Source organism: Ahaetulla prasina, chromosome 8 (assembly GCF_028640845.1).
Source record: "Ahaetulla prasina isolate Xishuangbanna chromosome 8, ASM2864084v1, whole genome shotgun sequence".
Taxonomy (NCBI): Eukaryota; Metazoa; Chordata; class Lepidosauria; order Squamata; family Colubridae; genus Ahaetulla; species Ahaetulla prasina.
In genome coordinates, this window is record NC_080546.1 from 30598108 (window position 1) to 30739172 (window position 141065).

The following is a 141065-nucleotide window of genomic DNA, read 5'->3' on the forward strand; positions in this document are numbered from 1 at the left end:
AAGGTTGGAGACCCCTGTTCTAGAACAATAAAATAATAGAAATAACAATATGGCAGAAAAAAACATTGCTAGGTCGTTTATGTCATGAGTGTATAAATTTGGGGAAAGGCCCTAACTATGTATCATTTTAAAGCAGGGGTGAAATCCAAAATTTTTCCCTACCAGTTCTGTGGGTGTGGCTTGGTGGGTGTGGCAGGGGAAGGATACTGCATTCCCTCCCCTCCTGGAAGAAGGATATTGCATAATCTCCATTCCCACCCCACTCTGAGGCCAGGCAGAGGTGGTATTTGCCAGTTCTCTGAACCACTCAAAATTTCCGCTACTGGTTCTCCAGAACCTGTCAGAACCTGCTGGATTTCACCCCTGTTTTAAAGTATTCATTCCAAAGAAGCATTCCAGTAGATCCAGTTGCTGAGATTCATATGTCCGGCGCTTCTTCCATGAGACTGCCATCTCCATTGTGAAGGAAAAACCATTACAAGAGAGGAGTACCTAATCACAAAGAATTTCCACAACTCCTAAGGCTTGACGTAACCTCTTAAGTGCAAGAAAGGCCATTATGAAGACTCAGTGCTATTAAAGGGACATTAGATTTGCTGAAGTAAAAATGTCATCTCATATCCAAGCTTTGACTTTTCTCTTTAGAAGGAAAAAAAAACATTATGTGCTGCAATAAACATTCACTTGTGGGTCAATGCTGGAATATTTAGCATGGTGTTTGAATGCAATTAACTGGTTTATTCAACAAGCACCATTAACAAAACCACAGCATAATGCCTAATGTGAACAAAACAGTGGTGGGATGCTGCTGGTTTTAACAACCGATTCTCCCAGCACAAAAAATGTGAGCACGCCCGCATGCCTTCCACACATGCATGCAGCTTCAAAAACATGGCAATATAGGACGAGATAGCGGCAGGACGGGTGGGCAGCCCCACCCATGGGTCGCAATTACCAGTTCGCCCGAACTGGTCTGAACCGGCAGCAGCCCACCTCTGAACCCAACCCACAGTACCACTCATGTAACATATTAAGGGCACTGCCACAGCTACCCTAACCATAGCATGGATTATGTCCTGGTACCTGCCAAGTCCACATGAGCTTGCCTTCATCTCATCCCCAGTCCATATCTGAGACATTTTTAAAATCAGCTTCTGTTTTAATGTTTTCCTCTTCTCCACAACAATTTGTGCCATGGATAATATTTCACATGATTCACTAATCATTTGGTTGTTATACAGGTCAGAGATTGGAAAGTCTCCCATTGATCACTTCAAACTGCTGGGGACAAGCTCCTTTTCTTGTACAGGCAGTCCTCAACTTAAAACAGTTCATTTAGTGACCATTCAAAGTTACAATGACACTGAAAAGAGTCACTTATGACTGTTTTTCATACTTAAGTCCGTTGTAGCATCCCCATGGTCACATGATCAAAATTCAGATGCTTGGCAACTGGTTCATATTTATGACGGTTGCAATGTCCTTGGATCATGCAATCAGCTTTTGCGACCTTCTGACAAGCAAAGACAATGAGGCATCCAGGTTCACTTAACAACCATGTTACTAGCTTAACAAATGCAATGATTCAGTTAACAACTATGGCAAGAAAATTCGTAAAATGGAGCAAAACTCACTTAACTGTTTCACTTACCAACATAAATTTTGGGCTCAGTTATAGTCGTAACTCAAAGTCTACCTGTAATTTCTGGGCACAATCCTCCATGCCAATTTTGCTTAGGTTCCAGAAAAGAAAGGATGCCTCACTTTCATAGAGGCATCTACTGCATAATGCCAGAACAATGCTTTCCATAATGTTTATTATGTCTTACCCAGGTTCTTTTAAAAGTCTTACGGCTTTTAAAGTCTTGTTTTTTTAACATGAGTTTAGTACAAGTAATATATTCATAGTATATTCTTGTGAAGGAGTGTTTTTTTTTTACTGCTTTTCTTTATTCCTTTTATTCTTCAGGAATATGTGCAAGAACACACCAACTATCAATCAGACCATAAAACTTTTAGAGTACAAAACGGGATAACTTGCTGTGGCCAACTCACTGCAGGACAACTCTTCTTAGGACAATTCAACAAATACAAATTAAATTAATTTCAATGGAACCATGGCCAATAATAATAAAATGAAGTCAATCCAGAAATATAAGTTACAATAACTTTGATGAAAACATAGTCACCAATAAGAAAAGTAATTGAATGAAAGATTAATATAACACTGAATTGTCCAGCAGCAAGTTTGTCTTAGACCCTTCAGGACCAGTCTTATGCACCTGCATAAAACTAATGCCAGCATAAAATTTGCTCCCTATCACCACAGCAGTCCTTGATTCTGGCGTTACTTTTCTCACCACTGAATTTCCCTGTGAGACATTACCCAGGAACTGTAGGAGAAGAGGCATCCTTATATCAGTCTAAACTGGCCAATCAAGGCCAAGCTGATACAATCTCCCAGGGGTCATTTGATGGCAACATTTCCTGAATATTTGATTGTTTCCACAAAACTGCCACATTTTGCTGACTGTTAGAAGATAAATATTTTTTTTAAATTAATGTTTATGCTGTGATTAGGTACAATGAAGAAAAGGCCCTAAGCATTATTTGGAATCCATCACGGTTAAAGCATTCAGCTTTAAAGAAAGAAAGCAGTGCAGATGAGAAAGCAAATCATTGCTAGATAACTTGCCCATTACCTTCGTTTTGATCAATATCCCAACCACCTGTACAATGATTTCATTCCTGGGTTACAAATTATTGCGGCAAATCCTAGCTGGCAAAAACCATAACTGGATCAATTCACATTTTGGCTCTTGTTCCCAATCTAATTTTTTCCTCCAGCCTTTCTTTTTAAAGTGCAGGCCCCAGGGAACAGTGCAGTTTCAAAAACAAAAGGAGACAACAGAGACACTATTGAAGGACCATGAAGGAATAATTGCTGTTTAACCATGCATTAATGGTTATTTCAGATTTGGACAACACAATCAACTGCAGCCAGGTCAACTTAATTTAAAAAAAATCATTATCTATTGCAGTGAAGAAACTCTTGATAATTATGAAGTAACTGTGTTCTTTGATTTGAAGCAGGGCTGTCAAACTCTTGGCCTGCGGGAAAGTTGTGTTATGCACTGGGCACATCCACGTCCAGTTTAGCAAAGTGGGGGGGGAGAAGTCCCAATACGTCACATGATGCCACTGTGATGACATGAGTTTGACACCCCTGGTTTAGAGATATTATATAAAACAAACTATATAACGAACTCTGGCTAGAAAAAAAATCCCAAGTCCTCAACAACTAAAATCAATGAAACAAGTTGGAACATATTTGATAGAAACTAATTCTACCTATTCAGAGGATTTCTTGAGGGCAGTTTTTCTATTCTCATTTTAGTGATGGAGCATACATTTTCCTAAAAGAATGTCCTTATTACATTCAATTTAGGGCAAAGCTAATAAGAGTAACTTAACCTATTGCCTCTCATCTGCAATTTAAAACTGGTTGCTTGCCAAACATCAATGAGTTTGAGAGCTTATTTGCTTGAGTAACTGCCATGAGCAAAGCCATTTGTGAGACAGCTATCTTTGGGACTGTTCTGATCTATGCAACATAGCATATAAATATATATATTTTCCCAATACTTTGTTTATATCCTACAAACTATAGGTCAGAAAGGAGAGGGGCTAACAAATGTGCTTCCAAAGTTGTTATAAATGTAGTCAATATTAACTTATTCTACTTGTACGGTTCAGTAAGACTGCATAACGCTCAAGATTTTAAAAGAATGTATGGAGACCACAGACAACTGAATAGGACCTAAATGAGATTCTGTCTTTATAATCAGTTGTCCTGACTTGTGATTGGTCTTCAGCCAAAATGGTTCCTGATTGGGGCAGGTTGATGAAGAAGTGGTGGGTTATTTCTTTGTGTTCTAATTCAACTGAAGATTTAAAATTCTTTTGTAATAGACTTTCTCCTTCAATTATGGGAAAATTAGGAAGCAAGTTGCTAGGTTGGCAGGAGCTGGAGCGAGGATGGGAGCTCACCCTGTTGCATGTCGCTTGGGTCTCAAACCAGCATCTTAACTGCTCAACCACCGTGTCAATCTAATATCTAATCTAATGGCTTAGGGCCCGGGCACTTACGGGACCGCCTGCTGTTACCTTATGCCTCCCACCGACCCGTACGCTCACACAGAGAGGGCCTTCTCAGGGTGCCGCCGCCAAACAATGTCGGCTGGTGGCCCCCAGGGTAGGGCCTTTTCTGTTGGAGCTCCTACGCTTTGGAACGAACTTCCCCCTGGTTTACGTCAAGTGCCTGATCTTCGGACTTTTCGCCGTGAGCTGAAAACGCACCTATTTATTCAAGCGGGACTGGCTTAAAAGTTTTATTAAATTTTTAATTGGGGCTATTTATATTTTAGGGTTTTAAATTGTTTTAACTTCTGGCCATCTTTCTAATATGTTCGGTTTTAGTCTTGTTTTAATCTGTATATTGTGGGTTTTATTTGGCTGTACACCGCCCTGAGTCCTTCGGGAGAAGGGCGGTATAAAAATCTAATAAAATAAAATAAATAAATAAATAAATAATATATAAGTACAGTAAGCATTTAATCTAAAAAGGGCCAAATAGAAAAATCAACGGAAGACTTGAATCACTGATACTAAATTCCAAATAAAATTGATTTAATATTGCCTGCATGATAGGATCTTGAAATTCAGGCTTCCTATACAGTTTATTCTATAGTGTTAAATAGATTCCTTTCTTCCTCTTGCTTCCTTTCTTTTTAGAGCATTTATCTTTTAGTTGTGCAATAGCAGAAATAAAGTAAAAAAGAAAAAGAAAATTACAAAGCATCTGAATCTATTTTTCTAATACCTCTGAAGTTGAATTATGAAAATGCTGGCTGCTTTCTATAAAATTTTTTAGACAAGCTATTTCAGAGCAGCATTCCAGAAAATTTTTAAAAAAATCTGGCTTTCAGGCCTCCCATCATGAGGTCAATTTATTTGGTCTAGGTCTAGGAGATAATTTTGGATTATAAGAAATAAATGGGATTATCACCTGTAATAATAATTCTGAGGATTTATGAGTAAAGTATCTTTTTTTCAATCTAAACTTCATCTTGGTTTGATTAATGGGCTGAGACACTGATAAAAAATATTTGTCTTGAGACTGAGAAGAAAAATACTGCCTCTATAAAACTTGCTAGATTTCTCTGTGGGGTCTGATAATAGTTGTCACATAGAATCTATTGCTTTGAAATTATTACTCATATTGTGATTTTTTTTTAAAAAAAGAACTAAGCCTCTGAACACCATTATTTCATTGTACTGTTGGTTCTAGCAATGTGAAATGAGTAAAAAGCAACTAAATTGATTCCAGGTGGATCAGGGGCAGTCAACCTTTTTATACCTACCACCCACTTTTGTACCTTTGTTACGGGTAAAATTTTCTAACTGCCCACTGGTTCCACAGTAATGCGCCATGTATCATCGTCTGCGCATGCCTCTCGCACATCGTGGATTGGATTTGGGGGGTGAGCGCTGGCTACCAGCTTTGCTTGTCTGTTACAGCTGGGTGGTGTGGGGGGAGATGCGCGAGCTATTCTGGAACGAAGCACTTTTGTTTGCGGTCACACTATAGTGCCATTTAGTTTCCCTAACGTAACATGAACTAAACTTATGCGCGGGCAATACAAATAGTATATTTTCAGAAATTTAAATTGCCATGAGGAATTTTATGAAAACCTAATGAAAATGTTTTTAAATAATGCTATGAACATTTTTAAACAAGTCAATTAAATTTTAAAAAAGGAAAAGTGCTTCAGTATTGGACAAAACCCCTACCACCCACCATGAAAGCTGGAATGCCCACTAGTGGGCAGTAGGGACCAGGTTGACTACCACTGAGATGGATAATATTGTGAAGATGCCTGGAAATAATTTGTTCTGCTAATATTATTAAAATATAAAGCAGAATGTCTAAAAAAAGGTTATTAGCAAAGAAGTTAACCATCATATAGGGGCATTGAGAATTCTACAAATATACACTTTTCATCCATCATCACAAGCTCCTTTTCCATTAATTTCTGCCATTCGACAGTATTTACTCCTCCTTAGCCCGTTACTACATCGTGGGCTGCATTGTGGTTTAAAAACGTTGTTCCAACTTAAGTTTCAAAGGAGGGCGAGCGAAAGCTGAGCCACTAAAATAAGACTTTTGAATCTAATAAATAACCTGTCAATCTTTTGTTACTTGCTTCGCGCCAAATAAACTAGGAATGGGGGGAAAGCAGCGAAGACAGCAAAGTTAAGCCACAGAAGCAGAAGCAGCAGCCGCCTAGGTTAAACTGCACCGTCAGTAAAAGCATTTCAGGTTTGAAAGCAAGAGAAGGGCAAAGAGGGCAGAACCGCCTCAAATACACCCAGCTGTTATAAAGCAGATCAGCAAACCCCCTTAAAGGCTTCTGAGACTATCGATGCTTCCGGCAATATTGAGCAGTACAGTACATGTATTGACCGTTCCCCCGGTATGATCACAACCGGAAGAGGATTTATTTTATTTTTTTGGATTAAAAGCAGTCAATAGGGATTGAATGCAGAGTCTCGGAAGCAGAACAAGTTTTGGGACTCCGCCAAAGGGAATCCCGGCATCCTCTGTGGCTATTAAGAATAATGATTTTATTCATCCAATTCCCGGTAGCCGACAGCCACTGCCAAAAAAAAAAAAAAACCACCAACAGCCTTCAAACTCTTCCCAGAGCAGATGTCCCCAACCTTGGGCAACTTTAAGCCTGGTGGACTTCAACTCCCAGAATTCCCCAGCCAGCTTTGCTGGCTGGGGTATTCTGGGAGTTGAAGTCCTCCAGGCTTAAAGTAGCCCAAGGTTGGAGACCCCTGTCCCAGTGGGAGATCACACTCGTATCTCTTCTAAAAGTAAGGGAGGAGTCAGAACGCCTCGGTCCACGCATGCGCTTCCCAGCCCCGGGTGATGAATGAGGCGAGGGCGTGGCTGGCGGCCGCACGCGACTGCCGAGCTCGCCGTCACAACGTGAGAGCCCCCCCAACCCCCACCCCCATGAGGCGGGGGAAGGAGCGGAGTCGCTGCTTTCCTCGGCGGCGCCGTAACGGCTGATCGCCGCCGCCGCGTGTCCCTTTCTCCTCCATGCACGGGAGGAGCTGCTGCCCCGCCATCTGTTTCTTCCGCTCGCCGCCGCCGAGCGACCGTGGTAACCGATTCCGGCTCTACGTCGGTGTGGGTGACCGAGCCGCCCCCGGCCGCCGCTCTCTCAGCATGCCATGGGCAACAGCTGGGCGGCGCAGTGGTGTTGCTGGGTCTTCCCGAGACGGGAAGCGGGACGGCTCCAACGAGGAGGAGGAGGAGGAGGGTAAGCGCGGTGGGACGTCAGGGCTGGGCCGGTTGATTTATATGCCGCCTTTCTGGGGGAATTCAGGACAAGCCGGCCTGTGGCTGAAAGGCAGAACCCCTCTCGCCGCTTTTGCTTCTTCTTTGGAAGGGAGAGGAATTCAGCTATAAAACTCGACCCGCGCTTGGTGAACCGGGAGGGTTGAATAAAAGCCTCCGTGTTCGCCGGCAGTCTATCTGAATCCGAGTGAACAGCGGGGCAGGCGTTTCTGAAGGCGCTGGCCTTGAAGCCATGCCGTGGGGGTGGGGGTTCTGGAAATATCAGGTTGGCCTCTGCGGTGTAGAGTGAAGTGATCTCAGTCTGGTGGAGCTGCAATGGGCTGCCAGTCACGTGCTGATCGAAGGTTTCCCCCCCCCACCCCCCAAAGAGGCAGGCAGCCACCAGCTCATCTTGGATGAAAACAGGGGTGAGAGAAACCATGGGATCCAGTGCTGTACTGGGGCTGTCATGACTTGCACGTGGGCTTGCTAATAAAGTATGGTGGTGTAGGGCAGGGGTCTCCAACCTCGGCAACTTTAAGCCTGGAGGACTTCAACTCCCAGTTGAATTCTGGGAGTTGAAGTCCTCCAGGCTTAAAGTTGCCAAGGTTGGAGACCTCCGGGGTAGGGTGAATAAACGATTTTAGTCTCATTTGCTATATACTTACAGGCCAATTCAGGTATGGGCTTAATTGTGTTCACAGCGAACTCATACAGGGGTCTCCAACCTTGGCAGCTTTAAGCCTGCCGGACTTCAACTCCCAGAATCCTGGGAGTTGAAGTCCGCCAGGCTTAAAAGTTGCCAAGGTTGGAGACCCCTGAACTAATAACGAATAATGTGGCAGCCCTTCCTATTTGCCCCTGCTAGAATAAAATAGAACAGAACAATAACTTTATTGTCACTTTGAATGTACACTAATGGCTACACATTAAAATGAAATTTCTTGCATACAGCTCTCAAAAGGCGGCAGTGTTATTTGAGGATAGCTTATTTGAGTAGAAGGGAGAGGAGAGTTTTGATGAGCATGTTTAACTTATTTCCACATTTTTGTAGGCCTCGTATGGATAAAAGGAGTAATAATTCAGACTATAGCTCTGCTGGCAATTGCTGTTAACTTTTTTTTTAACCATGCAGTTTAGGTTGTCTTCAGCCTCCCAACTTACTTTCACTTTAGATTTGTTTGCAAGATTGTAAAAAAACCCTCTCATAATTCATGAGGCACACAAATGATTTTCTGAAAACTGATGAGATAATTATATCTGTCTCTGCGTATGGAATAATCACCAGGCATCTAGCTAGTAACCTAGCTGAACCTCTAGCCCAGGAGTGTCAAACTTAAGGCCTGGGGGCCGGATCCAGCCTGCAGGGTGCTTAGATCCAGCCCACAGGGCCACCCTGGAAACAGCAAAGGACTGGCCTGCGGTGCATCTGGGCCGCAGTGTGGCTCAGACTGTAAGATAGCCTGTTATTAAACACAGCTGCCTGCAATTACTGCAGGCTCGAGTCCCACCAGGCCCAAGGTTGACTCAGCCTTCCATCCTTTATAAGGTAGGTAAAATGAGGACCCAGATTGTTGGGGGGGCAATAAGTTGACTTTGTATATAAATATACAAATAGAAAGACTATTGCCTTACACAATGTAAGCCGCCCTGAGTCTTCGGAGAAGGGTGGGATATAAATGTAAAAAAAAAAAAAAAATGGAGCTCCATTTACGCTGGCAGAGGGTTGCAGGAGGCCATTGCAGCCAAAAATGGAGCTTGTGAGGGCTGCGTGTGGCCATCCCGAGCTCTGTTTTCACTGGCAGAGGATTGCAGGAGGCCATCCCAGCTGAAAACAGAGCTCTAGAGCCTGTTTTCGCTGGCAGAGCACTTGGGCCACCACTGGCGCCCCTGACACGAGTGATGTCGAGCTGGCCATACCCACCCCAGCCATACCCACTCTGGCCCACCGAGGTCAAACACAACCCTGATGCGACCCTCAATGAAATTGAGTTTGACACCCCTGCTCTAGCCTGTAGGAATTTGTTTAATTCCCCCCTTTGAACCTCTCTATTCTAATATAGGTAGTTCTAGCCTTAATGGTAAATTGTGATCATCCAGCAAGGTGCCCACATGCTTGCTTTGCTTAATGACTGCAATCCCTGCTCTCCCGTTCTCATTAAGTGACTGCATGGGTAATGCAATCCAAGCATGGAGTGATTCAGATAGGAAAAGGCCCTGGCAGTCCTAGCACATACCCAAGCCCACATTGCAGCACCTCCCTAGCTCACACGTGGCTTCTCAGGATCTCTCCCACCCCCGGAGGTATCCCCTATTCTACTTCCCACCCTGAGTCCCACACACTCCTCCCCAGACCCTCAGCCTAGCATAGTTCACTTACCTTTTCTATAGATCTCCTTTGGGAAGCAGCCAGTATACTCTATACGGAAGCCGAGGGACAGATCAGCTAGTTTTCCTTGAAACTGATCTACCAGGCAGCCTTCCTAAACAGAAGCCATGTGGTGCTGTCCTGAAAGTGGGTGCCATTTTGGGAACAGCTACAGGGAATTGTGGCTGCTCCAAAATGGAGCCCGCTTCTGGGATGGTGCCATGTAACCTCAGTACTTTATAAGGAGCAGATGGGTGGATGTCCGTCTGTATTATGCTGATCACTATATAGTCTCATTATACAGTATTTTGGTTTACTATATCTCTGTATATAGGTTGTATTTATGTGCTATTATAATATATCTAAATATATTAAAGGAGAAAGGTACTGGAATATTTAAAGCCTTAAGAATGCTGGATAGGGGAATTGATTTATCATTATTAATAATAATATTAATATTATTTTATTGCTTTCAAGTCACTCATTGTGATTGCCAGGATGAGACTGCACTTTTCTTGGTAATTTTTTGGAAGTGGTTTAGCATTGTCTTCTTTCTAGGGGTGATTGAAAGTGACTGGGCCCAAATCATCAATCTCCATTTTCTTGTCTGATGCTTTAACACTAGTTCTCTTAAATATCTCAAAAGATTTTACATAGAACATAGGTGTCAAACTCACCATATCACATTGCCGTCACGTGACATTTCACAGCGTTTTTCCTATTTGCAGAGCTGGGGTGGCTGTAGCCTACCCATGACGCATTCGGTAGCCTACCCATAACGCATTCAGTTTGACACCCCTGACATAGAATATTAAGGCCTGTTATCCTTGGTTCCAGGTAACAGAACGCTGAAAAATATAGATAAATTGCAGGAAGACAGGTTCTTGAGTGGTAGAAAAAAGACTTGTAAATTTGAAACAATTTAGCAATGGAACAAATTACATCAGAAGAACTGTCTCTCCTTTCACTAATATAAATGAAGGCATCCATTTATCAAAAATATTTTAATTTGGATTCTAGCACTGAGCAAAGTGATTGGATTCATGAGTTTAATAGACACCAACTATTATAAAGCCAAGATGAATAGTTTATTTAGCAGTAAAGATATATTGAAAATTTATATTAGACCAGACAGTTGCATTTTTTCATCAGTATAGCATCATTTATGCTTGAATATTTTTCAGTATTTTGTATATTAATCTAAACTGAAATACCCCCTTAGGAATCTGGAAGCTATGAGAAATATAAAACAAATATGGTAGGCTATTGTTTTAAAAAATATAAACAGCTTTCTTTGATTGTCTATTGTTCCCAGGATTTTTTATTTTCCAAAGCTGATGATTATTTTTTTCTAGTGTCAAAGGGTTCACAAGTTTCTTTTGAAGCTGGAACTCTACTTATTTCATGATTAATGCAATAGAAAACAAATTTTACCTTGCTGTTTATTTTTAATATACAAAATTTGAAGTACAGGTAGTTTCTCAAGATAATCTAAAAGCCCTATTTAATCATAGATGTCTTCAAGGGAATAAATGACAACATGTACACCATGATGTCCACAAGTAAATACATTGGATCTCAGAACACATCTCATTTTATATCATCATGACATGTATTTCATTTTGACATAGTTGTGGCTTATTATATAGCTGCCTTTGACTTAAATTGTTCATTATAAAGGAGTCTTCTTTATGTTGCAGGTGTAATTAGAAATTCAGTCGTGTAATTTTAGCTTCTTTATTGTCAACTTTCATTTTACCCCCAGAGGAATCACAACATTATTCTTTAAGAGCTTCTGGGAATAAATATAATTAGAACTTTGGGACTACTTTTATTATCCTATATGGAGAATAACTAAATTTATAATACTCATTTTGTAGAAAGTAATAGGCATCATGCACTTTCTTTAAAAACAGTCTGGGACTTCATTTACTGATTTTGGAAGAATGGAAGGCTGAGTCAATCTTGAGCCTCTCAGGATCGAACTCATAGTTGTGGTCAGAGTTAGCCTGCAGGAATGCATTCTAAACATTGGGCCACCAGGACTCCCAGTAGAGCTTCCTTTGGAAGAAGAGTGGATTTTTCAATTCACCAATCACCCTCCATGTCACTAGATGGTCAGTTTTTTTTCAGGAAATAATAAGGGATAAAAAAAAATACTTACCCTTTTCATAGCTGATACATATTTTTACATACCATAAATGTTAAAGAAAGAAAGATTTTATTGTATTTAATAATTTCTTTCATAGTATAATATTGAATATGTCCAAAATACATAAATAATATCAGTGATATATAGTACACACATTGGAATCCAGCTGTGTTCAATACATGTGCCAACCCCTTATTTACAGGGTCAGTGCAACATTACTTATTCACTTGAGAACATGGCATTTAGAATGCTAGATGGATAAATTAATATTCTGCAAAATAGACGGGTAATATCTAATTCTTTAGGAGATTAAACTGTCTGCATTGCCATTCTGCTAATATGTGCTGGCGGAAATTACAGTATTGCAATATGGCAGAGCTAGGTGTTTCTTTTCAATTATTCAGATACATATTGTTTCCAAATTAGGCTTGTATATAGTTGTTTGGCTCACCCACTGCTTTACACCGTTGTAAGTTCCAATTGGTTTTCTATTAATGTAATAAATTGTGATTTATTCAGAAAACCAAGTATAAACAAACATAATGTAATGTGATATGTAAACTCTGTCTGCAGAATATTTTTAGCATGCCACATTTTACTTCCAAACCCTAATGCTAGCAACTCTTGATTTGGGAATCATAAGTTCTAATATCATGCCTTTCTTTGCTAAATATAGTCAAGACTGTGATCAAGCTTTTATTAAAAGAGTATTTTTTTAAAAGGGCATGTAACCATGTGCAGCCTTCTCATGACAAAGTTTTGAAAAATACAGTATACAATATTATACATGGAGGTTATTAAACAGATTCTAATGAGGGAAAATTATTACGATGATTTTTGAAATATAGCAGTAATTCTGCTATGATACTGTTGGTTTATATTCTAGATCAAAGTACTTCAGGACATGCTCAACAGGAGAACATTTCACTATAGAGGTAAGTAAAGATTTTAAGAACCACTATAGTCATATTATGAAACTAGCACAATGTTTTTCTTATTGTGTATTTGCTGGCTGAAACATGAAATTGCTGCTAATTTCAATCACATCAATTTGGAACAGTCTGTTCTTAACAATAACAATCTAATTAAAACCACTATATCCTATGTTTTATGTTCATTAAAATGCAAAGAAGACATAAAATACTGTAACCTTGGGATAAAATAAATCTAATAATATTCATGCAGTTATAAACTGTGTATGTTCCATTATGTGACTAGGTAAAAGGGGTGAAAGGTGGTGACAAGTTGCCAGCTTTTTTTAGCTGTTTGATTCCTTAATATTTGTGTCCTATTTTTGCTCGTTTTGGTACCCTTTCCTGACATAAACAGCATTTTCCTAGGATTGCCCTAGGAATTATTGCATAAAATTTCACAAAGCTGCAAATGTCAAACATTAGAAAAGTTAAGAAATGGCAGAAGAAAATCTGGTTTCTAGTTACCAGAAGACTTTTAAATATCAAAAGATAGTGAACTATTGCATTTGGTGGTTATAAATTGCTGTTAAGCAGACAAAACTCTTCTCTCACCAATATTTTTGCTTTTCCTAGAAATTAATTTGCTGCAGAAATAAGAGAGTATCCAAAACAACATTAAAGGAACACTGTTTAAAATAGTTCAAATGAAAGTTAACTTGATGACCATCTAGTTTTTGTTAATTCCAGTCTTAGCCCATTTAAATCAAATTTCTAAACTGTTTTTGGACTTCTATACAGGCAAAACCAAATGTAAACAAATATCAGCTAAAATTAGGAGAGATTAATTGAAGTTGCTACATAGATAGTCTCTAACATTAAGAAAGTTGTGTTCACTAAAACCAGAGATAAGCCAAAGATTTGGCAAAGCTGTACCTAAATTAGATCATATGTACATACATATATGGTGGTCTTATATAAAAATGCAAAGGTTTTTGCAAATAGTTTGTATTCAAATAAGGAAAATAAATAAGCAAAAGATTGTCCTAAATCAGGGATGTCAAACTCAAGGATTCCGCGAAGTGCTTAGATCTGGTCCACAGTGCCACCCTGGAAACAGCAAAGGACTGGCTTGCGGTGCCTCTGCCAGCAACAGTGGAGCTTGGGAGGGCTGCATGTGGCCCTCCCGAGCTCTGTTTTCGATGGCAGAGGGTTGCAGGAGACCGTCGCAGCTGAAAACAGAGCTCAGGAGACTGTTTTTACACTCGGACTATCACAGATGCCCTGACAAGAATGACGTCGAGCTGGCCACACCCACCCTTGCCCATCCTGTCCCTCCAAGGTCAAACAATTCTGATGCAGCCCTCAGTGAAATCGAGTTTGAAATCCTAGATCCTAGGTTAGTCTTATTATCTTTATTTAATGAAGCAAATGAAAACTCTTTGATATAATTTTATTATCTGTACACAAAGTGGAATAAATTTATATACTCCTAATACAAATACTAATGCATAGTCAGATATTTATTAATTTAAAGGTGAAACTGAGCAATATATATTTCTCCATTGTTTACTATTATATGTAAATTATATATAATATATATTAACAAAATTATATATTTTTACCATGTCCTTTAAAATGATAATTTGCAATTTTATTTAAAAAATAGCTGACAGTTATTTTGTCGAAGTAGATATGTTTTTGGTATTTCACTAAACATATTACTTATGCTTGATTAATTGAAATATTGTATCTATTTTCAGTTTGAAAACCTAGTGGAAAGTGATGAAGTAAGTTCTTCATACTGACCTTATTAAGTTCAGTACATGTATTATATATGCAAATTAGATTATAAGGTATTTGAAATTAGAGCAACTAAAAGTGTAGTGAATTGAAAAACTGTTTAGAAAAGGTAGCAGTTAAGATTTATTTAATTCTTAGAATTAATATGTATTGCACCACTACCTTTAGTTTCTAGCATCTGTGCAGAATGATGGGGACATGTTATACGCCATGCTTTAAGAATAATCACAATTCTGTGTTTTTTAAATTATGTTTTTTTAAGATAAATTATATAATGTTGATAGTGTTATGTAATAATCATCTGGGGGAAACTTAGCTCTTTGATCAGAGGAAAAAATAATGTTGGCTTTTTCAAAAGGATGCTAATAGAGATCCAATCCTTTTATACACCTCAGTGTATACGTATATATAGATGCGAGGAGAGAATTCAATTTTAGAAGCCTTTTATATGGGCCTTTTCCCATTTGCTTGCTGAACATGCCTCTGACATACTTTGAAGGAAAATTTTGTAAGGACCCTTAATATAAATTAATAATAAAATACATCTATAATATATTTAATATAGATATAGGTATTCTATAAGACATTATCACAGTATTCAAGATTTTCTTTGTAAAGCAGATCTTTATTTTTTTAATAATAAATCCTCTCATTTGGTAAAGGAAGATAAATTTCATATCTTGTTTATGATCTTTCTCATCCTCTAAGAAGCCCTAACATCTGTCTTTATAGCTGAGAAGATCTGAGTGAAATGTAAATATCCAGTTTCTCACTAATCATGAGAAACCAGTCCTGTGATGAAGCAGATTTGCTTCTGTGACATTTAGTGTAACCCTAAGAAGCAAAACAATTCAGTCTTAAGATATAATTTGAAATAAAATAAAAATAACACATCTGTTGATCGACTGATAAGACCATTAAAGAATTAATATTTGCTTTGAAATGTACATTCCTTAGACTTGCTACTTAAACTGATTTTAAAATTCAGATAGTTCCAGTTCAGGAAAGAATAGAAGAAGGATTTAGAAATTATTGCCTGAAAATATATCAATAGGTCTTTTTCTAAATATTTTAATTCAGCAGTTTTATAGTGATTTGATATTTTTAAAGATTGGGAGATTTAAAGTCATATATTTCAGATCTATATTGAAAGTAACCTGATAATTAGATTCATTTTTAAAAAGCACTTTTTTAAAAACAGGGTGAAAGTCCAGGAAGCAACCAAAGGTATGAGTTTATATTTACAGTATGTATTGATTTGCTTTCCTTTCTCTCTCTCTCTCGTATATGCTCCTTGCTTCATTTCTTTTTAATCATCTACTTTTTCAATTTAATTCATTTCAGCAAATTGACATTTTTGAAATAGAAAATACTGATTTGATTGTAATGTTAGTTCTTTTAAGAAGATATATTTCATAGAAAGTTATTTTTAATCACTGGACTATTATTTGTAAGACAGATTCAACTAGCTATGGTCCTAGAAAGTTTCTTCTTCACAGGTCTGCAGAAAAGCATAAGATGGTTAATTCTGACTAATAGGGAAGACTTGCTGACTTTAACAGAAATTCTTGATATTAAGATAAACTAAAGCTAAGTATGAAATGTATATATTGGATTTCAGAAAAGTAGATTAACCTAGTGGATTTTTCCATAAGAATATTAATCAGTAACTCTTCATTAAAATAGACTGAGGTATGCAGTCCTTTTCTTAATGCTGTTCAACATATTCATTAATGATTTGCATGAAGAGGTGGAGATCAGTCACACAAAATATCACAATGTGTTTTATCTCAAAAGAAGACTGATGCCCACTGAACGTTTGGGAAAACTTGCTAATGAGAAATTCAATTCAATTGTGGAACTAATTACTAAGAAAGATGGTAAATACAGATGTGCAGCATAGAGCAATTCAGCTGTGACACCTTTACTTTTCTTTTGAAACATTACGTTTTTCTCCTTGACAAGACTGATCCAAACATTCTGGAGTTGGTTTATGCATATTGTCCAGAACAGATAGTAATTTGTGGTGCTGGACAGGATCCAATCCCAAACACTTCATTTGGTTTGTGGTTAATTCCTCTCATTGGATGAGTTACTGTGATTGCTCAGCCCTCTGTTAAAATACTTTAATTTAGAATCCCACAGTGGAAAGAGTGGTAAATTGGATAAAAGAACATGGCTCACAATAAATTTAGTAAAAAAAAATCACAAAAAGGAATTGCACTGTATAAAAGCAATTGTATACTATATGTTTTTTTAAAAATATTTAAAATGCTAACTACTTGTGAAGCCTCTTCTGTTTCAGTATAATTTGAGTAATAAGATGTAAAACTGAAATATAAGCAAAAATATATGCAAAACATCACTTCTCTATTGGATGTGAGGTTGAATTTGGCTCTTGTTGGGATTTTGGTTGTTGTTGTTTTTTAATGGACTGCAGCAATAGCAATAGCACTTAGTCTTATATGCTGCATCACAATACTTCACAGCCCTTTCAAAGTAGTTTACAGAGCCAGCATATTGCCCTCAACAATTTGGGCCCTCATTTTCCTGACCTCAGAGGGATAGAAGGCTGAGTCAACCTTGATCCAGTGAGAATCGGACTGCTGGCAGTCAGAAGAATTAGCCTGCAATGCTGCATTCTAACCACTGCACCACCATGGCTCCTATAATGACTACTTGTCTCGGTGCTCAGAAATGACACCTCAGTACATATTTGTATACAACAATTTCTTAGGCTTCTATTTCTTAAACATTGAAACTGACATTCCTACTTTAAGAGATCAGAATGACAGGCATGGCACTCTTTCTTCTTTTTCTTCAGACCTCTGACAGAAGAAGAAATTTCTGCTCTTCAAGAAAGGCAGTATAATTCCATTGCTGATAAACAAAGAACTTTAGATGACAAGCTTCAATCAGAGGTAAGCTTAGTAACTCTTTGTGTATGGACAAATAATTTGTATTAGTATACAAATAATATGTTTTCATAATTGGCTGATAGGAAATGGAAACTTCGTGAGTGAAGCATCCAATGTGGATACTGTAATATTGAAATTAAAGGGAATGAGTGAGGAAGAAAAAAATACCAAGCAGAAATGTTGTCATGAATGAAAGTAAATTCATAGAGAAATGGTTTAGATAGCTGTTACCAGTGGTGGGATTCAGCCAGTTCGTACCACTTCGGGAGAACCGGTTGTTAACTTTCTGAGCAGTTTGGCGGACTGGTTGTTGGAAAAAATCATTAGGGCAGAGAACCGGTTGTTAAATTATTTGAATCCCACCACTGGCTGTTACTAAAATTTAGTATAAAAGGAGCAGCTAGGTGTTAGCTTGGAGTGCTAGATAAATGTTGGCACAGAGAGGACGAAATATTTATACAGTCATTTCTTATTCAAAGACCCAATAGACAAAATAATTCCAAGCTTCCCAGAACTCTGATGGTTATGGTTTGGCTCCTGAGTATTTTGTGTGACTCTCTCCTCATGCACCACTTGATCTGCATTGAAACCTTGGACCCAGATTTACAGTCAATGCTTTATGAAATCTGGAATAACTGTCGAAATTGGGTAGTATCTTCAAATAGCAGCATTGTATTTTTTTTCTGTGAAGAGAAACATTAGAAAGGTTGTGAAGCTGTCTTCCTATGGAGATATGTCAGGTACCTGCCTTAATATTGTTTTCCCATTCTATATCATATTTTTTATTTTCAGCTAATTCCCTATCAATACATTTTATTTTTATCAAATACTTCATTGATTATTGCTACTTTATTGTTTGCTTTAAGCTACTATAATGTATCCAGACAATTTTTAGTTAATGGATAATTTAGAAATGTATTAAGAAAACAGGAAAGCATGAATAAATATGAATAAATAAAATGCAAAAATTTGTCCTGGTAGTTGAAGTACTGAAAATGTGTTGTATAAGCAAAAATATTTCTCATTATGTGTCTTGTACATGCTGTGTAATTTAATCTGGTATGATTTCTCCCCTACATTGCAGTTAGAACTCTACATCTATGAATGTAGATAGAAGCATAATAACGTGTCTAAACGGATAACTCCAACAGTAAATAACTATGCTTTCTGTTGATATCATGCATGTGAAGGCACTCAAGTTTCAAAATAGTTGCCTCAGGCTCAGAGCAACCATTTCAATTTAAACCAAGCAACTATTTGTTTCATGGGTAAATGTTTGTTGCTGCCTGAATACAGGCTCAAATCAGTGTTACTTTTAGAATGAAAGTAATTATTGCTTCATTCTTTATTAGTATTGAAGGACAATTTTTGGTCTTCTCCTTTGTCTTACATAAGTTAATACCGTTAAATAAAATGCTTTAAATGTCTGCCTCATAGTTCACATAAAAAGGTGTAATAGAAAAAGGCATTACTAACTAAACTAAAAAAAATTAAAGGAATTTTAAAATAGCATGCATAGTACAATTAAAAGTTGGATTAAATATGGAAATACTTTATTTTAAAATCTTAGTATATTTTATGTTTCAGATTTTTTATGAGTACCTTTACTTTAAATTTAGTGCACTTACTTTCATAGGAGAGATAGCTAGGTTTTCTTTTGTTAACCATTATTATTTTGTTTATATACAGTTAGCCATACAAGAGGAGAAGTTAAGAATAGAAGAAGAGACTTTATATGCTGTGCAGCGTGAAAGAGCCAGGGCAGCAAAACAAAGAAAGTTCTTGGAGGTGAGGGGAAAAGACCCCAAAATATATGTATTAGAGTGTCTATTTATATCTTCCTCTTAGTTTCATGTGCTTTTTAAAATAACATTCAGCATTAACACTGGTTTGTAGCAGGTTTTTTTTTCTCCTAGTCTCTCACTAGATACTGGCTGTAATACTAAGCCAAATTTTTTACAGTTATGGTTCATACTATGTAAATAAGTTGCTAATATTCTCTGATTTGCAGTTTTTTCTTTTGGCCAATAAAAATTGCTGAACAGACAAAGGAGTCCTGTCCACAGTTTGTCTAATATAACATGTATACCAAGATCCTTGCCTTATTCCTTTTTTAAACTCCAGCATTTATTGGCTTTAATTTGTCAATAAATTATAATATTTCAGTATCTATATTTGCACACAAAGCTCTTCTGCAGAATTGTTAATTCATAAAAATAGGCTGAAATGCTTAATTCTGCAATTAGCAGTTTAATGTAAAATCTTACAATTTAGGATGAATGTACTTGTATTATGATTATCATCATGATTCACTTGTTGCTGGTATGTACACTGAGAACTTAAGCACCGGAAACAAATTCCTTGTGTGTCCAATTACACTTAACCAATAAAGAAGTCTATTCTGTTCTAAATACAGTACTTGGGCTTATTAGAAATCGTTGACTAGCAATAAAGGGGGAGGGACATTTTGCCAGAAGAAAAGTAAAGAATTTGAATACTAAGGATGCAGAGGGAAGTGATTGAAAGCAAGGAAAGAAATATAATATAATCCATAAAGTAAATCTGAAAACCAACAGGAAATAGTCATTGACATTTCATATTACAGGATACATAGAATGAGATCTCAATTAGTTATGAAATTTACTGAATACTGTCTCTAATATTAATATATTTCAGCTATATTTCCCTCAGAGCGCTGTGGGGAATAACCATGTATGTCTTATTTCTCTTTGGAATATGAATAGAATCATTGTCATTACAATCATCCATAAATAAATATTAGTTTTGATTCTTAAACAATTTGTAACTTGATGTCTTTCCATTCTGTTGTTTTCACTAGTATTTTTTATGTTCAACCTTTCTAAGTTTCATTTTACCTGTTTGTTGTTTTTTGCTCCTTCTTTGAGATAGGCTTCTAGCACAAATTGAGGTCTTTACACACTACAGAAGTTATAAACTCTCATATAATGTTTGATCTCACATTTTAAAACTGTTTCTTCAGTAATCAATGCATGAGCAAATGAGAAGCTTGAGTTCTTGTATCTGCCTCTGAGAGATTTTCTGGTTCAATAAGTGATTGCCTAACAAGGCTAATATTATTTAACTTTCCTACAAAACAACATTATACTTTAGCTGATTTTAAAAGCCTGGCAAGGCAGTTTAATTATGAATTGATAGTTACAAGAAAGTAACAAATTAGGAATTTTCCTCTCAAGGCAGGTATATCATGAGAAGAGAGATTGTTAAAAATCTTGGTTGTTTCCCCACATTTCAACAGATCTCTGGGGATTTTGTTTGTTTGTTTTTTGAAAAGGACTCGAAATCAAAAGTGAGTGGAACACCAGGGCCATTAAGAATATAATATGGGGCTGAACTTGAAAAACACCCAGAAGTGCCAATTGGTTCAAAATACAGCAGTCCTGATGGTTTTGTGCAGACCCAGGTGTGCACATGTGTCACCTCTTCTGTGGGAACTGCATTGACTGCCAATTTGCTTCCGGGTGCAATTCAAGGTGCTGATTGTCACCTTTAAATCCGTACATGGCTTGGGACCGGTTTATCTGAAGGACTGTTTCTTCAGTTATATCCACCCAATCCATCAGAGCAAGGAGGTAAAGAATGTTGCTGGTCCCCTCTCCTAAAGAGGGACAGCTGGCAGAGCCCAGAAGAAGGACCTTTTCGTTAGTTAGTAGTTCCTTCCTTTGGAACATCCCTGCAGAGATTAGACTGGCCTCCACTTCGACACTTGGGGGGGCAATAAGTTGACTTTGTATATAAATATACAAATAGGATGAGACTATTGCCTTACACAATGTAAGCCGCCCTGAGTCTTCGGAGAAGGGCGGGATATAAATGTAAAAAAAAAAAAAAGTCCCTGAAGACCTAGTTTTGTCAACGTGCCTGGGGAACCCAGAGTAGTGTGGAACCCCATGAAATGGCTTATTTGTTGTAGCCAGGAGGGTGAGAAGTTACTGTTTTTACTTGTTTATATGGGGTTTTTTATTTGTTTATAAGCTGCCCAAAGTCACTGAGAGTGAGTGGGCAGCCATATAAATTGTCTAAATAAATAAATATCAAATAAATAATATATCTTGCCTGTTTATTACACTTGTTTAGGACACCAAAAAACACATTAAGGTCATAGAAATAGTAACATGCAGGTTAGTGGTAAAAAAAATCAAGATTGAAATGATATATTTGCTATGTGAAAGGCTACAGACTAAGTAACAACGGAGGGTGCACATGTATGTAGTAAACATACTATGCTCAGGTATCTGAAACAACTTCTTGGATTGTGCCCTATAGAAAAAAGTGAGAGATGTTTCATTGTTTCAAAGGCTCCTTTACTGAAGATACTAACAGCCCAGTCCTAAAAGTGAATTGGATAATTACTTGCTACAACAGTTCCACATACTTAAGCTGCTTTTACGTATTATTTATTTAGAGAAATGTGTTTAAATGCCCAAATACATTTTTTTCAAGTAAAGGAAATGTCTTAATATTCTTTTTTACACACTTTCAAAGGCAGGTATTTATTTTGCCCTCACCATATAATATTATCTTTTCAAGAATGTGTTGATCTATGATCTCAGCATCAGGCTATTTTGAATTAAATTCTCTAATTTTTAATTTCTTACAAGGTAGAATTTTCAGAGATATCATGAAAATTGTTTTTGTTCATTTAAAAGCAAAATTAAAATAATGGATATTTTTATTTCACCGTCATATTTGAATTGTGTGATCTGATAATTTTTGACAGTCTATATTACTTTTATTTTCATAAAATAAATACATTCCAGTGCTAATGAAAAACAATATATTGGACATGGAGTACAAACAGACTTATGTTATTTTATTGAGTACTGACTTTAGAAATTGATATGCTATGATAATATTGCTTAGGCTCTTAACTTGGAGGATCTTATCATTAAGTAGCTGTTTCCTTTTTCTTTTTCCTTATTTTTGTTAGCAACAAAAGTTGCAGAGAATATCCCAGAAAGCAATCCATGGAGATGCCCAAAGGTAAGAGGAACAACTAATGTTGAGGAATTTTAAATAAGCAGTATAGTCAGAAACTATTTAAAATTTGAATTTCAAATAGTAGAATTGTATACTTTACATGTTTAATAGAAAATATAGAAAAAAGGCAAGAACAAAGCAAAAGTTAATGCCATCTTTTTTAGAAATCCAATTGTACTAGATAAGGTTTTCAGTTCTACTTACGATCATCCATTAATGAATTTTTGGCAGCCACCTATGCAGCATACTTGTCTTAAAATTAAAACAAAGTTAATACATTTTGTCAGCATAGTAGACCTGTTTTCATTTCCAAAATATTTTTCTGAACGTAAGCCTACTTGTTAAAACTTCTTTTTACAGTTCTATGGTAGAAGAAGACTTGGATTCTTATTTGAGAAATGTAAAACTGCCATATGAAGCTTTCCGCACTAGTAGTAAGTTTCCTATGTATATATTTTCTACAATTTCCCCCTTTGTAATTTGCTATTTTTACCCACATGTCAGTGAACATAAAACAGCCCATGATGTCTTATATGACTATGAATTACAATCATTCAATTCCTTTCGAAGCAAGCAATGTCTCCTTACTTCATCTGAAAGACATCATTACTTCTCTTATTTAAGAGGCTTTATTTTTATTTTATTTTTATTTATTTATTTTTGTCACAACAATATACATAAGCATCATACAAAATGGTTATATAGTATATAAACATATATATGAGGAAATATGAGGAAGTATAAGCATGTATACGTATAAGAATAAAAAACAATAGGTATGCACGTTTGTGCTCTTATGCACGCCCCTTATAGTCCTCTTAGGAATGGGGTCAGGTCAATAGTAGAAAGTTTTTGGTTAAAGCTTTTGGGATTATGAGAAGAGACCACAGAGTCAGGAATGTGTTCCAAGCACTCATAACTCTGTTACAGAAGTCATATTTTCTGTAATCTAGATTGAAGCGGTTAACATTAAGTTTAAGTCTATTGGTTGCTCTTGTATTATTGTAATTGAAGCTGAAGTAATCTTTGACAGGAAGGACATTACAATAGATGATTCTATGAGTTAAACTTAGGTCTTGTCGAAGGCGACGGAGTTCTAAGTTTTCTAAACCTAGGATTTCAAGTCTGGTGGGATAAGGTATTTTGTTGTTTTCAGAGGAGTGGAGAACTCTTCTTGTAAAATATTTCTGGACATGTTCAATTGTATTGATGTCAGAAATGTGTGGGTTCCAGACAGACGAGCTGTATTCAAGAATTGGCTAGCAAATGTTTTATATGCTCTGGTTAGTAGTGTAGTGTTTTTGGAAAAGAAGCTACGCAAGATTAGGTTTACAACTCTTAGAGCCTTTTTTGCTGTGTAGTTGCAGTGGGCTTTGGCACTTAGATCATTTGATATGAAAATTCCAAAGTATTAACAGGGTGGGGGTCATCTGTAAGGTAATGTCCATCAAGCATGTACTTAGTGTTTTATTTATTTATTTATTTATTTTTCATATTTCTATACCGCCCTTCTCCGAAGACTCAGGGAAGTTTACAGCCAAGGTAAAATAAACACATCACATACATTAAAAGCAATTTTAAAAATCTAATTCAAATAGGCCAATAAATTTTAAAACTCCAAAATGAGATTGTTAAAAACCCTTGTAAACACCACCCATGTTAAAATTGCAATTAGGCCAACCCTGCCCGATGAAATAAGAAACTCTTGAGCTTGCGCTTAAAGGTCCGGAGGTCAGAGAGTTGGTGTAGCCCCAAAGGTAGCTCATTCCACAGGGTAGGAGCCCCCACTGAGAAGGCCCTCCCCCTGGGGGCCGCCAGCCGACATTGTTTGGCTGACGGCACCCTGGGGAGGCCCTCCCTGTGAGAGCGCACAGGTCGATGGGAGGCTGTTTGTGGCAGTAGGCGGTCCCGTAAATATCCTGGTCCCAAGCCATGGAGTGCTTTAAAGGTGATAACCAGCACCTTGAATTGCACCTGGAAGACCACCGGTAACCAATGCAGCTTGCGCAGGAAAGGTGTTATATGGGAGCTACGGTACGCTCCCTCTATCCCCCGCGCAGCCGCATTCTGGACCAGTTAAAGCCGCCTGGTGCTCTTCAAGGGGAGCCCCATGTAGAGAGCATTGCAGTAGTCCAGGCTGGAGGTAACGAGGGCATGAGTGACTGTGCATAAAGAGTCCCGGTCCAGGAAGGGACGCAACTGGCGAATCAGGCGAACCTGATAAAAAGCTCCCCTGGCGTACGTCCAGGAGAACGCCCAAGTTGCGCACCATCTCCCTGGGGGCCAACGACTCGCCACCCACAGTCAGCGATGGAACTAGCTGACTGTACCGGGACGCTGGTATCCAAAGCCACTCAGTCTTGGATGGGTTGAGTCGGAGTCTGTTCCTCCCCATCCAGACCCGTACAGCCTCAAGGCACCGGGACATCACTTCGACGGCTTCATTGGAGTGGTTCGGGGTGGAAATATATAGCTGAGTGTCATCAGCATAAAGATGACAACTCACCCCAAAACCACGGATGATCTCCCCCAGCGGCTTCATATAGATTTTGAACAGAAGAAGCGAGAGAACTGACACTTGTGGCACCCCACACGTGAGGTGCCTTGCGACTGATCTCTGCCCTCCTGCAACACCGTCTGCGAACGGTCGGAGAGATAGGAGGAGAACCACCGAAAAACGGTGCCCTCCACTCCCAAACCCCCCAACCGCCACAGCAAGATACCATGGTCGATGGTATCAAAAGCCGTTGATAGATCTAATAGGACCAGGACAGAGGAGCAACCCCTGTCCCGAGCCCTCCAGAGATCATCAACCAATGCGACCAAAGCCGTCTCCGTGCTGTACCCAGGCCTGAAGCTGGACTGGAATGGGTCCAGATAGACAGTTTCCTCCAGGTACCGGGGAAGCTGCCGTGCCACCACAGTCTCAACAACCTTCGCCACAAAACGAAGGTTGGAGACAGGACGATAATTAGCTAACACAGCTGGGTCCAGGGAAGACTTCTTGAGGAGAGGCCTCACCACCGCCTCTTTCAAAGCGGTTGGGAAGACACCCTCTGCCAAAGAAGCGTTAATAATTCCCAGAAGCCAGCCTCGTGTAACCTCCTGAGTGGCCAGTACCAACCAGGAGGGACACGGGTCCAATAAACATGTGGTCGCGTTCAGCCTCTTCAGTATCCTGTCCATGTCCTCGGGAGCCATAGAGTCGAACTCTCCCCAAATAATATTCTCAAGAACTGCCTCCGTCGTCCCACCTGAATCTACCCAATCAGCGTCCAGTCCGTCTCGGATCTGAGCGACTTTATTATGCAGATATAATCCAAAATCCTCAGCACGTCCTTGCAAGGGGTCCTTCCGAGCTCCCTGAGACAAAAGGGAGCGGGTCACCCTAAACAAGGCAGCTGGGTGGTTATCTGCCGACGCGATAAGAGCAGCAAAGTATTCACGCTTTGCCGCTCTAATCGCCACTAGATAGGTCTGAATATATGACCTTACTAGTGTTTGGTCGGATTCGGAACGGCTGGCCCTCCAGTCGCTCTCTAGGCGTCTTTTCCGGCGCTTCATCTCCCTCAGCTCCTCGGAAAACCAGGGAGCTGGTCGAGATCGATGCCGGGTCAGAGGTCCAAAGCCCCCGCCACCGCCCTTTCCCAGGCGGCGACGAGTTCTTCAGCCGAGCCGTGGGCTAGATCCTCCAGAATCGGCCCAAGCTCCGTCAGGAACCTCTCCGGGTCCATTAGGCGCCTGGGACGGAACCACCGAACTGGTTCCGTCTCCCTGTGGTGTGGGTTTGCAGTTCGAAAGTCGAGACGAAGGAGCAAATGATCCGACCATGATAGGGGTTCAATAACTAAATCCCTTAATTCAGAATCATTCAGCCACTGTCCGGACACAAAAATCAAGTCCAGCGCGTTTCCCCCGATGTGAGTGGGACCAGTCACTAACTGGGTCAGGTCCAAGGCTGTCATGGAAGCCATGAACTCCCGAGCTATCGCCGATGCTTCGCCTACCGATGGCAGGTTGAAATCCCCTATAACCATAAGTCTGGGGGTGTCAACTGCCGACTCGGCTATCACATCGAGCAGCTCGAGCAGGGCTGCCGTCACGTAGCAAGGAGCCAGGTACGTGATAAGCAAGCCCACCTGCAACCCCTGGCCCCAGTGCACAAGGAGAGACTCACATTCGGCTATCTGCGGTACAGTGACCTCCCCCGGCTCCAGACTTAATAATTAATTTATTAATAATAATTAATATTATTAATAATAATTAATAATAACCGCCACCCCCCACCCCTACCTTGGGCCCTCAGCTGATGAAATGCTCGGAAGCCCGGTGGGCACATTTCAACAAGGGGGACCCCCCCTTCCGCGCCCAACCAGGTCTCCGTAATGCCCATCAGGTCCGCACCCCCCTCTTGTATGAGATCTAAGATGAGGGGGGCTTTATTCATCACGGACCTGGCATTGCATAACATCAGCCGGAGGTCCAGGCTCCGAGGATTCCAGCCATTCGGGGAACGAGAAAAGACAGAGGGACCGGAGTGCGCGATCGCTTGTAAACAGCGAGGGCGCACTTCCCGAACATGATATGGGCCCCCACTTCTGCCATACCTGCCCCTCCCATTAACCGTGCCGATGTAATAGCCCCCATGGGCACGGGCTCTAGCCTCCTCCCCCAATTCTGCCTCCGAACCAACTTCTATGTCGTGAGCTCTTGCAAGGTCTGGCCCCATCCCACATGGGTCTTTCCCCCGACCCATCCTAACCCTCCCTCCCCTTAAAAACCCCTTAAAAGACTTATTTAAAAAACTCCTAAGATTCCTTTTTGCCGCATATATATGTTTGTTTGACAAAGGATAAATGTTGGAGAGATATGTTTGTAGATTCTGATGTATCGTATTTTTCAGACTATAAGATTCACCGGAGTATAAGATGCACCTTAGTTTTTGGGGAGGAAAATAAGAAAAAAGCTGATTGGCAGGTGGATCGGCTTCCCAGAATACCCGCAATTAGCTGTTCCCAGAGGTGAATTTTTGCAACAGGTTCCTTGGTTGTGAGCTCTGTGCCTTGCTTTTTTTTTCAGCCTCTGGAACCTCTGTTTGAGAGGCTGGACGGGGCTACATTCAGAGTATAAGACGCACCCAGATTTTTAGCCTCTTTTTTGGGGGGGAAAGGTGCATCTTATACTCCGAAAAATACGGTAGTTCCTATATCGTCTCCGAGAGGGTTACCTTGCTCCATGGTATAGAAGAGCAAAAGGGAGAGCTTGTCAGATTGAAGAGAGGACTCATCCTATAATCGCCACATTCTCACGAGTGGTTCAAGTCCAGCCCCCTCTTGATTTCCATTAACTGTTGTTTAGCATCAATGCTGACCATTAGTTGACTAAGATTCTGAGCCATGGTGGCGCAGTGGTTAGAATGCAGTATTGATTCTGCCCACTGCCAGGAGTTTGATCCTGACTGTCTCAAGGTTGACTGTCTTCCATCCTTCCAGGATCGGTAAAAGGAGGAGCCAGATTGTTGGGGGCAATATACTAACTTTCTAAAACGCTTAGAGAGTGCTATAAATCACTATAAAGTGGTATATAAATCTAAGTGCTAAGTGCTATAGACATGAGCAATAAATCAGCTGAATTAGAACTTAATGTGTGATCCTGGTTCTTTGCACCCAACATATACATAGTTAATGTTTGGAAACTATAGATGGCTTTAAGGAGTAAAGATTGTTTTCCTTTATCAGATGTTCCTGTGAAATCAAGTTTTGTTTTCAGGAACTCCAGTCCATTAATTGACTAAACATTAATATTAATAAAATATTCATTTAACTGTTTATTATGATTGGAAAAAATTGAAAAATAATTTTGTAAATTAATTCATTTTACTAAAAATCATATTAATTTCTAAAATAAATTTTAAAAATTTGTTGAGAATTTTTCAGTGTGCAAATGAGAAATTCTTTCTCCTCTCCTCTCCTTTCCTTCCTATTCCTTTCCTCTTCTGTTCAAGTAAATTTAATTTTTTTTTAATTACAGGACTTTCATCAGATGCCACTGTTCTAACACCAAATACAGAGAGCAGTTGTGATTTAATGACCAAAACCAAATCTACAAGTGGAAATGATGACAGTAATTCCTTAGATTTAGAATGGGAAGATGAAGAAGGTATATGTTTTATCCTATAATAATCATTTAATTGATCTAAAGTGATCCAAAACTAATTCAACACAGTGGACACTGTTGGATTTTAAAAATAAAAACTTCATTATTGCTTTTGGAATTTCATAAACTCTCTAGATTTACAATCCATCTGAGGTAAGCATGAATAAAGAAGAAATTGCAGTCGGTAATCTTAAACTGGATTGAGGATTTGCATGTACATAAACATTGAGCAAGTAATATTGATTTTGAAATACCTGAGTTAATTCATATAAAATTCGAGTTTCCCATTCTCTCGTGATGAATGTGCTATCGATCGTGAGAATTACAGATACTTTGAGCATAGTTGCTAGTTGTTCTATTATTTATAGCAGTGAAATTCGTGTGGCCTGCAGACCAATGGCAATCTACAGTCTCTCTATATTCATTGGTTACAATCTTGTCTACTCAGTCCCTCAAGCCTTTTCCTTACATTCACTACTTGGCAACTTTTCTGATGGTATATAGTTTCTGTGGTCAGATTATCCACCATCAAGTCAAAAATGAATTTCCTAATACAAGAAGAGATGCAACATCATCCTCACTGATATGAAAGACTTAGAACTCAGAGATTCAGACAAAAGAACATTCTTGACATGGCGTGGAATACAAAATAATTCAAATGGTAAATACATTTTAGTACAAAATTAAACTTTAAAAGGCCTTTAAAAATAAAGGTAAATCAAAGCATATACAAATGTAACTATAAGCATTATCCATTGAGAAGCATGACTTCTCATGTTTTTAAAAACAGAAACATAGGGAGGAGGTGTTTGGGTGCCCTCCCCCATATTTTTAAATATTTAATAGTCCACAATAGCAGAATATTTAGAAACACACAATAGAGGTAGCCCCCAAATTATGACCATTTGTTCAGTAGCCATTCAGCGTTAACAGCAGCACTGAACAAATGGTACCTACACCCGGTCCCGGAAATTTTGGGCACTTGGCAGCTTGCCCACCTCTAGAACTGCAGAGTCCCTTCAAACCACCACTACCATTACCTATCTTCCTTCCCTGTGGCACTCCTTGGCAGTGATCTGGGGTTGAAGTAGAGGTCCAGGGCCGTCAGCATCTCAGCTGGCCACCATTGTCTTCGAGCCTCTACTTCAGTTTAGCCATTACTGAGGAGTGCTGCCTCAAGCCACGTGCCACAGCCAGCCACCCCAGTGCCACACTACAAAGCCTGTGCCGCTCTGCTCTGCTGCACCAAACTGACCTTAGCTGTCTTCCTTCCGCTGCTAAGTAGACATGCCTGACCTGGCCCTATGGGAGGTACAGGTAGCTGTGGCCACACTAGGCCTTCTTCCTGCTCATGCTCTTGTGGAATAGCATGCCCCATTCTCACAAAGCTTTGGAAGACCTCAAAAGCTAAGCAATATGGTGGTGTGATGGCACACTTCATGACCACATTGCTTAGCAGTAGAACTTCAGATCCCAATTACTATCGAGGACAGTAGTATTCTCCAAGGACTACCAGTATTCTATTTGCCTTGCACAAAAATGAATTTTCCTCCACCATAAAGTATTTTTGCTACTAAAATAGATATTGTTAGAAAAATCAGTATGTTGCTGCTGTGTTGGACTCACAGACCATGCAGAGGAAAGGCTAATACCTGGCTATTTATTTTTATATTTCTACATAGTGCAGAGAATGTTCTGCATATTTATATTGCTTAAATATAATCACACAAGAAAAAAAAATGATGCAAGGAAGGTAAAAGAAATTAGACTTGTATAATAAAGTTTTTTAATATTAGAATTAATAGAAAACAGTTTTCAAATGTCTTTTTACAGGCTGGCTAAGACAACAGATGCAGAAAAATAAGCTAGGTCGGATTTTAAAAGACTAAGATTAATTTTTGTCATAGTGTTCACTCTATGAGTTTATTTTGTTAATATATTAATTTATATTTAGTTTGTAATACTCATTTGGCCTTTTGGCTGTAAATAAAATTGATTGATTGATTTTCTTAATATATTCCTCATCACAAGTTTTGTCAGAAGCTTGTTTGAAAGCTGATTTTTGAAACCACACTAAACTTGGCTATTGGTGAGGTAGCATAAACATTTATGCCATGTTGATGTATTAAATGTTTGAAGTACCATATCATTTCTTGGCTGCTACATGGATTTGCCTCCCAATATTAGATATTTTGCAAAAGAAATTGTAGTTATTTGACTCAGGATGTATCTACATGTAACCTAAGAAGCATAGAAAGACAACTGTTAAAGATTCTAGGGTTAGGGTCAAGGATTCTATTTATTAAAAACATTTTTTCAATGGCAGGTATTAACAGAATGATCCCTTTGAGAGAACGTTCAAAAACTGAAGAAGATATTCTCCGGGCAGCATTGAAATTTAATGGCAAGAAAACTGGAAGTAACCCAACTTCTACATCCGATGATTCTACTGGTTTGGAATGGGAGAATGACTTCGTTAGTGCAGAAATAGATGATAACGGCAATTCAGAGTATGCTGGATTTGTAAATCCCGTTTTAGAACTTTCTGCAACAGACCAAAAAACTTCTGGTGTTGATCAACAAGTGAGATAATGAAATTGGCCATTGGGTGCCTAGCAGAATGGTTGAAGTTGGAAAACCTACAAACCTGTATTGTGCACAATCTTGTAATCACTGCTGCTGCTGCTGCTGCAAAGCCTCCTTTTACAATAAGGAAATAATGCAGTGACTGGTCTTGGTGACTGAGCTCCAGATTTCTATAAAAAAGAAGGAATCTACGCTACCTTATGTCTATTAAACAATATGGTTTGCTAACAATGTGGTTTGCTATCTGAACTGAATTGTAAGTGCAATTTTTATAATTACCTTTTAAATGTTTATACTTGAATGATTCTATTATGTCTGTTTTTAGGTTTAAGCATACAGCACCCTGCATTAAATATAGTGTTACAGCTTAATGTTTTAATCAATTGTCCTATTTCAGTCTTTGGTTATTTTTTTTTCTTTAAATACAGTGGTACCTCGATACTTATCATGAATTGATTCTTGCAGGTGTGATGAGTACCAAATTAATTTTTCCCATAAGGAATAATATGGTGAGTCACAAGGCAGCCAACACAGACAAGTTCTAGCTTATGCATTGAGTACCAAACGATAAGTACCAGGACAAAATTTTCGTATCAAAATGCATTGAGTACCAAATTTGATAAGTTTCAAAGCAATTGAGTACCAAAGTACCGCTATACCTTCATTAGCATAATTTCAGCAGGAAATCTGATCACCACCTTTGTACCTGAATTATGAAACTAGAAATAGGAATTCGGCTATGGCTTCCCAAGAAACATAGGATGCTGCCTTACATTGAGCCAGTCTATTGATCTATAGCCCAATGTTCCAAGCATTGGGACTACTTTCCCAGTTCTCTGGTGTTTCAAGCAATTCCTGGATTTATCTGGAAATGTTGAGGACAACATGGTAAAAGCAAACTTCATGTTCTGTTATTCAGCTAAGGCATCCCTAATAGTTATACTTTTTTTTAGTTCAATTTGTTTTGAAAATTAAATTTTGGAATGTATTTTTTCTTTATTCTTCCTGATGTTTTACTGAGATTAAATCTCAAGCACAATGTCTTACATCTGAAAGCATTTTATTTATAAAGCTAAAACATTATAAATAAAATTTATCATGGCAGTAATGAGCCATGTAACTACAAAAATTTGGAAGTATTAAAGACATCTTTCTTTTAAAACGTTGGATATCAAAATGCAGAGGTTTGCATTTTTAAGGTTCCACTGTTCTTCCAAATTAAAATGATAAACACTTATAATACAAAGTAGTTACTTAATTTTTAAATTGTGTAAAATTAATATTGCATAATAATTGGTAATTTAGTGCTCTTCTGATTTGTAAAGTATAGATAGCATGGATACTGTCTGTGGCTGAATCAATGCAAATGCACATTCCAATCAAAGTATATCTTCTTGAAGTATGTGAAACATTCCATTGTTGTAATTTAATTAACTTCAGTTTATCAGATTTAATAACGTGTGAAAATGATAGAGTGATGGCACCATTATTCAAAAATGTTACTATTACCAGTATGGTTTAATCCTCCCAAAATCCTTGTACTTAATTGATTCTAACCATTGAGACTAGAAAATGCTTCTCATAAAGCTGTTTTTCTGATGAGACAAAAACTGTTTTGGAATGATGGTTACATTTGTATGATAAAGCAGACATGTCTCTCTTACAAGTATCTGATTCATAACCATTTTCAGAGTGTAACAATACAGTACTGTAAATCAGGGAACAGCAGTATTTGCTTTCCTATCTCCTTGAGTTGTTGAACTTCATTTTGTTCTACTAGTCATGCTCTAAGCTTCCTAACAAGAGTTTTCTTGCAATGCATTAACAATGAAATACCATAGACACACATAGACAACATGATGGCTTCTAGCAGCTGCTTCTACAGTAGAAAGGAAAACCAGAACTGTAATACTGAAAATTATTTATTTGTTTTTAAAAGTTTATTTCTTTCAAGTTAAGCTTGACCCACAAAAAAAAACAACAACCCAGCCTTGATGGATATGAAAAAAACCAAGTTACTTTCTCCCACCCACCCACTTCTTTTTTGCAACACTATAGAAGTTGCATGAATAGAAGAATAGCATTTTTTTTTATTGGCCAAGTGTGAGTGGACACACAAGGAATTTGTCTTAGTGCATATGACATGACAGTTTTCTTCCAGTATTTTTCCCCACTTGTGTTTAGACTACAGCTATGGTACTGAATAGAATCTCTGTCCTAAGTACTACTCAGATCTGACCTTAATTGGGTTCCAAGGACTGACAAAGTTAACCAGAGCTGCCAGCTGCTGAACAAAAGCTGAACATCTCTTGCACCTTTGCTACCAAAGCAATAGTGGTTTCTAAAACTACTAAAATGCATACACTAATATATTCTACTTGGTAGGCTTGTGCTTGGCATTTGTCTCTTTGCTGCTCTGTAACAAACTTTATTATTGCCACATTAATTCATTAACTCTTTTATAGATTAATGTATACGTTGATTCCAGATGCAGAATATTTATTTACATTATTCACATCTCCAGAGTTATGGGTTTGAAGAAGTCAGCGACAGTAAAGTTATGTTTATATGTAAAAATTTAATTAATGTATACCAAATCACCATTTGATTTCTTTTCCTGTGCCTTTTATGTTTAAATTAAAAGATAGATTTTACCATTCATACCTTACAAATTTTTTTCTTCATATATAGCATTTCTAAAGTAGAAGTTAGTTGCTGAAAAAAATTGAGTTCCCTATTTTCAATTCTTGTAATATGCTTTATTATAAAATATTTGTACACTGCAGATATATATATATATCATATATATATATATATATATATGGTTTGATATGATTTCTGTCACTTCATAAATGCTACAATCCTTAAAAGTTTAGATTTATCAATCTCTGAATAAATTTTTTACGCACTTCATAACTAGCCTTATATTTTTTTATTGTTCCATTATAGAGGTAATCTGCAACTTAACAAATTTGCTTAGTGACCGTTCAAATTTACATCAGTGAAGTGATTTATGATAGTTTTTCATATTTACCACCCCATGGTCATGATCAAAATTTAGATGCTTGGCAACTGGCACCTATTTATGATGGTTGCAGAGTCCTGGGTCATGTGATCCCCTTTAGTGACCCTCTGACAAGCCAACTCAATGGGGAAGCCACTCACTTAATAACCATGTTACTAACTTAACAAGTGCAGTGATTCATTTAAAACTGTGGCAAGAAAGGTCATAAAATGGAGCAAAATTCACTTAACAAATATCTCGCTTAGCAACAAATTTTGTGCTCAGTTATGGCCGTATGTCAAAGACTACCTGTTCTTGGTTTAGGAAGAACAAGGGACTGTTCATTTTTTACGATGCCTTTTATTGGTTGTTTTATATAATGTCCAATTATCTTTTGATTTTGAGATCTAAGTCTTTAAAATTAGTACACTGTTTTAAGAAATCCTCATCTACCGACTTTAATGCCCACACACTTCCATACTAAATAAGCAATCCCTCACATTCAGGACTTTAAATATTTTTTAAAAAATTAAACTGGTTTCCAAGTGTTAACCCCATCATTGGCCAAAATGTTTCTTAAAGATACTTATAAAAACAAACATATTTCGTTTGTGTTCATCAGCTTAAAACGCTGAGTTATCAAATGCTTTTATAAGTGAAAGACATAGAAGAAAATGTTGGGAGGAGAAAAATTGAAGCATTAAGTTCCTCATACAAACATCAGTACAACTTGGATCTAAATGCAGAGAAATAACTGCTGCGACTGATCAATGGAAGTTTTCAAAGATACCAAAAGGTAGCAATGTTGAGACAATATTTATTCAATTTTTATGACTGACCATTCATTAAGGGCCTCTGAAAGATGCTAATCTATTGGCAATGCAGGTGACGATGTAGATCAGGGGTGCTCAAAACTACGGCCTGTGGGCCAGATACGGCCTGCCAAACCCATTAATCCAGCTTGCATGGGACCACAACGCTGCCCCACCCACATGCCAGCCCCCACCTTTCAGCCAAGCACAGGGCCTTAACTTCATGAGCCCAGTGGGATGGAACTGGAGGGTAAGGCCAACATTTTTGACTGGCAGATTGTTTCTGTAGGCCAGGGAGGCCAAAAATGGGCCCTGCAGAGGCCTCCTGGGGCCTTTGCACAGCCGGAGGAGTGCTACAGGAGGCCTGGATTGGAGGAGAGCCACCCACTCGCCCACCTGCCAGCCAGACTAGCCTAGTCATAGGCTGGATGCAGGGCCCAAGGTGGACAGAAGGACGAGTGGGCGCTCGGGAGACGAGCACCATGCTGGTGCACTGTGTGCTCTCGGACCTCTGGCCCGTCTTTGCTTCTGCAAGGCAGAAAGTCGTAAAAGTCTTCACCCGCTCCAGACATCAGATTCCCACCACCCAGCACCAGTTCAAGGGTTCCTCCCACCCCATGGGACAGAGAGAGCAAGAAAGAGAGAGAGACAGAGATAAGAGTGAGAGAGACTTGTTGACTCCTTGAGGCTAAGAAGAATTGCTGCAAAACTTGAGTTTCCTGAAGTGGACCACTAGACTCCTAAACAACTTAAAAAACAATCTAGTAAAAAGAAGTCAACCAAAAGAGCAATATGCAAACAAAAGACCCCCTGGACCAAAACAAATTAAAGTTTGTGTGTATTGTTTAATGGACTGCTAAATCAGTCACACCCACCCTGTCACTGACCACCTAGCCACGTCCACCCAACTTGTCCGGCCCCGGGGCTAACTGGTAGCAGCGGCGGGAGGCTCCACCACCCATCCGGATGCTTCTGCGCATGCACAGAAGCATTGTGCACACAAACAAACTGGTAACAACAGATTTTGAAACCTGCCTCTGCCCCCAACAGTCTGAGGAACCCTGAATTGGCCCTGTTTAAAAAGTTTGAGGATCCCTGATATAGATGTACAGCTATCATTTCAACTACCATAGCACACAAGATAAAGATGACCACTGAATATACAATTGTTTTTTTCATGGAATTTTCCAATTTATTCATTCTCATCCATCTCTGTTGGAAATTGGGTATATGAACTGCTACTTTCACATACTGGTTTTTTTAAAAATAGTTTTTTTTCTTGTAACAGTGACGTTCTGGCCAATTCAAAGCAGATGTTAAAGTAGTCTTCACATTGTCCTTCTTGTTTTTGCAATTGCATCTGGTATTCTCCAAAGCAAACCGTACATTTATCTGGAAGATTGACTTTATTTAGATAGGCCAGTTCAACATCGTCCACAGATAACTTTCCCTTTTTGCTCAGATTCTTAATCTCAAAACCAAACTCTGAGCTGTTGAAGTGCCTGAAAAACTGAAGGCAAAACTGAACACGTGAAACCCTTGGATCTACAAAATAAAAACGACAGATGTTTGAATCTCTTCCAAATTTCACTATGTCATCTGCTCTCAGCTGTTGCTGGCGACAGAAACTTAAAGCATGGAAGACTGGTTTTTCTTCTTGTTTTGGATGATAAATAGTGATTTGCAAACAAGTTACAGTCTCTTCAGTATCTTCCGTTTCAAAATCAGACATGGCAATACTATTTCAGAAAATCCTAAAAGAACAAACTATGGATTAAAATCATTTTAAAAGCAAATTACTTGACATTTACTAGATCTTGGTTCATGAAGAACAACAAAAAATCTCCCATCAAAAATAGAAGCAAACTGGCTGCAACAAAATCATTTTTGATGGGGATCATAAATATTTGACAAGGATGGAGGCTACAAGGTTTGATCCCAGCAAACTTAAAATATGAAAAAAAATCAGATTAATTTTAATTCGGGTTTTTTAAACATAGGAAATATTGATTTAACTAATTGTTCAAATACTGCCATTTATGGAGAGATCCATTATAGCTTTTAACTTAAGTCCCCTATCCATCATCAGTACTATAAAGTCATGAGGCAGCACATAAAGGTAAAAACATATAGGCAGCACAAAAACTATTGAAGATATAAGTTTAGCTTAAAAGCAAAAACCATCTTTCGTTTGAGGCTTAGACCAAGCATCCTCATCCCTTACCCGGGGATATACAGGGGGCCTGGGGCATCTACTTGCATTGCTTCTCCTCCAAAAGTGGTGGTGGTGGGGAGCTGCTGTAGCGTAGAGCTTTTTGGTCTTTTTTGTAGTGCAGAATATTATTTTCAGCCAGGCCTCCTTGCAAAATTTCTCACTTCGCTCAGCTCCGCGTTCCCAGATGGCGGAGTCTTCCCCGCCCGCATGTCTTAACCCTGCTTGCGTTTGCACGCAGAATGGAGGCCCTTCCCTACGAAAGGCTTGCACTTTCGCTTCTATTTCCGGCGGGGTAAGTGGAAGTATGACTCCACGGGAACATCCCACAAGAGAAATCAAGGCAGACGTTCAAACCTGAAATTAAGCGGGGCTAAACATTTCTTGGCCGATCTCCCACTCCACCCGGGTCTCGTCTGAACTTTGCCAAGGAGCAAAAAAGCCCAGGTGAGCAGTCCGCCTTACTTCAGTCCATTGCTTCTCCCCTTCATTTTCTGCAACGTTGTTGGCTTTTGAGTTTTCCCTGAGTATATTCGCGTCAAAAGGCGTCGTCTGAAGGGGAGGGAAAGCTCTCCTGAACTCTTATGTATTAGAAATTTAAATGATCAAAGCCTATATTAACAGATCAATCGGTGGTTCAGCTTCAAAATAAGATTTCTTTTTGCCTTCCTCCTGGGACTCACCTTTTCAAAGAGATCTCAGCAGCAGCAGCTGTGAGAGCGTGAGAAAACGGGTCCACCAGTCTCGCGGCAGGAACCGGGTGGCGAAAGGATGCCGCGCTGCAACTGCAATTGCAGAAAAATATCCCCTACTGTACTTTCCTTTTCCCGCCCAGCGAAAGGGGAGGGGGTAACGTTAGGAAGGGGATGAGTCTCAATACTGGTGCATAACCAGAGTTCCTCCTTTCCTTCGACCGCGAAGATAGGAGGGTGGGTGGGGCATGCGAGCTGGTAAACAAGACTATAAAATGTCGATAAAGACTCACTTATAATGTGGTATAACAGAACATCCCTCCTTATCAGCGATACCGAGAAGATTGGAAGTCTCTCTCTCTCTCTTCCCCCCCCCCTCTCTCTCTCACACACACACACACCATTTGTGATTTTGATGGTCTTGCATAGACATTTTCTTTTTCTTTCTTACTCTGGAGATGTCATTGTTTTACACCCAAACAATATTAAAAAAGATACTTTAATATCTGAATTCAAGCAGATAATATGTATTTCATGAATGAATTTTTCACTGAGGCTACATTTGAGCATCTCTTTTCTGAATAGGATCCAATTCAGGGGTGAAACGCTCCTGGTTCGGACCGGATCGCTTGATCCGGTAGCGACGGTAGAAGGTGGTTTGGAGAACTGGTAGCAAAAATCCCTGTCCCCACCACCATGCCCAGCTGAGCCGGGGGATCATCAGAGGTTTTCTTTTTTTTACATTTAAAAGCATTTTTCTTTCCCAAAAAATGGTTTTAAAAGTAAAAAAAAAAAGTTGGCCCCGCCCACCCAGTCACATTACCCCACCCACCAAGCCACCACCACAGAACTGGTAGTAACAAATTTTACATTTCACCCCTGATCCAATTCCAATGGGCACAATTAAAAAACTATGTGATACCTCTGAAACATTTGAAATGTCCTAGTTCCTTTTTTAAATCAAAATTTAGCTGTATTTCAGCATCCAGAAATGCCATACTTAGTAGATGTTAGGTTTGAAATATAATGTTGACCCCCCCCTATTCTGATTTCCATTTTGAAGTTAATTCCAGTTTGAAAATTTCTATTGGAACTCATGGGATTGGTAGGGTATTAGGTGTTTTCCTACTTTAACTCACCTTATTTCAAGTTTTAAACTTCTCTGCAAGAGAAATTTGGATTGTCTAATACTGTGGAATGACAGCATATTGCGTTTTTTTTTTAATTTCACAATTTTGTCCAAACATATTAGCAGCATCTAGAGCTCCTAAATTACTGTGAATACTGAAAAGTGCTTTGGACAATTTCAAATCTATAACTTTTAATAGCAATTAATGAGCATTGCTAAAGTTGATAATAGCAGTTCCCAAATATTTTGTGATAAGGAGGTGGAAATTCATGCTGAAAAAAAATAGTGAAGACTTAAAGCAGGCCTGTCAAATTGGCAGCCTGCGGGCTGGATGGGTCACACCCAGGCCATGCCCACCTCGGCTCCGCAAAGGCAGAAAATGTCGCGATCCAGCCTGTGACCCGATCGAGTTCGACACCCATGATTTAAAGAATATTAAGCATATTTTTACTGTCTCAAGATAAGATTAATTCAACAAAATTTCACGTGTACAGGTAGTCCTTGACTTACGAACACAATGGGCTGGGAAGTGGCTCAACAGGCTAATGCAGTGGCTCAACAGGCTAATGCAGGGCTGGGAAGTGGCTCAACAGGCTAACGCAGCCTGTTATTAACACACAGCTGCCTGCAATTACAATTACTGCAGGCTCGAGTCCCACCAGGCCCAAGGTTGACTCAGCCTTCCATCCTTTATAAGGTAGGTAAAATGAGGACCCAGATTGTTGGGGGGACAATAAGTTGACTTTGTATATAAATATACAAATAGAATGAGACTATTGCCTTACACAATATAAGCCTCCCTGAGTCTTCGGAGAAGGGCGGGATATAAATTCAAATTTAAAAAAAATTGGAACCCCGAATTTCTGTTGCTAAGCAGGAAAGTTGTTAAGTGAGTTATGCCCCATTTTATGACTTTTCGTGCCACAATTAATCCCTGCAGTTGTTAAACGAATCTATCAGTTGCTCAGTGAATCTGCCATTGACTTTGCTTGACAGAAACCAGCTCGGAAAGTTACAGATGGTGAACACATGACTCCGGGACCCGGACACTGCAACTGTCATAAATACATGCTGGTTGCCCAGAGCCCAAAGTTTGATCACATGACCATGGGGATGCTGCAAAATAAAAAAATCAGTCATGTCACTTTTTTCAGTGCCACTGTAACTTCAAATGGTGACTAAACAAATGGTTGTAACTCGAAGCTGACCCCAAACCACTTCTTCATTCATTTTACCTGGTGTGAAGAACTAATGATTCCCACTAGCTAGTTGTTGTTGTTAGTTGTGAAGTCATGTCTGACCCATCGCGACCCCTTGGACAACGTTCCTCCAGGCCTTCCTGATACACAAAGTTACAACATCACTCATTGGTTATCTACCTCTTTCTGAGCATGCTGATTATGCACATTTTCACATGTTCTCCAGAAGCTTCTTAGTATGTTTAGAATGATCTCTAAATTTCTCATTTAAATAATTAGGGGGTTGAGATTTTAGTATGCTAATGATGAACTTTTATTCACCTTTGGACCTGGGCCAGGATCTTATGCCCATAGCTGTAAGCCAAATGCCACATTACCTTTTAATAGCTGGTTCTCTTGCAGATTTCTTAGGATTCTTTTCAAATCACATCTTTCCATCAAACTAAAGCCTCCTGAACCTGGTCTCTGCCTTCAGCAGTTTCTACAAGCATCAAAACTGATTCTTATCTGTGATTTAGCTTCTGCTGGCAAGTTTTCGTTTATCTGAAGGAAACTATTGCAGTACTGAATCTGCAAAAAACTTCTATTTAAATAATAATGAAAATAACAACAACAATAATAATAATACAGATTTATGACCACAATTGAGCCCAAAAATTTAGGTTACTAAGTGAGACATTTGTTAAGTGAATTTTCCCCATTTTACGACCTTTCTTGCTATAGTTGTTAAGTGAATCACTGTAGTAGTTAAGTTAGTACCACAGTTGTTAAGTGAATCTGGCTACCCCAGTGTTGGCGAACCTTTTCAGCACCGAGTGCTGAAACGGAAGTGCGCATGCGCGCAGGGGAGCACCAAAAACTGGAAGAGCAAGTTCCCTGGCGCACTTCCGGTTTCTGGCGTACGCATGTGTGCTGGTCACGTGGTCTTCCGGTTTCTGGTAGGCATGCATGAAGACCAGCTGGCCAGCATGCATGTGCGCACCGGAACCCGGAAGAGCAACGAGTGATGGCTGGTGTGCCTGAAGAGATGGCTCTGCGTGCCACTTCTGGCACGTATGTCATAGGTCCACCATTACTGGGCTACCCCATTGACTTGGTTTGTCAGAAGTTGGCTTGTTGCAAATGGGAATCACATGACCCAGGACCCTGCAACCATCATGCATGAGAATTTTGATCACATAACTATGAGAATGCTGCAGTGGTCGTAAGTGTGAAAAATGATCATAAGTCACTTTTTTCAGTGCTGTTGTAACTGAATGGTCACTAAACAAACTGCTATAAGTCAAGAACTACCTGTAATTAACTTTATGAAGCAACCGTAAAGCATAATTTCATCTGAGACTCTTTTATAAGCTACTTTTAAAGTTCCTGGCCTTTACTAACCGGGGCCCCCTGAACCAAGGTTAAAATACGAGGCCTTCGTGTACATGATAACTCAGAAATATATCAAGAGTTAACTGCCAGGTTCATCATGTTCAAAGAATAAACTTTTTATTTATTAATCACATTTTATAGCTATTTATAACTTTCAAATTTCGGGGTGCCTTCAAGTCAGTCTTGACTCCTGAAGCTAACTGGACGTGTCCCTGCAGCTTTCTGGCAAGATTTCAGACATTCCATTGCCCTACTTCTAGGACTAAGAGAGAGTGAGTGGCTTAAAGACTTTCTGCCTAAGTGGGATTAGAATACATAGTTTCCAGTCTAGTATCTTAACCATTATACCAAACTGGCTTTCAAAGATGGGTTAGAAAAGACATTGATGCAAATACTGTGGATTTGTCCCACTATCATCCCACTGTAGTTCATTGTTAATATGGTTTTGTGAAAAGTAATATGGTAAATTCACACAATTGCGATATACTTCATAACATTTGTGTGGTGACATCATGAACCATGTGGTATCATCCAGTCATAACCATGGGGAACTAACTGTTCATAAAATATTTCTTAAACAGGAAAGTACATAGTGTTGACCTAAAGTTGGTCAATTTAACTGATAAGCAACAATATCAATATTTCTCTGTCATTGAAAGTCAGCTTTGTGCTTCTTCTGCATGTTATTGCTAACTTAAAAGTATTTATGTTTATCACCAAGTGACACCAGACACTTTTGCTTGTAAAACACAGATTATGTCTACCATATTGTAAAAACAAGCCATTTCTTTTCTTTAATCATAATTAAATAATCATAGCACTATTAGATTTAGGCTTCAAAACTCTTTTGACCAACTAGAAACAACAAAGCAATAAAGAAAATTCTAACTTTTTGCTATCAATTTCCAGTAACAATATTTTGTACAAACCATGTCTGTGTAATTGTAGAAATCACCCTATCTTGATGAAAAATGAGGCATCATTTTCTAGTCTGACTTTAGGCATGAAAGCCAGCTGGGAGATTTTGAACCAATCATTCTCACAGCCCAACTCATTATCCAAAGTTGTTGTGGGGAAAATAGGAGGAGGAAGGAATATTAGATAGGTTTGCCACCTTGAGTTATTTATGATGGAATATATATAAATTAAAAAAATTGGGGGGAAAAGTACTTTGGATAGCAGTAGTTCTTAATGCTAAATAGTAGCAGTAGTTCTTAATGCTAAATGATGAGCTTGTAGCATTAAAAATTAGAATAGCATCAAGCAAATGATGTTTAATGAGTAGGGAGAAAATACCAACAATCAGTTTTGTTTATCTGATGCCTGGCATATTATTTGTTGAAAATCAGGAATTGTGGTCTAAAAAAAAATCTTAACAAATAAAAATTACAACTGTGTTATTTAGCCTTTAGTATAATTTCTTTTAAAATTTGTATGTAGTGAGAAGTATGGATTTCATACTGAATTCTAGTTAATATGTCTTCCTAGCTATGTGGAAGAACATCTAAATGTTGACTCGGGTTTGTTTATTTTGATGTATGTATGTTAAATTATGGTTTAATATTCTGTGTGAATCTTCCTATGAAGTACCTATTTTTTAAAAAAAAATATGGTGGAAATATCTCAGGGAATTTCCTAGATCAATGTTAGGTATCTCTCGGGAACTGCCAACTATATGATTTTTGATAGATGATAGTAGGCTGTAACTTCTGTAGAACAGAGAAGGTTTCCTTCACTAGATAATCCAAAATATATAATTGCATTTTGATGGGATTATTTCATTCACATATAATTATCTTCCCTTTCAGTCATTTCAACTATTCCATTCATATGGGCATCCAGAGGAAAGCACTTTTCATCAACTTCGTGTTGTGTGACATTGAGATGTTAACTCTTATGTTACACATTTAGAATAGAATAGAATAGAATAGAATAGAATAGAATTTTTATTGGCCAAGTGTGATTGGACACACATATTTCAATACAAAGAAGTAGCAGAGTTTGTATCTTGCATCATGAAGTCATAATGTGTGTTTCATGGTTAAGAACAGATACGTATTCACATTTATCTCATTTCTTATGGTGATCAGTGCTTCCTTCAGATTTAATAGATTCACATTGACGAGCCACCATGTTGCTTGCATGCAGAGGGCTTAGCATGTTATATAAAATTATGATCAATTTGCAAATTTAGCTAAGTTTCTTTTCTGACAAACAGTGGTTTAATTCACTTTGGACCCAGCCTTGTCAAAGTTAAATCCACAAATGAATTATAGATGTTATTGTTATTATTCATTACTCATGTTTAATATATGCTGTTACATACTGTTTCTGGTTAAGCACATTTAGAACAGGGTTGTTGGTTTTTTTGAAGAAAACATTCTAGCATTCTAAATAGAGTAGCTGCAAGATTGATTTTCCATTTCCAATTTGGAAAAGTGTTGTATTAGCCAAACAACACCTTATTAGTCTATGTCTAACAAGGACTTGATGTCACTTGGCACTGACATCTCTGGAAAACCCCTTTTGAGCAATGTTTTAGAGCAATGTCCAAACTGTGAATTTCCTGCAAATCTCTCTACTAGCTTTCTCTTCCTCAATGTCTTCAATTTACAAGAAACATAGGCTTTTCAAATAAGAATGAAACAACTTCCTTCTGAATAATATTGACAATATCCTTATTGCTATCAGTGAAGTTGTATTCTTCAAGGACTTATTGATTTATTCCTTAAAGAAGGTTGGTTTATTCTCTCTCTCTCTCTCTCTCTCTCTCTGTGTCTCTCCCTCCCTCCCTCCCTCTCCCTCTCTTAAGCAAACATGCAGAAATTATTTAGAGATGACTACTGATAATTACAAGTGTGTGCTTAAAAGAGAGTAGGAAAATATGAATCTAATTTAGTGTTGGTGCAGTAGTCAACCCTTTTCACCTTAAATAGGTTGTATGTTATGTGTTTTGTATTGGAGATGGATGCAAAAGTGGACAGTTTTGGATAAATTCTACCTTATATATCCACGCAGAGATTTATTTTGGGAAAATGATGGAACCTGTGTTCAGTCTGCTAATAAATTGCAGTCTCTGGCATCTTTTATATCCTTTATGTTGTTCTTTGGGCTTACCATTTGCCCAAAGAAATGTTAGTAAGTTTCATAAAATAATCATGCTCATGATCTACCATTGTTTCTTGTTTCATATGATGGAGCTGGCATGGGGTGATTGGTACCCTGTTTCCCCCAAAGTAAGACATTCCCTGATAATAAGTCCAGTCAGGCTTTTGAGCGCATGGCAGTAAGGCCAAGCGCTTATTTCAGGGTTCAAAAAAAAAATAAGACAGGATCTTATTTTAGGGAAAACAGGGTAGGTGAATGTGAGCTTCATTGGGACCTCAACATTATTCAAACAGTCTGTTGTTTATTGTTTAAAATGGTCTTTTTAGTGTATTGTGTTTTTATTCTGTTTGCTGCCCAGAGTTCCTTCTGGAAGATGGACAACTATATAAACTTGTTTCTTATAAACAAAATATTATTGGGAAAAATATGGCTGGTTTTGTAAATATATATGGTGGTCAATTTAGAAACCCATCCTTCATCTATATGGAAAATACCAAGCAGAAACTATGGTAATACAGGTAAGTCCTCACTTAGCAACCGCAATTGGGACCAGAAAATCTGTTGTGCGTAGTCATAAAGTGAATAGTCACATGATTGTGCTGGACTTACAACATCAGTTCCATTGTCATTATTAAGCATTGTTAAGCAAGCTGTCTTATAACCTCATCTTGTGGCCTCCTGCCATTTTCCCCATTGACTTTGCTTATCATAAATCAGAAAATTGCAAATGGCAATAACATGATAGGAAAGACTTATTGGCATTACAGGTAGTCCTCAATTTAATTACCATAGTTGGAACTGTAATTTCCATGGTAAGTCATTGTGGTCTAAATCGGGGCATCACCTAGCCAACTAATCATCACCTGTTCTGATTTTACAACTGTTTTTACAAAGGTTGTAAGTCAAACCACTGTGGTTGTAAGTCGTAATTGTGAATCCAGCTTGATCAAGGATAGACATGATGCCTAGATCCTTGGAAATGTGTGCTGGTTGTAAAACACCTAAATGGTGATCATAGAACCATGGGGACATTGCAACAGCCATGAGTTCAAGGACCAGTCATAAACCTACTTTTTCAGCATTCTGTAACTTCAAACAGTCAAGCTGAAGAATGCTGTGAGTAAGTGACAATTACCTGCAATAAACTACTTTCAATTACGCTGGCAATTGAAAACAATTTCGGTCTCTAAGCAATGCAGTCATAAAATATAACATCACGTGACTGCACCATTTAGCAACAGCAATTCCAGCAGTTCCCGTTACTAAGCAAGCAATGAACTCATGAGACCTTGATGTGGGAAAAGGAGAGAATCCAGAAAGGCTTGCTTGTGCTGCTGAAACTGTGTTCCATGCAAGCAGGCTGGTGGGCAGATTCTTAGGGGCAGGTGACTGTCACAAATAAGTATGTGGAGTATGACCAAGCAGATAGTTGTCACAGGTGGGGACTAAGTAGTACAGGCAGATGGGCACTAGAGAGTATGAGATCCCCATGTTCCTGGGAGCTCCTTGGGTGGAAGAGTGGGAGCAAATTGCAGGAGTGACTTGCAACCTCACGCAGCTACCTCCATTGACTTTGCTGGTGGAAAAGCAGAGGGAAGGTTGCAAAAGGCAATCATATGATCACAGGACACTTTGCAAACCGATTGCCAAGCACCCAAAGTGGTAACCACCAATCAAGCACCTGAATCACCAATCAGGTGCCTTTGATTAAGCTGAGTTCGTGCTTATGACCATACGACTTGACTTACCAACACAGTGACTTGACTTATGACCATCATGAAAAAGGTCATAGAATAGAAACCAATAAGGTGTTAAATTTATATTTACTGACAAAGAAATAAAGGGAGACTAGTATAGATCTATTTCAAGCTATTTAGTTCTCATCAGCTAGCCATACCCTTCTGGGATTCAAACAGCTGGCTGATGAGAATTAGCTTGAAATAGATCTATACTAGTCTCCCTTTATTTCTTTGTTGGTAAATATAAATGTAACACAAAAATAGTTTGTCGCAAAAACGACTGCCTGCGAAGGATCCTGGATTGAGGCTGAAAGGCGAAAGCAGAAGCAGTATGCTCCGTCCCATATTTGGGTAGACCAGGTTGCCCTGATAAAAAACACTCAATAAGGTGATGGTTTGACTTACAACTGTAGTGACATGTCAGAAATTCTAGTCCCAATTATGGTTGCAATTCAAGGTCCAACTGTACTGTCAATGAATCGCTCCCATTCTATAGTGCATAATATAGAAATAATGCATATTCCAGAAAAGGCCAATATGATAAACTAGTGAACATGCTCTCTAGATGAAGATCAGCAAATAAAACTCTAGTTTCCTTGTTTGAATCAATCAGCAAGGCATAGCTTGCTTTGAAGTAGAAAAAATAGGTCAAGCCTATAGAGTTGCATGGGAAAACCCCAATGGTTTCATCTAATAGATATTTCTGGAAAAAACGTGGAACAAATTTTCAGTAAAGAAATGTTTTTAAGAAAATGGAGCAATTGAGCTGATTAATCTGTAGATCCTCTTTACCACAAATTATTCTAAATATATGATGTAACTAAAATTCAACACTCTCAAAGTGCTTCAATTTCACTGGAAGATTGAAGTACAAACTTAAATCTACTCTGCTCTTATTAATAGGCTTTCAAATTTTGTAATAAACTTTAAAATTGCCTATACAATTTCCACAAAGAAATTGGAAAAACGTTTATGAGCTCCTGTTAAAGAGCAAAGTGGCAGTCAAATAAAAAAAGAAAAAATAGAGAAGAAATTAGGAAAATATTAATAGAGTAAGTGTAAAAGTTGTAGAAAAAAAATCACTTACTCATACTTTATTTTCTCAAATGAAAAAACATATATCTCAATTATACATTTATCTAAGAAATTGCACTATCCAGTTACTACAAAGATTTCCTGCTATTCTATATTGTAAGAGGATAGATAACTATATTAATAGTGATAGCACTTAGACTTACATACCGCTTCATAGTGCTTTTACAGCCCTCTCTAAGCAGTTTACAGAATCAGCATATTGACTCCAACAATCTGGGTCCTCATTTTACCCACCTCAGAAGGATGGAAGGCTGAGTCAACCCTGAGCCAGTGAGAATAAAATTGCTGAATTGCAATCAGCTGGCAGTCAGAGGAAGTAATATATGTGAAGACAAAAAAATAGGATTCTAGAACCCTCTTTTCTGAGTATGGTATTTATTCCTTTTAATAAATATTGCTAGTTGAGAAATGTGATACCAGATTCCTTCTGATTTTTTGCAGCCACTCTACTGTATACAGGTAGTCCTTGACCTACAACTACAATTGAGCCCAAAATTTCTAGTGAGACATTTGTTAAGTGAGTTTTGCCCTATTTCATGACCTTTCTTGCCACAGTTATTAAGTGAATCACTGCAGTTGTCAAGTTGGTAACAAGGTTGTTAAATGAATCTGGTTTCCCCATTGACTTTGCTTGTCAGAAGGTTACAAAAAGTAATGACACGATGTGATCTCAGCGAATCCGTCATAAATATGAGTCAGTTGCCAAGCGTCTGAATTGTGATCATGTGACTATGCAATAGTCGTGTGAAAAACATTCATAAGTCACTTTTTTCAGTGCTATTGTAACTTCAAACGGTCACTAAATGAACTGTTGTAAGTCAAGGATTACCTGTGGTTTAGAGAAAACTGTTGCATTTTCTTCCTTATCCCTAGAGGGCAGTGTTGTATCAGACATATTTTATTAGTTCATAATGTTCATTAATGTTTGGTTTGTTTACTTCTGAAAAATTGGTTTTTCAGCAGAAACTGATCCTATCAGAATGTCTGTACATGATTCCTTTTACACACCAATCTTTTCACTGAATTTGACATTACTTCTACTTGTGTGCATTTTCTTTGAGAAGTTCAGGGTTAAAGTTCAGGCGCAGAGGCAAAACTGCAGAAGCATCACAAACTTTCTCTTCCTAATTCTCTGGCAACCCCAAGAGTAATCTTGTGACTGTCACAGTTTTCAAAAGTAGGAAATAACTGGAATTGAGGAGTCATAGATAAAAGTCCAAGGTAAGATTAATAAGTGAAATATTGTATAAGCAACCACATAGAAGCCAAACAAAGAACTAGGAAATTAGCAAGCACTGATGCCGAGACTAAATTCCAATTTCATGTGAGGACAGTCTTACAAAAACCTAATACATGTAGTCATTGACTTACAATCATTCACTTAGTCACTGTTCTGTTCAAAATTAGAACAGCACTGAAAAAAGAGTATATTATTGCTTTACTAGTTGTCCACTAACAATGGCCCTGATGGTCCCATAGCAGAGTGCAACTACAGAGAAAGTCTTTAGCCCAGACTTGGGCATTTTGTGGACCAAAGGCCATATTTGCCACTTTGACTGTCCCTGTCCAGCCTGTAGCAGCAAGAGGGGATGGGGTGGTAGAGGAGCAGTGGCCCTTCACAGCAGTCATGTTTGTCTGTGGCCTCCTTCCTTTGTCGTGGAAAATTAATTGCCCATCCCTGCATTATCCAGTTGCTGGCAGTTTAAATTCTGAAGTTAGTGATACCTAGAGAAAGTAATTTGGAAGACAACATTTAAGCTACTTCAGAACTACTTAAAAAGAATATTATAAACATTACTGAGATATTGTCTGCAAAAACACTTCGCATCTACTAAACTAATTTGATTGTACAAATTGTAATTTGTAAAAACCTAGTGGCGATTTGCTCAGGAGGAGAACAGGAAGAAGAGAAAGATCAGTCCTGGAAGACAGGTTTCATATGTAAAATGTCCTACATTCAATTCATTGCATTGTCAGACTCTAGAGCAGGGATTTCCAACCTTGGCAACTTTAAGCCTGGCAGACTTCAACTCCCACAATTCCCCCAGCCAGCTTTGCTGGGGAATTCTGGGAGTTGGAGTCTGCTTAAAGTTGCCAAGTTTGGAGAACCTTGCTCTAGAGAGCTAGTGCTCAACTCATATAGTAAGAGTATTACATAATTCCATCAGCCATAGTCAGCACAGCCAAGGATTATGAGAGTTACATTCTAAAATATGTAGAGGTCACCAAGTGTCTACCGCTATGGTAATCAATACTCAACACAATAGATAAAAGGTTGTGCTCTATAAATGCCAGCACCACGTATAGAAATAAGGTACAATGTCATCTGAGGTAAGAAAACCATCATTTTGAATTCCAAAGGTGCTTTTATTATGATTTTAAAATGTACTGCATTTTGACAGCCATTATTCAAGTTCTATAAATAATGTGCATTCAATATGAAATTGCCACTTACAATTATATCCCAAGTGGTATCACTAATTGAATTAATATATGGCAAATCAGTGCACTGATGTCTGAAGAAAATCAATCTGTTGGAGGTAGACAGTGCTGTGGTTATTTATGGCCCATCTCGTAATATAGATATTAGACATGGCAAATAGACAGTAACTTCCATGCAGAAAGGGAGAGCACACACACAAATCTCAAAATCAGCAGGGCATTATCTGACTATGACAAAGAGTACAGAGATAAAGAAAGAAATATATTTGTGTTTTCTTCTTAACAACAACACATTTTCTGAGATGCAATAGTTTCTCCAGACATTAAGTAAAAAAAAAAAAATTACTTGTATTTTTATTTTGTTTTACTTTATTCAATTAGAATAACAGGGACACATCTCTTAGGGTGAATTGATTCATCATGAAAAGCATCTTTCTTTGAAAATTCTTATGAAATTTTAATTTGTGGTTAGGATTACTACATTTGAACCACATATTCTAAACCAGTAGATGGTAGCAAAAATTTAAAGTTTTCTGTCTCTCTTTGCTGTCACCCAGCGGAGCTCTGAATATTTACTACTCAAATCTAGTTTAAATTTAGATTTTTCGTGAATGCGATAAGCTGATATACAATCCCCACCTGGAGTGACAACTGGAATTGTATCCTAAAATCTAAAAGAGACCAGGGTTTTTTTGGGGGGGGGAATTCATTTTGGAAAATTACCAGGAGCAAGCACCATTGAATAACCAGAATTGTCTTCTGAATAAACACAGTAGAATACGCTGTGTCAAAATAATCCAGAGTGCCACAGGCTAAAGTCCCATTTCAAATGTTCTCAGTCATAAATTCAAGAAATCGTCTTTCATGTTTTCTTCAATATGGAGTACATATTGGTTGCTAATCCCTAGATGTCCATATATTTCAAAGAAGTTATATATAAGTGATTATTTCCATATTGTTTCTTCTGGAATCAGTTGACATACAGTTGCTTTATCGTCTTTCCTTCAGAGGACTATACTTAGGCTGCTACCTGGCTTTTGGAGACCTTATATACTGTCCCTGGGATCTTCTAAGTCCAAAGTGAGTACTCTATCACAGAATTACATCCTGTCTGTTGTTCTGCTGCAAAGGGGAAATATCATGAATAATGTACAGTAGTCACTTTAGGAAGACTAAACATGATAAACCGTATTTTTCGGACTATAAGACACACTTTCCCGAAAGGGGGCAAAAATGCCTGTGTGTCTTATAGACCAAATATTGCCAAAGCCCTGCCTACCTGCCAGCCATTTTTTGGCGTCCAGAGTTCGCATGCCCTGTTTTCGGGCCTTTTTCAGGCCTTTTTTTTTTGGCCCATTTTTAAGGCTTTTTCCGACCTGTTTTGAGGCTTTTTTCGGCCCATTTTTGAGGCTTTTTTTGGTCCATTTTTGCAGCTTTTTAAGCCCGTTTTTTCTGGAAAAAAACAGGCCAAAAAAGCCTCAAAAATGGGCCAAAAAGGCACAAAAACAGCCCCCCAAAAACTCAAAAACAGGCCAAAAAAAACCTAAAAAATGGGCCAAAAAAGCCCCAGAAACAAACTAAAAAAGGGCCAAAAAAAGGTAGGCCAAAAACTTTTTTGTTGTTGTTTTCCTCTCCTAAATTTAGGTGTGTCTTATAGTCCGAAAAATACATAAATTGATGCATATGTGTAGATGCATGTTTTTGATATAATAAGGAAATTATTTTTCTGAGGCGAAGGGCAAGCATACCTCTTTGCAAAAACATAAGAATACAGATGCAAGCTCAAAAAGATTTTAAAGACTACAATATAATTTCAATGTATCCTGTTCACAGACCCATGTCTATATAAAGAGAACAATAACTTGTTTCAGGATCCAATCTGTGTCGGTCACCAGGACCAGCGGTTTTGTCTTCCAAACTTTTTGATTCGTACTGGAGCCCATCGTCAGGGAATTTCTCTCTAGCAGAGTGTGTGCTTTGCACTGTTCTGTGTGTGGCTTTTTAGATGTTGATATTTAGATGTGGCGCCCGTGTAACACCACTCCTGCGCAGACTGCACTGGCTGCCTGTGGCCTTTCGGGTGCACTTTAAGGTGCTGGTCACTACCTTTAAAGCGCTCCATGGCTTAGGGCCTGGGTACTTACGGGACCGCCTGCTGTTACCACATGCCTCCCACCGACCCGTACGCTCACACAGAGAGGGACTCCTTAGGGTGCCGTCCACCAAGCAATGTCGGCTGGCGGCGCCCAGGGGAAGAGCCTTCTCTGTGGGGGCTCCTACTCTCTGGAACGAACTTCCCCCTGGCTTGCGCCAATTGCCTGACCTTCGGACCTTTCATGAGCTGAAGACGTATTTATTTACTTGCGCGGGGTTGGCTTAAATTTTAAATTCTAAATTTTAATTTTTTGGATGTATTTTAATGGGATTTAAATTTTTAATATGTTTTAAATTTTTGCCCAATTTTATAATAAGTTTTTTAACTGTTTATTTTAAATTGTATTTGTTACTGTTTTTATTTCTGGCTGTACACCACCCTGAGTCCTTCGGGAGAAGGGCGGTATAAAAATCTAATAAATAATAAATAAATAATAATAATAATAATTGGGGAATTGATGGCTGGCTAAAGTTGTTGGCTGTTATTTGCTTCTGCTGCCAATCCTCACCTCCTAAGTACTTGAAAAGCTGATGGTAAATCAGCACATGTTGACTGATGAGGGTTTCCCCATTTCCCAGGCTTCAGTCACTTCCCTGCCTGTTTTTGTGCCTGCTCAACCAACAAACTTAGTAGTTGCAAAATTAAATGTATGTCCTTGTTCATTGCAGTGTGAGGCTACCAATGAGTTTGGCTCTCCTTGTCTGACCACTCACTTGTGTTCTTGCAATCTGATGGTAAGGTTCCTCCCCATCTGTCCTTGTCACAGGGGCAATCCATGCAAGGGATCCATTCCATTACATTGAAAGTATCTTTCACCTCCGAGAGATCTTTATAATGCATAATTTGTCCTCGTATAGTAGCCTCTGGGCAGTGTGCAATGCCTACCTGCAGAACTTGGAAGCTGCGTTTTACAGCTTCTGAAATATTTTTGAATGTATGGCAGGATGTACCATGTGGTTGATCTTGTACCTTCTTTTCTCCTTTCTCTCACCCCCGTGTTGCACAGACATCTTGTGATGAATGATTGTGGATACCCATTCGGCCTGAATTGTTCACATACTCCATACTATAACTTGTTTAATATTTTCTTTATTTTGTTACACTATTTACTTTATCTGAAACTCTTTGTCATATTCTATAGCAGGGATAGCTAACCTTTTCCAGACCGAGTGCTCAAAACGCGCCCAAAACGTGCCCATCCCCCCAAAATACAGTGCGTTTGTGGCCCCCATGCATGCGCCCTGCCTCCCCATGCATGCATGCATGGCCCCCTGCACGTGTTCTGCCCCACACACATGCACATGGGCCCCCTGCATGGGCCCCGTGCCCACACATGCATGTGCCCTGTGCATGCGTCCCACACACCCCCAGATGCATGCCGCCCCACATGTGCTCCACCTCCCGGGTGCATGCACATGTGGTCCCCTACAAGCCCCTCCCCCCCGCATATGCACAGCAGAGTCCTGAAGACCAGCTGGCTGACAGGAGGCACACATGCATGCACAGCAGAGCTGAACTGGGGTGACGGCTTGTGTACCATCAGAGAGGGCGCTGCATGCCACCTCTGACACGCATGTCACAGGTTTGCCATCATGGTTTTATAGGCTGAAAGTGTAGCATATTATATAGTGGTCTGAATGGTACTTCATATTTTGTCTATGTATGAGAAGATATGTTAGACTTTGTTTCATTTCCCCTATGTATTGAAGAAATTTAAAGTGGTGTTACTTCTAGAGAAATGCTGTAATTGTATCTGTATATCTCTGTTTTCTTTTTTTAATGCAGGGAGTCAACATTTAAAAACCCGCAAGGTTTTAAAACGTTTTGGTGTCACTTATAAAAGTGCATTATATAAACATTTAGTCTCATAAATTTAGGTTGAAATTCTATTATTTATCAAATATAAAAGCATAATTGACAGACTTTAATTTCTTTATATTTGAATCTCAAACATAATAAACATTTTGAAATCTTTAAGTCAAATATTGACTTAAAGAATGCTTTCACAACTCACAATTGTGATCAGGTAGACATATATCAAGAGTCTTTTGTCATATAAAAAATTCTGCAGATTTGTTTTGCAAAAATTGTGATGTTTGTGTCTTGCCACTTTAAAACTAAAGCCCTGTCAATTTTATATATAGATATAAATATTTGACTCCTGCGCAGTGCATCTGAAAACCCATTTGAAATATATAAAAGGGACTAGATCCCTAAAATGCGTAATTGTTTCTTTTCCCCTGACAGACTCAGGTTTTACACATTTGCACATGAAGAAATATTCCACAAACTTCATCAAGCTCTAAAGAAAGGTTTAAAACAGAAAGTTCCTCTTGTTAATTTCAAAAGCGTGAGCTCACATTACTCTCTAGCATTTCAGCCCAATAGCTTAGGGTTTTAGTGGCTGGTTGGCTGGTGAGGATTTTTTTTTTAATTGCAGTTTTGAAGGGTTTGTCTCTGTAGACTTGTGGGCTGATGATACATATTCATGAATGAGAAAGTCTTTCCCGACCCTGTTAACACTGACAAAGACTAAGCTGGTTTCACACAGCAAGTGGATGGGAGTTGTGGGTGACAACAGCTGAATGACAAGATTAGCTGGGAAAAAAAATCCTTGCATCACTTGGCCTTGCCTTCCTAATGATTTTGCCAATTGTTGTTGGGGACAAGGCTGTCATTCACTGATGACTTCTTCTGACCATATTCAGATAATGACAATTTCCTTAACTTCTATTTTATTGGACACCACCAAGCAAGATCAGAACAAAAAGGAATCAGTTTCAGTTGTTCACGGATTGGAATTTGGTCACTTCAAAGGTACCTTTGATCTAGAAATATGTAGTGTACCAAATTCATTATGTCTTTTTAATGGGCTTCTTAAATTTATTGCTCTTAATGCTGATCCTCTCTTCAACATGTAGCATAGTTTTGATATGGCCATATTTAGAGAGGAACAGTCCAAACTTGTACTTTTAAGAACATTACTGATAGAAAACAACAGGTGCTTTTGTTCCTAAATGTGACTCCCTTCAGATTCTGCCTTTGGCCACAGAATCTTCCTGCCTGAATGGAGCTGCATACAGAGGATAGTTATAATGTGGGACTCATGAATAGAATAATTCATAACATAAGAGAAGTGGGTAGGTTTTAAATTTGCCACCCAGGCCTAAATATATCCCAAGCAAGGCCTAGGAACCCAAATGGGCTCGCTAAATAACAGATGGATACATGACCTGGATATGTCAGCATATAAAAACTGTGTCTGCAAAAAGGAAGATCAGAAGTCTTTTGAGGCAGAGAATTCTGTTGGCCTCTGTCTACTGTGCTTCATGGAGGCATCCAAGAAGAAGCAAAAGCCAGAATGAGGAAATAGGAAGGCCCGATGTAAAAGTAAATACATGAGGACGACATATAGATTATTCTTCATGTATTTCATATTTTCTTCATTGTTGTGTTTAAAGATTATGATTTGACAGAAGCTTTTGAAGTGCCTCTAAAGGGACCAAATGCTAGATTTAGAGAGTGGTTCCTTGAGGCAACACCAGTGGTGGTATTGAGCTGGTTCTACCCGGTTCAGACGAACTGGTAGTGGAAGCGGCGGCAAGTGCCGCCCACGTCCCCGGACATCATCACGGACACTCTGTGCATACGCAGAGGTGGCGCACTCACATTTGCGAACCGCTTTGCGTGCACGCTCACATTTGCGAACCAGTAGCAAAGGTAAGTTGCCACTACTAGGCAAGATCCTGTGCATCCAGCAGCATCTGCAGCAGGGTGATCAAAATAACAATCAAAGTACTGCATTGAAACCCCGCCTCTTTGGTACATGCATCACAAATGCCAAAAATGGAATTAAATAATCATGGAACATGTACAATAGAATGCTTCAGTATGAGATTACTGTATAGTAATGGGTTAATTAGAGGATGCAAATGTTCACATAAGCTATTTGAAGAAGAAAAGCAACATCTGCAACAATTAACAGATTTACTATTAGCATGAATAGAATAATTAAAATAATTAAAATTATTTATAAATTAAATGATTAAGTACTAAGTACCTAAGTATTTTACTTAATAAAATATAATAAATATTTTTAAAGCTCATAGATTTGGATCAAAATAATGGCAGGTAATTTAAGATGGAAAAAGTTAAACTTGTGATTAGGAAGAAAAATGAATGTGAGGATTAATTTCAAATGATTTTCAAAAAATGAAAAGAAGGCATTACACAAATGGCAAAGACAAAAAATCGATTTTATTTGGCTATTTTGGATCATGTATTGGATTATGATATTTTCTGACTTGATTGCTTCTGTTGAAGCAGCTAGATTCCAGAAGGTTTGTACAAATATATTTGGTTGAGTATAAAATAAAGGTACTAGTTATAAAGTGTGTACTAAAATTAAAGGATTAAAAAGAAAAAGAGTAAGTCCTGATCTATCACTTCTTGCATAGTTATTATTGTTCTTACTGTTAAGCACAGCAGAATTTCTGTTCCAAAATTCCATTCTTCCTCATTTTTCTATTATGAGACCTGACTATAGGTAGTCCTCAACTTACAACAGTTCATTTAATGACCGTTCAAAGTTACAACAGCGCTGTAAAAGTGACTTATAACCATTTTTCACACGACCGTTGCAGCATCCCAATGGTTACATGATCAAAATTCAGATGTTTGGCAACTGGTTCATATTTATGATGGTTGCAGTGTCCTGGGGACAAGTGATCTGCTTTTGTGATCTTTTGGCAAGCAAAGTCAATGGGGAATCCAGATTCACTTAACAACCATATTATTAACAAATGCAACGATTCACTTAACAACTGTGTCAAGAAACATCGTAAAATGGGGCAAACTCACTTAACAAATATTTCATTTAGCAACATAATTTTTGGGCTCAATTGTGTTCGTAACCTGTACAGGTAGTCCTTGTCTTACGACCACAATTGAGAGCAGGTTGGACACAGGTTTCCATTGCTAAGTAAGGCAGTTGTTAGGTGAGTCATGTCTAATTTTATGACCTTTTTTGCCATGGTTATTAATCAAGTCACTGCAGTTGTTGAGTGAAACATGCAGTCATGAAGCTCAGCTGACTTGGGAAGGTCTCAAATGAAGATCACATTACTCTGGGACACTGCAACCATTGTTAATATATATGCCAGTTGCCAAGCACCCAAATTTTGATCACATGACCGTGGGGATGCTGTGATAATCATAAGTGCAAGAAATGGTTGTAAATCACACTTTTTTCAGTGCCATGGTCACTAAACAAATAGTTTTAAATTGAGAACTTACTGTACTTTGGCACTTTATATTGCTCTGGGCCAAGGAGCAATGTGTTACATATATATTGTAGATCAGAATAGTCCAGTATGGCATCCTGCAACATGCCAGGAAATTTTGGAACTTGGATACCTGTCATTTGGAGGACAAAAGGTTCTGCAACTTCCAGATAGCATGATGACATAGCAACATATTTTACCTATTCTGTCCACCTTGCTAATTGCTGTACCATCCTTCCTAAGGCAAACAAGATTTTCAAGATGATGTTCTTTGAATGAAGAAAACTTAATGCATAATAACTTTTTATCATAAATAGTTGCATATGTTGAGAGGGAAGAATGAAAATACCTGCACTTTTTATCTTGCATCTTAAGACTGCCTTTTTTAAAAAAAATGAAAGCTGGGAATCTGGGGATGCAGGTCTCACTTCACCATTTCCATCAAAACTCATACTATGATATAAATCAAACATTTTCCCTGTTAACTATAATTTGCATAATTCCTAAAATGAGACAGATTTGGAAAGCATCAAGGACAGGTAGTCTCTATTAAAGAAAATGTGCATAATAATTTAAAAGTAAAATACAATTTAGGATTTATTTAAAATGTTTTGTAAAATTATGCCTGCTATCCTGTGCATATAGTTTAAGAGTAAAGTTCATTGGAATGTGTGCTTAATCCTATGAAAAGTTGTGCATGATATTCTTTTCGTCAATATATTTATCTGTACATTAGCCTCATAGAAATTAGCATATGTACATTGGTAACTGTGTAGGATTTCCAATAAACATTTTTGTTTTAGAGGACTAACCTACATTAGCATGTGTATTTTACAGCCCTTTTGGGCTCAGTGTGATTTATTTCCTGTAAGTATGCAAAGAATTGTACAGTCAGGGTCAAGCTAAATATGAGACTGAATGAATCATTAGGAAATCTGTCACTTTTGTTAAATAAAGAGTGGGTGGGTGGAATATGATTGTAGTGTATTGATGGTGTTGATACAATTCTTATCTCCTTGGTTACATTAAAAAAAGTCATGCTAGTCTTCAGAAGACTGCAGACACATTTCTTAACCAAGGGTTTAAATACAGTATTAAAGAATACTTTTTTTTTGGCACCTCTTAGAATGCTTAGCAAATATGCCCATGTATGTATGGTTGGGCATACTTGTGTATATATAATAATAAAGTTTTACATCCAAGCTACATGGGTTATTTTTTGGCCCAAAGATAAATGGTGATAGATCAAGCTGTGATATAGTAATTCCCTCTCAAATGATGAATGTTCTAAAATTGACTGCTTTCTTCTTTCAGATCTGGATTCATATACAGATCTCAGATGACTTAATAAAACTGAACATGAGTAAATTATTACTTATCTCCCACTATAGGTGATTTAATAAATAAACAGGAGGAAGGATCATGTTATAATGCGGGAATCATAATTTTGAGGGGTTAATTTATTCTTGGCTGTTGAATGCTATGCCAGAGGTCATAAACCAAAATAGTTTGTGAGGCCACAACAAAAAATTTGGTGGCTCAAGGACTGAACCTTAGTGTAATTGGAGCAAAATTAAAATTAAATTATTCAAGTAAATTCATCTGTCTGATTATTTCCCCCTTCTGTCCTTTTGAAAAAGACCTTTTAGTGGCAAACGGGTTTCTAGAGGCCACCCACCAAGCTTTTCATTGACCACATGTAGCTTTGGGACCATAGGCTGGGCACCCCTGTCAAATCAGTATCCACAACAGCTGGATCCAATTTCTGGAAACATGCTAGATGCATATAGGAATGCAGGAAATCTGTAAATTTTAGGGTGATTGGAGAATCAAGATATTTACAGTGTACCTACCTATGTTTCGAGCTATCAAGCTAAATTCTGTATCTTTCCACATTTCTATAAATTTACAGTTCTCTGGAAGTTGATAAGATTTGTTTTATAAAAGGACCTTGATCCTGAACTAACATCTAATAAAACGTATTCATCTCCTCATTCCAAACTTATCTATATTATTTCTGCAAACAGTTTGTACATTGCTCTAGACTATTGTTGATCTCCTTTCACAAGTATTTCTGCTGCAGCTTTTGCTGAGGAAAGGAGGTGGGGTAGGACTATCCCCTCTTGGTCCCCCCCTTTCCCTCATTTTGCCTGTTAATTGGCCGAGACCACCAGAATTTGGGGGACACAGATGTCACTGATAGTTTGCCTAGGGAGCGCATTCATGCCCATCTGTTGCAGTCTCGAAGGCTGTTCATATAGTCACAAGGCCTTCATTTAATTCTTGTCAAAAAGTAATGTAAATCCCGTTTACCTCAGAGGTCGCAGCCAAGATTTATGCCAATGAGCCCCCTGCAATTTACACACACACACACACACACACACACACACACACACACACACACACACACCAATGGTTGTATAGGAGAAAAGAAAGCCTTTCATGTAGCTGCATATTAACAAGTAAGCTTGTCTTCAGAGAGGCTTTTCTTGGTCAGGGTTTTCCTTATTTTAATATCACTGGGGTCATTTGGTATATGGAGCAATGCAGAAAAAAGGAAGTCTTGCAGTCCCCAAATCAGATGGAAATAGGACTATGAGCAAATTGGCTGGCTCATCACACATTAGATCATTGTGTTTACACTGATTCCGTGCTGTATGGAATATTACATCTATTACAAGAGTGAAAAGCAGCAAAAATTGCCAGGAGGAAAAGAAGGAGAAAGAGGAAAGCTTCATATCTTCTACTGTTATAACTGTGAGTTCAAAGAGCGACTGGGTATTTAGTTCACAAACTCTGCAAAGTAAACCAAAGTAAAAATTCAGAACGCAACGAACGCCTACAATGCTAATTTTTACTTGTCTCAATAACGCCTTCAAAATTAAACAGCTGGTAGCTCCGTTCCTCCCAGACCCTCGATTCTGCTTTAAATGTAATGTCAGATGAAAAGTGAAGAAAGTGCAAATAAAATGGGCTTCTCCTGACTTGAAAATGGGGAGAAGGCTCATTATCGTGAAAATAAAAAAAATTAAATCTGACCTTTGGAAAGGCCATGTGTTTGGGGCTCAGTCCTTCTCCCCTTGGCAGAACCACAGGATTTTTGCTATTCAATTCCAAAGAGAGCAAAGCCCACCCTTTTAAAAGAATAGAGACAAAACGCACTGTAGCGTAATGACACGGGTTCAAAGTAGCTTTAATAAGCACGCAGTTCAAAGTGCAGTAGGAAAGGGAAGATAATTTGCAGTCAGGCTGAACATTGGATGCAAAATGGATTTTCAACTAATATCAGAGGAGAGAGATATGATTGCAACCTCCACTCCATTATTGCTACAACAAATAAAAATTGGGCTCCTATTTGTTGCAATACTGGCTGCCGTTCCCTGATGATAGACTTTATCTCCTGCAGTTATGTTTACAAGCTTTTATAACATTGTTCCAATCTTATTCCACTACTCTGTAACTAAAATAACTTTGCTATTCATGTGATTGTAAAATTGTTATCTGATGCAATACTGACAATTCTTTTTCTGTTTTTTGATTTGCAACAGAATTTTAATAGCATGAGTTCTTATGATATGCTGCCATAGACAATTCCATTGTATTGACAGCCTCTAGATGGTATTCCCACACCATTTCCAGCTCCGAATAAAATAATAAAAAGTAATAACAACTTGTTTATTTCATCATATTCTGATGTTCATGCATGTTTGCTTTAAGATATCAAAAAAATATATACATGATTTCAGCATTTTTCCCAAAAAATTTGGGTCTGAGTGCAGTATCAAAATTGATAAATTTGTGAAATTTTAACCATTTTAAATTGTGGGGGGTAGATGCATAACAATCCCAAAGATTGTGTATTTTCACAAGCCTGAATATAGACCTGAGTTACCAGGATTGGGATGGAGAAACCTGATTATAATACAGGGAATAGTTCCTACATAGACAAATAGACCCTAGCATACAGGTTATTCATTGACTGTCCTTAAAGAAGAAGAAATATGAAATGCATTCCATAGGTAACAAACAACTTTTGAATCTTGACTTGTTCTCATTTTGGCTCTAAAATTAAAAGCTTGGTTCTGATATAGTAACATGCAGCATGCAATTGTGGAAGACAACCAGGCTGAATCCAAGGGGTGTGTGTGTCAAATGCATCATCAGTCTCAAGTCCCTTCATGCCCATAAGAGATCTAAGTCCAGCTCACCTTGAATTCCATCTTCCACCAATTTGCTTTGACCATTAGTAGTTCAGATTCTTGTAGAGCTTAAGCTTGCAATAAATCCTTATATTCATTTGAACTGCCTTGGTTTCCTGATTTGTGTGCAATACTATAATTAAAGCTGGTCCTTCTAGGCAAATATTATGGGTAAATACAATGCTCTACAACTTACTTTCTTTTTTTTCCTTTTTTCCTTTTTCCTTTTTTTGATATTTGAAAACTTGCCTAGCTTTGGGTAAAACACTATGATCTTTATCTAATTTAATTTTATGAAATTAATGTTATTAAATTAAGTCATACTTCATCTTTGTGCTGATTCTGCTCAATTCTTTGTTCTGACATGGCCAGAAGACTCTCTTTCTTGGCACGTCTGGTGAAATGGCTGATTAAAACACAGAGGTTCTCCTTGATATTTTGTTTGTTTATATCATAGCTCAAAGTAGATTATCTAGCTCAGTGTTTTTCACACTTGGCAACTTTAAGATGTGTGAATTTTAGTCATCAGAATTCACCAAAATTCTTTATACTGACTGGGCAATTCTGGGGATGAAGCAGTGGTAAAATTTGTTACTACCAGTTCTGTGGGCGTGGCTTGGTGGGGGGAGAGTAATGTGACTGGGTGGGCGTGGCCAACTTTTTTTTTTTAACTTTTAAAAGCATTTTTTCTACAACCTCTTCGGCTGAAGAGGTTATAAAAATGCTTTTAAAAGGCTCTGACGATCCCAGCTAGGTTGCCTGATCATCAGAGGCTTTTGTTTTTACTTTTAAAAGCATTATTTTGGCTGAAGAAAAAATGCTTTTAAAAGTAAATAAAAAAAACCTCTGATGATCGCGCGGCTCAGCTGGGCAAGGGGGGGGGGGCAGGGATTTTTGCTACCAGTTCTCCGAACCATCCACCACCATTGCTACCGGATCGGGCGATCCAGTCCGAACCGGGAGCATTTCACCCCTGGGTTGAAGTCCATAAATCTAAAAGTGGCCAGGTTGAAAAACACTGTTCTAGCTATTGGAAGCAAGGCAATCCCCATCAGAGGGGGGATTCATTTTTTTTTACTACCGGTTCTGTGGGCATGGCTTGGTGGTTGTGGCAGGGGAAGGATACTGCAAAATCCCCATTTCCTCCCAATCAGCTGGGACTTAGGAGGCAGAGAATAGATGTGGGCAGGGCCAGTCAGAGGTGGTATTTATTGGTTCTCTGAACTACTCAAAATTTCCGCTACCAGTTCTCCAGAACTGGTCAGAACTTGCTGAATACCACCTCTGGTCCCTATGAACCAAGTAGCCATGCTTTACACAGGCTTTTTCTGTAAGAACTCTTCTAATTTTATTCTAATAACAATCCTGTAAGGGAGATTGGACTGAGAAAAACTGGCCTCAAATTGCCCTGTGAGTTTTGTGATCATGAAGGGACATAGACTTGGGTCTCCCCATTGCAGCGGAATGCAATGCAACACATTGCACCAAATCACTGATATAAATTGATAGAATGATTGCCTATGAAGATTGTCAGTCATCCAAGTCATGGTTGTCTCAAAAGGTGCTTTTTCAAAAGGCAACTGAACTTTTTTGCTTTGTTTTGCTTGAAGGCGTTTCACTTCTCACCCAAAAAGCTTCTTGGAATAGAAGCAAAATGACTGATTGTTCTTTTATACCACCCTAAAACAGACATGGCAAGGGATGCAGTGGTCCAATGGCTAAGACACTGAGCTTGTCGATCGAAAGGTCGGCAGTTCAGGAGTTCGAATCCCTACTGCCATGTAATGGAGTGAGCTCCCGTTACTTGTCCCAGCTTTTGCCAACCTAGTAGTTCGAAAGCATGTAAAAAATGCAAGTAGAAAAACAGGGACCACCCTGTTTCGTGCGCCTTTGGCGTTTAGTCATGCCGGCCACATGACCACGGAGATGTCGGGCTCCAGTGACGTCACCCTCCTGCTGGGTGCTCAAACAGAGCACTCCGTGTTAGAAGATTGTAAAAGTCAGTGAAACAGAAAATAAATCACTGTTCACTGAGCTTAGCATAATCTCTGGGTGAAAGAGATTATCAGAATTGTGGAAGAGTGGCAGGTCTGACAGGGGGTTTGCTCTTAAGAGCGAATTTTCCTGGATTTATGACCCCACCGAATTCCACTCCTTCCAACTTCAGCACGCCCCTGTTTTTATCAGGGAAAAGGAGAGGAATGTTGCTTCTGCTCTAGAGAACTTATTAAATTGATTGATATTCCAAGCAGACGGGAATTTCACAAGCGTTCGAACTTTGATGTAGAATCAGCACGGCAAGTACCGACTCCCTTTTGAAATTTGAAACCTTTCTTTGTCTTTGATTAATTGACTTTTAAAATGGCGTCTAAAAGTGAAAGTAAAATTTTTAGTACGATGAAGCAGCGTTACTTGTGGATTGTTACAAACGGAGTTTTTATACTGAAAGGAGGGAAGGAGAGTTATTAAGTTTGAATTCTGATTCTTTTGAAGACAGAATGGCAGCTAAACCTTTAAAGCCTTCTGGAAGAAGGGATCTGAACCAAGTCTTGAGGAAAATATTGAAAGAACAATTAAAACTTTCTGAAGATAGGCAAAAGAGATGATGGAGAATTTTAATGCAAAAATAAGAGAAGATATTCTTATGGCAGTTCAAGGACTGAGTAAAAAATTGAAGGATTGGAAGTGGAAATGCAACAGATCTCTCAGTCAAATAAGTATTTAGAAGATGAAATGAAAGGTGTTCAGAAAAAAGTGGATCAAAATGAAGATCAGGTTGTGATATTACAATATAAACTTATGGAAGGAGCTCTTAGAATTCGTGGTATGCAAGAAGAGCGTGGAAGACTTAAGAAAAATTATATCAGAAGCATTGGCTGAATTTATTGAAGCGGACCCCAAGAGGAAGCTTACCAAATTGATAAAATATATAGAGTTAATTCTTGGATTGCAAGACAGAGAAAGCTTCCTCGGGACATTGTGGTTTATTTTGTGAAAAGGACTATGAGAAATCAAATTCTGCAAGTTTCATATCAGACAACTTTAAAAATTGGAGAACAGGAGTTGAAGGTGTTGAAAGAGATTCCTTCAAAGATGTTTAGAGACAGGAAGCAATTTGCTTTTTACACAAGAACTTAAAAACAGATTCAATTCAGATGGGAGGTGCCAGTTGGACTGACACTATTCTATCAAGGAAGGAGATATAGAATTGACACTGTTTTAAAGGCAAAGGATTTTCTTTCTACAGTTTTGAAAGTCGAAATAGAAGTGATAGAAAAACTTCAAGAGACTCAAGAAGGCGTGGTGACCCAAGAGCCTTTATTGCTGCCAGTATTAGAGGAACCACAAGAGCAAAGGGTGACAAGAGGAGCCCTTAAGCGTAAAGAAGAGCAACAGTCTCAAAGTAAAAGTCAGGATCCCATTATGGAAGCTGTGGGAGGAGCTAGACGGAAGATACCGGAGGAGGAGCTTCCGTTGTCTGCTTCAAAGCTTCAGGAGGCCAGTAATGGCAAATAGAATCTTGTCATGGAATGTTAATGGCTTGAATTCAGCTCAGAAAAGAAGGAAAATATTTCACTACTTGAAACAATTAAAAATGATGTGATTTGTTTGCAAGAGACACATATAAAATTATCAGACCAAAAATATTTAATTAATTCAAAATTGGGTAACCATTTTGTTGCATCAGCTTTGGAAAAGAAGCATGGAATTGTTGTATATATCAGGAAGGATATACCAGCTAAGCTAATTGAGGCAGATATTCAAGGAAGATTTATTGCTATTGAACTGGTGATAGATGCAAAAGACTTTGTTGATAGGTATTTATGCACCTAATCAGCAACAAGAAAAGTTTTACAAAATGTTACATGAGAGGTTGACCCTCTGGGATTATAGTTCGTTTATTTTATTAGGAGACTGGAATGGAGTAATTGATACAAGAAGGGATAAGAGAACCTCCTCCAAGAAGATACCTATACATGCAAAATTACCAAAATCTTTTTTTGAAATGATGGAAGACTTTGAGTTTAGAGATATATGGAGGTTACGGAATCCAGATGAGAGAGATTTTACTTTTTTTTCTGATAGGCATCAATCTTTTTCACGCATTGATTTTATTTTAATTTCTAATGACTTGCTTTCTAGGGTGAAGTAAGCGAAGATATTTTCGAGGTGTTTAACTGACCATAGCCCAGTATGGATGGAATTATTACAAGGGAAAAAAGGTGGTAGAACATGGAGGTTGAATGAAAATCTGTTTAGATATGAGGATAATGTAACTTATTGTAAGAAACAGTTAAAAGAATTTTTTGATTTTAATATATACATAGGGACACCTATAGGAACTGTGTGGGAAGCGAGCAAAGCGTTTATTAGAGGATATTGATTTTATTTGGACAACAGGCAAAGGAATAATAAACAAAGGCAGCGTAGATATTTGGAAGAAGAAATTCAAAGGAAGCAACAGTTATTAATTCAAAACCCACAAGATCATAAACTTAAAGAGGCTATAAAAATATTACAGAGTCAATTTAATATGTTAATGGCAGACCAGGTGGCAACGAATATACAATATGCTAAACATAATACTTTTTGTAATGCAAATAAACCTGGGAGATGGTTGGCATATAATTTAAGGAAGAAACAGAAAGCACGTGTCATACAAAAAATAGAATATAAAGGTAAAGAGACATATCAACAGGATAAAATTAAAAAGGCATTCTCAGAATTTTATACTGCACTATATGCAAAAGACAAAATATTGGATAGGGACATTTATGATTATTTGAAAGATTATAAGGTGAATATTCTAACATTAGAACAGAGGAGGAGCTGAACCGGCCGATAGCTACTGGAGAAATAGTGGAGGCAATTAAACAATTAAAAATGGGGAAAACCCCTGGTACAGATGGTCTTACAGCAACTTATTATAAAAAAACACAGGATGAAATATTAGGCCCACTTAAAGAATTATTTAATCAGATACAATTAGGAGTGGGAATACCCCCGTCATGGAAAACATCTTTTATTTCACTGATACCTAAGAGCAGCAAGACTGCTCTAAACCTGGTAACTATAGGCCGATTTCACTTTTAAATAATGATTATAAGATTTTTGTAAAAATAATAGCAAATAGATTAATGTTAGTTTTACAACAAAGAATTCATACTGATCAATCTGGTTTTATAAAAGGGAGGCAGATGAGGAATAATGTTAGACAGATTATTAATATATTGGAATATTTGGAAAAGAAGAATACTTCAGCAGCACTTATTTTTTTGGATGCAGAGAAAGCCTTTGATCGATTGCATTGGGATTTTTTATTTAAATTAATAGAGAAAATGCAATTTGGAGACTGTTTTATTAGAATAATTAAAGCGATTTATGGAGAGCAAACAGCACAGATTATAGTAAATGGTAGTTTGACAGAAGTTATTAAGATTGCGAAAGGAACAAGACAGGGATGTCCCTTATCACCATTATTGTTTGTTTTGACTCTGGAACCATTATTAGATAAAATACGAGAATTAATGAAAATAGAGGGAATTAAGATTAGACAATATGAGTACAAAGTTAGAGCTTTTGCAGATGATGTAGTGGTTACGTTAATGAATCCTATAAATTCAAGTAGATTTTTGTTGGAAGTAATTGATAAATATGGAAAGGTATCAGGATTTAAAATAAATCAGAAAAAAACAAAAGTGATAATTAAAAATATGTCTATACAACAGAAACAAAAACTAGAGGAAATGACAGGATTTGAGGTAGTAAAAAAGGTTAAATATTTAGGGGTCTATATTAGCTCATCGAACAAGAAACTTTATAAGAATAATTATGACTTGCTATGGCAAAAAGTTCAGAATGATATGAATGGCTGGAAGAAATTGCAGTTATCCCTATTGGGAAGGATTGCGGCTATTAAAATGAATGTGTTACCTAGATTTTTGTTTCTGTTCCAGATGATACCTATAATTAAAAAGGATAAAAATTTGGAAGATTGGCAGAGTGGGATTAATAAATTTATATGGCAGGGTAAAAAGGCGAGGGTTAAAATGAAAATAATACAGGATTCACGGGAAAGAGGTGGTTTAAGAATGCCTAATTTTAAACTATATTATGAAGCAGTAACCCTTTCAGTAATAAGTGACTGGTTTAACTTAACAGAGGAAAGAATTTTGAATATAGAAGGTTATGACTTGTTATATGGATGGCATGCGTACTTATTTTATGGAAAAAAGTGGATAGGGCTTTTAAGAATCATGTGTTGAGAAGTGCTCTTTATGGTCTGGAATAAATATTCCTATAAATTAGATTATAAGATTCCTATATGGGCGAGCCCTAGACATGCAATAGAGAATATAAATATAGAACAGAAACAGGAAATGATTACATATAAAGAACTTTTGTATGCTGAAGGAGGTAGATTGCAATTAAAATCATTACAGGTATTAAATGAAGAAGGGAGGAATTATACTTGGTTTCAATATGGGCAAATAAGTGCTAGATGGAAAGAAGATCAAAAATTGGTATAATGCAAAGGAGGAAAATTTAATAAAGCAAATTAGAAATCAGACCCAGGAGCATATAAAGAGATTGTATAATGTGTTGCTTGAAATAGATTCGGAAAAGGATTTGGTAAAGGATTGTATGATAAAATGGGCACAGAATATTCAGGAACCAATAATGTTGGAAACATGGGAGAAAATTTGGGTTAGAAATGTTAAGTTTACACAAGCACAGAATTTAAGGAAAATTTTTATAAGATGTTTTATAGATGGCATTTAGATCCCAAAAAATTATCATGTATGTATCCTAATATCCAAGCGAAATGTTGGAGGTGTGATTGTGATGATGCTACATATTTTCATATTTGGTGGACTTGCAAGAAAATTAAGGTCTTTTGGATAAGAATTTGGTGGATTATTCAAAATGTACTGAAGAAGAAGATAAAGTTCCTGCCACAATTTTTCCTTTTGGGAATTATAATGGATTGTACAGGGATTGAGACTAAATTGATTTTGAACTTAATAACAGCAGCAAGACTGTTGATTGGACAATACTGGAAGAAAGAAGAGATACCTACAATAGAAGAATGGATATTGAAAGTTATTAATTTGGCTGAGATGGCTAAAATCTCAGCGTTTTTAAAAGACAATACGCAGGAAAGATATTTAATTGAATGGAAAAATGGATTGATTATCTACAAAACAGATATCAGATTAAGAAATATCAGATTGCCTTTGAATAATTAGAAAGTTATTTTATGTAATGGGAGGGGTTGGGAGACGAAAAGCTTTGGATGTGGTTATTTGGATTGGACTTTACCTTGTGATTGACCCGGGAAGCCGGGGGTGGGGGAGGGAGGGGGGTGTTTTGTTTTGTCTTTTTTTTTGGGAGGGAGGGGGAAAAAAGGGGGAAAATGTTTTTGTTTTTTTTTAAAACTCTTTCAATAAAAAAAAAAAAAAAATGACCACGGAGATGTCTTCAGACAGCGCTGGCTCTTTGGCTTTGAAATGGAGATGAGCACTGCCCCGTAGAGTCGGGAACGACTAACACATATGTGCGAGGGAAACCTTTACCTTTAAAACAGACATTCTTTGTGTGGTGTACCATCTGTCAAATGTTTTAAAAAATAAAGCTACATGAAGCAATAAAGAAACCAACTTAAAAAGCAGGATAACAAACTATGTTATTTCAGAATGGTTTTAGAACAGTGTTAGCAGTTCCATACTGGTCTCACTCCATGCCTGCATTATCCTTCAAGATACTCCTGATGGAGACTTGGAGCCAAAGAAAGGACTCACTGCACGTGAGGAAAGCCTGTGTCTCTCCATGTTTAAATAATTAATTTTCTGATGCTTGAAAGCCAGAATCCTTTTTTTTTTGAACCTTTAGTTGAATACTTTAAAGAAGAAGAAGAGAAGCCTACCTTCCCCAAAGGGAAATGAGGGGACTCCTAATGGTAATAATGAGCTTTGTGTTTCCTGCAGCTGCCAGATCCCCTAGTAATTCAAGCATCACTCATTCCCCATTTGGCTCTGCAAATGAATCCTAACATAACAAAAAGATTTGTATAATTACAGCTGCATCTATTTCGAGGCCATCACAGATCTCCATTCAAAGAACAAGGAATTTTTGGTGTGGCATTTAAAATAATTAAAATATTTATTTGAAAGTCAAAACACCAGTAGCCATAAATAACAATCGCTTTTTCTCAGTTGATTGTGCTAAGTCCTAGTGAAGGCGCCTGTGAGGAGCTTTACTTGTTCCCTGTTGGGATTAATCCATAAATGCAGCCTCCGCATAGAACTCCTCAAGTCTTTGTTCCTCATTTATTGGTCTCTGGAATTAAATAGTGTAACCTGAGATCAAAATTAGGATAATTTTTTTTTAAAAAAAAGAATAAAAGGGCTTAAGTAATCTAATTGGCTTTTTAGAATGTGAAATTCAGTTTCTAACAATATAAAATGTAGGATTTTTCTGTGTTGATGTATTGCAAAAGAAAATCACTTTTGCTGCATTTGCTTGTATAGAAATCAATTATGACACAAGCATTTATGAACTATTTATGATCTACTTCAAAGTTCATTGTTTTTTAATATAGTCCCTGAGATTGTACACATACTGCTTTAGAAAACTTGGTTGTGTGGGGCTGCAGCTTCATAAACCAAGAGCAGAAGTTTAAACTTTTTAGATTATATGAACTAACCTGAACTTAGAGATGAAAAATTAACATATAGAGACAAATTAGAAACTGTACTGAAGGAAACTTCCACCTCAGGAATACTTGGGTTTCTGTCCAAATCATATGCTTTTTTATGACATTTATGATATTTTCCCTTCCCACTCATGTTCTACTCTTGGATGGAAAAACATGACAGGACAGCATTCTAGTCTTAAAGGGAGTATCTGTAGACAAGTCTTTCTCAACCTGGTTCTTTTCTCTTTATCACCCTGCAGTTTTTGGTCATGTTGTTTAGGGAATCATGGAAAATAAAGTTCAGCACATAAGAAGTTAACCAAATTGGGAACACTAATGCATTAAAATTGGGGGCGTTTTCCCAGAGTCCAGCACATATTAAGCTTAGATATTACAGATTTCCAGCCAACAAAAGAATGCCACATTCATTGGCAGCTCTCTGTTTTTTAAGAAGAGCTATCAATGTGATCATTTACAAGGGAAGTTGATCCATTCCTGTTTATTGGCTGGGGGGAAAGTAGAGGTTGCCATGTTCCAACTCCTGTGTAGTACGTGAACTTTTCATATATTTATACTAGTACCACTTTATAAATCCTTGGAATACTTCATCCAGTTTTGGTCACCACATTACAAAAACGTTGTTGAGACTGGAAAAAAAACAAAGAAGGGCAACTAAGATGATTAAGGGCCTGGAGTTGTCTATATGAAGAATGGTTGCAGGAATTGGGTATGGCCAGTCTAGAGAAAAGGACTAGAGGGTGACATGATAGAAGCATTCCAGTATTTGAGGGGCTGCCACAAAGAAGAGGGGTTCAAGTTATTTTCCAAAGGACCAGAAGACAAGGCAAGAAACAATAGGTGAAAACTAATCAAGGAGAGAAGCAACCTGGAATTAAGGAGAAACTTCCCAACAGTGAGGACAATTCAGTGGAACAGTTTGATTTCAGAAGTAGTAGTCACTGGAGGTTTTTAATAAGAGACTGGACAGCCACCTATCTGAAATGGTACACCATTGATATAGGGTCTCCTGCTTGAGCAGGGGGTTTGACTAGAAGACTTCTAAAGTCCCTTACAGTTCTATTCTGATTGATTGACTATGACAGAACTCAGTTATTGTATCTAATATTCTGTCTCTTTCCTCTAATTTAAAGCTAGAATGCTTTCTTGCTTCCCCCCATCCGCCAGTTTAAAGCACTTAAGCCCAAAAAGTTGTATATATGTAAAGTGATTCTCTTATTCACAGGTCAGCTGGCCATTTCACTGTTTGGGTTTTAAAATACTGTGGATTTCAAATTCTTTCTTTATGCTCCCTTTGCAAGATGTTTGTTGCACTTCAGTCTGTCTTACAGACCCTGGAGTAATTTCATACTCTTCTCTAATAAAGCCCTTGGAGGCTATAATATACATATCCTATTATCCTACCCTATTTGAGCGTTGCAGATAATTGATGATGTTTTAGTTAATCATCTCCCCCCCCCCCGCCCCACTACTTTTGTTCACCAGGTATGTCAGCCTGAAAGGAATTCTTTTCATTTAGAATGTATGTCTTCTCCTAGGTAATTGATCACTGTGCAACCACAACACCCCCTCCTCTTGATTCCAGCAGTGCAGGAGTGTGCAACATGAATAATCAAAAAATGGTAAACTGTCTGTTGCAAGAATGCAAACAAATGCTGGAGCAGCCCTCACTTATGGTGGAAGACCAGCCTAAGGAAAGCAAGAATCAACTCTTTGGAGGTGAGATTATTATGTTAAATATCAGATGCAAGACAGCTGACCACCCGTGCTTATATGGTCATTGGTCACCAATGTGCTCCTTTCTCTAGCAGTGAAACTTCTAGAACCAAAACCGGATTTGGGTATAGAGTCAGGCAGAATAGAAGGCCACATTATACCATTGAACTTCAGTAAACATAGGTTGTAAGGAGCAGTTTTCATTTGACAAAAACAATGTTTCCAAAGATTGGTGGTGCACGTACATTTAAATTATTTAAAAAATAGTGATGACTCTCCTGTTACTTTTTTTCCATTTGCTGAAAATCATTCTCTGTTACAAACATATTTGACAAATTTCCCTATTTTGGATTTTTTTTTAGTTGCTTTTTCATTATATAGGTCATCCCAATATGTTAACAGAAACATTAAATCATTTTACAATACAAATTTATGCACTCAATCAAATGTAAGTCTATTTGAACTCCATGAATCTAATGATTGATATTTGCAAGGTTTCCCAAACTACATGCATAATTTCTAATGACTAGCAATGCATTGGATTATAAAGTAGTCATTCAAGTTTTCTGCCATATTCACTGCCATCATACCCTTTAGAAGAATAACTTTGTTCAAATTATTTCATATCAAATAGTTATGCTTCCATTCTTATTCATTAAAAGTCTCCAAACAATCACTATCTGTACCATAGTTTTTCTGTTTGTAACAGGTTTTGTAACAACCTTTTCTGACACACAGATCAGAGGTTTCTCTCCACCTAGACTGATGCATCAGTAATACTTGCTATTTTGTAATAACTCATCCATGATAATTTAATTTACACTTGATACATTATTTTAATATGATTGCCCTCCTTACAGGTGGTTCCTTCTTTTGTAACCATAAGTGGGACCAGAATTTCCATTGCTAAGCAAGGCAATTATTAAACAAATCATGCACAATTTTACAATCTTTTTTTACCATGATTGTTAAGTAAACTTGTTAAATGAATCATGCAGTTATTAAAAAAAATTGTTAAGCAAATCTAGTTTCCCCCATTGACTTTACTTATTGCAAGCCAGCTGAGAAGGTTACAAATGGCAATCAAAAAAAACCCAGAATGTCAGTACCATCATAACTACCTACTCTTTTTAGTCACATGACCATAGGGATGCTTCAACAGCAGTAGTGGGTTGCTCCCGGTTCTGACCGGTTCTATAGAACCAGTAGTAAAACCGGCAGAAGGCTCCACCCACCCACTTGACGTCATCAAGGTCCTTCTGCGCATGCACAGAAGCGTGTACACGCGCACTCCCGTTGCGAACCAGTAGTAAAGATAAGTAGAACCCACCCCTGTTTAACAGTCATAAGTGCAAGACTAGTTGTAAGCCACTTTTTTCAGTGCCATTGTATCTTTGAACAGTTGCTAAATGTAAGTCAAGGACTATCTGTATCTAATAGCTAATATCTGTATCTAGTATTTTTTGCTTTGGTGACTATTTGTAGAAGTGCTGCGGACTGCATTCTGTGGAATGTAGATAGCCTCTTGAACTATAGTTTGTGAATTTCTGATGTATAGCTTTGATTATACAATAGTTCCTTATTTAAGAATATAGTTTAGCAGGCATAAATCTTTTTATGCTGTAAGGAGTACTTTTGCTTCCCTGTCACTATTCTCCTCAGCTGTATTACTTCTTTTCAGATGGGCTGTGCAGCTTCTAATCAGGTGTCTTCTTCTTTGCTTCTTCCTCTGTGAATTGCTGCTGATCTTGGTGAACAATCGCTTTAGTTCCAGATCTGCTCTATCAATGCGTTTATAATCTCCTCATTAGACAGGGCCCTCCAGGTGAACTGCTTCAGGAAGTGAAGGATCTGAGACTTGGGGCTTCCTAGGATCGATTATCCTCAGCTGAGATAAGGGTAAAAATCTGCCTGAACCAGTGAAATGGGGCATATTGATAAATGTCACAATGTGTGACAGAGATTATTGCTCTAGATTCTTCAGTGATTGAAGTTGCAGAAATACTAGGCTTAAAATGCAGTTAATTGGGTCATGGCCTAATGTGATTTTCTGCATGATTAATTTAAAAATTTGTAGGTGTCCATTTCTATCCTTGGTGATAAAATGTGCATTATGACATCACAATGCTGTTTATAACTTGTATCGCAAACTTCACATGGAGTTGAGTTCACAGGTAGTTAAGAAGCAAAGTTTACATCACAAAGCTATAACATGAATTCTTGGCAACTACTCCATAAAGCATGCATCAACAGGAATGGTGCAGCATATTTTATTATGGTGGTTCGTGAATTCAAAACAAGGCACTGTTACTATTTTCTATGATGCTCAGATGAGGCAGAATTTAGAAGATGAAAGGGAAAAGAGAGGAAAAGATGATTTGGAAAGGTATCTTTCCAGTTTGTAAATCCCTAAGCCATTAGATAAATGTTGAAATTATTAACATCCAAATTCACCTTGAGCATCAATTGTTGAAATGAAATGCAAATGCTCACTATTGCACATATTAAAAAACCATGATAAATAAAATTTTGAATTTTGTATACATATATTGCTTTGTCTTGCCTTGTAGCAGCACTATCATTCTTATCTTACGTGTTAGTTCCTTTTTTATAACTTCTTCATACACTTTTCATATTTCCCCATTGCATAACCTGATCAACAAAGAATTCTAGTGAAGATTTTTTTAAAAACTGATTCATTGATTAAGAAATAACATGGTTGAGGATGGATCTAAAGCTGGATTTTCTGCTAGTTCAGTACCCTTACTACTATACATCACTGGCTCTCCTTGAGATTCTATTTATCTATCACATATTCTAGTTGCAGACTTATCTCTTATCCTAATTTAATATCAGAATAGTGTCTCATGAAACGCTTCTTTTCACCAAGAGAACTTGAATTCATAAGAAAATTGGGCTGAGATGATAATTTTTCACAATATCTCCCACTTTCTTCTAAACAGTTTTTTAACAGGATGAAAAATATAATCATTGCACTAACCCCATTTATAGGGGACGCGGTGGCTCAGGGGCTAGGACGTTGAGCTTGTCGATCAAAAGGTCGGCAGCTCAGCGGTTCGAATCCCTAGTGCTACCGTGTAACGGGGTGAGCTCCCGTTACTTGTCCCAGCTTCTGCCAACCTAGCAGTTTTGAAAGCACATAAAAATGCAAGTAGAAAAAATAGGGACCACCTTGGTGGGAAGATAACAGCGTTCCATGCGCCTTTGGCGTTGAGTCATGCCGGCCACATGACCACGGAGATGTCTTCGGAAGGCGCTGGCTCTTTGAAATGGAGATGAGCACCGCCCCCTAGAGCTGGCAACGACTAGCACGTATGTGCGAGGGGAACCTTTACCTTTAACCCCTTTTAATGTTCAAATCTGGATCCAATCCATTATGATACTTGTCTGAGTTCTTAGCTTGGGATGCAAAATGTCAAACATAGTTAACAATTTTTATTTGTTCATACTTTTGTTCATACTTTTATACCACCCTATCTCCCTAGGGACTCAGGGCGGTTTACAGCCAGATAAAAACATAAATATATACAGAATAAAACATTGATTTAAAAAACTTATTCAATAGGCCAAATGTTTAAAATAGAAATATAAACAATAAAACCCCATATAAAACCAAATATAAAATTTAAAAATTTAAAAATCCTAGTCCAGTCCTGCGCAAATAAATAGATGTGTCTTAAGCTCGCGGCAGAAGGTTCGAAGGTCAGGAAGTTGGCGAAGTCCTGGGGGAAGCTCGTTCCAGAGGGTGGGAGCCCCCACAGAAAAGGCCCTTCCCCTGGGTGTCGCCAGTCGGCACTGCCTGGCCGACGGCACCCTGAGGAGTCCCTCTCTATGAGAGCGCACGGGTCGGTGAGAGGCAATCGGTTGCAGCAGACGGTCCCGTAAGTAGCCCGGCCCTATGCCATGGAGTGCTTTGAAGATAATTACCAAAACCTTGAAGCGCACCCGGAAGGCCACAGGCAGCCAGTGCAGTCTGCGCAGGAGAGGTGTTACGTGGGAGCAATTTTGTTTAGAATCAGTGTGGCATAAAGGTTCAAGAAGTTGGACAAAGACTTTCAATGGTGAAAATATTGGGTGACTTTGAATCAGCCCAACCTACCTCACAGAATTGTTTTGCATGGTTAAAATGAACAGAGATCTATATGAGTTGCCATGAACTTCTGAAGGGCATAGATATATCAGATAATAATGAAATGGTCCATATTTATTTATTTTGTATGTATAATATTGAAAGGGAGAAAAATCAAGCTGTACGTTTGTTGCTTTAACCCTTTATATCCAAATTCATGAGTTTTCTATGAGCATCCTATATCTTCCACTCCTTTCCAACTTACACTCTATGCTGATATCCGTGAAACAATCCAGTCTTTCTCTCCCTGCAAAATTTCTTTCTTTAATGGCAGACAGCTCCAGTTTAGCTGCAGGGCAAAGGATGAGAGGTCACCTGATGACAGGTAGCCCCTCTCCCTGTTGGTCTGTTGCTAGAAGAAGTGGCAGCTTGTAGTTCCTTAGAGGCAATCTGGGGAAGGGAATGCTTTCAGCAAGAAAGGTATCACCTTGTAACCTTTGTGGCTAACTCACTTACCTGCCCTTTGACCCTTTCAGCTTCACTCCCTGAGGATTTGAGGACCCTCATCGAAGAGGCCAAGGAAATGAAGTGGCCCTTTGTGCCAGAAAGGTGGCAATACAAACAAGCCATAGACCTTGAAGACAAAACAAATTTGCAAGATATGATCAATGCAAGGCTGCATGAGTTACTGGTATGACACCAAAGACACCTGTCTTTGAAACCTGCACTAGCTCTTAAATTTACAGTGACCCGACAGATGGTAGCTTCCTTGTTACACCGGAGACCCCCCCACATGCTCACCATTTTTCACTGTTGCTTCTACCCCATGACAGTTGCTAGCCTGCTTCTATTCAAGTCAATAGTTAAATTGATTCCTATTGTCATCAGAAGACATGGGGTCAGTGGTTTGATTTTGTTCACATATTGCAAGATATGTAACCCGATCTGTAGTTTAGTATGCATTTTCATGTAAGCACAAGGTTCATGCACAAGGGGACTGCAGTGAAGAGATGAAAGAAGCCCCTCTCTCAAGTGCATCAGGTATACTGCGGAGTGTGCAAATGAAAAACACAAATCTAACATTTTATCTGCTAGCCTGATAAAGAATAGATCTTATTCAGTCACATAAAAGTGAGCATAAAATGATAAAAAATCAAATATGTGCCATTATGATTCTAGTTATCAAAGCAAATAGTTAGTGGATGAATCTATTCATAAATAATAGTTCCATGATCATTACTTATGGCAGTGATTAAAATTTCTAGTATTTTTCCCCTTGAGGTGAAAAATTTCATTCTAAATTTTACCTGTTAGATAAAGATTAACATTAGTGGGCTTACCTAGCTCTATGTTGAGGGACAGCAAACTTGTTTTATTTGTTACATTATGATTATTTTCCATTTGAAAAAAAAATTGGACGCTTCCTATCTTCTCAAAGCTACTAGGCGATGGGTAGCAGATTTTGAGTATTTGGGAAAACAAATTTGTATATTTCCTAAAATATTATTATTGCATTTTTAATCCCAGTATGCTTTTGGGTTACTTCGTCCTAGGGCTTAAGGATCAGATTTTATGATGCCAACAAGCCATTGCAAAAGAAAGCAGACTCATATTTCTCCTGCCTTACCCAAACTACAGTATTAGCTCTGAAAGATGAATTAAGCCTCCTTTTATAGAGGAAACGTATCATGATGAAGAATGAAATCAAATAACCGGTAGGTGCCTCATTTCCACCTCGGCTTATACTGAGTCCCCAGTTTACCCCAGTTTTGGGTAAGGTGTCCCAGAAAATATTTCATATATTTATTTATTTTATTTATTTATTATTTAGATTTTTATACCGCCCTTCTCCCGAAGGACTCAGGGCGGTGTACAGCCAGATTAAAACAGTGCAATATACAAATTAAAACAACAGTTAAAATAACATATTATATACTTGGCCGAAAATTAAAACCGTCAAATTTGACCCCAAAAATAAAATACCCCAGTTAAAATTATTAAAATTCAAAAAATTTAAAAAGTTAAAAAGTTAAGCCAGTCCCGCTTAAATAAACAAATACGTTTTCAATTCACGGCGAAAGGTCCGAAGGTCAGGTAATTGACGCAAACCAGGGGGAAGTTCGTTCCAGAGGGTAGGTGCTCCTACAGAGAAGGCCCTTCCCCGGGGGCTGCCAGCCGACATTGCTTGGCGGACGGCACCCTGAGAAGACCCTCTCTGTGAGAGCGTACGGGTCGGTGGGAGGCATAAGGTAACAGCAGGCGGTCCCGTAAGTACCTGGGCCCTAAACCACCTTTAAAGCGCTTTAAAGGTGGTAACCAATACCCATTCAGGGTCCAAATGATGCTGTCTTTGAATCTGAGTCACTTGGAGAGTCCTAATATCCAAAATCCATCAGGCACCACAAATTGCCTGGACCAGTTCTCTAATGAAACACTTCCACTTTTTGCTCATTTGTGTCTTTACTACCTTTTAGGCATAAATTCATAGAGATAAGATATTCCTATTAACAATCTTTTATTTGGACCCTTCCCATCCGAGGGACCCAAATTCCTATTGACAGCTTTTTCTCCTAAATGTTGCCTTTAAAAATGTTGCTAAAATTATTTGCATGGATAAGAATTTCTAAGCTTTATCCATGGGATTGTGGGCCATTAACCATCAAAATGTGTTAAATGTAAGACTCCAAGTGGATTCAAATAGAATACATCATGCAGTGCTTGCCTGAGAATTGTAATATTTAAAGTCCTATTGAATCAGTACTAAGTCATTCTTCTTCTTCTCCCCCTCCATACACAAATGGGTTTAATTTGCGTGTGTGATGTAACTTACACGCCTTGAGACAGGAGGAGGGCTCAGTTGCTGTTTTACAAATTCCTGGCACTAAGTGGAGTTTTATTGTGATTCTGAATTTGTTTTGGCTATTTTCTACTTCTTCCCTTTCTCCCCTACCCCCTAACACCCCCCCACTCCTTTTTTTTTCTTTTAACTTTTCTTTTCCTTTCTGGTGTGTGGCCTTAGACAGAAATTTATGGTGGAGGCTGACCCTTTGACAATGCCCACAAAGCCCCTAGACTCAAAAGCATTTGTCTGCTCCTCCTAGGGAAAACACCTGCAGTAAAACTCCTTGAGAAACCTGGATAGATAGGAGATTAATGTGGCCGTAATAGCAAAGCCATGTTTGCACACATTATATTCTCACCCCAGGTAGACGAACCATTTCTGAGATGATACCAATTATTTATTGTTGAAACATCTGTTGATAACTGCAGCTGCCCAGCAAAACAAAGCAGATCTTGGGGTTACAGGCTATAGGTCTCTTAGCCCCAGGTCATGCTAGTTTGAAACTATTCACTCAAGTGTCCCAAAGTTTGTGGGTTACCCATCATTTTTGTGGTTTCATCCTACCATAAGAAGTTATTTCCAAATACTGTGTTCCTTTTCCTGTGGGCTTTGAAGTATTATTTCAGCTTCATTGGTAATTTATATTCCAGCACCATTGTACTGCAGGAGAAAAGAGACACTTCTTTTTGTTTTCCTTTTAATCGTACTTTGACTGACATTTTGACCCATATTATTAGTATTAGTCAAGAAAGGCTTTTTCCTTTCCTGCTTTGCTTCTCCCCCACCCACCACGCTTTTAAATAATCAAGGCATTATCAGATTTTCAGTTGAATTCTATGTCTTGTCCAAAATTACAGTTTGACGGCTAAAAATGATTTATATTTTTTACTGTTTTCACATGATTTGAGGAATTATTTTAATTCTCCCAGAAACACAAATAACCCTTTGTTGGTATTGTTGGGAAAAACAGTTAACATATTATGTCTGGGTTTATTCTAAAGTGGTACGTTTAGAATAAGCTCTCAACCAGAATGAACCAGTGTTTGTAAATGCACTGGGATCCTTGAATGAAGTGTTTATTATTCTGGAAGGCCAGATTTTGTGGTCCTTATTCACAGCATGCAGCATCTTACTTCTTGAGTATCTTCCCTGATCTCAAAGTATCTCTCTGAGAGCACTTGGGTCTCCTGTCTGAAAATTTGACTTAGCCTTGCATTGTTACAAGCCAAGCTTTGTTTGCAGACCACTGCTTGGCTGAGTATGCAAAGTAATCAGGGCTGCTTACATCAGCCTTTTAAACAGTTCAGCTTGGCATTGGCTGCAGAATCCTATTGTATAAAACTAGCAGAATGAGAACGATCAGAAAAGACACTGAGGAGCTGGCAGGGAGTGGAGAGAATCCCCATATTGTTGGTTTTTTATCAAACTTCAAAAATCGGTGGAGTGAGATGTGTACCCTGCAATATATTTTTTTTTTCTCTTCATGATTTTCACTGGCGAACTTTTAGCTAGGAATTTGAAATGAAATGAAATTAGCACAATTTTTCATGAATTCTTTAAGTCGTTTGGACGTAATTCTCATTCATTAATTTAAATTCAGATTAATGTATCTGATAATAAATGTTTAATTGATTTAATAAAATTCAGAAAATATGGTATCGCTGGACACTAAGAACACTTAATAGTTATTAAAGTTATTTGAATGGTTATTCAAAAAAATCCCAAACATTTTGAATTTTAACTGCCAACTTAGAATTTCTTCGCATTCAATTTTTACTCTTATTTGCTACAATTATTTATTTCAATTGTTATTTCTGAACTCTTTTCCCCCCCCCACCCCTGCTTTTTGCCTGTTTTTCCATTCCAGGAGATAATATCCACCAGGGCTAGCATAATCGTATTTTTATTTATTTGTTAGGTTTGTAATTCTGCCTTTATCTCATGACCTTAAAATTATGTAAATATGGTTCCCTCTTCCAGTTCTTCCTATAACAGTTCTGTTGTGTAGCTAGGTTGAAAGCTAGTAGCTGCCCCATGTGACCCAATTAACTTCTGTTATTTTAGAAGAATTTGAACCTGATCTTTCTGAATTAAGTCTAATGCTTCAACAATTGTGCTATACCTTGTCTCCATATTAGAAGGCTAAAATAGTCACAAAATGAGGGAAAGCTCCCTTCAAAGGATAGGCCAAAAGAGACTTCATTGGTGCCCCTATTTGGGAATCTAGATTTCTCATAGCCAAATGTTGATTCTAGCTGAGTATTTTGTGATCACAAACTAGAGTTGCCAAAAACTCATTGAAATCAGCCTCATTCTTGATGCAGCTAAGCTACATGTACTGTGGTAGAATCTGCACACTTCTAAAAATAAGATTCCTGAGACATTCTAAAATATTTGGGATTTTCAGTGTCATTAATTGACATTCAAATTTATGTATTTCAAAATTTGAATTTAATGAGAAAGTATAACTTGCAGAATTATAATGCAAAAACCAGCTTGCTCTTTATACTGTAAAGCTGTAAACTCCTAGAGGACTTGGTGATGGTGATTCAGTCTCTAATGAGGAGCCATTATGACATACAGAGTCAGAATCAGTAAAGTACTTTAGGAGACATTGGTTCTGTTTGTATTTGTAATATTGATAACAATAACCGGAGGAGGTGTTTCTGAAGATGTAGGAGTTTTTCTGGCAAATGCTTGATGTTGTAGCATTGGCCTTGAGGCTAGAAATGAAACTATGAATCCCATAAAACTGGGAGGTTTTTAAATCACTAAAATAAGGTACTAGAATACAGGACATTCATCGTCTCTGAGCTTTTTAGAAAAAGCTATTTGGGAAAACCTTTTTTCATCCCCAATCTGCGCACATATACCGATGCAAACATTTTAATTACATACAGAATTCTGCAAATCTAATTCCATTTGCATCTTCTTCAGTTCTCTAGCCATGAAGTTTCTTTTGTGCTCTAAATTCAATTACATATACACATTGAACAGATGTTCAAGCAGAGTGCATACTTATTTCTCTCTGTAGCCATGATGAATACAAAAACTTTTTTTCCCCATCCATACTCTTTACACTGTATTTTTTAAAATGTTGGGTTCTTTGCATTTACTGAATCAATGATTTCTACACTATTTTTTGACAAAAAATACTACAATTACAATTTTAACTTGATTTATTTGAAATTATACTAATTTGGTGGAGGTACTTTATATGCATCTATATATATAGTTGCTTTTTTATGGGGAGGCCAGACATATGTGTGGAATTGGAAACAAAACCAGCAGCAAGATCAAAAACAGTTTTGCTTCAAAACTGGCAAAGAAATTACTGAGATTATATAGTGAATGGAAGCATTCAAATACAGAAGTGTTAGCACAACTATGTGCTCTGGACGATGCCATTGTAAAAGACAGTAGTTTGGTATCATTAACAGTACAAACTTATTTTGCCACAGCAGGTGGCAGCACCTGCCTGAACTTGGCAAAGCTGAACAGTCAGTCCTGATTTATATTTAGATCAGAGACTACAAGAAATATCAAGGCTGTAAACTAGGCTGGGGATTTGAAAAATCATGGAAGAAGCCAATAAGAAGCCACTTCTATACTACTGCAAAGAAAATTTATGTACATAGACTCCAGGAGTTGAGCGTAAATTGTAAATTATATTATCTTAATGGGTTTTGAAAAGCCTTATTAGATCATTGCATGATGGCTTTCAAAAGTCATAATAATTCTATGTGAAAGTCATATAGAAACCAGCTATTCTTAGCTTACATATTATGCATAAATGGAAGGAATATAATGGAAGGAATAATATAAATCATTTATTTAATTATACTGATATAATGTATAAACATATACATTTCCAAGTGATTAGCATATTTTCTTTTTTTTTCTATATTTATACATAGTCATTATTTGATTGTAACACAAGAAATGACTTTTCTTTCAGTTACAATTACTGATTTGCTTTCAAAATTATTAGATTATAGCTAGTTTTAATTATAACTAGAGAAAGTGAAAAAATGAAAGATAAGCTTACAAAGGCGGGTTGTTTTTCCTAAACATTATTAAATCCTATCATAGTTTATTGACCAGATTATCTAAAAGGGAAGTCTTCAATCCCTTCATTAGCCTCATCAAGATGAACTCTTGTTAGAGTTTCTTGACCTGTGTGAATAGAAACATTTGAACTAGGATACCATCCTTCCAGCTACATCATGCTGTTGCATGATGATATCAAAAAGAGAAGCTAGCTTTGTTATAACTCAGCATTAATCTGTCAGAAAAGAAGATTCCAGAGGCACATAGATATTTTTAAAGAAATTATGGCAGACCAAAAATTTATTATAGGCTTTGAGATCAACAGAATTGAATTGGACAGAATCTCCTGTGAGAAATAATTTTATTAGATCTCTGCCAATGATTTTGAGAGGGAGAAATAAGTTGCTTTATTAGGCTTTAAATATGAAATCATTGTTACACTCTTCAATTGCTTCAGACTTGTCCTCAGAATTTGCCTGAATTTTTTTTGCCTGAATGGTTAAATATTTTTCAGGGAGAAAAAGTCTGACATCTATAAGTTTTACAGTTTTCTTGTGGACTAATTGCTGTTGTATGATTCCATGGGCAAAAATTTTTCTTAGTATATTGTTGAGAGAGACCAGATAAGTGTTTTATAATATCAACAACTGATATCAAGCTAAATTTATCAGAGTGAAATGCCACCTTACCTTCAAGGAAAGGAAAAATAAAATAGACAATATTCTTCCCCTGTCTTGACTTTGCCCTATTTTATGTCAACTTGATTTTGAAGAGGGTTACAAGAGGTTTCAGCATTAAAGCAGAGAGTTAAATTATGCAGCTGCTCAGCCTCCCAGAATAGGGAAACTTGGTATAGATTTTTTTCACAATGCTATTGAAGTGCTTATTTTCCTCCTGAAGAGACACAAATAGATGCAAACTTCTGTAAACACTTTAGAAATGAATTCAGTGAGTTTGGCCTCTCAGCGGTGCTCAATAGCTGACAGAAAAATGTCTAATTAGTGCAAGTGGAAATAATAGGGCCACTTGGATTCCTCCTACCCTTCTTCACATCTCCTTTTCCTAGGAACTCAAAGGCTCTTTTGTATGGCAGGTCACCCTCTCCCATGCTTTTGTGTTTCAGTTTCTTAAAGGAAGGCAAGATGCAAAGGGGAAAAATATATTAGGCAATGAAGGCAATGCTTATACATATGGTAGATGCTGGAGCACTGTGAAGAATTTATACCGAGGCAGTATCAATTTACAGGTGCTTCAAGATGGGGAATTTTTCCCATAGTGGAAAGTATATGTTCCAGAAAAAGGGGAATCCTTTTCAATTGTCACATTTTATTTTACTGTCAAAAATCCTCAAAAAGAATCTGTTTTTTTATTGCCTAAATCATCTGAAGAGGAAACTTCAAAGTAATTAACACCCTGATCTTGTGAGTAAACATATACTCTGCATTCCTACTAATACCATGCAGGAAAATTTTCCTCACTATAGTGAAAGGGCGTCTGCTTTCAACATTTCTATATAAGGAAAAGAGACATGTGGTGAAATTCTCATGACTGGAAGAGAGGGTTCTTGCAGAGATGCTGTGTGCAGTTCTTAGTTCTGATTAAAACTGCTCTGATACATTCTCCACAATTTAAGCCCCACTGATTTTAGTGAGAACCAAACTTAACTTTTTTAGCTGTAGATTAACTTAATCCCTAGGTTCACATTATGCTTAAACTATACGGGGTATTAGTTTAGCATGTGGTGTGAATTCAGTCTCTATAGTTTGTCAACCATACTTTATATTTTTGCATTATCTGTGAACCCAGCAACAGTGGCTTAATCAACAAACTAAACTATTAGCGGCTTAGTACAATCTATATATTTGTTTTCAGAATTAAGTTTCTCACCTAACTTCAGTTTACAAGCTGAATGAACCTGAAAAATGTCACTGCACACGAACGTAAAAGGTTACACTGCTATACCAACAGTGTATACCATAATTTGTGAAGTCTTTTTAAAGTCGTTTTCCACCTTTTCTATTTGTTTTCTGCAATTGGATGAAATAGATTCCAACTTTGCCTCTGGAGTTTCTGCAGCTCAAGGGAAGCATAAACATCTTTCAGAAAAATAAGTGAATAAATGTTGCAGCTTGGTACCTTTTCTATCTCCTGGTGAATGATGTATTTTATGAATTGTCCTCTGCAAACAGTTTCCTAGGGCAGCTTGTTCGTATTTACATATTTTTGGTCCTCTTTTCAGGTTTGCTTAAAAACCTCCATTGCCAACAGAGACTATGTGACAGCAACAGCTATTGCATTTCTGGTTGACCGGTTTTTATATTGGGTTGATGGTTCCAGCCAGCTTCTTCAAATTGTCAAACGGCTGCATCAGCTTGAGCCTACAGTACCAATTGCCCCTCAGCTGGTTATTCGTCAGGCTCGCATCTCTGTGAATTCAGGTAATGAAATGCTGTCTGCAAGCCCCTTGACCCGTTCTCCATTTTCTTAGCCCAATTCCAATTAGAAGATACTTGACTTTCAAGAGGATACTTTGTCTCTTTCTAAAGGTGACATTTCTTTATGCCATGTACTTTGCCAACACAAAGTTTCTAATGGGCAAGAAAAACAGGAGAAAATTGTAAAAGAATAGGGAAAGCACTAATTAGAGCTTTTGTTGCCTAAAGGCTGCTCCCTGCCAATCCTCCTCAATCTCCCTCAGGCTCACAAAGAAACTTTTACCTCAGAAAAATATTACTAGCTTTTCCAGGCGCTTCTGGGCCCATAACCTGTCAGAGAATTGCACACCAGGTGTCCAAATGGAATCAGAGACACTGACACAAATTTGTTTTATATAAATAAATATTTTATATCTATGTATACACCAAATTAGATAGTCAGGCAAACAGGAGCATCATCAGGTAAATCGATACAGCAGGAACATTATGAGGTAAATTACAGAGCACACGGGGGGAAGGCGGGAAACAAGGAAACTCCCCCTCCACACCCACAGCAACCAATCACAACACAGATTGCCTCACGCAGGAGCTAGCAGTCTACAACCAATTGACCACAACTATGTGTTCTGTCTCACTGCACAATCTCACTGCTCCAGCTACTAAATTTAAAAATATTAACATAAATACTGAGTGGTAAATTGCTATATTTTGGAACAAAAATGTCTTAAAATAGATTATACAGTTCTCATATTTTCTGAGTACAGTTCAAGTTGCATATAAGTTAAAAATCTGCAGATACTCAAGGTTACAAATACTATTGTACAATTAACCTGCTTATATAGACCTAGAAGTTTTCTTCACTCTCAGTAAAGAACATAAATGGTATTGTTATAAGTAACTCAAGAACAATACCAAGTAACTCAAGATTGAAAGCATACATAATACTCCCTCTTCCTCCTCTTTTATCCAACAACAAGAACGCTATGAGGTGAGTTGGGATGAGAGAAATGACTGACTCAGAGTCATCCAGCTGGCTTTTATGCCTAAGGCTAGACTAGAACTCTGTCTCCTATTTTCCAGGCCAGTACCTTAACCACTACATCATACTGGTTCTTTATTTTTGGAAAAGGATTATTGTAAGAAGAAAATAAAATCTGTTTTTGTTCAGCAGTTTGGTAAATGGTCATGAAATTATAATCTTTTTTAATAGCTTAATTTCAACACAATACAAGCAGAAATGTTAAGTTTTCTAGCATTCTCCTGGCAAGTCTGAAAAATAAGTATGTCAACAAAGCAGAGAGATGGGTCTCTGTTCATTCTTTTAATTCAGTTTCAGTCAAAGTAGCATATTGAAAGCATAAAACTTCAAATAGAACAAAATATTTGTTTGGATGAATCTGAGTGTGTGTCTGTGTGTGTGTATATATATATATATATATATGGGGTGAAATGCTCCCAGTTCGGACCGGATTCGGCCAAAGAGGTTGTAGAAAAAATGTTTTTTTTTTTTTAAAAAGTTGGCCACACCCACCCAGTCACATTACTCCCCCCCACCAAGCCACGCCTACAGAACCAGTAGTAACAAATTTTATATTTCACCCCATAAATATACACATACATACATACATACATACATACATACATACATACATACATATACATACATACATACATATATATATATACACACACACACATATACATGTATGTGTGTATGTAGACACACACACACATACATCTAAGCATTTCAAAGTTGTGCTTTGTCTCATTGTTTAATATATTGTCTCATATAGGGCTCATTTCCCAAGTAAATCACAGCTTTAGCTAATAGGGTGAGATTGAGACCATACAGCATATCACCAGTCTCTAACCAAGGCTGCTGCTTAGTCACAGCCTAATTTAAGGTGGGTCCTGATCATTACACTATGATTAGAAGACACCCAAGTTAACAAGTAGTTCCCATATGCCATTTTTCACTAAAGGGAAGCTATGGTTTTTTAAAAGAAAGCCTATAATTATGTCAAGCATGGTGAGAAATTATTACCCCAAAGTTGATGCATGTGTGTAATTGTATGTGAAGTAATGCAGCTGTCTGTATTCATCCTGGTGATCATTTCAACTAAAGGAACCTTACTTATGAAGTGAAATTGCCCTATCATGTTGATTATAACAAAAACATTTAATATTTCTAGGTAAATTATTGAAGGCTGAATATATTCTTAGCAGTCTTATTATTGACAATGGGGCAACAGGTAAATAAATTATGGTTTTTATACTTCTTTCCATTTTAATTGATAAATTCCGGTTATTGCTAGTTATGGCCTACACAATAAAATGAATTAATTTGTTGGGAGTAAAACTATGTGTTGGTCTTTATTTCTTCAGTTTTTTATGTTTAACCTTGCATGTTACATCTATTTAGAACCAATTTTAACATATCCTTATTTTTTTTAATTACTGTAGTTTGACTCACTGAAGAACTGTAGTGTGTGTGTGTTGACTGTTTGTAGAAAGATATAAGAAAATATCATTGTAATTATATTGAATGATAAATATAAGATTAAATAAAATATAAAATATTTCAATATCTCCCAGAGCTTAAGTCACAAAACAACTAGCTGTAAAACAAGGACTGTTAATTTCAGCCAAGTGTTAAATTCTAGTCTTGCTATTTTTATTCCTCATCTTTAAAGCTCTGAATGATATTTTACTGACATTTTGCTTTTGCTTTTTAGGGGTATGGAAGTACTGTAAAGAAAGTGATCGTATTCTTGTTCAATCTGTCTGTATACAGATCAGAGGACAGATTCTACAGAAACTGGGTAATAAATCCAAGAATCTCTATACTGTTCCAAAGCTACAAGTTTGGAATAGATTGCATATTAACTGTTTCATGTGGAAGAACTTGGTGGAAAACCCAATCTATAAAAATAAATAGTAAGGAGATAAGAAGTTGTGCATAATAACCAATTGTGCATAAGAGCCAATTAGTGTAGTGATTAAAGATATTAGATTAGTAGCTGGGAGACTAGAGTTCTACTCTGGCCTTAAGCACCAAAGTCAACTGGATGACTTTGGGCCAGTCATTCCCTATCAGGTGTAGGAAGTAGGCAGTTGCAAACCATCTATAGTTGCCAATAAAATTTCATGGATTCCATGTCATTGCCAGACCTCAGGACTGACTTGAAGGCACTAATATGGATATTCATTCACAACAAAATAAACTTCCAGTATGAGTAAAGCTTTTTCATACTAAAAATATTTCTTAACAGAAATATGAAGTTTGGTATAATTTCTAATACACAGCCTGTTCTGCATTATGTTGACATGCAATTGCTGTCTTTTAATATAGAGAGAAAATTAAATTTATTTATATAAAATGGGCTTTCTTAAAATAGTAACAAATAAATTATGAATAAATACTCATTTAAAGTCAAGAATCATGAAATGGTCAACCTCTGTCATCAGAATTTGTGAACTAGATCCAATATTCATCACTAGTAAAACTCTGTTTGAAAAATAAAACAAATGTTTAAAAAATGAACATTTGTTTATGTGTGTTGTATTTTAGGGATATGGTATGAAGCAGCAGAGCTGATTTGGGCCTCAATTTTGGGTTATTTTACACTTCCCCAGCCAGATAAGAAGGTAATAAATGTATTTTTTGACACCTGGAATATTTCCTACTCAGTCATGCCAGTGGTGAAATAGAATTTTTTTTACTACCGGTTCTGTGGGCATGGCTTTGAGGGCGTGGTGTGGCTTTGTGGGCATGGCAGGGGAAGGATATTGCAAAATCCCCATTCCCTCCCCACTCCTGGAGGAAGAATATTGGAAAATCTCCATTCCCACCCCACTCTGGGGCCAGAAAGAGGTGGTATTTGCCAGTTCTCCAAACTACTCAAAATTTCTACTACTGGTTCTCCAAACTACTCAAAATTTCCACTACCGGTTCTGCAGAACCTGTCAGAATCTGCTGGATTTCACCCCTGAGTCATGCCCTATGTTCAAGACCTTTGTGTTCATATTAAAAATGGGCATATTGAACACTGACAGACTGCTTCATAAAAAAATGTTTATTTTGAAGAGGCAAAATTCCATGTTCTCTGAAGCCCTTGGTGCTTGAGCCATTGACATCTAAGAGACAGTTTTGTCTCTCTTTTCTAATTTTAAAAAGTGAAATAGCTGTTGAAGTTCTGAGACTCAGGTTTATATAGATGCATCTAACTAAGAAAGAAATAGAGTTCCTAGAAGAATGTGGACACTTTGTCCTTTCTCTCATGGATTCATGCACATAGGCAAGCAGATATGCCACCACCATCACAAAAATATGACTCTACAGTTTATGCCTTAAAGCATTTTTGTTTAAGATGAAAGGGCATGATTAATTGAAGGCAAATTTAATTTTGAACAGGATCAGTGTGGAAAATTAATTAGAGGTAAATTAATTGAAGAGAAATTACTGATTTGGAATAATTGAAGAATAGCAGGTGATTTGGATGGGGAATTAATTGTGAAATTCAAATATATTTCTTTATTTCTATATTTGCATCTGTGTTATGAGTTAGTTTATTAGTATTCTTCAGCTCTCTACTAAAAATATTGATATATCTAATTAATCTTGAGTTGGTTCAGCAGGTATAAAACCTTTAAGTATCTTCTCTATTATTTACTAGTATCTATGGAGTTCATCTTATTCAACTATTTCATATTGTCCAGATTTATTGTAATCTTCACGATTGGATCGGCTCACAAATGGAAGAAAATAGATTGTTGCAAATCTGTAGCAACAGAAAAGTATATATCTTAATATTTCCTGACTGGTGAAAAAAAGCTGATATTTCTTGTCCCACTAGAATTAGATAGATAAAGAGCTTTAGATGGTATTTTTCTTTCTTTTGACATGTTTGAAGTAGCTTAAAATAGAAACAAACCCCAATATATATATACTTGATTGTATGTGTTCTTTTTTTAGGGAATAGCTACCTCACTGGGTATTTTGGCAGACATCTTTATATCCATGAGTGAAGATGATTACATCAGATTTAAAAACAATTCTCAGCTTGGCCTGGTAACTATTTTTATAGCAAAGATGAACCTGATTTAACTAAGTTTCATACATACCCACTTTTTGGAGCAAGCATTGTGCACAATACAGAAAAGGAATAAACAATATAAACGTCGCCAAGATACTTCCAATTTTACGCGGGAGAAAACCCGAATAACCAAAGACCCACATACATACATACATACATACATACATACATACATACATACATACATATATATATATACTTGATTGTATGTGTTCTTTTTTTAGGGAATAGCTACCTCACTGGGTATTTTGGCAGACATCTTTATATCCATGAGTGAAGATGATTACATCAGATTTAAAAACAATTCTCAGCTTGGCCTGGTAACTATTTTTATAGCAAAGATGAACCTGATTTAACTAAGTTTCATACATACCCACTTTTTGGAGCAAGCATTGTGCACAATACAGAAAAGGAATAAACAATATAAACCAAATTAATTAAGAAAAAAGAAAAGTAAATTTAGCTAAAACTAATTTATATCAACATCATTCATCATATTGCTTTATAGCTGACTTTCCTTGCTAACCATTCTTGTTTCTGCCACATCCATACCGTTCACATATAAAGCCTTTTGGTCTTTCTCAACTTTCTTTTCAAAACTTTCATTAACTGCATCCAACCTTCCTCTCAACCCATTCAACTTTTTTCATATATTTGTTTTGTGTTTGAAGCTCATCATTTTCATTGACCCGTTTTTTTACATCATTTATTGATGTTTGTATTCAAGCCACATTTGTGCATCACCCATTCATTCACAACCACATGCTATATTGCTTGTTTCATCATACACACTTCCCATTGCCCCTATGTCCAATTTCCTTTTATGTTTATCTGCATGTATCAACTCTCTCTTTTGTACAACAAAATAGGCAAGCTGTTACTATAGCTATTTTTCACTTATTTCAACCAACATTCTTTCTTTACAATCAGCCATTCAGTATCCACTCCCTTCTACAAACATATTCATCATTCAAAATCCATTCATTTTTTCATTTATTTTAAATGTTATGTAAAAAAACAAATACTTTCTCTAGTTATTACCGTTATGTATACTTTGCAATTGAGCCCTCCATTTTCTAATTCAAATGCAAGTGCCATTAATAAATTAATTTTCAAATCCATATTTCTAATTGCATCAGACACACTTATATTCACTACAAATTTGGGCTGTCAGGAACCTACATGTCATTATTACAGATACATTAATGTCTCATCGCATCCAACATACTATCAGCATTCCTTATTTATTTGACCAGAAATAGATTAAACAAATAAAATGATGTTACACACATTTGTATTACTCCAGTTCAATATTGAACCATTCTGTAAGAATTCCATTTATCATCACACATGTTTTATTGCTATTATATACTGCTTTTGGCACATTTAGCAATCTTTAGCTTCTTATTTATACAAAATAGTTTGTTATTCAAGCTTCTTATCATACACTGTCTCTGAATTGAGAGATGCAACTGAGCCTATGTCATATAAAATATGTGTTTAAAACTGTCAAAACAAGTATCTTTCAATGTCCATTTTCTTTTTGTTATTTTATTAGAACCTTCTTAAAGATTTCGATCATCGTTTACTTTCAGCTGCCGAAGCTTGCAAGCTGGCTGCAGTCTTGAGTCAGTTCACACCATTGTTTGTGCTCACTGCAGTTGTAAGTACCATGTTCAGCATTCCTATTTTCTTCCAGTCTGAAAATTCTTCACAGCGGTCTTTGTCAACTAGTGATATAATATGATCCTGCCTAGCTAATACTTGGGATTCAAGTTTTAATGTAAATTTCTAGTGCAGATGAAATGAATGAAATATAAAGCAGAAAGTTAAACTGTACCCAGGGACAAGCTTTTTACTCTAAACAGTTATGAGTTATTCTAAACAATTATTTACTATTGCCTAAATTAATATTTCAGTTCAGAAAGATAGATAAAGCATGTTCCATTTATTTCACTAGCATTTACCATAGGATAAATATAGTTATAAATGCAGCTTCTATTAGAATCCATATTTAATTATCAATAAATTGAAATTAACAAGACATTATTAATCTTGCTTTACTTGATGCTGGAGTAGAAAATGTGGTTTCTGTCACATTTCAAGGTTATAATTCCCATATGTAACTTATTTTTTTATTTATTCATTCATTGCATGTTTACACCACCAATTATACCTAAGTGACTCTGGGCAGCTTACAAGATTGGTTGAGTTAATTTGGACGTTTTGTATCTGTCATTTGTATGTTTTATCTGTTTCTGTTGTAATAATACCTATTCTTGTTCGAGTCTGATTTTCTTTTAATGTTTTTGAAGGTGTTTTTACTGTATTCCTCTAAGTTCCCCCATTTTCTACAAAGATGAGCAGTGATTTAAAACGTTATGCTAAATAAATTTATGTTAAAATAAAACTAATAATAATATTTCACTAAATGTGGAAACTATAATCAACTGAAAATTAGTGAAAACAATTCTAATTACATGCTGGAATAGATTTTTAAGGGATTTAAAACATATATATTGACATATGAATTTGACAAATCCTATTCATTCCCACTGTACTTATTTTTCAGAATATCCGGGGAATATGTTTGCTAACTTACAGCTGTTCAAGTGTATGTCCTCCAGAAAAGCGAGCATTTTATTTATCACAAGCAAAGGAGTCCTTTGAAATTGGTTTATTGAGCAAGAAGGACAAAGAACCAGTCACCAGCAAACAGGAGCTCCACACTTTTATCAAAGCAGCTTTTTCCCTTGCCAAAGTACACCAGCGACTGTATGGGGAAAGCAAGAGCCTTAATCAGGTGAATCAGTTGTGCCAGGAAGCTTTGGAGAAGCTTTATGCTTACAGTTATTCACTTCAAAATGAAGAGCAGGAAAAAGAACTGCTTGCTAAAGACATCATGTCCTTGGTCATCTCAGTTAAAGAACAATTGCAAGTGCAAAATTTTTCTAATTCAGATGCCAAATCCTACATTCCTGATAGCTACAAAATGGATGTCAAAAAAGAAGTTCTGACTTGTGATTTGAGCTTTGAGGAGGTTCTCAGCATGTATTTTCAGCGTCATGAATCAGTCTGTGATGTTTTTGAAAGTACTTGCAGAAACCATAAAATTAGACCAGGAAAAGGGAAGGCAAGAGCCTGTATAACAACTTTAAAGACGGAAACCAGAAATATGGATACCATATGTGATACTGAAGCAAATTCTCATTATGAAAATCACAATGTAGCAATCCCAGTTTCACAGAAAGCAAGGAAAACACAGGATGGCCTTAAAGACCAAATGGGAAAGAAAATTTCTCAGATTGTTACAAGGACGGTTTCTCTTGATGAACAGACAGAAAGTGAAACTTCTGATAATCAAAACAAGGCTGGTGAGATTTCAGTGGATTCCCAAAATGGGAATAAAGTCTTTAGTGAACTGGGAACTTGGAGCAAATTGTCCAGATCAAACTCCAATACTAGCTGGGAAGAAATTATCAGTAATAAAAATGATCTACCCCGAGATAAGGTGCAGAAGACAAAGAACACTACAGAGTTGCCTGAAGATATTGAAAAGAAAATTCAAGAGAGTGATCTTTGTTTGTTAACTAATAAAATAGACAAAATCACACTTCAACACTCTCAAAATGACGCAGGTTCTTTAAAGCATCCCTTTCAGAAAAACATACCTTTCACTAATACACCAAAAGAATTGGACCCAAATTTAAGAAAGAAACATCTGGAGACAGGAGTGGATGCTTCAAAACAGTCATCCAGAAGAGCTAGTAGCAGCAACTCCAAACAAGATAAAGTAATGAATGTTACATCTGAAAAAGATCCTTTTGGAATAATTTCTTCAGGGAAGGTTTCCAGAACCAAGGACAGCAGCAATGTTACTATTTCTAGTATTGGAAAAGGAAGCATTGAAGACAATGCAAACCATACACGAGATTCAGGCCCGATAAGTAGAAATCATTGGCAAATGGTTGACTTAGAAGGAGAAACAGAAGAGGGGACGGAAGATTCACTAATGAATCCAGATCTACCCAGTGAAAAGACAGTACCTGCTTCTATAAGAAACAATGTATTAAAAACTGAATGTGACCATTTTGTACAAAATTGGATTAACCAATCTGCCAATATGACGTTAACAGGATGCCCTAAAATATCTGAAGTTAAAGCACAAGCAGACGATGACTGGGAACTGGTTACTGACGATAGAAGAGAGTTAACAGATGAAGGTATAATAAAAGATCCACAAAATTACAGGACTGAGGCCCCAGGTTCATTAGGTTGGGGCAACAAGCAAGTTTCAAATCATTATAGTGATTGTGCTACAACTGAAGAAGATGAAGGTGAAAATATGAGAGGCATTTTAAACAGCTGCCACAGCTCAAGCTCTCTGAAATCATGGTACAAAGGATCCAGTTTTTCCAGTTTTTCTGAACTGGGAAGTTCTCCCTTAATGAATTCTAGTGGAAGCTCTTTTTCCTTTATTAGCATGGTCAAAGAACAAATGCAACAAGCGCGTACTCTGAGCAATGATGATTATAACAAGCTATTTTCAGGTGTTGAACATGCTTGGCTAGTTGAGAGACTGAAGAATACAGGATTCTTTAAACCAAGCCTCCTCCATAAAACACACTGTAAGTCACATTTTCTAAACTATTATTTTGATCCCAGTAAATCTATGCTATTTTCAAAGACAGAAATTGATTCCATCCTGACACTTTTATACCGATTATAAATATGGACCATTTGACTCATGGTAGGGTTACCAGCTCATCCACCCTGGTTGGGATTAGAAGCTCAGTAGGACCTGCTGCTATGGCCAGCAGATAGCACTGTGCATTTTTTTTACATATTTACCACCAAATGTTAAGGGATAAATATCAGTTATTATTGTCTAGCTTCATTCTGAATTTGTATTTCTTTTTTTGCCCAATTTTTATCTTAATTTATGGATATCAAAATCCAGGATCTATGCTGTACTACAACTGTCTGTAGCAGAGCAAATAGCTGCATATTATGTAAAACCAATCACATAATAATTTTGGGGGGAATGATGCAATTAATGCTATTCTCTCCATGCTACCACATAGAATGCCAGTAGTTCCAGGGGCTTTTCCATTCTTTTTGCTGGGTCCCCTTCTTCAAAGCTGCAGCTGACCACACATACAGAAGTTCTATGACTGCTGATGTCAGATGATTGTATGGACTCTTGTAGTCTATTGCTGGAAAGAGGGTAGTACAGTGAAGGACATGATACCCTAGTGCTATGTTGAGGCTAATTAAACACACAAGCTTCATACCCTACCAATGCAAATTTCATTAAAATGTTGATGTAAAATTGAATAAAATTTATTTTTCATTCAAAAATAAAGGAAAAGAAATGAGGCTGCAAAAGTTAAGAAAAGATCAAGACTTCTGAATTCAGATCTTGCTATTATTTTTGATACAATTGTTTTTCTGTGGATTGTGTATCATATTTATACTCTTAAAGATGTAAGATGTAAAGAAACCGCTAATTATTTAATGAGAAGCAGAATCTAAATACTGATATCCACATATTTCAATTAAAGTTCTGTATCTGCTGCAGTATCATTTGTTTTGATTTTAGTGTTTTTGTTGTTATCATATACAAAACAATATACTTCCTTTGGGAGCATGGCCGTAGTTGTTTTTAAATCTGCAGTTATTGGCAAGATATTATTGAGAAATATCTTCTCAGTCCAAAGCAATTCATCTTGTTCTGCTTTTCTGTGCACATATGAAACTGATAGCTCTATGCTGCAGTATAGATCAGGTTGTGAAAGCACATGTAATATACCGTACTTCTGTCACTTCATCCATTTTTTTCTCTAGATGCTCTTCTTTTGAAATATTCTAATATATCTGGGCTGTGGACAGCTCAGGAGACAGCTGCATATATTGGAGATAACTTGAGTGTGGCAAAGAAAGGCAAGCAGAGGAATGCTTTTTGGATACACTTTCTGCACCAAGAAGAAACCCTGGGAAGGTATGACTCAAGCTAACATACAATCTGGAAAAGTTCACACAAGCTCCATATTAGCTTGCATTTGACTACCTATAGGGCTCCTGGTAGCAGAAACTTCCTTCAGCTTTTATAAAGTGTTCCACCATTGCTGAGGCTACATGTTATTTTAGCAGCTGAGGATAAGTGGCAAATACAACACAAACTCGAGCAGGCTGCCACTACTTGATTCCCACATCTGTTTCCTGAGATAACCTTTCCCAATCTGAGTACCCTCTAGATCAGTAGTAGTCAACCTGGTCCCTACCCCCCACTAGTGGGTGTTCCAGCTTTTATGGTGGGCGGTAGGGGTTTTGTCCGATACTGAAGCACTTTTCTTTTTTTTAAATTTAATTGACTTTAAAAAATTCATAGCATTATTTAAAAACATTTTCATTAGGTTTTCATAAAATTCCCCATGACAATTTAAATTTCTGAAAATATACTATTTGTATCACCCGCATATAAGTTTAGTTCACGTTACGTAAGTGAAACTAAATGGCACTATAGTGCGAGCGCAAACAAAAGAGCCTCGTCCCAGAATAGCTTATGCATCTCCCCCCACACCACCCAGCTGTAACAGACAAGCAGGGCTGGTAGCCGGCATTCCCCCAAACCCATTCCACAATGTGCGAAAGGCATGCGCAGATGACGATACACAGCGCATTACTGTGGAACCGGGGGCGGTTAGAAAATTTTACTACTAACAGAGATACAAAAGTGGGCGGTAGGTATAAAAAGGTTGACTACCCCTGCTCTAGATAATAGACTTCATTTTCAATTCCCAGAATTCCCCAGCAGTAGAAGCATTGCTGACTTAAAGTACTCACATATATTGAACACCCATATTATCAAAGGATGGGTATAGAGGTTTCAGTTGCCAGACCAGGTTGCTTCTGAAGTTGAATTAGGGAAAGGGCAACATTAAGATAGCAAATATCCTGTATATTGAATCCTAGGAGTGGGTAATTTCCAGCGATTATCATGAATCTCCTCCTCCACAGGGAAACCAGAGTTCTTCCTGGAGAAGGCTTCCTTCAATATTATTGATGTTTTTTATGAAGACCTTTGCCCTCTTCCCACTACTAGAGTATTCCAATAGCCCATCAATTGCATATGGTTATATCCAGTGGTGGGATTCTACCGGTTCTAGATGGTTCGGCCGAACCGTTTGTTAAATTGGCGGTTCGCCCTGCCCCTTGCCCGTCCCCTCCCCACCATTACTTACCGATGTCTGTCGGCGGCCACGTGGCACTTGGATCGGGTGGGCTGTGAGGCCGCCGACCGAAGCAGGCCTCCATCCAGGTGTCTCTCTAGCCAGCGATTAAAGCGCCTTGCTGGCCATGTGGCCAGCGAGGCGCTTTAATTGCTGGCTAGAGAGACCCTTGGATGGTGGCGCCTCGCAGCCCACCCGATCCAAGCGCCACGCGGCCGCCGACAGACATCGGTAAGTAATGGTGGGGAGGGGCATCTTCATCCCAGCTTTTTCCATTCAGTTTCTCCCCCCCCCCGCAATTTAGCAGCCACTTCCATCACCCTGACAAGCAGGGAGCTGCTGCAGCTTCTACATTCCGCTAGGCTGTGAGCCTGTGAGCCCTCAGCACGGTAAACCCGCCCCCCCAACTCCTCTCTCCCCATAGCTTTCGGCGCCACCGGGCGCATGAGCAGCCGCTCGTGCTCCCTCCTTCCCGCTGCCACCGCCGATTCCCCGCCCCCTTCGCCTCTCAAGATGCGTTCAACTTCATCTCCTTACGTGGCGGACCCGGCCTCGGTGTGACGGGGATGAGCTGACTCGGTCATGGCCCAGCCCAGGGAGATCCCGGCTTCGGGAAGGGAAGGAAAGGCCAGTGGTGGTGATGGGGGCGGGGGCGGGGAGAGGAGGGGGAGCCGGCGCCGGCGTGAGGCGCGGCTTGCTAATTCTGCCTCGACCTGGGTGCAAAAGGGGGGCGTGGGAAGCAGAGAGGAATGCAGGCCGCAGAGGGAGCGAGGGAAGGAAGAGAGGGAGGGAGGGAGGAGGGGGTGGTGGCATAGAAGGAGCAAAGCCCCTTGCACTCCTCCACCAGCCACCAGCGCTTCTTCCCTTCCCCACGCCCATCCTGAACCAAGCCCTCCCTTTTCTTCTACCGTTCGTCGCCCCTCTCCTCGCCCCCTCCTTTTGAAGCAGCTGCCCACCCCCTGATCTATGCAGCTCTGCCCTCCCAATCCGAGCCCCAAGCGGCTGCTGGCTGTCATTCGGGAGAAAACATTTCCCTGGGGCGGAATGGAGAGCCCCCTCCCTCTTCTCAACCTCAATGGAGGACAGTAAAACCTGGAGTATTGGGAGAGTCACTGGATTGGGACCTGAGAAACCCCCTGAAATCCCAGTCCCTACTGGACCTCCCAGAAACTTTTGAGCGTTTGGAAGTGAGGCCTCGTATAAGCTCAGCTCACCCAGCTCGAGACCCTTTGAGTTTAGCTCAGCCTAAATTCACCTTTCCTCCTACCAGAGGGGGAGAAATTACTGAAGCTCGAAGCCATTCCGATGAACGCAGGAGGACCTCCCTTCCCTCCTTCAGACGGCAGGGAGTTCAGGCAGCACCAGGGACTTGGGGGGAATCGCAACTCCCCCCTCCAATTGACTTTTCCCGCCAACAGAGGCCTACGCTGCCTCCTGCTGCTTCTATTCCTCCCGGTTGGGCATTTTATCCTGGACAAGGATGGATCCAATACCAATGGCAACCAGCAAGTTCAGCACCTTTCTTTCCTGGGGGCCCCAGGCCGATTTTTGCCACGTCAGCTGAAGCATTTCAAGGACTTCCTTCTCAGCAGCCAGGGGGAATTCCACCCCCCTTTACAACCAGCCACAATAGCAACGGCCCTCCCACAAATCCCTCTTCAACCGCAAGCAGGCCAGCTAAACCCACCTGCACCCCCTCACCCAACCCCTTCCCCTTTCAAACCAACCTTTGATGGGAATCCACACCACCTGGCTTACTTTCTCAGCAGAATTGAGGCATACATTGAACAATATAGACATCAATACCCATCAGAAAGAAGCCTAATCAACGCCATCTCGGATGGTATGAACGTGGGGCTAGCCTCAGAGTGGATAGCTCAACTACACAATGAACGTGCACCAGAACTAAACGATGTTCACGGATTTATGGCATTGCTTCGCAGCTGGTTTCAGGATGATGACCTAATTGCAGAATGTGAAACCTAATTGCAGAATGTGAAACGATGAAACAAGGTAACAGGCCTCTAAAACAATTTGTATGGGATTTCCGAAGGGTTGCTGGTAATCTTAGACATTGGCCAGACCGCATCCTCCTCCACTACTTCAAAGAGGCAATCGATCAAAACATCAGAAAAGCCTGCTCCACCAGAGGAATCCCAGAACAACTAAATGACTGGTACAACATGTCCATAGCTCTGGACGGAGAATTCAACCCCCCCCCAAAGCCACTCACCAACTACAACTCCACAACAACCACCTACAAGACCACCCTTCTTAGGACCAACCCCTACCTTGGACAATGGACTGCCAACGTTCCTTTGAACACCTGAAACGCCTATTCTCAATGGAACCAATTCTTCAACACCCGGATCCAAATAAACCTTTTGTCGTCCAAGCTGACGCAAGTGATGTAGCAGTAGCCGCTGTCTTGTTACAATGGAATACTGACAACAATCTTATGCCCTGCGCGTACGTTTCTAAAAAACTGACGGACACTGAACGCAGATGGGCAGTTTGGGAAAAGGAAGCCTTTGCAGTGCGCTGGGCACTCCTCTCCTGGAGACACTTCCTTGAAGGGGGAAAGGAACCATTCGAGGTGTGGACAGACCACAAAAACCTCGAATACTTAAAAACCCCTCGAAAGCTTTCTCCCAAACAAGTTCGATGGGCTCAGTTTTTCAAACGGTTCCATTTCACCCTCAAATACATCCCTGGCGACCAAAATCTATTGGCTGATGCCCTATCTAGGAAACCACAATTTGACAGCCAACGCGAAGAGGTGATACATGCGATGATTCCCAATAGCGAACCAGCTAGCCAAGCACTTACTCGACCACGATCACACCATGGTGCTAACATCCCACCAAATAAGCTACTAGCGGAATTAAAATCAGCACTCGCTGACGATGCTTGGTTTAAAGAAAACTTGCCAGACCTCACCTTAAGGGATGGACTACCCTGGAAGGGAGCCAAGATTTATGTACCCGTCGCTATGCGGCTGGCTATACTACAGAGAAGCCACGACTCTCGCCTAGGAGGTCACTTTGGATTTTTGAAAACTCTCCACTTGGCTAGAAGACAATTCTGGTGGCCAAAAATGAAATCAGATGTCGAAGACTATGTGCGGAGCTGTGCTACCTGCGCCACCATGAAGTCCAGATCAGGGAAACCCCTGGACTCCTACAACCCGTAGCCGAACCTACCAGACCTTGGGAGGAGATTGCCATGGATTTTATTGTTGAACTCCCACCTAGTGGGGGAAATACGGTGATATGGACCGTAGTGGATTTGTTCTCTAAACAAGCCCACTTCACTGCGTGCAGCGGATTGCCATCGGCGAGAAAATTAGCAAAGCTCTTCATGAAACACATCTACAGACTGCATGGAGTTCCTAAAAGGATAATATCCGACAGGGGTGTTCAATTCACAGCCAAGTTCTGGAGGGAATTCCTACGGTCTATTGGGTTGTCTCAAGGACTTACTTCTGGGTTCCATCCGGAGACCAATAGGGCGGCTGAAAAATTGAACTCGATGGTGGAACAATACATACAGTGTTATGTAAATTACCAACAAGAAAACTGGTCAGATTTGTTACCATTTGCAGAGGTCGCATATAATAATGCTGTACACAGCAGCACGGGGTTAACCCCTTTTCAAGTAACCACCAGCATGGACGTTGTTCCAATGCCTGAACTCCCCGTACAACCCCCCACTTCCGTTTCCCTAACAGACTGGATGAATTCGTTGAAAAAAGGTTGGGAAAATACAAAAAAGGCCTTAGCTGTAACAGCTCGAAATTACAAAGCCCAAAGTGACAAACACCGTTCCCTTCAACCCCCTTTTCGCATTGGAGATAAAGTCTTTTTATCTACTAAGTATCTGAGGTTGAAAATACCCAGCAGAAAATTCGGTCCAAAATTTTTGGGTCCTTTCCCCATTGTAAAGATTATTAATCCCGTTACCGTCCAACTCAAGCTCCCTCGAATGTTGGGGAAAATACACCCGGTATTCCATACCAGCTTATTAAAACCTGGTAGACAATCTGGACTGAGACCTCAACCTGCCGCTCCCCCACCATCCTTGATAATCCAAGGTGAAACCCACTATGAAATCAAGAAAATCCTTGACTCTAGACTATACAGAGGTCAGTTACAATATTTAGTCCACTGGAAGGGATATCCATTATCTGAATCTTCTTGAGTCAAAAGTTGGAAAGTAAATGCAGACAATTTGATTAAACAATTTCACGACGCTTTCCCTGACAAACCTAGAAAACCTCTTGGAGGGAGGAGAGGGGAGTAGAAGGGAAGTGTGGACCACCGACACTCTTCTTTATTAATTCTTTGTTTTCTTTCCTAGGATATAGCTTCTTTTCCAAGGGGGGACGCCTGTCAGGCCTGGAACCCATACTAGGCCTTAGGGTTCCAGACGCTGCCACATTTTTCCCCTGAGGGGAAGAAGGGGGGTTGAGGAGTATGGTAACATTCTTCAAGCGGTCAAGGTCAGATGGTGTTCACTTCGGCAGGAGGAGTGGCGAGAAGATATTCGAATGAACTGGGAGAACGTGGGACCATGTGACCAGCACAGGGGTTAGGGGGGTTGGACTCTTGGGGTTTGTATAACTGGGAAAAGAATCCGGAAGTTCAGTTTTGGAATTTCACTCATCGTGTGCCAGTTTCCTTATGCTAGTAAAGAACTCTGAAAGACAATGGTTTCTGAGTTTTTTTATGCAGAAGAGGTTTTTTCTGGAACCTTGACATAGTGATTTCTCAGCTATGGAAAATCTTCAAGATTATTCATAGGGTCATTCTGCCTAGATCATACTTAATGTGTTTATATTAAATATATATATTCATGTCACACCTAAGCTGCTATTGGAGAAGAGCAATGAACACATTTTCTAAATTAACTTGAATTATTACCGTGTTATGTATTATATTAGTCCCAGTAATTGGAGAATATTATTTGTGTTGTGTGTTGCATTATCCCTAGGTATGTTGGCAAAGAATACAAAGAAGAAAAAGAGATTATATACCATTTCAATGATGTGGAACGACAAATGACAGCTCAGTACTATGTGACAGAATTCAACAAAAGACTATATGAGCAGAACATCCCTACACAAATCTTTTACATTCCATCGGTGGTACTCTTGGTAAGGAGAAAACAAAAGGGTATAAGGAATTCAACAGAAGATAAGGGAGAAATGTCCTCATGAAAATAATGGACAATATCTATATGGAAATAATATTCATACTGTAGCTCTCTTATTTCTTTGTCAGATACTAGAAGGCAAGTCCATCCAAGGATGCGTAACCGTGGAGCCCTACATTCTAGGAGAATTTGTGAAGTTATCCAACAACACCAATGTAGTAAAATTGGAGTACAAAGCCACAGAATATGGACTTGCATATGGCCATTTCTGCTACGAATTTTCCCAAGGCACAGATGTGGTGGTTGATTTACAAGGTTTGTAAACATGCAGTTATCATGTGGTGAAATCTAACATTTTATTAGGCCAATGGGTTATTAAAAGCTGGGGTTTGTTTTGAACAGGCATACCTTCTTCATCATGTGACTATTTAGAGTTCTAATTTCAGTAGCCATAATTAAATAATTATATGGGACAAAGATGAGAGGAAAAAGAAAACTGTTGGCAAGCAGAAGGGAGAATGGAATAGAATTAATGTATCTCAGAAGCAACCAAACAGCAGCAAAAGTTTTAACTGATTGATTGGAAGATACAAGTGATTAATGTCCATTTCACTTAAGCTGTAAGTAATTTCTCATTACACTGCGTCATAGGGGATGCGGTGGCTCAGTGGCTAAGACGATGAGCTTGTCGATCGAAAGGTTGGCAGTTCAGTGGTTTGAATCCCTAGTGCTGCGTAATGGGGTGAGCTCCCGTTACTTGTCCCAGCTTCTGCCAACCTAGCAGTTCAAAAGCACATAAAAAATGCAAGTAGAAAAATAGGGACCACCTTTGGTGGGAAGGTAACAGCATTCCACGCGCCTTTGGCGTTTAGTCATGCCAGCCACATGAACATGGAGACGTCTACAGACAATGATGGCTCTTCAGCTTTGAAATGGAGATGAGCACCGCCCCCTAGAGTCGGGAACAACTAGCACATATGTGTGAAATCTTTACTTTTACCTAATTTCTCATAAGTAGATTCCATAAATAATTTACATGCCATTTGTCCTCATTTGTGAAAACAAGTCTGAAGACATTTTCTACTAAAGTTATAATGGTGTCATGGCTGTTCAACCAAAGGGATTACTGTTAGGAATCAACCCTGATTCAAAGACATTGACTATATTTATTTGGTATGTTCACATCAATGTTGATTTCTGATCAACAAATTTTTGAAGTGCTTGCTGTTGCCTTCTTCCTTTTTCTGGGAAAGAGTGACTGGCCCAAGGTTACTCGGTTGCCTTTGTGAAAAAAAGAATTAAAACTCATAAAATCCCAATTTCTAGACTTGAGGTCATCTGCTTTGATCCAGTTGCAGAACCAATATTTACTGCTGAAATATTTTAGGAATGTAGAATCAAAAGAGCATATAACTCTAGTTCTGCTGTACTTTGAAACTGTTTTTGATTGTTACATTGTCAATAAATACACCTTTAATACTAAGGGACTAAGATAGATCTAGATTCAAATCCATCTTTAGCCATGGAAACTTGCTTGGTGATTAGGCCAGTTACTCTTTCTTGGTGCAATGCACTTCACAAGATGGTTGCCAGGGAAAATTGGATAAGGAAATGCTGTGAATACTACCAAATGGAATATAAATCTAATAAATAAAAGATTACAATTTTTAATCGATGGAAACATTTTCAAAGCTGCACAGTCACAAGTCACCATATGTGAGTTGGGTGGCTATAGAAATTTGTTTAATAAATAAAATATTTTTCGTCCATTTTCACTATTAGGTTTGCTTGGAGTAGGAGAGTTTATATAATGCTTACATTAAGAAAATGACTTTTTGTTTTGTTTTTTTTTCCTTTGGACAGGCTGGGTGACTGATAATGGAAAAGGCCTCATTTATCTTACTGATCCCCAGATCCATTCTGTCTCTAAGAAAGAAACATCAGGCCTCACAAACTTTGGAAAGAAAGGAATCTACTATTTCTTCAATAATCAGCATACAGAATGCAATGAAATCTGTTCCCGTCTTTCATTGACAAGACCTACAATAGAGAAACCAAAGTGATATTAGATTACTCTTGCCCCTTTACCCAAGAGTCAGTGGTGAAATTTAATTTTTTTTACTACTGGTTCTGTGGGCGTGGCTTGGTGGGCGTGGTGTGGCAGGGGAAGGATATTGCAAAATCTCCATTCCCATCCTACTCTGGAGCCAGCCAGAGGCGGCATTTGCTGGTTCTTCCAAACTACTCAAAATTTCCGCTACCAGTTCTCCAGAACCTGTCAGAACCTGCTGGATTTCACCTCTGCCAAGAGTCCCTGCTGTGACTTTTCAACAATCATCTTTTTCTATTTTTTAATATCTGCACCATAATATCCAATTAAAATGTGTTATGTGTGTTCTGATATCAAAAGTTCATTCTGTAATAAGGCAGAGGTGTTACTCATAAGGAGAGAGCTTGCATTTAGTTGCTTCTTTTGTATCATACTCTTTGTACAATTGCAGTGTTGTATACATAGAAGTGTTGTTCTAAGCATAGAAATACTAGTGCTCTGTGCCTCAGCATCATACAAATTAGTCATTGAAAGTCAGTACTGATGAAAGGCAGCCTATACACCACCTTATCTTATCTGGAAATGATTATTAATGCAGCTGAGCAAAGCTAAATAGCCTTGGAAAGACTCTCAGCTCAGCCAGCACTCATGTTCTTTATGTCATGCATTTTAAGTACATTTTCTTCTAAAAGCCTGCATTTCTCCCTTCTTGTATTTGCAACACAAATAAACTAGCTGAGCACTGTTAAATTCATTAGACACCAGACTTCAACAACTGCTTAGATTTATATATTAAGTGAGAGCTCTGCTTTGAACGTGAGCCATGGACTCCGATTCATTTCCAAACACCTGACCTTCGGACCTTCCGCCGCGAATTGAAAACACATCTATTTATTCGCGCGGGGCTGGCTTAAATTTTATTGCTTTTAAATTTCTATTATTAATTTTAAGGGGTTTTTTAGTTTTATATATTTTAAAGTTTTTAGGCCAACTATATAATAAGTTTTTTAATTTGTATTTTAATTGTATATTGTACCGTTTTGTTTTACCTTGGCTGTACACCGCCCTGAGTCCTTCGGGAGAAGGGCGGTATAAAAATCGAATAAATAATAATAATAATAATAACTTATTATCCAGGGACCAACAAGGAACACATGATAATAGTTGCCCACATGTTAAAAACAATACCTCATATTGCAGTCATGGAATCAAGAAAATTGATGATCCAAAAAAATTTACAAGGAAGAAAGATTTTTTTTCCAGTTGTGATAATCATAGATGTTTATTTTATTTTATTTTTATTTATTTATTTATTTATTAAATTTGTATACCGCCCTTCTCCCGAAGGACTCAGGGCGGTTCACAGCCAATAAAACCATAATACATATAATACAAATTAAAAAACAGTATAAAAAACTAATAGGTCATGGTCTAATTACCCTGTATCCTGATATTTCTTCAGCAAGTGTCTGGCATCTTCATAAGTACAAATTATATACTTCTTGAAAACTAACAAATCAAAACAAAAATAACTTCATAAGAACCTAAACACCACCAATTTCACCCTAAAACATTGAAGCAACAACAAAAAAAATTAAAAGCAATTAAAACATTTAACTTTTCTTAAAAAGCCAGTGTGTCAAAAATCTGCAATATTATCTTTAATGCTGATCTCATATTTGTGACAGAGAAAGATGCATTTCATAAAACTATTTAAAACTGGTCTTAATTTATTCAATAGTGTTTATTAAAGAATGTACAGTCCTAGACCAAACCTTAAAATAAAACATTGAATACAAAAATAAAAAATGTTAGTTAATAATTCAAAATAAAAATATAATTGTGGAAAGATCTTGGATCTAAGGAGCTTGTTATGTATGTATGTTTGGACATGTATGTGTTTAATGTGTAATTAAAATAGTCCATCTCAGCAAAGACCTCACCTGGAAAAACAACACGATCCAGGTGGCCAGGAAGACCCAACAGAGATTCCATTTCCTTAGGATCTTGTGTAAAACAGGGTGGAACAACAACTGGCTTAATAGGGTTTTAAATATGGATTTTATTGGGGTTTATTTTATATTTCGTATTGTATTTTAAATTTAGGCTATTGGAATAAGTTTTTTAAAATATTGTTTTTATTGAATGTATTGTCTTTATTTTATCTGCCTTGTTCACCGCCCTGAGTCCTCCGGGAGAAGGGCGGTATACAAATTAAATTATTATTATTATTATTATTATTATTATTAACTGATGACCTCCTTTTATCGGTCCTCAATAGAAAGCGTCCTCACCTATTGCATCACGGTATGGCATGCCGGTCTGACAGCCGCGGATAGAAAAACATTACAGAGGGTGATGAGCACAGCACAAAACATTGTGGGCTGTCCCCTGATACCACTAGATGAGATTGCTAGGGCTCGCTGCCTTAGAAGACTGAGGAAAATCTTCAGAGATGACTCACACCCTGGTCAGCACTTATTTACCCTCCTGCCATCGAGAAGGAGATATAGAAGTATAGCCAACTGCACAAACAGGCTGAATAACAGTTTTTATCTTTGGGCTGTCAGACTCCTGAATAAGAAATAACACCATAACTACATCGTATGATGGACTGCAGGGCCGACGCAATGGGTAACATGTTCACACTGGTGGAATAGGACTAGGTGTTTTGTTAATATGATTTATTGGATTAGCGATTTTCTGTCTTCACTGTGAGTTGTGTTGGGGGTACACTCAACCAATCTCATTGTACATATGTTATGTCCTGACAAAAGATTTGAAATTACAATTATTAGCTTGGTAAACTGATGCAAAGCTATACGAGCAGGAATAAATGGAGATTCTCCGAAAACAAATGAAAGCATAGATGTCTTGGGGTGCAACTACCCAAAATCATTTTGAAATGCATTGGGAGACTAAGTGCATAATAAAATTCATCTTTGTTTTAGCAAATATTATTTGCAGCCACTGAGCCTTATCTTTCTGTGCTAGTTTCCTAATCTTAATTTTAAAGCTCAGAGCTCTTTTCCCAGAGCTATTCCTGGATCAAGTGGTCCCTCATTCTGTTACATTAGTCAATGAAATTGCCATTGATCCTGGAACAGAGGGTGTTGCTCACAGCTATCTAAAATATTCAGGCTGCTTCTGGTTTGACACTCATCCTCTTTGAATGTTTTGTAGTATGTATGCTGTTCTTGCACTGGGTAAAAGCAGCTGTTACCTTTTCTTTCTTTCTATCTTTCTTTCCTTCTTTCTATTTATGAAGCAATCTTTTGTGTTTTTTTGATCAAAGCTTATAATTCATGGATGTGACCTTCCTGGACTTTTGTCAGCTACCACCTGGAGGACTTTTAAAAAAAGCAATAGAGGAATTACATCATTTCATTTCCTAAATATTCATATGGGAATATTTTTATTTCCATATGAACAGTATGATAACAGTAATACACATTTACACATTTAACCCATTAGCTGTTACATGGTTCCCCTTCATTTTTTAAAGTTGGTGGAGGAGAATGTCTAAACCACTGTTGTTCTCAACCCTTTTTCCCCTTCAAAAGTAGTAATTACCTTCGTAGCTTTCCCAATGTTAAACAATGGTGGGATCTCAGCTATAGAGCAGACATCTGTTTTTTACCACCCTGTGTGATATAGATTTCTTTGAGTGCACCATTTCACATGACTCTGGAATCCCTGACAAAATGTTAGTTGATAATTTTCAGACTGAGCATGCTTAGATCAGCGATTGGCTGATAGTTTCATCACACCCCCATCTATTTAAAAAAAAATAGAATCTCATTTATATAGGTGATGCCTGATTTCATATGGATGTACATTAAAATAGTGATGCTCACAAAGCAGAATTTTGGGGCAGGTGTCTAAGGCCCAATTAAACAGGAAGATTTCCACCAGTATCAATTTAACATATTTAGAGGATGTAGTATACATCAGTATGGCTCAGGGGCTAGGACATTGAGCTTTTCGATCGAAAGGTTGGCAGTTTGGCGGTTCAAATCCCTAGTGCTGCCGTGTAACGGGGTGAGCTCCCGTTACTTGTGCCAGCTTCTGCCAACCTAGCAGTTTCAAAAGCACGTAAAAATGCAAGTAGAAAAAATAGGGACCACCTTTGGTGGGAAGGTAACAGCGTTCCGTGTGCCTTTGGCATTGAGTCATGCCGGCCACATGACCATGGAGACGTCTTCGGACAGCGCTGGCTCTTCAGCTTTGAAACGGAGATGAGCACCGCTCCTAGAGTCGGCAACGACTAGCACGTATGTGCGAGGGGAACCTTTACCTTAGTATACTTTTCTACCCAAAGAACATAAAAATATGAAATCTTTAGGTTCTGAGTCTAACTGCACAACTAAGAATAAGGCAAGATCTAGACTTAAAATGGCATTGATGATAGTGGAAGAATATTGATTTTTTTTTCATAGGTGGATGGAAGGGAAAAGTGAAAGTGAGACGTTAAAGAGAAAGTAATATAGTTAATAAAATTTAAAAATGCTCAAGGAATAAGATGGAAATTTAAAAAATAGAAGAGAGAAGTTGGAATCAAACTTGGAAAGCAACTAACAAAACCAGGGATGTCAAATTGAAAAAAGTCAAGATTGGATGGCAGCGTACAATGAGCTTGGCAGGGGAATTCAGGGTCTGTGGCTAATTTCCAGGTCTGAGAGGCAAGACAAGCAAAGCAGAGAGGAGCAGAAGCAACTTCTGGATTACTGGCTTCTCCGGTGCTGCTCTGCAGCAGAACATCTTCTGCAATGGAGATAGCATCTGCTGTTTGGAGTAAGAAGTTTCAGAAAAAAAGATAACACTGCCTTCGTTGACCAGGCAAGGACAAGCTAAGTTTGTTATTGATCTATTGTCCTCTCTGTTGCAAGAAGTGTATTTACTGGAGTTTCTGGTGCTGGGGAACTTCAATTTACCGTCCTGATTATGATGGCAGCCCAGCAATTCACAACCAAATGATGTCCCAGTTATATTGGACCTAACACATAGAGGTGTCAATCTATGTTGTTACAAATGAACTCCTTATAGGGGACAATTCAGTAACTATCCCACTCATCATTCTCTGAATCTGAGTTCTGGTACTTGTCAAATATCTGATATATATATTGGCTTAGTTCTAGGTTTTCTACATTATGTGTTACAACTCAATATTATGTGCCACGCCTGCCATTCCCTTACATAATGTTTTATGTGCAGATTATACCTATATATTTGTTCTAAATTATCTGTTGTAGTGATAATTTATAATTCTCTTACTATTTAAGTAGAAAACAGGAATATTTTCTGAACACAGCAGCTTTTAACAAACTTTCTTGAGCTATTTTTTATGAAGGTATGGTGATGGTACCTTTTTAAAATATGTATAAATATCTGTGTTCTTTTGCAATAGATCAGGAATATTTCATAATAGAATTCATGATTTCCGCATGAATTAAGTTTAGCTTAAGGAAGAGGAAATGGCTTTGTCTGTCAAACTAAAGAGAGTTCAGATTTTGTACATCAGCTTCTTTATCCTCCTTTTGTCACCTATATGATGCTTGTGCTGCATTGTTTGAGTACATAAATGTTCTGTCATAGTCCAGAGCTAGAGAAGAAATTAGGTAGTAAGAGTAAAAAGCGGGGGAGAGAGAAGAGGATAAAATTAAATCTCTTTTAAAGCTCTGTGCAAAATCTTCAGTGTTGGGACTTTTGCAGCTGCACAAGAAGAAAATGCATTCAAAAATATAATGCCAGTGTGAATAATCCTTTTCTAGAGTCTTGCTCACAGACTGCTCAAGCTTTGTAAGGTGAACTTGAACTGGGTCATCAGCCTGGCTTTGGTTCCCATTGGTTCCCATCACCCGAGGGCATTCAGCATCTTGACTGTGTTAAAAAGAGAGCAAACAATCCATCAGCTATCCCCGAGCTGCTTTCTCAAAGAAAAGGAAAATCAGCATGTGACAGTACATTTGGCTGTGGGGTTTTGCAGATTAAAAGGATACATGACAGCTCACGTGTTCCTAGGAAGATTACGCCAGTTCTTGTTCACAACTAAGAAAGACAGATACCTATCTACTCTCAAAAAATTTAACCAAGGGACCAGGGCTCTATCTACAGAAGGAAGGTACTCATACTCTTTTCAAGTCATTCCGTGAAGCTAAAATAGAGTAGCTTTGATTTGATTTTATCTGCTTGCATGTTGATAGTGTTTGCTTAACAATTTCAAATAAATGGAAGGTACATCCTTGTTTATGCAGCAAGCATAGTTTAGCAGATACATTCATTTTACAGCAGTGTATCCCAAAAGAGTTTTTTAAAATGCAAAGGTTTACTATAATCGTGAAAAAAATGTCCATACACCTATGGAGTCTGGCCCAGTTGGGATTTCTAAGCATCAGTATACAGGTCTACATATAGTCAACAGGACAATACATAAAATGGACTTCACACTGCAGTAAGCCATGTTTTTTCATATGCCTTATTGCTAACAATTGACTTAGTTTGCATATCCCGTTAAGCCAAAATCAATGTCAGTTCTTACTGCACCTTACGTCTAACTGCAGTGTATGAACCTAGTTATTCTTTTCTTTGCATTTTGAAAATGAGGAACTATCTGAATAAGCTGTAAGCATCAATATTACATAGTCCTTCTCAATTAGTTGTACCCCATTTTTTTATATTCTTTGGATTCATATTCTTTGTTGTGTTGTTATGGCTATACATTCCTTATAATTGAATATTAAAAATATTATTTAATTAACTGTAGCTATTAAACTACTCAGAAAGGAAAAGATACAATTTGAAGAGAAATCATAGTGTAGATAGATAGATGATAGATAGATAGATAGATAGATAGATAGATAGATAGATAGATAGATAGATAGATAGATAATTAGATATAGATAGATAGATAGATCACAGAGAGAGAGAGAGAGAGAGAGGGGTACAAAACTAACTATTCATCCACCAAATTAAGAAAGAATAAACAAATGCCTTTTGCGTCTGTTGAAATTTAATAAAGGTGAAACTGAATTGAGTTTGGTCAAATGTAGCACTAGCACTTAGACTTATATACCCTGCCATAGTGCTTTACAGCACTTTCTGAGCTGTTTACAAATGTAACATATTGCCCCCAATAATCTGGGTCCTCAGTTTACCAACCTTGGAAGGATGGAAGGCTGATGCAACCTTGAATGGGTCGGGATTGAATTCCTGGCTGTGGGCAGAGTTAGCCTGCAATACTTCATTATAACACTGCACCACCACCAGTTTTGTATCCTCTACATGCAGGAAACAATAATGCCATGGAGAAATTTCAGTTCCACCCACTCTGATGACATGACACCCACTGTATGTCCCTCAATACAGAAGCCAAGAGAGTGCAAATGGTTGCCAATCTCTGCTGTAAGAGAAGATGTGTGTTCTAGTCCTGCATTCTGGACAATTGTAGGATTCTGGGTGAGTATCGGACAGTGCTATCATCCCCTGCCATCTTCATAGAACCATTTGTCTGTAATAGGGTAGGATATAGGGTTTCCTGCTTGAGCAGAGGTTTGGAATAGAAGACTTCCAAAGTCCCTTCCAATTCTGTTGTTCACTTTTTTTATGCAGAACTTTCCCAATTTAAAATTTTAAAACACTTTTCTTTTAAAGACTTAATTTCCAGTTTATCATCTTTCTTGTATTTCTTTAGGCCTAGTATCCACCTGTCTGAATCCTTCTTAAAATATGTTACCCAGAACTACACTTGGACAGTTGTAATTGAAATCAGTAGTGCATTTTTTAAAAAAGAAAGAGACTTTTAAACCAAATAAAATTATTCAAATACTTTGTTTACAGCAAGGGATCAGCAATAGATATAACCAGATAAAACCAATTAAGAGAAAAGAAAAATGATTGTCAAGTTATATTTGATGTGAGTTTTTGCCTTATTTTTATTACTTCAAGCAATAAATTTGGCTACTGTGTAAGCGATGTAGCGATCACTTTATGTGTGATCTCTAAGTCAGGGGACCCCAACCCCCAGGCTGAAGGCCAGTACTGGGCGTGGACCATTGGGAACCAGGCCACGCAAGCGGCAGGGGAGTGTGCAAAACTCCATTTGTGCAAATGGAGCTTTGCACATGAGTGTCCACCACTTGCACAAATGGAGTTGCACACATACATACACCTGCTGCTTGCATAGAACCATTCCCTGTTTTACACCCTCCACCGCCACCAAGATGTGTGTTCTAGTCCTGCATTCTGGACAATTGTAGGATTCCACAGATCCAATCTTTCTGGGTCTGGATCCACAGACCCAGAAAGATTGAGGACCACTGCTCTAAGTTATAGAATGTAGAATTGCCATAAACAGACCCACTCAAAAATAATTGGCTTCTTATTGAGCAAAAAGGCAAACACTCCTAATAGATGAGGCTTAATAGTCAGGTTGATCATTCCATGCTAGAAGATCATCCATCAGTAGTTAGCTGAAAACTATGATTTTTATAACTCGGCATAATGTAGGAATCAGCCACAATTGCTTACTCAACAAGCCATACTATGATGTGTGAATTGTTTCAATTATAGAATGATTTGCTTTAAAAGTCTGCACAGCAGAGCTAAATATGGGGCAGTCATACTGAATTATTTGACTATGCTTACAGTTGCAAATGTGGTTAATTTAGACTGACTTTAGCTCAGAATATTAATCCAGCTAGTTTATAAACTAGGACATTAACTTTTATGAGTTATTCAAGCCATGTAGTGAATTAACATGGCTAATTGAAACTAAGGCTTGATGTGATGTATAAAGCCCACTATATGAAAAGTGTGGATACAACTGGATTAACTACTACCGTAGTCTGGGTCCAGATATCTGGGCATCCGATTAGTTGCCTTTAGGAGTGCAGAGTTAAATTAAATAGTCATGGGTGTGATTTTATGTTCTTAATTTGCAAATAATGTTTTTAAGGTCAGATACATTTCTCGAACAGCCCTCAGTGGCAGCAGCTGTTTTTGCATTCTGTTTACTTCATTATATGTTTAATCATTTTCTTGTCCAATGCATCAATTGGCATTTTCATTTAGTAAATAGTTACACCAGTTGCCCTCTGCTGCCACGTGAGAAGCTGCTTTGTCCCCTCCTTTTACTAAATGACACTAGTTGATCATGTTGGAGCTAGAGTAGCACCAACTGATGTTCCTGAAGCTGGTGGTAGATGAGAGGTGCTGCTCCCCTTAGACTGCAGCATCATGTTAATCAGAGCTGATTTGTAAACGGCGTCACCCCTCCTACCCCCATCAATGGCACAGATGCTGCTTTGTGCTGCCTGAGACCAAGCAGCTATTAACAGCAAATCCAGCGAGGGAAATTAATGAAAGACTCTACTAATAAAAGGAGGCTCAAGACAGCCAAATCAACTTGCTCCAAGCAGTAATTAACTTTTAGAGAAAGCTCATGAAGGTAAATATTCCATCAGCAGTAGTCCATGCTGTCTTGCCTCTCTTTTTAAAAAAAAAAATAATAATAGGAGGGAGGAAGCAAAAGGTAGAAAAAAGAAAAGCAAAATATAACGACTGAGATTCCAAGACCTAAGAATAATATTCAATTAGTTGCTGCGATTCTCCTCTCATTTGAAGTTTCTGGCACAGAATACATGAAACAATAATAAAGATGCTAAAAAAAATATGACCCACAAGTATTCTCGGTAATTAAAATAGGAAATAAGTAAAATCTCATATACCCCTTAATACAAATATATGAATGACCACATTACACGTTTTCTTTTTTCTTCTTCTTCCTGGAAGATAATTTTTGTATAACCATAATCAATTGTTATGAATTTAAATATTAATAGCCACAAATGCATTTATACAGTGTAGCATTCAGTTTGAACAGTTGTCCTTCCTTATAAGGAAGCTTCAGCAAGCAATTTCCCTTAGATGGAGTGGATACTAAGAAAGGCATTTCCAACCTGAGACAGTATTTTACTTAGCATCTTTGTTTGTTTTAGTGAAAAAAATTGGGTAGTTACAGGCTGCTAAACAACAGGCTCATTCACAATTACTGCAGGTTCAAGCCCCACCAGGTCCAAGGTTGACTCAGCCTTCCATCCTTTATAAGGTAGGTAAAATGAGGACCCAGATTGTTGGGGGGGCAATAAGTTGACTTTGTAAATATACAAATAGAATGAGACTATTGCCTTACATACTGTAAGCCGCCCTGAGTCTTCGGAGAAGGGCGGGATATAAATGTAAACAAACAAAAAATTTATTTCCAAGGATGCTTATGGATACTACATATAGTCCAGAATTACAAACTACATTGATTGTGTTCTGAACTGAAACTGAAAGCCACTTCCACTCTGTGAAACTCTCCTGGTTTTAGCTTCATACTTCTTGGGCTTTAGGAAAATGGTAAAGAGCTGCCTGCTCCATCTTGCATGGGAAAAGCTGTGTAATAAACTGAAAGTGGGTTCATGGGCATGTGACATTTGCATTTTTAAAATTTTATTGTTATATGCATCTATTTTATGCTGACATTATCATAATTTTAGTACCTTCAGAAATGAGTAGCATACAAGTAAAAGGAGGGAGGGAGGGAGGGAGGGAGGGAGGGAAGGAGGAAGGAAGGAAGGAAGGAAGGAAGGAAGGAAGGAAGGAAGGAAGGAAGGAAGGAAGGAAGGAAGGAAGGAAGGAAGGAGAAATGTTTGAAAGATTTCCCTCATCAGAGCTTCTTTGACAAGTTACATCTTTGTATATCTTTTTATCTGCCATGCTTGTAGTTTCCACTGGCAGCTGTCTAATAAATCTCGCACTACCTTGATTCTGGGTATTGTGTCAAGTAATAGTTCAGACCATGTCCATCACCTCCTAACACTCTTCTTACTTCCTTTCACATATTTAGCAAGGTAATTTATGAAATAAGTCACAAATTTCAGCACCAGCTTTCATGTCTATATCATGGATATCCTCAGTCTGACTTTCAGGGTAACTTATTTTGAGTGGTTACAATATTCACAGATTACCTTACAAATGCCCCTACAATATTTCTGGATTATTTTAAAAAAATTGCAGCAATGCATGCAAATATGATGAGTGAACAAGAGTGATTTATTTCAAAATTTAGTTAATTTATTATGAAATTTATTTGTCCATCTCGTATCCAATAACTCTGGGTGCTTACAACATAAAAATTGTAAAGGGTTAAAAATAATTTAAATGGCCAAAGTCACCTGGAATAATATGGCAAATCTTGAAATCTTCAGCTGCTCTTTCAGTCCAGTCTGTGAGATAATATCCACATTAAATGACTGGGGTTTTTTTAAATAAAAAAAAATACAAAACCAAAAAGGAAAATAAAAGGCACCTCGGATTAATTGTCGGTGCAAAATGGAATTTCAGACATATTCTTATTCAGACAGTTCCTTCCAATCTGAGAGGCAATTAAAGACACCACAAATCAGTTTTTGCTTGTGAAAGATATTGAGAAATAGAGAATAGGTGTAATGTTTGGACTTGTTTATGTGTTTTAAAGGGCAAATCTTAAGAGTATTCTTTGGCTTTGAATTTCTTGATTGGGCAGAATTCTCTACGTTATTGTCTATATCTAAGAAAATACGATTAGGGGACACAGTTCTGTTCTGCCCTTCAACAGTGTGATTGTGTTGCTGAGCGCAGCTGTTCTGAGCTGCTTGCCACCAAATCAAAATCTTTCCAATAAGGCTCTGATGACGCTTGCCTAGAAAACAGAGGCTTAGCTTCCATTTAACTGTCAGCCTTGCTCCTGGCTCCGTTTTATTCCTTCACGCTGAGTTTATCTGATTACTTCAGTCAAATGAAACAGAAGGCCAGTTGACATTGTCAAGTCAAGCTTCAGTCAAATGTGTGGCAGACGATCATCAAGTATTTCATGAGCAGGCAGAAATAAGCTTCTGAGGAACACCAAGATAGTCTGAATAGAACTGGTGCTATACACATTTCTGTCATGCAAACAAACGCAGAGTAAGTGTTGATGTGCACTAGCCCCTATTAGCCTGAATTCTGCAGGCAAAGTCTTTTTAAAGATTTCCATAGTTTAGTCCAGAGTATGTTTACTTGGAATTAAGTCCCTCTATGCTAAATAGGATTGACTCTCTACTAAGTATGTGTTTAGGTTGCAGCCTGAGGGTTCAGTCTTACAAACCAAGGATGTGCAAATGTTTTCAAGATAAGATCACATTTGCTTTCTGGTTGCCATGTTGGGGGGGGGGAAACACAATTCAAAATCAGTTGGGGCCAGAGAATAAAAATGATCAAAACATCAAGTTGTAAAAGGTTTTTCTGAATTGTTTTTTTTGGGGGGGGGAGGGAGAGAACAGCAATTTTGTCTTTGAAAAGGTTTCTTTTTCCATGTTTTGTGTGCTTATTATTGTATTAAAGTATTCTGGGGAAAAGAAACTTATTGCCATACTTATTGGAACTACATCAATCAATTATGTAATTTGAGCTATACTTTTTCGGAAGGTGGTTGAAAGTGTTTATACACTATGAAAAAAGTGCCATGATGTTACTGATGAAGAAATTACTGATGGATTGGCATATTAATGTGCACTAATTCCTCTGATCAACTGCAGACAGGCTCCGTCTTGGAGCTAGCCTGATTAAGAGTTATACTGAATGACTTGGGCAGCATGATAAATCTTGGTTAGAAGAATCAGCTAAGAAATTTCTGATGGAGAAAAATAGTGCATTGAGTTCCTATGGCACAACTATTCAAGCCACAGTTGTTTCTGTGTGCATATGCAGCATCTTAAAACTTATAGTAAAAACTATAACATGGCAGATATTATGTTTTCTAAAGCCCATCTCACCTTTGGTCTCAAGAAACAGAATGGCATCATCTGAGTTAATACATGCCACTTCTTCATGCATAACTTTAAGACCATTACGCTCTTGTTTATCCTTTTACAAAGTTATGTAAAATTAATGATTGAGCCACACCTGATGATCAATTCAAATAATTATGATTCAAGGGATGACTAAATTAACCACATGTGATTTAATGTAATGCACTAGAAATCCTAGAACTGGATTGTAAATATTTTAAATTAATGATTAACTGATGACCCATCATCTCTGGATTGTGTGCAGGCCTCCAAAGGGCTTCCAGCAGGAAGATTACACCATCAAAATTCAATGGCAATTTTCTGATTTTCAAAAGTATGAAAAATATGATGTCTTTTTAAAGCAATAAAGCCTTAAATAATAATGTTAAATTCTGCAGGAGCAAAACTTACCGAGAATTCACAGCCCTCACACATTATCAATGTATAATTACTATTCCCTCTGCATTTCTTTCTTACAGGGGGGTGGGGGGGGAAGCAAAAACCCAAACAAAATCCATATTATTGCATCAGAATCAGTGGTGGGTTTTAAATTTTTTACTACTGGTTCTGTGGGTGTGGCTTGGTGGGTGTGGCTTGGTGGGCATGGCAGGGAAAGGATACGGTAAAATCTCCATTCCCGCCCCACTCCAGGGGAAGATTACTGTAAAATCTCCATTCCTGTCCCAATCCAGGGGAAGGTTACTGCAAGATATCCACTGTTGACCTCACCCCATTCCTAAGAGGACTTTAAGGGGCGTGCATAAGAGCACAAACGTGCCTACTGTTCCTGTCCTATTGTTTCTTTCCCTATATATATATGCTTATACTTCCTTGTTTCTCATCATATATATGTTTACATATTATATAATCTTTTTGTGTGATGCTTGTGTATATTGTTATGACAAAATTAAATAAAAAAATAAAGATCCCCATTTCCTCCCAATCAGCTGGGACTTGGGACGCAGAGAATAGATGGGGGTGGGGCCAGTCAGAATTTTTACTACTGGTTTTCCAAACTACTCAAAATTTCCGCTACTGGTTCTCCGGAACTGGTCAGAACCTGCTGAAACCCACCTCTGATCAGAATCATGAATCATGAGATGTAAGGGACATGCATAAGTGCCTACCGTCCCTGTCTTAATATTCCTTTTTAATTACTCTTTTCATGTATCCCAGTTATGTTTGTACTTTTACCTGTTATCTTATATATGATTGACAAAATAAATAAATAAAAATTTAAAGTGACCGCAGTTTTGCTCTTCTCAGCATACTTTTTGGTAATTTGAGTGGTGTGTGGTGGTAAAGCAGCTTTTCCAATCTGATTCTTCTAGACATATTGGGACAAAGACTAGCCAAAATTATTCTCTCCAGCTAGGAATTTTCACTGTAGGTACCACATAACTTAGAGTTATGTTAGGTAGGTACCACATAACTTAGAGGGACGCGGTGGCTCAGGGGCTAGGATGTTGAACTTGTCAATTGAAAGGTCGGCAGCTCAGCAGTTTGAATCCCTAGTGCTGCCGTGTAATGGGGTGACTCCCGTTACTTGTCCCAGCTTCTGCCAACCTAGCAGTTTCGAAAGCATGTAAAAATGCAAGTAGAAAAAATAGGGACCACCTTTGGTGGGAAGGTAACAGCGTTCCATGCGCCTTTGGCGTTGAGTCATGCCGGCCACATGACCACGGAGACGTCTTCAGACAGCGCTGGCTCTTCAGTTTTGAAACGGAGATGAGCACTGCCCCCTAGAGTCCGCAACGACTAGCACGTATATGCGAGGGGAACCTTTACCTTTTTACCACATAACTAGAGATTGCCAGCGTGGCAAAAGCTATTGTAGTAGCGCTATCATATATGGGCTGAAAAATAATCATATCAACACTAGATAGAAGTAAAGAGTTACCTAAAATTTCAAGCTCTTTGTTCTCATCTAGTAGTCCCATGGATTTGGCAGCCTTAGTCCTAAGCATATGCTAGAAATCCTCTTGGAACCATCATTGATTGGAGAAGAGCAGATTTTAGGATGACCACCATCAAAAAGTTGTGAGAATTGTTTCTTTCTTTTTAAACTACAGTGCTAATAATGTAACGAAGTAGACAACAGTAATCAATTTATGCATTTGACACTTAAGCGGTGACTGAACCAGTTTCCAAAAGCCTGGCTGCTCAAAACTATATCACTAGATTGATATTTGTTCGCACGGTCATTTTTTCATTCTGTCTCCTTAACACTTCAACATTATTAATTTCACATCAAGGTTGTACTAAGCTGTAATTTCAAAGTAGGGGATTGAAGAGGAGAAAATATATAGCAGCTCTACAGCTTGTATACTCAGCTTGAAAATAAGACCGGGTCTTATATTTTGGGGTGCTTCAAAATAAGCACTAGGGCTTATTTTGGGAGGATGTCTTTTTTTAATGTACAAGAGGCAGTGAGTGCAGGGGCCAAGGAGAGGGGGAGTACTCCTACTGCCCTGCTCTCTCTGTCCCACCGTCTGCTTGCAGCAGCCATAACGGACCAAACTCTCGACTTGCCCCAGCTTCCATCTGCCCTGCCTGCTGGCCCTGCTGCTTCTGGGACATTTCTCAGCCATGGCAGGCACCATACTGGCCATGGAGTGGCTGTCTGTGCTGCTGCTGGCCTTGTGGGGGCTCTTTGCCCTCCTAGCAATGCTGCTCTAAGCTGCCTGCTGGGCTGCTTCTGCCTGGTGCGGGGCGAGTTGGCCCAGATCTACAACCTTAGGAGAAAAAGGCTAGCCTGTACCACCCAACTGTGTGTGTGGGGGTGAGTGTGTGTGACTGGCATCAGAAAAGAAGCTCCGAGTGTCCACCTCTTTTCATCCTGAGTTGAAAGAGTCACATGGTGAGGGACTGCCAGTCAGGTTGCTATGCAAACACCATCATCAGCTTCTTCCTTTAAGTGGTAGCACCATCCCAGTGGCCAAAAATCCCTGCCTTTGGCACACTCACACCAACATGCCCTGGCCGCCTTCGGGCATCTTCCTCACCTGTGGCTGCTCTGCCACCTCCTCACCGTTCACCCGGCCTGGCCCGCCATTGGGGTTGGAAGTTCAATTGTGCCCTGCAAGGGAGTGTTTACCCCTAGTGTCTGCGAAAGCTGAGGCAGAGCAGCCGGAGGAGATGGGGGGGGAGAAGGGAAGGAGAAACCGTGGACCTTCTTTGGCACAAAGCTTCACAATAAATACAGCATAAAAGAGCGGCTACCAGTACGGCGCCCACCACAGCCAAGAAGTATCCCAGAAGCAGCAGGGACAGCAGGCAGGGAGGTGTTCTGTCCCCCTCCACAGACCGGGAGACACGAGCAATAACTTAATTAGCCGGCAACTATCAGCTCTGGCAGCAAACTAGTGAGCATCTGCCAAGCATCTCTGTTATCTCTTTTGATGCTGATGAGTCAGCCAGGAAACCAGGAACAAACAGGACTTCAGCTCTAATTCTCCCTCTAAGCAGTTGATTTGCTTGCCACGAAGTGGTATTGCAGCCCTTGCTGCTTTTATATCCTGTGGGATGTAGCTCCATGACTCAGCACTTCCTAGGCCTGCTCCACCTCTGCTTCTGTTGTCCCCGCCTCTCCTGCCTACGAAAACTAGGGTCCAGCCAGGCCTGATTGCCATCAGCCGGGTCTGGAGGCGTGGCCTGGGGGGGAAGAGTCAGCGGACGGAGGCCTCGTTATCTCCTCCACCTGGCCTGCCTCTGTCTCCTGGAGCTGAGCCAGGGAAGCCGGTGTTCCCGAGGTAAGTCCTGATGGCCCTTCCCCCTCACTTTCCGAGTCACTTTCTGGCAGGGGACCCGGCTCGGGGCGCGCAGACACAACAGGAGGGTGAAGATAGGGTGCAATGAGAGCTTGGCTGGCAGGCACCACAAGAGCAGCAGCAGGGCAGCAGCCAAAGCCGAGGTAGGCAGGGCACTGGTAGATTGCACAGCAGCTGCATGGACAATGCAGGGAGCCGCTCATGCCATCAACCATCAGCCTGGCTGAAGAGCAGCCCACCCAAGAGCCACTGGGTCCCAGCAGCAGCAGGTGCAGCAGGCCCTGCAGCCAGGCCTTGTGGCCAGTGATGGCAGCAGCTTCTGGAATTTTTCTGGGGAAGAATGGATGGCTCCTTCCCTTTCAGCCCCTTTTGCAGTTGCCGAAGGAGCCAAGCGGCAATTGCTTGGGGAGAAAAGAAGGGGAGTGAAAAAATCTTTCTCCCCCCACAGGCACCCCATGATGTGAGCGACATCAGATGGCCACACCCACCACTGATTACGCTCTTAAGTAGGTCTTATTTTCAGGGTAGGTCTTCTTTCCGGGGAAAAGGGTATAACATAACATAGAATGACATAACATAGAATAATAGGGTTGAAAGGGACTTTGATGTCTTCAAGTCCAAATCCTTGCTCAAGCAGGAGACTTTAAAACATTCCAGAACAAATAGTTGTTCAATCTCATCTTGAAAACCTTCAGTGATGGAATCCATAATTTCTGGAGGCAAGCCGTTCCACTGATTTATTATTTGCATTGTATTTCTCCTTAATTCTTGATTGGATCTCTCTTGAATGATCTTCCACTTGTTACTTCTTGTTCTACCTCAGGTAGTTTGGAGAATAGGTCAACCCCCTTATCTCTATGAGAACCCTTGAAGTACTGAAAGGCTACTATCATGATATCCTTAGTCTTCCTTTTTGTTAGACTAGATATACCTAGTTCCCTCAATTGTTCATCATACACTTTAGCATGTGGTCTCACACTAGTGCAGTATAAAGTGGCACTGTCACTTTTTATGATCTGAATACTACCTCTCTGTTGATGCAGCCTAAAACTGCATTGTCTTTTTTGGCAGCTACAGCACATTGTTGACTCATACTTGACTGGGTTTCATTAGGACACCTAGTTCCCTCTCACAGTTACTACTGTTGAGACAGGCAGTAGTTACATTACTACCTATTCTATATCTGAGCTTTTGGTTTTTCTTGCCTACATGAAGGACCTTGTGTTTTTCACTACTGAATTGCATTTTGTTGGATAGGGCCCTGTCCTATACAGACGGGAAGTTGAACAACTAGCCTTGTGGTGCGAATCTGGAACTGAACACACTCAAAAACATAGAAATGGTGGTGGACTTTAGGAGACGCCCTCCCATACTACCACCTCTTACAACATTAGACAACACAGTATCAACAGTAAAGACCTTCAAATTTCTAGGTTCTACCATATCTCATGACCTAAAATGGACACCTAATATCAAAAATGTCATTAAAAAAGCACAACAAAGAATGTTCTTTCTGCGCCAACTCAAAGCTCAAACTGCCCAAGGAGCTGCTGATACAGTTCTACAGAGGAATTATTGAGTCTGTCATCTGCACCTCTATAACTATCTGGTTTGGTTCTGCAACCCAACAAGACAGACACAGACTTCAGAGGATAATTAGAACTGCAGAAAAAACAGTTACTACCGACCTGCCTTCAATTGAGGACCTTTATACTGCATGAGTCAAAAAGAGGGCTGTGAAAATATTTACAGACCCCTCACATCCTGGACATAAACTGTTTTAACTCCTACCCTCCAAACGATGCTATAGAGCACTGCACACCAGAACAACTAAACACAAAACAGTTTTTTCCTGAACACCATTGTTGCGTTAGAAATAAAGTGTTATGTTACATTAGCCAAGCCTCCGTCTGTACCTGCCTCGTTCTCCATATAGAGCAGCCATCACTCTGCTAAACAAATAATTCCCTCAACACTGTCAAACTAGTTACTAAGTCTGCATTACTGTTAATCTTTTCATTGTTCCTATCACCCATCTCCTTCCACTTATGACTGTATGACTGTAACCTTGTTGCTGGTATCCTTAAGATTTATATTGACTTTTTCCTAATATAATTAGATTGCTTATTTGTTCCCTATGACTATCATTAAGTGTTGTACCTTATGTTTCTTGACAAATGTATCTTTTCTTTTCTTTTATGTACACTGAGAGCATATGCACCAAGACAAATTCCTTGTGTGTCCAATCACACTTGGCCAATAAAAAATTCTCTTCTCTTCTCTTCTCTTCTCTTCTCTTCTCTTCTCTTCTTCTCTTCTCTTCTCTCTCTTCTCTTCTCTTCTTGTCTGTCAAAAATAACAACTGTCAAGAAGAAGAAAAATAGATATTTCTTCCATTTCAACCTGCAGAATGCTGAGATCCAAAGTCATCTTGCTTACTTTCACCAAATCCATACCAGCTCTTTCCAACATAAGGGAATTCCCAATCCCCAAAACCACTATCTCCTCTGACTCTTTAGCCATTGCCCTGCAAACCATAGAATTATTTCCTAAGTGATAATGTTACACTTTCAAGAACAATAACTGGAAACCACCTACATTACTTTTAAATTTTCATATGTATAAATAGGCACTTTCTACAGAGATTATATCCTCTCCTATTTTTGAAGCTTCACTAATTTTCTTTTCAATGGTCACACAACTTTAAAAAAAGCAAAGAATTTTGATCCCCCGGAGGCTTTCATGTTTGGCTTCTTGTATTTAATTTTATGTTGTGGTCAATGACAGAAAATTAAGGGAAGAACAGCTGATCAACCACCATAATAATCCATGTAGCTTCTCCCTTTGTTGTAAGACATTCATCCAGAAGAGGCAGGGAAAATATCTTTGTTTAAAATTACACATCCAAATTAAGGTTGTGTGTCAGGAACACTCTTTTTTAATTATGGTGCTATGCTCTGAGAAATGTGCATTATCCCAAAGAAAGCAAATACAGGCTCTTGGGGTTAGCCTTTGTCACACTGGCAGTAGGTTTGGCTTCTCAAAGCTATTCTTATGCCAAGGAGGGCAATAAACCCCCTTGAGAGACATAGAACTGCCAGTTGAGCATTGATAGTATAGCGATGCTTTTATACTAAAAGCACAATGCACACAGGGATCATAAAGATGTTTTCAGGGAAGATGACCTTTTTGTCAGGAGAAATTAAGCTTTTATGGCAAAGAGCTGCTATGGAAACAAGCAGCTTTTACTTATTTTGGATGGACAGTTGTCCATTTGTTGTCTTGTTTACATAGCGCATCACATAGCATAGCATTAACATTCTTGTGGGACCCAACTGCTCCAACTTGATAAATGTAGACTTACTACATTTAAATAAATTTATTTCTTTGATTTCTAATGCTGCCCATCAACCCTAACCCAACAAATGACTCTAATTAAGAAATTATTAATTAGCAGAATTTTTTAAAATTACTGTGCTGGCCAGGAAATCAGAAAAAAAGGACATTTGCAAATCTTAATTTGATGAAATGAAAAGCTATGCCAGAATAAACTTTGCTAGATGCAATTGAATTCTTTCTCATTTTGTTTATTCCACAGCTTTCAGCATGTAAAACATCCTAACATTTGTGGGTTTCTCAACATTGCTTATAAGCCACAGTGATTAGTTTATCAATCTGTGGTTTTGGTTTGTTGCATAAATCAAAGCCAAACAAGCTATATCATGGTTTAAAGAATATCTCTGAAAGGCTGTATAAAATTATTTTAAATAAGTAACAAACAAGGTCTTCTGTGTGGAGAAATTTTTGCTGACTATCCATTGGCAGAAGTATTTGTTCAATTTGTTCTTCATTAGCTCTATAGAGATTTGTGTATACTGTAACTAGAAGATAGTCTAAAATTATGGCTGCATTTTTGAAAAAGATATAAATTTTCTATTTTTTTTAAAGCTGAATAAAGCCGAGAAAATCTATTTTGGGAATGGTAAAAGTGGCCAATAATCTCACTCTCAATCAAGTTATGAGTCAAAGTTCCAATTTTCTCAGCCCAGTCAGGCTCTCCCACATTGAAACCATGCAGTCTGCCTTCTGGTTTAAGCACACTCAACAGCCTTGTATTGGTGCCATTATATTTGGAATAACAAACAAACATTTTCCTCATCCCTCTGGTATAATTCAGTGGCTTGTAAACTACTAAGCTCCTGTTCAAACATTACTTAATCCATAAATTTTCCAAGTGGCTTTTGATAAGTCACTACGTCTCAGCATTTCTGTTAACCATTGTCAAAATAGTTGCATTGTTGAGCATCTGCTAGAGTTTACCCTTCTGCGAAAGGCCTATTGCTGACCTCCCAGGCTTCCTAATACTACATATGGAAAAGTGGACTCTTACAGGGATGCAGCACATCTTGCAATCTTTCTCTCAACATTTGAGCAATTAGACCTCCCCAAGAAGAAAGAAAGCCAAGAAACAATATTGACAATGCAAGGAAAAGGATGGGCCTCCGAAGAGAACTCCACTGAAGATGTGGAATTGGACCAAATTTCTTTATGGCAAAAAGTTTCTTCCTTTACAGGATTCAAATGACTGAAATAAAATATATTTAGGTTTCTTGCTGCGGTTGTCATTAGGAACAATCATTAAAATACTGCACTATGTATAGCTCATTTTGTAAACTTCTGTTAAGAGTGATTTTTTTTATGTGTTTGGAATGAACCCTCGGTATACAATTAACAGATAGCTCATTTTTATTGCTCAATCAAGTTATAATCTGATATTTCCATATTGGAAAACTGCAACGACTATATTGAAGATTCTAAATCAGGGGTAGTCAACCTTTTTATACCTACCGCCCACTTTTGTATCTCTGTTAGTAGTAAAATTTTCTAACCGCCCACCGGTTCCACAGTAATGGTGATTTATAAAGTAGGTTTTGGGGAAGGCGCTGGCTATCAGCTCTGCTTTTCTGTTACAGATGGGGGGGAGATGCGCGAGCTATTCTGGGATGAGGCTCTTTTATTTGCGGTCACACTATAGCAGCATTTAGTTTCACTTACGTAACGTGAACTAAACTTATGCACGGGCAATACAAATAGTATATTTTCAGAAATTTAAATTGTCACAGGGAATTTTATGAAAACCTAATGAAAATGTTTTTAAATAATGCTACGAAAATTTTTTAAAAAGTCTATTTTGAAAATTTAAAAAAAGGAAAGTGCTTCAGTATCGGACAAAACCTCTACTACCCACCATGAAAGCTGGAACGCCCACTAGTGGGCGGTAGGGACCAGGTTGACGTCCACTGTTCAAATAAAGGGATGGTTGAACTGTTTAGAAATGAAATCTATCACCCACATGACTAAAAAACCCCACCATCTTAAATATTTCTTATTTCTATAGATGATGACAGTGATTTATGGTCTGTGAATGTTCAGGTAGGAATCAGAACGTATTTAGGCAATCAATAATTTTAGTTTGAAAATCTAGCAGTTTTTGGAATGGTCCCAAGAGCCAAAGAATTAGTTGGGTAACCCTTCCAAGGGTAAAAGAGGAAACTTAATCTCAGAGAGTGAAGTGTGACACTGGATCCATCAAATTCTAAAAATGGCTTTTCCTAGTGTAGGAAATTTTCAGGAAACTTCAAAAGGATTGTTGAAGTGATTGGGCAGGGCAAGCATTTAAACCAGTACCACAGGAAAGTGGGTTTTATAAAACCCACCACCATAATGCAAACATCTCCATTTGTTACCTTGGGAGGTGGTGGCTCAGTGGCTAAGATGCTGAGCTTGTCAATCGAAAGGGCGGCAGTTTAGCGGTTCAAATCCCTAGTGCTGTGTAACGGGGTGAGCTCCTGTTACTTGTCCCAGCTTTTGCCAACCTAGCAGTTCGAAAGCATGTAAAAAATGCAAGTAGAAAAATAGGGACCACCTTTGGTGGGAAGGTAACACTGTTCCGTGTGCCTTTGGCATTTAGTCATGCTGGCCACATGACCACGGAGATATCTTTGGACAGCGCTGGCTCTTCAGCTTTGAAATGGAGATGTGCACTGCCCCCTAGAGTCAGAAACAACTAGCACATATGTGCAAGGGGAACCTTTACCTTTACTTATTGCTAATTTTGATCAGCAAGACACTGACTATGGAAAAAGTCAGAAAAGACTATTCATCCAAATATTATAAACCTGGCTACTGGATCACTTCATTCATCTTACTTATTTCATTTCCCTGATTTTTAACATAAGTCTACCCCAATTTTTTAAAAAGGTGACATCCAGAATATTTAACAAGTGATTTGTTTTGTAGCTCAGTGTCAAATGCCTGAGCAGAGTTGGAACACTGCAAAATTCTTAAATCTCATTGATTTCACACAGTTTAGATACAATTTACCCAAAACCTTAATTAACAGACTTATTAATAAATGTTACTGCCCTTAATACAGGATAAACCAAAACTCACATTACGTTCCTTAGAAGCACCCTTTTAAGAAAAAAATGGGAAGGAAAATCATATGTTCATCTAGTTCTTGGCTAAAGAGAGAGGACATCTTCCCCTTCTGGCATGGCCAGAGTTTAATCATTAAAAGGGACACTCCTCTTTTTCTCCTCCTTTTTTTTCTCCCTACAAAGTGTAAAGCTGGTCCTGACACAACACCACACACTGGTCACGGTAGTAAAAGATTGGCTCTTGTTTTGTCCCTTCTAGCCAACTGCAAGATTTGGATTTTCAGTCTCAGATTGCTGCTTACATCAAAGCAGTGATTATGCAAATATGCACTTTTAAAAGGGTGGGAGAGGGGAGAATTATTTATCACACAATAAACCCCCTACTTGGCTAGGAAACAATAGAGCTGATCACTTCTAGCCTAAGGCTGAAAAAATGGGTGGGGTTTATGGAGCTAACCTAATTTCATTAATTCTTCTTTTTGCAGGCATCTCTCTCTCTCTCTCTCTCTCTCACCCCACCTGCCCTTCAGGATCCAATCCAATAGATAGATTCGTGAGCTGCACATCCTATTCAATGGGTATTTGAGAATTGGCTGCCAACTAATGATTTTCAGGTGTTGATATCCAGAGATGACAAAAAAAAAAGTGTGTAATGTGGAAAAAAAAGAGAAGGAAGAGGACTAGAATAAAAATGAAGGGGACAATAATTGTGGTCCTGTGATGAATAATCTAAATGAAAATCAGACAGCCTCTTATCAAGGGGAGCAAATCAGATTGTTGTCAGTTTTCACTGTTTTTTGCTTGCTCTAAGTTTGCATACTATGTGTTAGTTTTGTGCCCCTTGCCCCAGGTTCCAACGTTTTACTGCCATACTCCACTATTAAGTAACTCAGATAATTACTAATTAAGACCAATTAAGTTGAATTAGTTCAAAATGTATGCTGATTTTTGTGCTGTTTCTAGGATAAATATAGCAATAAATCATCTTTGCTCTTCTGACTCATGAGGAAAGAGAAAATGAAAATCCAAATTTGTTGGATTTTGTTTGACATTGGTTGGTTAATGTCATCATAGGTAGTCCTCAACTTACAACCATTTGACATTACAACAGCGCTTTAAAAAATGACTTACGACTTGTGCTCACACTTATAATATTGCAGTATCCCCACAGTCATGTGATCAAAATTTGGACGCTTCAATTCTGACAGGATGGTGGGGAATGGAAGATTTATTGTATGATCCATTCCCCACCATCCAGTCAGAGCTGAAGAAGCTTCTTGGATGAGATGAGAAGCGAAATGTCTTCAAAGAAAAACCAGAAAGTCCAGTTGCTTCTTGAAAAAAGCATATTTGAGACAACCATGACCTGGATGACTGAGAATCTCCATAGACATAAAATCAGGTGCAACTGAGTTACCAACCAGCTTTGTTAGAAATGGAAATTCTGGTCCCAGTTGTGATGATAAATTGAGGACTAGGATTAATCATCAAAAGGGTGGGTAAGCTTACTCTAATCGACCTAAAGTTTTCATATGAAAGGAGGACTGCCTTTGTGGAAGAAGTGTAGCTAATTACAATTCTAGACATAAATCAACTACTTCCAAAGAATTAAAAATAAATGGAGATAGTAAATAGATAGATCACAAACTGCATAGGCTTAAATGTTGGAAGAGCTACAGCACTTTTAATAAATCACAATTATACCACAAAACTTTCTGTTCAACAACTATAATCAAAATAGCACTTAGCACTTAGACTTATATACCCCTTCACAGTGCTTTACAACCCTATAAAGGCGGCTTATTGCCCCCAACAATCTGGCTCCTCATTTTACCAACCTCAGAAGGATGGAAGGCTGAGTCAACCTTGAACCCATCAGGATTGAACTACTGTCAGTGAGCAGACTCAGCCTGCAATACTGCATTCTAACCACTGCAGTATCACAGCTATATTGTTAAATAACAATTAAAATATTGATTTTGAAAAATATTGCATTTTCCAGCAGAAAACTAGTATCTTCATTTTCTTCTCCTTTCCCTCCTTATGCTGTGTCTGCGTCAGTTTGAGGTGCCCATCCCACTTCTCTCAACAGGATGATATCTTTTTATTTAACCATAATATTTTTTTCCTGTTCTTGGTCTTGTCCATAATGTGTAAGCATAAGCAACCACAGACTCAGAAAAGAAATAGCAAGTGTGGATCCAGCCCTTGTTAGGAATAGCAGGATAAATTCAAGTGTGTCAAATTAAATATTGGGGTTTAAACCTCAGTGACATGTGGATAGATAAATCAGTATCATTTGGATTAATTTTGGGGCAGAAATGATGCTTTGTGAAATAAAGCAAATGGTAGTACCTCAGTATAGAATGTTAAGCCTCCCCAGGGCCATCGGGGTTTTTCCTGCTGCCTTGAAAGAGGCGGTGGTGAGACCCCTCCTCAAGAAGCCTTCCCTGGACCCAGCTGTTTTAGGAAATTATTGTCCGGTCTCCAACCTTCGCTTTGTGGTGAAGGTTGTAGAGAGTGTGGTGGCACGTCAATTACCCCAATACCTGGATGAAACTGTCTATCTAGACCTGTTCCAGTCCGGCTTTCGACCTGGAAACAGTACGGAGACGGCTTTGGTCGCGTTGGTTGATGATCTCTGGAGGGTCAGGGACAGGGGTTATTCCTCCGCCCTGGTCCTATTAGACCTCTCAGCGGCTTTCGATACCATCGACCATGGTATCCTGCTGCAACAGCTGGAGAGTTTGGGAGTGGGAGGCACCCTTTATCGGTGGTTCTCCTCCTATCTCTCTGACCGGTCGCAGATGGTGTTGGCAGGGGGGCAGAGATCGACCATGAAGCGCCTCACGTGTGGAGTGCCGCAGGGGTCGATTCTCTCACCTCTCCTGTTCAACATCTATATGAAGCCGCTGGGTGAGATCATCAGTGGTTTTGGGGTGAGGTACCAACTGTACGCTGATGATACGCAGCTGTACTTTTCCACCACAGGCCACCCCAATGAAGCTATCGAAGTACTGTCCCGGTGTCTGGAAGCTGTACAGGTCTGGATGGGGAGAAACAGGCCCAAGCTCAATCCCTCCAAGACGGAGTGGCTATGGATGCCAGCACCCCGGTACAGTCAGCTGCAGCCACAGCTGACTGTTGGGGGCAAGTCATTGGCCCCGATGGAGAGGGTGCGCAACTTGGGCGTTCTCCTGGATGGGCAGTTGTCTTTTGAAGATCATTTGACGACCGTCTCCAGGAGAGCTTTTTATCAGGTCCGCCTGATTCGCCAGTTGTGCCCCTTCCTTGACCGGGATGCCCTATGCACGGTCACTCACGCTCTTGTTACCTCTCGCTTGGATTACTGCAATGCTCTCTACATGGGGCTCCCCTTGAAGAGCACCAGGAGGCTCCAGTTGGTTCAGAATGCAGCTGCGCGGGTGATAGAGGGAGCCACACGTGGCTCCCATGTAACACCACTCCTGCGCAGGCTGCACTGGCTACCTGTGGTCTTCCGGGTGCACTTCAAGGTGTTGGTTACTACCTTTAAAGCACTCCATGGCTTAGGGCCGGGTTACTTACGGGACCGCCTACTGCTACCGATTGCCTCCCATCGACCTGTGCGCTCTCACAGAGAGGGACTCCTCAGGGTGCCGTCCACCAAGCAATGTCGGCTGGCGGCCCCCAGGGGAATGGCCTTCTCTGTGGAGGCTCCATACCTCTGGAATGAACTTCCCCCAGGACTCTGTCAACTGCCTCACCCAGCGGCTTCATATAGATGTTGAACAGGAGAGGCGAGAGAGAGGCGAGAGGCGAGAATCGACCCCTGCAGCACCCCACAAGTGAGGCGCCTCGTGGTCAATCTCAGCCCCCCTGTCAACACCGTCTTCGACCGGTCAGAGAGATAGGAGGAGAACCACCGATAAACGGTGCTTCCCACTTCCAAACCCTCCAACCGGTGCAGCAAGATACCATGGTCGATGGTATCAAAAGCCGCTGAGAGATCTAATAGGACCAGGGCAGAGGAACAACCCTCTGGCCCTCCAGAGATCATCCACCAATGCGACCAAAGCCGTCTCCATGCTATATCCGGGTCGGAAGCCGGACTGGAACGGGTCTTATTGATTATATTCAATAAGTTTTTAAATTATTGTTTTATTGTTTTATTCTGGCTGTGAGTCCTTCGGGAGAAGGGCGGTATAAAAATCTAAGAAATCTAATCTAATCTAATCTCCCCTGGTTTTACTACCGGTTCACAAGAACCCGTCTGAACCGGGGGCAACCCACTACTGGTACAATGCTATATGTGAACCAAGGAACTCTTTTTCAACACAAGGCTTAAAATCATTATTTCTCTGCTGCATGAACTTAGTGGTTCTTATGAATTTATGCTTCTATACCCGCTTATTTGGAAGTGAACATTAATAAAACTTGTATCCAAATAGCCATAGATAAGATTGTATGTCAGGAGTTATAAAGATTATTCCTTTGTGGATTTCTCTGTCTTTATAGTATCAAGTTCTGAATAGTATCATTCTGGATAAAAAAATAGATTTTGTGTGTATCCACAAATCTCAAAAAAGGGAAACCTACATTTTTGTTGTCACAACTTTCAAAATCTAATGAATAATAAAATATTCACATGAAACCCTCTGACCTCACAATCTTGTATTTTTAGAGGTGGGGGGAGAGGTGCTTTTACTCTTCAAATAGTACCTTTGCCTTTCATCTTTACAAAAGTGCAGTGAAACTAATTAAAAGTGATGCCCTGTTGAACATGTTTTGAATCATCTTAAGCTGCTTTCAAGTATCATTGTAGCTCACTAGGAGTAGCCACCTGATCTTTATCTAAAGGATCCATTTCAGTGTTATCTTAAGACAATTCTTAAATTGTGGATTAGGTCTTAATGTGTTACTAGAACTTTATTTGGAGTAAAGTGTTGCATCACTACTGAAATAAACAAGGAAGAATTTGTCTGAATCCATTTATAGTGTTTCCATTCATGTAGAATTAACTTATTCCAAATATTCTCTTTCTTATGAAACATAACCAAGTATCTGTCATGGACTGTGGTTCAGGATATTCTTACAGGTGCATTTGCACCGTTTCAGCTCCTGAATTACTATGTATTAGCATGGGGCTTAGTTTTGAATGCTTCTAAGTCTGTAGTATGCTTTTGTAAACCAGGAGCATTGGTAAATTGGATATTACTTATGTACAAGAACTCTGGAATAAAGAATTGGAATAATATGCCATATTGTGGCTAAGGCTCTTAATTATATATCATAAACTTAGAACTTAGAAACTTAGAACTGATGACTATATAAACAGGGGTCTCCAAACTTGGCAACTTTAAGCCTGGCGGACTTCAACTCCTCCAGGCTTAAAGTTGCCAAGGTTGGAAACCCTGATATAAAGAATTATGGATATATCAAGCATGGCAGACTGCATAGAAGATCAGTCTGCAATGTTGGGAAGACAGTGCAACCTCTTGTCTGCAATCTTGGATTATACTGAAATTTCATTTTTTATTTATGAATGGATGCTTTATCAATATAAGAGGAGTACAGAAGATTATTTCGTACAGACATGGGTTAATCATTTGTTTAAGAATTACTAATTTTCTTGCACACCACACGGTATTATTGTTTCTTCTACATTAAAGCATTTTTTAAAAAAATTAGAAGGGTGTTTTTTTTTTGCTGCTGAATCAGGAAGTGAAAACCTCCTTCAAGCATCATTATTACATTATCCCTGCCTACATTGTAAGGTGCACACTTTACTTAAATAAAGAAGCAAAAATTTTACTATTGACTTAAAACAAAAGAACAACCAATGCTTTCTTTAGATCCTTGTGGATGCAGTGTTATATTCATGACAGAATTAATTTCATTGATTTTTAAAATGGGATACCTAAGAACTGATCTGTGATAATTAGCAAAGCACATAAATAAAAGAGAAATTCTATGTTCATTAGGATTTACATCCAAGACTGTAGCTAAAGAACATCTATTAAATCAGTCACAACTCAGCAATAATCTTCAGTCTATTAGCAAAGATCACCACCATAGTCTCTCATGAAAAAATTATATACTTTATTTATATATGTTTTATGTTTAAGAACCGCCTCCTTGCTCTGCAACTGTAAATACACACTAGAATAAACTCTGTAAAATATACAAAAATATATCTGTGTTTCTTCTCCCTTCCCCCGTGTCTTACAAAAAAGTTTTTTTTATTTCCTTTGCAATAAATAAAAGCAAAAGTGTGTTGCTAATTGCAATTTATGACGTTTTTTCTGTCTGAATTTTTAGTCTGTTGAAATAAGGGCATTTTCCATCGATCAAAGGTGGAGATAAATAATGCATAAGACAAGAGACTCTTATTGCATAAGGGCCCCCATCCATCTTCACCCCACTCCCGTTTCTACATTCTCAAAAAAAAAAAAAAACACCTCAAATTTTCACGCTTGCGTTCAATCAGAATAATGCCTACAAATTATGCGGTGCCTTCTAACTCAATCTAAACAAGCAAATCAACAGATAAACAAAACCACCCTCCCACTTTTTCACTTTCTCTCCTTTTCACTCCGCATAAATCATAGGAGACAGCTGGCCAAAAGCAGAGGGAGCGCTAGGAAAAAGAGGCATGTACGTCGCAGTGAGCGGGGGAGGCAGAAGAGAGAGGAAGAACAAAAGACATTGTGGGAAAGTGCACATCACAGTGACAGAAAGTTTGGTTTGACAGGTGTAATTCCCACAGCCGCCAGGCTGGCAATGGGAAACAAGCAGATGCCACCAGGGGCAGACAGCGTGAACGTCGAAGGGATCGTGCGGGGGAGAGGAAGACACTCAAAAGCGTTCAGAGCCCTACAAAGGGCCGGCGGAGGACCGCAGTCAGCGTCCTTGGGATCAGGCGTTCCGTCTTAATACTTTTGCCTCCAGCCCGATCCGGTGAACGACTCATCTTTCCCGGGAATCGAATCACGGGATCTCCGCTACTGATGGGCTACGCCAGTCTACCCACTCTCCGGTCCACGCGGGGAGGGACGAGTGGGAAGCCAGCGGGCATCAGATTAAATCTCTGGATAGCACATAGCTGGGATTTTCCGATTGCCAGAAGTCCAACTCTGAGACGGAGCTGCCGGGGCTGGAGGGCGACAAAGCACAGCTGTAAGCCGAGGAACCGGCCGAAGGAGCGGGGCTGGTAGTGCAGCTCCAGGAACCCGAGGATGAGGCTGGAGAAATACTGCTGCCGTCGCTGCCGCCGCCTCCGCCACTAATACTTCCCAGCATTGCCTCGGAGAAGGCGGCAGCAGCAGCGGCGGCAGCTGCCGCTCCTCGGCCTCCGCAGTGGTCGGCCAAGCGCAGCGTCTCGGTGAGCGCCCAAATGTAGTTGTGAGCGAAGCGCAGCGTCTCGATCTTGGTCAGCTTGGCGTCCTCCGGGAAGGTGGGCAGCACCTCCCGCAGGGCATCCAGGGCCGCGTTCAGATTGTGCATCCGGTTCCTCTCGCGGTTGTTGGCTTTCAGGCGGCGGCTCTTCTTGAGCCGTTGGACCGTCTCAGCCGTCTTGGTGAGGCGGGAGGCATTTCGCGCCCGGCCGGAGCGCCTCTTACAGTCGTGGCGTCTCAAGCCGAGCAGAGGAAGGCGCGCGTGCTCCGCTGCTTTTACGGCCGCCTCGGGCGCTGATCCCGAAGGGGACAGGAGGACGTGGGGCGGCTCTTCTTCCACCTCGTCCTCCCCCTCGGAACCCGAAGAGAAAGGGGCGAGGGAGGAAGACGAGGGGGAGGAAGACGAGGGCGAGGACCGGGGGTCAAGGAGCCCCTCTTCCTCCTTCACTTCCAAGGTCTCCGGCTTCGCGAACATCCTGCAAGAACACAAAACCAGGCAAGCGGTCAGTTGGAGGAAAGGCAGCTGGAGCTCCTGAGAGAGCATCATCCCCTCCCGGCCCACCCAAAACGCGCCAACCAGCCCATCACCCCCGTAAGAGCGCAGCCAGGCGTGGGAAAAGAGGGAAATCTGTCTGCTCCCCAAGAGTCCTGGCCTCCTCTATAATACACGCGTGCGGAACTTTTCCACGGCATCGACAGACAGCCAATGTAACGGCGATGCGCATTCGAGGGAACAGGTCCGCGCAAAGCTAAGCGTTGGACTCCGCTGGCTCCAGAGCGCTTTAAAGTCTGCGGTCCAATTCTGAGGGATCACTTTGTCACAGACTTCACTGCGCCCGGTTTGCTTGGAAGGTTTAACGTATTGAGCGTGAACCAACCATAACGGCGCCTCGCTTCCGAGCCCTCCGCTTGGCGAGGCGTTGCAGAAATCAGCCGGGTTGCCTTTGGAGCGAGCCGAGCCTCAGCCTCCCTACCAATACTCGGCGGCCGGGGAGGGGAGGCCGAGAGAGCGCCACACTGCGATTGCGCCTAAGCGCTAAGCGGGAGTTTTGGCTGCAGTTCCGAAAACGGCTGTCAGCCAACCAAGTTGGCCTCAAAGAAATGGGGGGAAGGGAAGAGAGGGACGATTCGGGAACTTACTTGGCTTTTTTGGAAGTAACCGAATTGTTTTTTCGCTCGGCCCCCTTTTTTTGGCCCGAAGACGCGGCTGGCTGCTCCTGTCTCGTTCCGCACCGCCCCTTGGGGCAACCTTCAGGATTCAGCTTGGCCCCGCGCCGTTCCCTCCCGGTTGCTGGAGAAGGTCCCGCCGTGGCTGGGTCTTGGTGTGGGTCCAGGGCCTCTTGCTCGGAGGAGGGGCGGCGGGGGGTGGGTGGGAAATGTCTTTAAAGGGCTGGTTGTCAGGCCCGTCGCTGCCGGCCTGCGTGCGTGTAAGAAACAGGGCAACTCAGTGGGGAAAGCTGCTGGCACGCGCCTGGACCCTCCAGTTAAAGCGAAGCTGCTTGTGTTTCTGTGGCTGTGTGTCTGGCACACGACTCTACTTAAAACCCCTTATATACCCCATGGAAAACAATCAAATGTACCCCCGGGGCCTCCTCGGCTCTCCCCCTCCCCAGGTTTAGCTTTCCTTTTCATTTCATTATCATCGCTCTTCTCTTCTCTTTTCTTTTCTTTTTTTTTGGGGGGGTGTGTGTGTGTGCGTGCTCCTCCTCCCCCCCCCTTTTATCTGATCCTCCGAAAGTGTGTTGGCAACCGGGACAGTTCTGGGATGTGATTGGTGCCTTGCGCTCGGCTGGAGCGTGCCGCTAATTTATTAATGAATGGGGGTCGCGAGGCGCAGCTGGCCAATCAGAGCGTCCCGCTAGCCACGCGCGCTGGAACCTGCTTCTTTTGGACAACTCATTAGGCCCGAGGGCTGCGCTGAGGGTGAGGAAGCGGGCCTGTCCCACAGCCTTCGCCCTCCATCACAGCCAAGCATGGCCCCGCGAGCCCAAGCAGGAGGGGCACCCTCCCCGTGCCCCATTATGCTTACTTTTTTCCAAATTGAGTGTGCCAAAAATGAAACCGGTGGTTGGAAAAGAGGAGGCTGCCCAAAGCAGGGGAAAAAGAGATCCAGTGTTATGATATGTGTTTGTACTTGAAGAACAGAGCGTGGGCAACTTATATTTTTTCATTATGAAAGGCATTGAGTCTCTTCCACCTCATATTGATCAAAGTTTTCCCTAATGCCACACTTTAGAAAAGGACTTTCTCTCAGAAGGAGGTAATAGGCTGCAGTGCACCACAGACTAATAGATGCCTGGTGACCTCCATTCATTGGTGTTCCTCTTGTTTAAACTTCAATTTGTCTGTGGCTGATTCCACTTGTGGTGCCACAATTGGGATCACAATTTGTGTTGCTATGCAAAGTAGCACAACAATTTTGTGACATTTTTTTGCCATGGTGGTTAAGCGAATCACTGAGGTTGTTAAATGAATCATTTTCAAGAAGCTGTGAAACAGATAAGAGACCAGACTTGATTGGTTATTAATAACAATCCCTAGAAAAATCCTAAATTTTAGGAAGACAGGACCCAATTGGCACCCAAAACATTCTTCCATTCATATTTTGGGATCGCAAATGTTTAGTTAAGACTTAGAATCCCTAGTGAAGAAAGGCTCTCGGTCTTTAATGTGTCACAGAATGCTTTGATCAGAAAGATAATATAAACAAACATTAGGTGTTCTGTGATTTCATAAAATACAAGTAATCTTCAATTTATGACCACAATTGAGCCCAAATTGTTGCTAAACAGGAGAGTTGTTAAGTGAGTTTTGTCCCATTTTGCTATCTTTCTTGTCAAAATTGTTAAGTGAATCACTGTTTTTAAGTTAGTATCATGGTTGTTAAGTGAATCTGGCTTCCCCATTGACTTTGCTTGTTAGAAGATCACAAAAGGGGATGAAGTGACTCCAGAACTCTGCAACCGTCATATAGAGGAATCAGTTGCCAAACAGCTGAATTTTGATCACGTGACCATGAAGATGTAATAGCTGTAAGTGTGAAAAACGGCCATAAGTCACTTTTTTCAGTGCTCTTGTAACTTCAGTCATTAAACAAACTCTTATAAGTCAAAAACTACCTGTACAATACTAGGAAAATTAATGAATGTTAAGGGAAAAAACTTTCTAATATTGTGATCAGTGGAATGTAAGCAATTTATATGTTTTTTTTTAATTTGAATTTATATCCCGCCCTTCTCCGAAGACTCAGGGCGGCTTACACTGTGTTAAGCAATAGTCTTCATCCATTTGTATATTATATACAAAGTCAACTTTTATTGCCCCCAACAATCTGGGTCCTCATTTTACCTACCTTATAAAGGATGGAAGGCTGAGTCAACCTTGGGCCTGGTGGGACTTGAACTTGCAGTAATTGCAAGCAGCTGTGTTAATAACAGACAGACTTAGTCTGCTGAGCCACCAGAGGCCCCTTATGTGAGCTAGTAGCCCCCTTTGTGGGTGGTGTTAAGAGACAGTTGTTAAAGAGGCTTTAAATTAGATTCTGATAGTGAGCTCTGTGTGTATGTGTGTGTGTGTATTGTGTGAACTCAACAGCTTAACCAGCCCTTTCTAAATTTATGATTGCATGATTCCATAAGCAAGTAAGATGTCACTCTTCCTTATGATCCTCAAATATCTTTTTCTCCTGTGATTACATTCTGTAATTGTTGTATTATTTTGTTTTGTTATTGATTACTATCATACGTGGAGACTCACATCAAGTTTATTTCAGCTCATATAAACTACTCGTTTTATTCTGGCATTTTGGCTCGGATCTCTGACCTGTAAACTACCCAAGATCTTGTGGAAGTCAGCCACTCTTGATGATCAACCTTGATTTTCAGGAATCTTACTTGGAATCATTCTGCTGAAGTCCCTTGTATAAGTTAAATCTTTTGAGAGATGGCAAAATATTTTTCCCCCTTTCCCATTCCCTTCTTTTAGATAGTTCAGTTTATAGTTTAGTCTCATCTCTGAGTTGCATTAAAGTCTATGATGTCCTGCCCTCAAAAAAGCTTTTCTCACTAACAGTTATGCATATTATTTAGCCCTCACTGTAGTTAGAGTATATTCCTAATGTTTGAATGCCACCATAAATTAGACTGTCCATATTGTGCCTTCTTCTGGTGTTCACCATATCTTGCTGACTAGGACCTTGGCCTCAGCCTTGGGCATGTTTCAGACCAATGAGCCTTCAGGAAGGCTGTACATTCACACATTTCCAAGCATTCCTCTGGCCACAGATCAATAACTTGGCCCACCCATATGAGATGGTGAAGCAATACATATTCATGTATTAAAGTTATTGGGTGCTTATCTTACCACGGTTACTCTGGGTGGCTTACAATATTAAAAAAATTAAATTATATAAATAAAATATTACAAAGCTAAAAATACAAAATACAATAGCTAAAAGGTGGGAGGGAATAGGATGAGCGGGGGGGGAGGGGAAATGGGATCTGAGATTAATTTATCAACCATCCCCAACATAAAGCCCATCTTTTGGACCCCAAATTATGGAATTTCCCTTTTTAACTGCAATATAGTTGTAACAATTTATGCATATATTTAAGTCCTGGCATGATCAAGGTATATGTTTAACATTAATATCGCTAGGGCATTCTGAGGGAGATGTATGGAAATGGCTATTAGCTGTCCCTGTCATCGCTCTTGGTTGGCTCACAGTGTTATATTTAAAGCAATGACAAATATTGTCACAACATCATATAAAAAGATTATATAGTATATAAACTATATACTATAGTTTATATAGTTTATATATATGAGTAAATATTAGGAGGCATAAGCATCTATATATATATAGGAAGAAGAAAAGAAAAACAATAGGACAGGAACGGTAGGCAAGTTTGTGCGCTTATGCACGCCCCTTATGGTCCTCTTAGGAATGGGGTGAGGTCAATAGTAGAAAGTTTTTGGTTAAAGCTTTTAGGATTATGGGAAGAGACTACAGAGTCAGGTAAAGTATTCCAAGCACTGATGATTCTGTTACAGAAGTCATATTTTCTGCAATCTAGATTAAAGCGGTTAACATTAAGTTTAAATCTGTTGGTTGCTCTTGTATTATTGCAATTAAAGCTGAAGTAGTCTTTAACAGGAAGGACATTACAATAGATGATTCTATGAGTTAAACTTAGGTCTTGTCGAAGGCGACGGAGTTCCAAGTTTTCTAAGCCTAGGATTTCAAGTCTGGTGGGATAAGGTATTTTGTTGTTTTCAGAGGAATGGAGAACTCTTCTTGTAAAATATTATATTATATTATAAAATATTTTATATATTTTATATTATATTATATTATATTATATTATATATTTTATATATTTTATATATTTTATATTATAAAATATTATATTATATAATATAATATATATATATGTAGGTCTTTGGTTATTCGGGTTTATATATATACATGCAACCCATAGAATC

General features: G+C 38.8%; 4 protein-coding genes across 6 annotated transcripts; 2 read left to right on the forward strand and 2 right to left on the reverse strand.

Moving 5' to 3' along the window:
* Positions 1–6988: 6988 nt before the first annotated feature.
* Positions 6989–33983, forward strand: AP1AR (adaptor related protein complex 1 associated regulatory protein). 2 transcript variants are annotated; one of them, XM_058192986.1, is made up of 10 exons: positions 6989–7394; positions 12818–12866; positions 14606–14632; positions 15847–15872; positions 17470–17566; positions 19253–19351; positions 22533–22585; positions 22943–23016; positions 28613–28741; positions 31065–33983. In XM_058192986.1, the coding sequence occupies exons 1-10, from the start codon at positions 7306–7308 to the stop codon at positions 31328–31330; spliced, it is 909 nt and encodes a 302-aa protein (XP_058048969.1). In that variant the 5' UTR covers positions 6989–7305; the 3' UTR covers positions 31331–33983. The 2 variants fall into 2 exon arrangements, with proteins under 2 accessions (XP_058048969.1, XP_058048971.1); XM_058192988.1 differs by having other exon boundaries at positions 6989–7390; positions 12817–12866.
* A 2323-nt stretch (positions 33984–36306) lies between these two features.
* Positions 36307–38257, reverse strand: TIFA (TRAF interacting protein with forkhead associated domain). Of its 2 annotated transcripts, none has more exons than XM_058193187.1 (2): positions 38036–38257; positions 36307–36894 (listed from the first exon to the last, which is right to left on the reverse strand). In XM_058193187.1, the coding sequence occupies exon 2, from the start codon at positions 36870–36872 to the stop codon at positions 36333–36335; it is 540 nt and encodes a 179-aa protein (XP_058049170.1). In that variant the 5' UTR covers positions 36873–36894; positions 38036–38257; the 3' UTR covers positions 36307–36332. The 2 variants fall into 2 exon arrangements, with proteins under 2 accessions (XP_058049170.1, XP_058049171.1); XM_058193188.1 differs by lacking the exon at positions 38036–38257 and adding an exon at positions 37365–37428.
* On the forward strand, positions 37433–107468 carry ALPK1 (alpha kinase 1). Its single transcript, XM_058193190.1, has 16 exons — positions 37433–37799; positions 51139–51210; positions 52954–53019; positions 72021–72201; positions 76825–76979; positions 85420–85618; positions 87808–87867; positions 88351–88437; positions 89187–89263; positions 90591–90686; positions 92270–92374; positions 93284–95339; positions 96559–96712; positions 102936–103098; positions 103226–103412; positions 104961–107468. The coding sequence occupies exons 3-16, from the start codon at positions 53017–53019 to the stop codon at positions 105158–105160; spliced, it is 3723 nt and encodes a 1240-aa protein (XP_058049173.1). The 5' UTR covers positions 37433–37799; positions 51139–51210; positions 52954–53016; the 3' UTR covers positions 105161–107468.
* A 27793-nt stretch (positions 107469–135261) lies between these two features.
* Positions 135262–136565, reverse strand: NEUROG2 (neurogenin 2). Its single transcript, XM_058193138.1, has 2 exons — positions 136460–136565; positions 135262–136057 (listed from the first exon to the last, which is right to left on the reverse strand). Exon 2 carries the CDS (start codon positions 136054–136056, stop codon positions 135262–135264), a length of 795 nt encoding a protein of 264 aa, XP_058049121.1. The 5' UTR covers position 136057; positions 136460–136565.
* Between the last annotated feature and the right edge of the window lie 4500 nt (positions 136566–141065).

What these genes read in the sequence shown, in the direction of transcription:
- TIFA (XM_058193187.1), bottom strand. Translation starts at nt 36,872, where the DNA reads ATGTCTGATTTTGAAACGGAAGATACTGAAGAGACTGTAACTTGTTTG.
- NEUROG2 (XM_058193138.1), bottom strand. Translation starts at nt 136,056, where the DNA reads ATGTTCGCGAAGCCGGAGACCTTGGAAGTGAAGGAGGAAGAGGGGCTC.
- AP1AR (XM_058192986.1), top strand. Translation starts at nt 7,306, where the DNA reads ATGGGCAACAGCTGGGCGGCGCAGTGGTGTTGCTGGGTCTTCCCGAGA. An exon ending in CGAGGAGGAGGAGGAGGAGG is followed by an intron (nt 7,395 to 12,817) that starts GTAAGCGCGGTG and finishes TTTATATTCTAG; the next exon opens with ATCAAAGTACTTCAGGACAT. An exon ending in AGTCCAGGAAGCAACCAAAG is followed by an intron (nt 15,873 to 17,469) that starts GTATGAGTTTAT and finishes CTTTTTCTTCAG; the next exon opens with ACCTCTGACAGAAGAAGAAA.
- ALPK1 (XM_058193190.1), top strand. An exon ending in TATTGACAATGGGGCAACAG is followed by an intron (nt 87,868 to 88,350) that starts GTAAATAAATTA and finishes TTTGCTTTTTAG; the next exon opens with GGGTATGGAAGTACTGTAAA. An exon ending in TGTGGTGGTTGATTTACAAG is followed by an intron (nt 103,413 to 104,960) that starts GTTTGTAAACAT and finishes TCCTTTGGACAG; the next exon opens with GCTGGGTGACTGATAATGGA.